The sequence below is a fragment of the Mugil cephalus genome, chromosome 7, assembly GCF_022458985.1.
Source record: "Mugil cephalus isolate CIBA_MC_2020 chromosome 7, CIBA_Mcephalus_1.1, whole genome shotgun sequence".
In the NCBI taxonomy this organism is placed as follows: domain Eukaryota; kingdom Metazoa; phylum Chordata; class Actinopteri; order Mugiliformes; family Mugilidae; genus Mugil; species Mugil cephalus.
Genome location: NC_061776.1, coordinates 27,524,989 through 27,640,096, shown reverse-complemented (window position 1 = coordinate 27,640,096; position 115,108 = coordinate 27,524,989). Strand labels below are relative to the sequence as shown.

Here is a 115,108-nt window from a genome sequence, read left to right as displayed (position 1 = left end):
GCAGCAGACGACAACAACAGTGCAGCCTCAGTCCCAGCCGCCTCCTCACATCACCCAGTTGTTTGGACACGAGCCAGGACAAGAAAGTGAGTTTGCAGCATTGTGCACTATCCTCAGGCTATATATTTCTTTATCTTGGTCGGACTTATTGAAATGAGAAAGTGAAATGTTACCATTCAGTCAGGAAGATCCGGATCCAGCCTTGATGGCAGGTAGAACCGTACAAGACTGACATGGTTTCAACCAAAAATCAGATTCGTGTAAACGTTGCCTAAATTGAGTGTAATGTGGGCATTGTAGTAGAGACAACTCTTGTATGGCCAGTCAAGGTGCACTTCACAAAAACCAAAAAAGGTGTGAGTCCCCCCCATTGGTGTATTGTAGCCTTTTACAACTCTTGAAACACAGAGTTGTAGCTTTGTCTTTAAATCTCCTTTATTTACAGAGTGGTAGTAGTGTTATCACAAATCATGACCTTTTATAATATTAGTGACTACTTTGTTTTGAGCGTCTGGTTTGTGAAATCAAGGAATCAGTTTTTAACTAAATGAGCACACGTAATCAAGGGTCTGAATTCAGCAATTAAGACCATGACAACTTTTGGCGGTGAGTTAGGGACTTTTTAAACTCAGCACTGAGCAGTTGCCAGTGGAACTTGAAGGTTGGGGTTCAGTTCAATTGATAAATCCTGCTTTATCTGTAGTTCCCCAAGATGGCTTCCTGTTGGGTTGTGTGTTTGCTGTTGCTGACTATCCAGAACAGATGGCTGACAAACAACTTCTGGCCACATGGAAGAGGGTAAGACAGCAACAGAGAAAGCAAGAAGATGATTGTGCTCATTAAATACTTGGTTAAATGAACAGAAATGCCTAGATTCAAAGTAGAGGGCAGTTTATATTTACTCAACCTGTCCCTCAGGTCATTCAGGCATGTGGAGGGACTGTTGACACCACCCTGACCAGCCGGTGCACCCACCTGCTGTGTGAAAGTCAAGTCAGCAACATGTATGTACAGGTAAGACTATGCTATCAGAACATGCACCACTTTGCAAAAAGTACTCTAAATCATGCAGTGTGAGTCAATGTCTTTCTCACATGATGGTAACCATCTATATAACCGATATATCAGCACAGACTCAACAAGTAGACAGAAGAACAAATAGTGTGAAATGAAGTGTGAAATTTGAATGAATGATTTGGGAGAAAGGTGAGATCTTCTGCTACTTGATTTTGACTTCAACAAAAAACACATTTTCTCTACCAGGCACTCAGGGAGGGAAAGCGCTGTGTAACCGCTCACTGGCTCAACACCGTGTTGAAAAGGAAGAGGATGGTTCCTCCTCATCGGACGCTACATCTGCCTTTTGCCTTCCCTCCTGGAGCCAAACCCTGCTCTCAGCATGTAGGTCCACCTTCCACTAGCAACTCCTGCCTTTGTTGCTTTTGTTTTTCTCCCAGTTTTTTCTCCTTTTCTTGCTTTGGAATCTCCCAGTTCTCAATTCACTCACCTGTAGAAGGACCTGGAAGGTCTTTTCATAGAAGTACAGAGCACTAAAAGGATACTCATTCCACTGTGGTGGTATTCATGCCACACGTGTGTAATTATAGCACACCATCATGAATACCCATAGTCCATTATTAAATGGTTTGTGAAAAGATATTGTGTTTTACACAAGTGAAGTGAAGATGCTTTTGGAGATAGTGTAATGAATTAGGTGCGTAAAAGTACACACATTCAGATTTGTTATGAATCTTGGTTCTGTCGGAGCATAAAACTAATAATAAATTTCAAAATTACTTGTATTTGACAAATTCTACCCTTCTTTTTATATTATAAGCTATGCCATAAAAATAATTTCCTATAATCTTAAATTGCACTTTAATGATGATGCATGTAAGTATTTGCACCCCTGAGAATTTCCCACCTTTCTGCATAAAAATTACTCTAAACTTTAGTGGATTTCACACAAGTCCTGACAGTAGACATCGAGAATTCAATCAAACAAATTAAACTTAAAATATTATGCTTGTGTATTTGTTTATTCTGGAACAAAACTAAGTCCTCCTCTGGGATTACAAGTTCATTTCAAGGCCAAATTAGAGTCTATCTGTCCAGAAGTGTTTCCAACCAATGTAAGGAGTGTCAGGTTTTGTTCAGTGCCTTGTGTTGTTTAAAAAAAATAGGGATTTGTCACTGTTATTTTCACAACAGTGTTAATGGAAGTGTGTGATAGCATGGACAAAGGGGCTTTCTGAGAAGCCCAGAAAAAGAGTTGTTATCAGGCTGGAAAAGGTTAAACCATCTCTAAAGAGTTTGGAATCCACAGCCAGACTTATTTTGATAATATTTACATTCAGACTGCTGTCAAATCTTACTCAATGGACCAAGAGACAATTAAACGGTTGATTCATGGACAGGACCCCCATGGACAGGCACAGACTATTCATTATTATATGTGTCCTACCTGTAGATGATAAGACTTGTTAACTGGTGCGCTGTAAAAATGCCTCGGGTGATTAATGGAAGAAATCTACATATACATGGACATACTGGCAGTGTGTTTGGATCACGAGAAGTGCTGAAAATTCTGAACCCATTCTGTATCAACAGTTTAGGACAAATACTCACAAACTGTACAGCACTCCAGTAGTTCATATTTATTAGTTATTTTTACACAAACAGTTGCTTGATTAATTGTCAGTAAATACATTTGCAACCATTTTGACAGTGAAAGAATAGTCTTAAACATTTTTAAGGCCAATAGCTTACATTAGAAGCTCTCCAATCTGTAGCAGGAACTTCAACTGCCCAAACGTTCGACTGTGCTGTGCTGCTGCAGACTGAATTTGTGACGATATGTTTCGTTCCCGATGGGTATCTAAAGATATTTACGAAGTTCTAGTTTACAAACTCTCAAGGTCAGTGAGTACTCAGTCTCCCAGGCAGATGGTTAACGTCATCAGTGGCAAAAAAGCCCACGTACAGTCCTAATGTCCTCAAGGGACACACTTAAATCCCACACTTGGAGACGGTGTATATGTCAGTCTCTGACTGAAAAAAAAATCCAATAAGAATTCTTTAATCTTGTCTCTGTTTCTGTTTGTCTCCCATCAGATTATATCAGTGACTGGTTTTGTGGATTCTGACCGAGATGACCTGAAGCTCATGGCCTACCTGGCTGGTGCCAGATACACTGGATATCTGTGTCGCGGAAACACTGTCCTCATCTGCAAAGAGTAAGATTGGATGGATAAGTGTCTCCTGGGGTTATCATTAGGGACACTTTATTCATACAAATATCACTAAACTAAGCAATCTTTTTAGGAAGACAGTTCCCACCCACAAGATTACAGTGGGTACTGTAAGGATTACAGTCTGGTCTTGCGTTCAGATCTGATCTGGGCTCTCCTGTCATGGTTCATTGTGTTCACAGTACCAAAGAAATGCAGACACATGCGATCACTTCCAAATGTGGAAGATCAGATCTTTTTAAATGTGACCTCTGTTTATCGTGGGGGCATTCACACCTGTCTTTTACGTGATCGTATCGCTCAGATCAGATCTTAATGTCAATAGTGTACAGCAGAGGATTTTTTCAGTGACCTACCTCTTAAAATAATAAAGTGGAATTTTTGTGTCGTATATAAGTATTTGAATGGTTCCTGCCACATTAGCTCATTGGCTATATAGTCATTTTGTTGTTCTCTTTTCAGACCAAGTGGGCTTAAATATGAGAAAGCCAAGGAGTGGAAGATCCCATGTGTGAATGCCCAGTGGCTGTGTGATATACTACTGGGAAACTTTGAAGCTCTGCGACAGATTCAGCACAGCAGATACTCCATCTACACACACAATGAGCCACTGTTGCCTAACCCACAACTGGTCCAGAACCTACTGGGTATGTACAGCTGAATACACCAGATTGTATTTGACAGTTGGATGATGAGCAGAGATATTACGTTATTCTTCTGTTAAAGAAATACAGAAGGATCATATCTTGGATATCAACAGATATTCCAGCCAATTATTACACACACTCTTCTGAGGGGATGTAAAAGCTCCCTGTAGATCACCCAAACCATATGCTATGGATTTTATATAGTGTGATTACAAACTGTATGTGAATGCCTTAACTTGATTTTGTGCAGAAAGAATGTCTCTGTTGTGTCAGTTGAAATGGCTAAATTTGCTATAAAAAGAAAAACAGAGAGACAGAAAAAGATTAAGAAAGTGTTCTGACTTTGTCCTCTGTATTTCTCTGTAGCCTCGTGGAGAACGCCAATCAAAGTATCCCCTGAAGCTTTGGCAGTGAGTTTTGATAGGATGCACTTCATATTTATTTTCTGTTCAGTGTTTGATAAATACAGTTTTATCATCCTTTGTAAACAACACTCACAGGTTGGTGCACAACATCTCTGTTGGGTTAACATCTGCAGGGTTACTAGTGTTTTCTTGTCTCTAGCTGGGCTCAGACTGGTCACCGTAAAAAAAAAGAAAGACCCCAAACAACCTACATGGCAGCTTTTTTTGGTACAAATCCTCTTCTTCGTTTTTAACATTAAAAATGGTCCGGTCTGAAACAGTGCAGCGTTCCAAGCGGTGTGTATTCATATACACTGATATATTAAAAATTAATATCATAACGGGAAAAAAATACCGGTATTCGGTATCAACCGGTAACCGCCCAGCCCTAATGCCAGCTGTGTCTCAGATGTCCTAAATAATGTCTGAATCCATGCTGCATGCAGAGTCAAACTGCCTTAGTATTTCCACCATGTCAGAAAGGAAAGTAGTTCAAATTACCATCCCAGAATAACATACAGTGCATCTTTCATGGATGTCCTCACATACACAGCATCAGAATATATTTTTAGTTTATATTTAGAAACTATTAAATTGCAACAGATAAAAAATAATAAAGCATTACATGATTGCCAATGTGGTGCTTGTGTTAGCTAGCAGCGTGTCAGGCTCATCTGATGTGTATTTGTTATGCTTGTGTGGTGTTTAGAACCTCCAACTGCTCCAAAAGCAGAAGAATACTGACTCCAACAACCCACCTGCAAACAAGAAGGCCAGGTCAGTGCAGCAGGTCATGGTTCAGCCTGTTAGCTTCTATGTGAGCGCAGGATGGCAGCACATCTCTGTCCAGGTTGCAATGACTATTTTGGAGGTAACTGTAAAATTGTGTATATTCGTGTACAGACTGGAGGAGATCCAGTCCCCCAGTAAGAAGCTTCCTCCAGAGTCTACTCCTCGAGTCATGTTCACAGGCTTTGAGCCAATGCAAGTGCAACAGTACACAAAGGTAAAGTCAGCCTGATCATTAAAACACTGCACTTATTATTTGATCATATGTCACCTGTTCCCATATTACTTCTATAAAAAACAGTGACCATCGATCAGCCATCGGACAGAATGCTAATGTCACGCTCTGATGTATTCAAATACTTGTATATGGAATGTGTCAACATTAGACTGAGAACCTTCACAGACAACGTGTCAACATTAGCTTTACTGTTGTCTCCTGTCTCTCAGAGGTTAAATGCATTAGGTGGTGAAGTTGCAGATAGCAGTCAGAAGGTCACTCACCTGGTGGCCAATAAGGTGACTCGCACCGTCAAGTTCCTCACTGCCATGTCTGTGGTCAAACACATTGTCAGCCCAGAGTGGCTGGAGGAGAGCTGGAGGAGCCAGAAATTTGTGGGTATGTGTGAGTCTTCCTCATTGTTTTTCTTGTCCCAGTTAGTTGTTTTTTTTTTTTTTTTGGAAGAGTATTTGGACCTTTCAGATCCTATTGAAAAGGAGTTCAACTACAAACACAATGTTTGTTTTATGCTGGACTTTTCATGTGTAGAGCTTCATAGTGGGTAACCTGATATGTGTGTGTGTGTGTGTGTGTGTTGCAGATGAGCAGAACTACCCTCTGAGGGATGCTGAGGCAGAAGTGTTGTTTGGCTTCAGTCTGGAGGAGTCACTTAAAAGAGCCCACAGTGCACCACTCTTTAAGGTTAGACAACGGACTTCATCTTTACACTGGTGTTACAGTGGTAATGCAAACTCTCAAAGGAGCCTGAATGCTTTTTCACATCAGGTCCATATTCATCATACATGTTTATAATCTGTTTATTTCTTGTGAATATTTACAATACTAGAGAAAATTGTGTTATTCAGCAGCAAAAAGATGTTGTTGTCTTCTCAATCCTGACATCTACCTTGCCTTTAGAGCTTGGGGCGTCATGTGACTTTTGTTGTTGGAAATTCTGACGTAAATGAACGGTGCTGTTGCTGATTTCAGGCTGTCAGAGTTTACTGCACTTTAAACAGATACAAAATGACCAGTACGAGGCAAAACTCAACAGATCACACATCACAGACTCTTATCATGCCCCAGGCATCATGTTCCTGATCTGGAGTATCCAGATATACAAAACGGCCTTATTAACTTCCCTTCATCCTATTCCAGAGTCACTGAGAGCATAAAAATGGCACCTCTTCGTCACTGTTACGCTGTCACTTTAATGTAACAAGCTCTTATTGCACTAATCCACATCTGCTGTCTTGCGGGATCTTTAGGAATCCTATAAAACGATTTCCACTTTGCTTGTCTCTCACTGGAATCCTTCTGGCATCCTGGGGTACAACAGCCCCAGGTTAATTAGTTAGTTGCTCACAGTTGTCAACCAAATAGTCATTAGAAAAGAGTGCTTTCCTGCCAATATGGCGGTGTTGTAATTAACGGTGCTGAGTGACGTGAGCTCACAAAGCTCTATATCCTTGTCTATGATCCAAATGAGTCCGAACAGAGGCCAGAATGTGCACGGTTTATCAGAAAGCATTTCGGATGATGCTTTTTTGTGGATCCTGTCAGTGGTCAGAAACACTTTTGATCGATTCCAATTCCAAATGTACAATACTTAAATGACAAAAGTTAGGAGTTTGTATGAAAACATTATTGTAACAATATATTGCAACCATTTAATGCAGGCATGCTGCATAAACTTCTTTAAAGAGAAAAAAAGAGAAATGAACTTATAGAGGGTAAGCACTGACGTGGCAAAAACATGGTGAAATGTCCTAGTAAATACAGTGAGATCAGGAAAAACAGATTATCAGATCAAATTGTACAATTGGACTTAACAGTATTCCATATGAACTTTTATGTATTTGAAAAAGTGGATTAGCTTCTGTTTCAGTTAGTTTTATTTCATATCAGTTATGACAAATGTAGCTAAATAGAAGATGCTAATGCTAAGACCTTTAGCGAGAAGTAACGTTAACCGTACAACACTGTAGCGTCTGACTTGACGTTAAAAGGATCGCAAATATTCCATGTTTTATCGTTATTTATTGTTTGAACTGAAATAGTTAGTGTTGGCTGTAACTACGCCAAAACAACAATATCCACAAACTTATCTGACAGCCCTCCAGAACGTAACTTAAGAAGTAACTTACAGTACTTTATCAAAAAATACAGCATAAATTAATATTACCTGACACTAAATGTGAGCCACCACACCAAGTTTCTGTGTCTGGATTCCAGTTGTTAGTAATGCAGCGATCCATTTATTTCTCTTTTCTTTGGCAAATATCATATCTCCGACTGGTACAGTCAGTGGCACAACAGCTCTTCCGCATTTCTTAAATTAAATTTACAATTTAGATGCTATTAAAGCCTGTGATTCAAATTGATGCTGCTAATCTCCATGCTCAACTTTTACTTATGCTTGCTGTGACATCACGTGCATATAAACAATAGATGACGTCTCCGCCGTCTCTGTCCATTGGAACACAGCGTCGGGGCGAGGCCATCTTGGGCAGGGGGAAGCTGTGTCTACTGACTGTATCAGTGAACGGAGGCAGAGGTCTATCAATGATTACAATCACCACAACTCACTGAATTTTCAACCGATTTTCAATCTGTTTGGTTTATTATAAATGTGACATATATTTATAATACAGTATAGATTGTTTAAATTGAAAATGCAGATAATGTGCAACCATTGAACAGCTTGTAGGTATTTGTCAAAACAGATTGATATTAACAATAAAAACAGCGATAATGATATATTTAATAATAACATTAGAGTGTATTAAATTTCACTTTTATCATATTACTGATGTCTTACTAATTAAAAACATCTTTTGTTTTCTTATCCTTACGTAAGCTAGTAACAAGATAGGTAGTTTAATTTACGTAAGCTTTAGAGATACATTCAACACATTCAAAACAGTTAAATAATATAAAACATCTTCTCAATTGTGAAATGGTATTCCCTGTTGCTTGATTCTGGTGTTTCTTTCATGGGAACATCTGTAAACAACACTAAATTCTTTCATTTTAGTCAGTCAGATGCACTGACTACAGTCTGACCGCTGGTCAGAACCCCTGCCCAAGATGGCGGCCGCGATGACGTGTCTGACCAGCCAGAATACGGCTTCTAGTGTTTATTTGTCTATGCATACCCTCTATTACTGTTTTAAGGTGAAGCCTTTTTCAGGAGCTAGACAAGTTCCTGGTTATCAGTAACATTATATGACACTACCTCTTCTCGAGAGTGACTTATTAGGACTAAATTCACCTGTAATCCAACAAGGGCCAGACAAGACGTGACTGAGACAAACATCTAGGCAACAGCTGCCACATATAATTAGACAAACAAATGGTCATGGAAAGAAGCTGGTGTTAGCTTACTTTTACTGAGGACATTCTGTGTGTTGGCCATAGATTCTGTGTTTGAACAAATAAACTACGACGAGACTGACTGGTAACCATAGTAACTGGTTCAGGAAATATGCTGACAGCTATTCCTTCAAATGCTTAGAAGAAAATGAAAAGTGTGACCATATTAGATTTCTAGAAATGACAAGAAATAAACTGACTTAATGTATATGGATGAGCGCTACATAGACTTCACACAGGTGTGAAAATGTCTGATGAACTGGGAGTCTTATCAATGTATGGTGTCCTCATGTCTCTGTGTGTTTCACATGGTGGATGATGCAGGGGAAATACTTCTACCTCACCCCTGGGATCTGCCCCAGCCTTAGCACCATGAAGTCCATTCTGGAGAGCGCTGGAGGAAAGCTGCTGGCCAAACAACCTTCATACAGAAAGATCATGGAGTACAAACAGAACAAGGTCCTTAAACATATCTGCAGCCATCCCTGTGTACTGAAGTATTATTATAGGAACATTTATTGTCAAGTCAGATTCTTTATTTTACACATACAAGATACAAAACTAGCAGTCTATTAAGTGCTAAATGCATGTTGCTTTTCTGTTGCAGAACCTTCCGGAGATCATCTTAATTTCCTGTGACAATGACCTCCACCTATGTAGAGAATACTTCTTGAAAAACATAGGTAAGAAACACAGTCTTGCTTCTGCCTGTGCTCAGCAAAGCAATCCTTATAGTAAGTGTTAGTGTAAATCAGGCATATTTAAACACAGGTTCAGACATGGGATGATTATTTAAACTTATCTACATGGGTCAGTTTGGTGGGCAATGTGCTCCGCTGTGGTTTGGCAGGTAGAGGTACGTTGTAGTAAACTATCACAAATCAAACTCCTCAGTAACAGTAATGCCTCAAGAGTGCTAGCTAGTCATCAGGCAGGACTAAGCTTGTTGTTACTTTCGTATATCCGCTGGTCGTTTTGACCACTGTGTCCATTGGAGCACGTTGTTCATTCAGCATGTGCCCACACACAGTATGCTGATCTCTACCTTTCCTGAACGAGTTCATCTGCCTAAGGCCAGCCGGGTAGAGACAGAAAAGAGAGAATGATAGACATGTTTCCACCTCCTAAAATATGGGCCTCCTGCCTATCACTGAAAAATGTTTTTACATAATATTCTGTAGTTTTTTTCCAGCACAGCACACAATGGAAACACTGGCCTTTATGTTCTGAACCGACAGGGCATCTTTAAACATACAGCATTAACTGACATGCAGCGTTTATTTGTATCTAATGTTGTCTCTCCTCTTGTCCAGATGTCCACAATGCTGAATTCATCCTGACTGGAGTTCTCACCCAGAAGCTTGATTATGACTCATATCCTTTAATGTCCATAAGAGCTCACACCTAATGGCTTCTTACTGAAGATAAGCACCTATGAGCTTAGATAATGTTATACTATGATGACTGACTACGATGAACTCATGAGGATTTTATAAAACCGAAGTAATGACAGATGAGAAGTGGTGTCACTGGAGGCATGAAATGCACATATTCACTGATCAGCCACAACGTTAAAATGCGTTCTGCTGGGAAACGTTTGGACCTAGCATTCATCTGGATGTTACTTAGACATGTAGCACCCACCTAGACCAGACACCCCCACTCCATAGCAATGACACTAGTTGATGGCAGCAGCCATCCCCAGCAGGATGCAGCCTGACACACACACAAAACTGCTTTAGGAACCTGGCCTCCAAATTCACTAGATTCCAAACTGATCAAGTATCTGTGGGATGATCCACAGAGGCCCCTCCCCTCAACCAAAGGCCCCCACTAACAACATTTGTGGATTCCAAACTCTGCAGATAGTTTTTCAAACGTTTCCATCCTCAGATCAGATTGTTACAATTCCCTGATTCACTTAAGAAAAAAACAAAAACAACGGGGCACTTAACGTCTGAGCTTCATTACATTGATAAGAAACACTTCTGGACAGATGGAATCTATAATATTTATCTTTTAATTTGGTCGATTGGGTTCTCTTTGTCTTCTTTTGGGACTTGTATGGAAATCTGCTGATGTTTTCAGACATTGTTATGTTGACAGAAAATTCTAAAAAAAACAAAAAAAAAAAAAAAAAAATTTAAAAATGAATGTTTCAAACACATAAATAACTGTTGCTGACATGGATGTCAGAGAAAGAGGTCAGTTTTGGAGGGAATTCTATCACCCTAGTGTGTGTGATGAGCGATGAGCTGAATGAAGACTGAGTTAAAGCTGCCTTCCAGCTACAGAGCTGCTGCCACTTGACTCAGACACCACCAGCTTTGTCTTAATATCACAGCCTGTCAGACCACACCACAGTATGCCAGTTACCTGAAGGCCTAGAATTGTTGGAGCAGTGCTGTTACTGTGATACCAGTGTGAGGAAAAACAAAGTCTCTTTCCTTGACAGTCACACGTATAAATTCACTTGATGGTGCAGCAGTGAAGACACTAAGAAGAAGAAGGGGAGGCAGAGATGAAGACGGCACCTGTGTACAGTCCAGATACACCGACTTTTCTATGTTTTTAATTCTGTTGATAGATATCCAGTCATTTTGTAGCTTTTTGTTACCTGTTTTAGATAAATGGATGTTATTTTTGGGGGAAATTACTGTTTAAATTATCAATTAATAAATCTTTTACATGTTGTTGAAACAGATTGTGTAAAGGCTTCAGCTTGGACACGTTTTTTGGAATAAAAACTATATTGTTTGTGCAAAAAGACTTTTTTCTGTTCTTTTTTCTTTTTCTGGGTTGAAAACTATCTTCAAAATATTAGATTTTTAGATGTAGCTCGTTCAGCCTTTAAAATAAAACTTTAAACAAATAAAGAAAATTGATAATGATCTGGAGTTTTATTCAGGCAAACAATCTCCTTCCACAGTCATGTTGTAGGAGGACACATTTGAGAACAAAAGCCCTGGCTGCTCTCACTTTTGAGGTTTTAAAAGCTATCTTGAAGGTATTCCTCCCAGGTTTAGGAGGATAATTCCTGATAGATTTGATTTAATTAACTGTTAATGAGGGTCTGGGGTAGTTACTGGTGAAGTTCTAATTGCTGGCTGTCAGACAGATAGCCTGGGGTCATGTGTGGGTTTTGGGGAGTGGGGGTGAGTGAGAGAGAGCAGGATGTGCAGCATCGCCTGAGGTTCTGCCCTCAAAAACTACAGCAAACTGAATTAGACGCAGCCTGAGCCAAGGTCATGTGCTACATATTCCATGTATGTATTACCAGTGCTGCTGAACATGTATTTACACAAGCCTGAGATGGCTCAGATCACAGTGGCTCATTTAGCTTCAGTGTTTTGTGGGTGCTGACACAAAACTCAACCACTTAAGGTTGATAAACATTCAGAGCCCTTACTCATTATTGTCAGTTTGATCCTTTCATTTATTTCTTCAGCTCTTCTCTAGGAAGTCATCATTGATGACCCCACCTTAGCATCATCAGAGTGATTTCCTCTGTTTCTGTTGGACAACATGGTAACGGTAATGTGAGTTTGCTACAAGAAATGCCTCCTAAACGCTCATTGTGAACTGACTGAAGTGGAAGAAAAATCAGTATTTTCTTTCAGTATCTCTTATGACTAACCCAAACTCCTGAAACGCATGGAACTAGATTCAGACTTGGGCAAATTGCTTGGTCACAGTAGCTCAGCTGCACATTCAAATAAAATGTATAACAATAATGAAATAAATAAAAGCAGAGTTGAATCAGTCTGAAGGAGAATGAGCTATGCTGTCCCTCTATAAGCCAATGGATGAGATGGATTGTCCCTGATGGAGAGCAGTTTGTCTAATGTCCTTCTGTCTCTTACTGAAACAATGTCACCAACTCATTTCGAATAACGTGTCCAGTCTTTTGGATCAGTTTGCCAGTTCCACACATGTTTTTTGCTGTTACTGCTCCCCCCAACAATCCACAGCCAAGTACAAAGCACACACAAAAACAGACTGATGGAAAGTCTCCAGCAACTTGCTGTACACATTAAAAGACTTGAGCTTCTTCAGGAAGTAGATGTGCTGTAAATGTGCTGTAACTATGTTGCTTTTGTGACAGATATAATGATATACATGTCTCCAGCATGAGTAGCCCTAAGCATCAATCTGCCTGCACACCTGCTTGCATTTACCTTCCAGTTTCCTCAGCTATCTGTTTTCTGGTCAGAATGTTTTTCATTTTATTTTTTATTTGAATCATTTGTTAGATCATCCTAAGTTATCTGAACTTCAGTTTTTGGAAATGAGACACATTCGGTCTTTAAAATGTCCATTAAATTAGCATGAAACTTCCAGGGACTGTAAAGCCAGGTCAGTGAAACTGTGTGCTTGTTCCAGCTTTCACAGACAGTACAAATATCTAAAGCCAGGTAATAAGAAAAACAACCAGCCAGAAAACCTGATGACATTCACACAACAAGGTGTGCTATGGAGGACACACCTCACTGCAGACCTGAGTGAATTATGTTTGTGCCTGTTCAGACCTTGTATCAAGATCTGATCAAGATCCAATCTGGTCGATCCCATCACATAAAAGACAGGTATGACCACCACAGGGCAGAGATCTGATCTGTGATCACATTAGGAGGTGTTTTGAGTCGCATGTGTATGGATGTCTCCACATTCCTTTGTAGTGTGAATCCTATCCAGGCTGCATCCTCCTGTACTCAACAGGAGTGCTCCTGCATCAGTGTAGCTGGTTCATTTGTTCATTCAGAAAAAAACAACATACCGAACGTCGCTACTTGGATTGGATCATCGTCTGAAGGATCCATAACTCTGAACAACACTGAACAATCACACCAACACATCAACATAATTAACCTTTAGAATGCACCAGAATGTGATGTCATCTGATGTATTAAAATTTGCAACTGAACATCTAGGTTTTTGTTAGACCAACAAAACACATTGCCAGGTATTAACCAACATGAAAAAAATTGTGACACATGCATTGTGTTTATTTGATTATATTCTTCATAAGAAATATGATATTAACGCGTAGAGCTTGTATTTTATTTCTGTAGGGACATGCATCCTGTAAGCAGCCTTAATTGATAATAATGAAATTCAATAGGAAGAAACCTTGAACAGAACCCAGCTCATATGGAGGAACCATCTGCTGAAGGCCAGCCGGGTAGAAACAGAGAAGATAGAGAGAAAAGAAGAGCAGGAGAAACAAGATAAACAAACTTCTGCTATAGATACATACATTGAACTGAAGTCTACATGTAGAATCTGATGATGATAAATACAACATATAACTGGTAATACACACAATGCATACATACATTACCTCAACTTTTTGAAATTCTAGGAACCCGACAAAGTGCAAGCACAAATGCACTTTGAGGTTGAAACGATCGGTTGGGATGATCTTTCATATATGATGGAGCTAGGCCTTTCAGGGCCCTGTATGTAAGGATGAGGATTTTAAATTCAATTCTAGATTTTAAAGGGAGCCAATGAAGAGAAGCTAAAACTGGAGTAATATGATCTCTCCTGCTAATTCCTGTCAGTGCTCTTGCTGCAGTGTTTTGAATCAATTGGAGGCTTTTTATTAAATTATTAAATTAAAGTGAATTAAAGGACATATCCTCATCAAATATAAGACTAAGGCTTTTCACCATAGTACTGGAGGCTGAAATATGCCATCTATGAGAAATAAAGTTATTATTGAAGTGGCAAAGCAGCATAGTCACAAATACAAAATTATGCATTCTTTTATTTTGACTTGGATGACTTACAGAAATGTAATAATACAGCTCCTTCCTTAAAAATCCTTAATCCATAAAAACGATGACGCATTAATTGTTGGTGAGAATTTTTAATGTACTGTCCAGTGTTTAGGGATCAGATATGTTCACTGAAAGCTTCGATCTGTAGCTTTGTTCTGTGTGTTTCTGGGAGAAGTGTGCTTTCAGAAGACATGCACTGTTTTATGCACTGTTACTTTTTAGTTAACATAAAAATAAATAGAATGTAAAAAATAAACTGGATTTGTTACAGTGTAAAGGTCTGCGCACTCAGTTAACACATAAGTTGTTTATTTGTTAGGACTGTCAGGCCGGTCAAGAATTGTTCTTTGTTTGGAATTGGAATTGAAAAAATCTTTAATGTAATGTACTGTTTCCACCATCCAAAATGTCACTATGAAATGTCTACAAGTCAAAACCCACAAAGGACTGCAAAGGACCTTCAGGAAGCTTTAGCAGACATAGTAGTGGTGATGAACTGTCCACTGTGCAACAATTTCAAAGGTAGCTGTGTTATCTCAGTCCAGTAGTTCATGCCTTTGTGTGCAGCTATTGGTCCAACAGTGGTTCCACTTGTTGAGGTTCTAAAAAGCTGATTCACTTGTGTGGCTGGCCTTCGGCAGATGGGTCCCTCATTATGAGCTGGGTTCTGCTCAAGGTTTCTTCCTGTTAAAAGGGAGTTTTTCTTTGCCACCGTCGCCCTCAGGCTTGCTCTGGAGGTTGCAGGCTGGTTTTTGTGAAGCGTCTTGAGACGATTTGTATTGTTATTGGCACTATATAAATAAAACTGAATTGAATTGAATTGAATTGATGACCTGCTGCCTTCCCACTGTTGTTGATGATGACATCATCAGATGAATGAAGAAATCCACATAAGTGAGAACACCCACACACACACACACCCACACACACACACACGTATTTGGGCAATCCTAATTAATTCCAATTAGAAATGCAAATAAGGAGGCACATCTTTGATTAAGCAGCAGTCAGGCTCCTTGTTGGTTTGTGATGTCCTCCTCTGACGCAGCCCAGTTGTGGGGAGAAGGAAGGAGAGAAAAAGTATTGGGACACAGAAAATGTTGTAATTAATGTAGAAATGTGAGATATTTCTAATTAGTCCCCAGCCCCTCCCTCTGTTGCATCAGACACTCATTGGCCTGCCAACTTCTCCCTGCTCCTCAGGATGCAGAGGAATTACAGACTAATTACAGAGACGGGCGCTGGGATTCATCTGGTCCCGCAAATTAACATATGAGCTAATTAGCATATGATGGAACTAATGACTAATAATTTAACCAATTACAGGGCTGGACTATCTCATTACACTTTTGGAAAAAAAAAAAGGAATGCTTAGAGGAGAATGTATTATTTCAGTCACAGACAAAGACGAGAACAGGTGACTGGTCTTACTTGCATGTGTCCACATGGAGTCAAACCTCCTCTCTAGATGTAGAGGTAGTGCTGAACTTCATTCATTCGCTCAAACAGTTGTTCTAACAACCATGAAGACTAGCAGAATAATTAGAGACACTAGATGAGTACGCTAGAGTTACAAGAAAAAAGTACCTGCATCAGCTGAAACTTAAAGGGACATATTGAGAAATATGAACAGACATCTTTTGAATATTTTTCACTCTGGTCATCACTTACATCTGCATATCATATGTTTTTATATTTGCTTACATTTTATAATCTTCAGTAGGATATATCCATGACAAACATGTCACCATTGTCAACTTCTGAATAATATACAAATATACACAATAATATGTAGTGTTTAGTATTTTTATTTGTTACAGTTTAGAACTGAGCTTCATCATTTCATCTGAGGTCCAGTGTTGGGGTCTGTCCTATTATTTCATTCAGCTCAAAGTGCTTGACTCTATGGTGCGCTTTAATAGGATTTTAGAGAACTATGTCACACTATAAAGTAGTGGTTTATATCAGTTTGGATGGATGAGTAGAATATTGGGATAAGAAATAAATATATTAAAGCCCCTCAACTCCAGCAGCTTTTTTGTCATCAGTATAGCCATTATATTCATCAGGGCTTACATCAACCAACCAACCAATGCATGTTCTGCAGCACCTTATTGGAATAAGCATAAAGTCTGAGTTTATTGTTTTACACAAAGAAATTATACACTTTTTTTTTTTTTTTTTACTATATTCTTGTTAAAAATGTTCAATATATATATGTGTGTGTGTGTGTGTGTGTGTGTGTGTGTGTGTGTGTTCTTGTACAGCTATCTTTCTGAGAACCAGTTTAAGTTTCACACCAACAGATTGAGGACATTTGTGTAAAGTGAGGACATTTTAGTCGGTCCTCACTTTTTTGGCCAATGATTGTCCTCCCAAAGATGGCAATATAAACGTGTGTGTGTGTGTGTGTGTGCGTGTGTGTGTGTGCTCCAGAGTGTCTACAGATTCAGTAGCATTCAGGTCTGTCATGAAGTTTGTTAGTGAAAGAAAGATGAAGCATTGAACAATGAGGAGCTTAATCGCACCCAGTGTGTCTCTAGTGCCCCCTACTGAAACAAACTCACCACTGCAGTGTGTAATACAACAGGACAGTAGGCCGGACTGATGTCTCAACACAGTAGAAGAAGTCCTTTATTAGGTCTCCAACCACGCAGGAAGCTGAAGCCAATGAGAGACATGATCTTACAAAATCAGAAAACACTTATTTACAAGAAATTAAACAGAATGGGTTTTTAAACTGACAAACTGTCAAAGGCATGCATAGGTTTGATTTAGGCAGAGAAATAAAAATAGAAATAAACTATTTGCATAAAGGCTGAGCATAGACGTGTATTTAGGTTTCAATTATAAACATTCATTATATATATATATATATATATATATATATACATATATATATACACAGAACACAGTAAAAGGTCCTCACAGTGTGTATTACATGATTCTGTCAAACCAAACACTTTGCTCATGTTGATGCCCTCCAGAAAAATGAAAATTCGTTCTTAATTTTACCAAGAGTGAGAAGAGAAGATGAATTGATCAGTTCATCTGTTTTTGTCTCTGTGGTCCAGTAGCTCTTGGCTGTTTTTACCCTAACTTGCTTCATCCAAAATAAAATACCTCCACTACGATCATTTAATGCTATCATTTTTCTGTTGATCTGTGTCTCCTGTTAGCCGCTTTTGTCTCCTTGTAGCCAATAAATTAGATTGACTTTCTAGCAAGAAATATTTCCAGGTGGGGTATTCCCACTAATACAGAGCAGCCTTCATTTGAATTATCAACAAATATTTCAGAATGTGTCGAATGTGTCAACGATAATTTTTTCAAATCCCCAAATCTCAGTTCACATTAAGGACCCCAGAAGAGCAGATGAAGTGCATATTAAGTAAAAGTCAGCAGTCTCATGTCTTATTTAAAAGGGGGAAAACTATATATATATATATGTGTGTGTGTGTGTGTGTGTGTGTGTGTGTTCTTATCACGTGTCCTACTTGGATTTTATTTTCTACATCTGTAAAATTTCCATAGCTGCTTCATAAGACAACGCCACACCTGAAAAATATTTGATACAAGAAGCTATAACTTTATGGGAGAAACACACACTCCACTACATTGCATGGCTTTCCCTGTCAAGAATTCAATGCAAAGACAACAAGCTATTTTTTTTTTTTTTTTGGTTGTTTTCCAAAATGTAGTAACAGAAACTCAGGCCCATGGTCCCTGATCAAATACACTCATGTCAAACATGTCTGGTGTTGACCAGAGGAGGCTCGAACTTCACATTGCAAAAGTATTGGATCTTAAATCTAACTGTAAAAACATTAGATCTTTCCAACAGCCTTGTTTATTACTTTTGACCACATCATTTCACGTCAGAACTTGAGACATGCCATCAAAAAGATGGGGCTGCATTTGAAAAAGGATATAAGCAAAACCATGTGGTGTTTAAGAGGTTGGAAATAGTATTTTATTTTTTGATGAGGCTATGCTATATTTGTTTCAATGTCATCTTCTCATCTGACTCAGACTTTTATTTCCCAGAAGAAGCTTAGTTGAAGAGTTAGTTCAAATAATCCACTTTAAATGGAAATAAGCACAGTCTCCATCAGCTACTTTACTGACTTACAGTAACTGTAGATTTGCATCTAGTATTGGTTTACTGCACTTTCAATGACATAATCATAATAAATACAAACTTTTTTTGAAATCATCCTCACTTTAACATTAGTAGTTCAAACCTTTGCACAATACTGCATGTTAAAAGAATCTCTAAGCATTGTATATAATTCTGATATTATAATTCATCTACATAAAAACAGATTTACAGAATGGACAGTTTACAAACTGAATTGGATTGTCTTTGTGTGAACACTGCATATTGATAAACACAACCTCTGAAAATATGTTTCATACAAATATATTCTATGAAACATGAGTAGTCGAAATATATTCCATGAAACCACACATCTCCAACATCAAGATTCCAAAAAGCGTCTTTTTCCACTGGGTGTACAGGACTGATGGGAGCATGTACCAGTCCAAGTGGAGAACTTGGCAAACCAATCAAATGAATGATGAACTTTATTCACCCATTTATTCTAGATTCTATATAAACTCGTTGTTCTCTTCAATATTTTGACCTGTGACATAGTGTGACAACACAGAGAGGAACTTCCATCACAAATACTGTCTGCAAACTGTCCACTACAATAAACTAAAGCATCCACACTAAAATATAAAAACTGATTGCTAACAGTGACCTCTGTTGTTGGCTTTGGGGACACTTTGGGGAGTGGTTGTCAAAGAGGTCTTTGGGAAAATGCACAGGGAAAAGTTGAAAACTTGAAAACAAAGCAGAAAAACAGCATTAAGTAACCCATTATATTACCACCCAACATCACAACGTAAAAAGCCTGTAAGTGCTTTATTAAATGCTGGTTCAAGCTATTGCTGAAATTGTCATCAGACAATGGCAAGTTCAAAACGAAACATGAGTAGACTTTTATTTTGGAGTGGTTGCAGCAAAAGCAACTTAGACCTTAGCACTTACTGCAATTGTTCATCAGAAATGAACAGTCATTTCTGTAACAATCTCAGAACAAATCAGTCTGAAATGTTGAAGTAAAGCAATGAGAAGGATACACCACAGTGAGCTGTTAGATGAAGACCTGCAGGTAATATGCTGCATATGTTCAACTTCTCAGTGCAGACTTTTGCTGATCATTGTTTTTGGGCTTCAACACATTCATTTGACTCCATTTTTGTAGACGTAATGATGTGTAATTCTGTGATGAGCTGGGGAAGGGTCTTACATAAGTTTTTTGTTGAGTCCTTTCTGATATAAGTTTCATATATTAAACTTGGAAGACAGTGAACACACAGATTGTGTATGTGTTTTGTCTGTATCCCTGGATAGCAGAAAGGATCCACACTGTGGCTCTTTGTGTCTTTGTGCTGATTAAACGTCTGTGTTTGTGCCTGCAGAACGCGTCCGGCTGAGTCTGAATCTGGGTTTGATCAGTGTAGACTCTAGACAATCTGAAAATATCACCAAACTCTTATGTCACCTGTGAATCATGAGCTGAAATTTACTGGAAAAACAAAATTAAAAAATGTTCCTGCATTCCAGAAGCACCATTTAGTGATACCCAAACAGTCAAGTGGATAACCTATGCCATGAGATCACTAGCTTTAGATTACTGCTTCTTGTTATCTTTATATACTAGCACTGCAGTGTCTTGCTAACAGAAATTACTGTAATCATTTATTTACATAGAATGGTGTTAGTGTGGTTTGGTGTTGGGCATCTGGAGTTGTTTTTAAGGTTTTTTGTGCCCAACCAACCATGTAAAAAGGTAAACAGTAACACAATATTCCATCAAGAGCCCCAAGCTCATTCCGCATTTACATGTTTTTTAAATGCTCAATTAGAAACATGAAACCATCACATCACATCACTTAGAGGGTGTCAGTGCTGTGCGCAGTAATCGCACTGCTTGGCTCCCTGTGCGCTTCTTGCTGTGGCCTGGAGAGCTGGGGTTGGATGCTGATGTTCGGCCACTCCTCACCCCATGACTCACTGTACTGGGGAGGTGGGAGGAGGACGGGGAGGGCGGTGAAGAGGGGGAGGAGGTCGGGGACAGGGAGGACGAAGTGGAGGAAGAGGAGGGCGAGGGTGAAGAGTAGGAGGATGAAGAGTAGAAGCCGTGTTGGGAGGAGGTGGTGCTGGTGGTGGTGCTGGTGGTGGAGGCGAGGACGAGGCAGTGCTGAAGTCTGCTGCTGCTGCTGCTGCTGCTGCTGCGAGACTTGCGGCGGGCTTGGCTGGCGTTAGCGTGGGATGGTGACAAGACGTGGCTAGATGAGGGGAGGAGACGACTCAGATTCAAAGATGGGATAAAAGACTTGTGAGAACGACGGGAGGAAGAAGAGGAAGGGTAGGACTGAGCTGGGGTTTCTGAAACTAAGGAGGGTTTTTTTGGCACTGAGGAAGAGGAGAGGGGACATAACAAAGCCTGTTGCCTTGAAGGAGACAGAAGAAAATGTTTCCCACAAGATGAGGTGGAAGAAGCTGAAGGTGAAGAAGCAGAGGAAGAGGAGGAAGAGGAGACGTTTTTGAGCCTTTCTGTGGTTTCTGTGCACTGAGGTGTGGACAGAGAGGCAGACAGGTGTTTCCCAGTGCTATGACACAAGCCTGGGATCTTAGAGCCACGTAAAGCAACGACACAATGGTTACTATCCCTGGGTGCTCTACTGCTTCTGCTGTCAGCCTGCAAACACACACCATGGAATATGGCATGTCAATGGCAGCAATACATGGTCCACATGACAGGAGAACTGCACTCTACCTCAGGATTCATACCTGGCAGGTACCTAAGAAATACATTGTGCTAGAAGCATGGTGGCACACTGATCAATAACGCAAGTAGGTACTCACCAGGCAGTGAGTCAGCTTTGTGCTTTTTATCTTATGGTCTATGGTTCTTTACGTAGTGTCATGATAACTAGCTCCATTTTGCCACAGATCTTGGTAAGCTGTCCACGACCACATTTAAATCCAAATATAGTGCAGAAGTTGCACACTCTTAATCATGTGGTGACAAGTGCAAATGACAAAGTTTCCTTTTTTCTTTTTTGGCCAGGTCCTTATATTCTTGGTCATGGGTACGCCCCTTAAGCCAGTGGTGTCAAATTCCTGGGCTCACGGGCCAACCAGAAGGATATTTATTTATTTACATATCATTCACAGAGAAATACAAATTTATAACAAAGAATTTAGAATAAAACCAAGCTTACTGATTGAAAAAGCAATGAGAACAAATTAAAAATAAAAGACACTACTCTCTATTGGGACTGTTTGGTCAGACTAGCAAATACCATTTCCGCAAATCACTGCCAGATGAAGAACAGTACCCAGAGAACATGCAGGTTACATGCAGGTCAAGATCCACCCACTCTGCCAATAATCCAGAAACTCAAATGTCAGTTGTGTTACAAAACTTGAAAGAAGAGGGCACAGTCACAAACAGGCAGAACGCAAAGAAGAACCACATCTCCACAAAAATAACACACATTTATATGACTTCAGGAACCCAGGAAAAAACAATCACTATTATGTCTATCCATTTAGTTAATAAGTTTAATAATAGTTTAATAATCCTCTAAACCCTACAGTCTATGCTGACTCAAAACATTCATTTTAACCTCAGGTCAGTTCATTTACCTGGCTGGGCTGCTTCTGGTTGGCCTGCTGCTGCTGTTGTTTCTTCTCTTGTGAGCTAGAGGAGGATGAGTGGCAAGATTTGGAATGCTGAGCTGGAGAACTGGAGCTGCTTCGGGAGGTCTGGAAAAGAGATGTATAAACCAAAGTTTGCTTAGTACAGATGGATTATATCATATCACTGAAAAACATGAAGAAGTGTTTATATTGTAGAAGCTATAGAAGCCAACACCTTGAAGATTTGAAAAGAAAATTAAGACCAAGGAGTATTATCATTGATTCAAGTAATTTAACCACGGTACAATACAGGGGAAAACCTAACCTACGAGCTGTGAGTAAAGAAGACACCACAGGCAAACAGTGTCTTTAAAAGATACATTACCAGTCAAAAGTTTGTTTCAAAAGTTTGTCACTGAACTTAATGAGAAGGTGTGTTCAAACTTCTGACTGGTAGTATAAGTGTAAGCACCATTATTAAAGATGTTACTATGCAGACATATAAAAGAAGATTTATCTTTGACAGTGGGACACCAAAAAGTTCCCCTTATCCAAGGGTACCCAGAAACAGGAGTAAAAGTTCCTGAACAGTTTTGAAAACTGTCAGAGTTTGAGGAAGATTCGTGAAAACTGAGTCAAATGGAAAGAGTCAAGAGCCAACCCGACACCACTGAACCAAACAAGTTCTGTGGGCAGAAGCACATCAGACCTGTTTCTTGGTGATGATTTTCCCTGTGTCATGTGGAGGCTGTGATTTGGCTCGCTTAATCTCAGGTGGATTTGGGCCCTTGAGGATCTGAGTGGCAGGCCTTTTTGAGGGGCTTCTCTCCCTTCCTTGTTTGACTTTGCTTTTACGCTGAGCTCTATCAGTGGACTCAGAGGCTAAAGTAGGGGTTTGAGGAGGTGAAGACACAGTGGAGGAGGAGGAAGGGGGAGGAGTTATACTATCCACACTGATTTCCAACTGTTTAATGGAGTCCTCCAAACTGTTAATAGAGTCAAGTGTGTTCTTGCAGAGCTCCTGAGCCTTGGAGTGTCTGGCCTCAATAGAAGAGGAGACCTTGACATCACTGCCTTTTCCCAAGCTTGAGGGTGAGGTGCTATTTATCTCAAACCTTTTGGATTCCTTTGTCTGCTTCTGGGTCTCCTTGGCTGGGCTGCTGTCTGAAGTCATTTCCTCCTCTTCCTCATACACAACAACTTCAAGGGTCTTCTTTGGTGTTTTATTTGCCCCTGTTCGAAGTGCTTGGCTAATTGCAGCTAGTTTGTTTTTGGGGAACTTGAATTTGAACTTCCTTTTAGCCTTTCTCACTGAGTCTGGTTTATCTTGGTCTTGGTTTTCAGGAAGTGGGTCTTCACTGCATGAAGAGCTAACATGCTGCATTTTAGGAGAATTCTGATGATTTGTTGTGGCATCCTTAAAGCCTAAGCACGCATTTATGTCATTGATGGAAATTCTACTTCCAGGACATTGTTCCCGTTGTTTTGTTTCTTCTCCATTCTCAATCATTTCTGGGAACAGATCTTCCTCACATTCAAAGATGGTAGACAGACGTTTGTAGGCTGACTCAATTTCTATAGGGTCATTCAATATAAAAATAAAGGGTTCTATACCAGACTCACTGCTGTCCGCAAAACCATGGTTCTCATACCCTGCGTAAGTGCCTTTACCAGTGCTGCTACAAGCTACATGCTGCATGTCAGAGCCATTCATTTTTGCTGGGTCTTGTTCTTTGTATTGTGTCCTCAACATGGTCTTCAAGATAACTTTACCACTTAGTGGAGGTGGAGGAGGTGGTCCCTCATCGTCCAACCAAGTAGGGTTCAGACTGCCTCCATCTTCTGTGTACAGTGAACCATGCATGGTTTCCTCCTGCTTCTGGGTCAAACTGGGTGAAAAGGGGAGAGATTTTAGAACTGGAGTCGATGCTATAGGCTCTTGATCTGTGCTCAGGGACTGCTGGAAGGGTGGCTGCTCTATCGAGCCATCCTTTAGGGGATTTTCTTTTTGTAAAGTTACAACTACTGTCAAATTAGACGTTTTCTCAGATGGTACTTCTTTGACAACTTTTTCGTTTGTCTGTTTAGTACTTATGATACTTCCTTGAGTGTTTTCTTTTTGTAGCGTTACAGTTGCTGTAAACTTGACCTTGTTCTCTGCTGTCCTTGGTGAGAACACGTGTCCAGCAACTTTATTGTTAATGTGATTAGAAGTGTTCATGGTGTTCTTCTTTTCATGTCCTTTCTGGGTAGTTGAAACATCAAGTTCCTCCTTTTTCTCTCCTTTCTGAGGGGTTTGTGTTGGTCCCTCCTCATTCTGCTGAAGAGTTTGCTCTTCTGGTACATAGTTAAAGAAAGCCATTTGTTTAACTTTCACCTCCACATCCTTCTTCTTATTAAGACTTGCACGGTTTTTACCACCTTTACTGTCTTCTTCAAGTCCATGTATTGTTATGGTTTTAAGACGGCAGTGATTTATCATTCCCAGATGAGGGCTTGCCTGCTGCTCATATGTTGCTGTCTCAGTAGGATTTTGATTGGTCTGTTGTGACATTGGAGAGGCCCTTGCTTTTCCTTGTGCCTTTTGTTTATTTCCACCTGGTAAAGGATTCTTACTTGGAAATTCTGCAGTTCCCTATAATTAGAAAAGAAAATATTAAACACTTCACCTACTGTAAATTCAGAATCTTTTTAGTTATCCATTATCATGCAAAAATAATCTTCAGTCACTTAAGTACTAATTAAATGTCTCTCCATATAATAACCGATCGTAAATATATCTATTCAGCTAAATATAATATAATTAGGGATGGGTATTGGCAAGGACTTCACAATATGACACGTATCACGATACTTGGGTCACTAAACAATACATTATTGCGATATTACGATGTTGCAATATTCTGCATAGTTCACTGACAAACTTTACATGCAGCCACTTACTTGTACATACATTGTACATATATGTATATATATGTGTGTGTGTGTGTGTGTACAGATGAAAGTGAAAATTCAAATTCCAATTGAGTTAAAACACAATAAATGGTGTTGCTCTTATATAGATGGTCTTGCTCTTATATAGTGCTTTTACAGTCAGAGACACATCCACCCATTCGCTCACACAAGCACACACATATTCACACACCAGTGCCAGTTGCACTGGGAGCAACTGAGGGTTCAGTGTCTTGCTCAAGGACACTTCGGCATATGGCACACTCAGGGATCAAACCGCTAACCCTTCGGTTCATGGACAACCCACTCTACCTACTGAGCCATAGCCGACAATATTAGTCCAAATGATCCATTTCCAATTTATTATTTATCAACAGATGGGTACCACAACCTTTTACAATCAGTGACTCACAATGTTCCAAGACAGAATTAGTTTAGTAAATCGACCTGATCCACACTGCATGCTGGGAGAAAAAACAACAATAAAAAACAACAATACATATAGTCCAGTAAATTCCCTGTACACTCACATGATATAGAGTTAAATTCATAATAAGGAAAACGATTCTCTATTCTAATGAGACACAAAAGAGACACAAAAATGTAACGCTCTGGGAAGAACTGCACTGTACTGTGCAGTATATTACACACCAGGCACTGTTCATTACTGGTTTACATTTCATCCTTACAGTGAAACATAGTGGTGGCAGCAGCTTTTTCATTTTCTTATTTTAAATGATTAATTATTATATTATAATTATTTTTTGATATCGCTTCTTATTTACTTTATTACACTTTTATTACATTTCCAAAAATGTTGAAACACATTTTCACTTTGTTATTGAGTGTGGATCGATGGGATTAATGCTATCCATGTTTCCATTTAAAAGTAATTCTGCAACATGACAAGTGTGTAGAGAGGGAGGGAGTATTCTTCTGTTGTGTAACTTGTGCCAGTGCATGTTCAGATGAGCATAATGTGACTGATCACAGTTAAAAGGAAATGAAAGACTTGAGAAGTCAAAGAGGGCAAGGAGACAAAGTTTATTCATTCAAAAAGCTGGAGTATGTATGGTCCATCGTCCAGTCAGAGACTCCCAGTGGAAAGTGACAAGAGTCACTAGTTTTTAAAGAAAGAACCCAACCTCCAAGGCACTGAGGTTATAGACGTCTAGTACGAATTTATATCATTCACAACATTTTATGTCAGTCGAAGGAACAGCTGTAACACACACAAAGCTGATCCAACCAAACCTCTTTGTAATGTGTGCTAAGGCACCATTGACAGTGAAATGGCACAGGCCCAAGGGTGGCTCTGCATTTATTTAAACACTTCTATTGTATTGAGGAAGCGACAAAACCATTATTAGTAAGAGAAAGAGAAATAGAGAGATTAATATAAAGGCGACATCTTGAAATTTGTGCTGTTAGGAGTTAGAAGGAGGGAAGTGTTCACTGCAAACCAAAAATCTTGAGTTAGATCTTTTTTTGTGGCACACAAACACATTTGGAGGCTTTCTAAAGTCTTTAGAGATCTATTGGTTATTAAGTTGTTAATGGTTACTGGTGATTGTTTTTTTTTTTTTTTTTGTTACCTGAAGTTCAACCACGCCTTTACTCTCCCCATCCCTCATAGTGTATTTCTCAAACACCTGGGTGAGAAGGGATAGGATCCATGGTGAACGCTAAGGTCATGGAGACAGCACTGGACTGGATTTGATCCAGTCACATTGAATTTGAGTTCAGTTTGTGAGGAGGAATGGCAGCTAATTCCATTTGGATTTGTCAACCGCAGCGTCAATCACCAATCCCATACTAAATGAGTGCTTTAGGGAACTGAAGTATGTTGAAATGTGTTTTGGTAAGGCAATGTGTGATATAAAATAAGGGCAGAAGTCTTCATTTCCCATTAATCTACACAAGCTTTACTTATGTTTATGTATTTTGAGAGAGCGGACAGAAAGTTGTCTACTCAGGGCTCTACTGACAGCAAAAAAAATGTTTTACCAGTACTATTGAAACTACATGTGTTGTAGTTTGGGATGAGAGTTACTGTATATTCTATTCAATTTTTCGCTCAGTTTAAATAAACAGCAATTTCTTAAACATACCTGCAGTTCTTTCATGAATTTGTTGTCCCCATCCTCCTCATCCTCATCCTCATCCTCATCCTCATCCTCATCCTCATCCTCATCCTCCCAGTGTGATGAGGCTGTAGTAGAGGTTGCAGTGGAACCAGCCAGAAGTGTAGGGACACAGATCTGGGGTTTAGGTTTGATCTCTGGTGCCTGTCTTGGGGGTTTGGGCTGGGGAGCCATGGGCACCTCTTTCTCTTTATCACCCTCATCCTTTTACAAATACATTGAATGAAAACAGAACAACAAGATGTTGGTTGTTGTTTGTGTTTGATGGTATATGAGAGGAGACACAGTCTTTAGTATCCTTCTTTTGTTAATGGCATTATCAAAATCTCTAGAAGCTTCCAAGACACTTTAAGACACTGTAATGTAAAGCTACACAACTAGAGTTAAACTACATATGGCTATGCTAAATGTACCCCATGAGCCTGAATTAACTGACATACCGTATAAGGTCTACAGAGGGGTGCATAGAACAAGGAGCACTTACATTGTTATTTGTAAATCTACTTACATTTCAACACTTCTTATGTGTATGCCCATGTACTCGCTACCAAACACAATATACCTGAGTTCCAACAGGCTCTTTCCTGGTGAAGACAACTTCTCCTGACCTTCCTGTGGTAAGACCTGAATTGACAGCCACCTGGAACCTGGAGAGACAATAATAAAAGTTGGACACACTGGAGGTAACATTACCAGTTTGGACTGTAGCCTTTTCTGATGCTTGTGATCAACAGACCTTCGTGGAGGAGGAGGAGGAGGAGGAGGAGGAGGAGGAGGAGACTGGCTGGCCCTATCTGGACTCTGCTTCATCTCCTTATCCACACTGGAGCGACGGGGTTTTTCCACTTGTGGCCGGCCGCTGCTCTCTGGCCCGGAAGAAGCTGGTGGAACAGGTAACGGAGGAGTCGACAGAGCCACTGACACAGGAATGTCCACTGCGGCTGCAGGATGCTGAGAGTCTGCAGCTGAAACTAAATCCATCACAGATGATTGCTTCATTTAGGAAGTGTACTATTTCATGAATAAATATGATGATGTAGGGTAATGTAAGCAGGGACACTGGTATAAATGGGCTAACAGGACTAAGCCCTCCCAAGCTAACACAAAAAAGATGAGAAAATAATTTCTTAAATAGAATATCTATAAATGGGCTGATTTTTTCCAGCCCCAGAGCCCCCAGTCTGCTTCCATTCATTTAGTTCTTGTAAGTGATTGACAGGTGTCATATCATGCCCCCATCATTCACTGATCATTTGGGTTCAATCCAGTCAGCCCTCAGGCTGCTGGTCATTGGTCAAAAGTGCTGCTGATTGGCTCAGCTAAAGATACATAATTTGTGTTTTTTCATTTTTTGTTAATATTTCTCAGTAGTTGGATTTTGTATGTTTAATCTGTTTAAAAAGATGAAGTTAGAAGTGAAGTGTTGTAGTTTTAATCAAAATGTTTTGGTTTATCCTTTATCACAGTGTTTACATACTGTGATATTCTATTCTACTGTCTCAGGTAAAAACTACTCAGTCTTTTCATTCAATGAATCTGAGAAGCTGAAAATGTTCTTTGATTTGGGTTCCAGCCTGAACCCAGACCAGGTCAGAAGAAGCACTAATGTAGAGCACTGAAAGAGTATAGTGTCCCTGTAATTGATGTAACTGTGTGTATTGTAGGTGATGTTTCTTTTGCTGCTGTGTTAACTTTTAATTTGGTATTATGCATTTGTTAGTCCACCCACCAAATATCACCACCAGATGTCACTGAATGTTAGTGCTTAGGTCATTTAGATTAATGTGTGTAATTCCTTATTAAAAACACAGTTTTACATGGATGATTAATCTGGCAACTGATACAACATCCTATTTGTTGTTTGTTGTTAGAAGGTGGTTGTTAGAAGGTTAAATGAGAGAACGTGACTTGGTGGATAAAAATGTTGAGATTTATTAATGTAACCTCAAAATGAACTTGTACATGTAAGTTTGCCATGTGAACACTAAAGCATTTTAAATGATAAACTTCGGAGCTTTGCAGAAAATGATGTACCTGTTTGAATTTGCTCTAAAAGAGATTTTTATTTTCACAGAAGGCTTATGATTACTTACACCTGGTGATGTTCACCTGTCTACACACTACACACTTTCAACATTGTTAAACATGTGAACAGTGGAAGCAGTGTGTATGGTGCCATTTGCAGAAAATAAGAATGTCCAGGAATGCCACCCATTGTACTTTCATCAAGAATGAACAAATCATTCCCCCAACTACTGTCAGTAAACTAAGTTATCTGAATGAGAATAAAGTTATTAGCCTAATAACAACACGTTATGTTAGTCTGGGACATCAACCAGTAGTCAGTACCAAATGGTGAATTAGTGTAGTGCGTATGGTTAGAGTCATACCTATGTCTGGGGGCTTTAACTGGGTGGAGTCCACCTCATCACTCAGCCTGGGAGGTGTGTCTTCCTTCTCATCAGACAGAAAGCGCTGCTGCTCCACAGATGCTGTGCCAAACAAAACATGGACGAGTGAGATGAAGGAACAGAAATTCATAAATTTACATTTACAAACCAGAAGCCATATCCGTGAAATCACTCTTAAAGAAAACTAATGTCAGTGGCAGAGATGAATAACTATAATGGACTGTTGTATTTGTAACAACATTAACCACTCATAATTATTAAATCAGAAATGAAGCTATAGTATGGTATTAGATATTATATCAAATATACAATTCACCACTGCAGCTTTAGTTAAGAGGCTCGTATAGGCAGCTTGAGAAAAACTATAAATTTATAATATTTAAGATGTGTAGGATTGAAATTCATACATAAACTACTAGAGTTTAAAACGTTGCATTATTCTGTGGTCTTATTGAAAACACTGTGACTCATAAGAGGTACTGATGAAAACATATAAGACATGTGAGGTTTAAGTGCATTTGCCAACTTAATCCATTTATTCAGAATCTTTGCAAAGGTATAAACAAAGTTCATGAGTCATCACGCTTACATAATCTTTTGCAGGGATGGATGTCTTAATATGAGATTAAGTAAATCAATTTTAATAAAATAGACAGGTAAAATACAATTCATGCAACAGCAATCTATAAAACTGCCTGCTCTAGTTAGTTATGTAGTGGTTTACTTCATAAAAACGTTATCTACAGTGACTTCATGTCAGACCATTCACTCATTGTTGTGCTGCACATTTCCAACAGCAGACCTAATCTTTATAGGAGGCTGTAACAATTTTGTGAATGAACCTTGCCTACATGTAATTTAAGGACACGAATGCTCATGTCTTATGAAACACAATAGTAGGCTTTGTCTAGTGGAAACAAGCAATGCTGGAGAATAATTGTGTGAGTTTCTGAGTTTCAGGGTCTACCTTGCAGTGTCACTTCAAGAGGTTTGACCTTCTCCGGCTTTGATGCAGTAAGAGCTGTTTGTCCAGAGGCAGAATCAGACTGACCCTCACTAGGATCTGACAAGTCCAGATCAGGTATGGAATTCATCAGAAGTGCTTGAGCGTCTTGGAGGACCTTGTGAACATTTGTGCTGGTGCTGAGGGCAGTGGCTGGCTGGTTTGCCTGAGTGGTGCTGGGCGGGCTCATACAGCTGCTTTCTAGACTCTGAACGCCCTCTGGAGAGTGTCTCTCTGCACTCTGCTGGTGGACACAAGGAGTAATAATAAAACTTACCGACATTTACAGTACAACCAGTACAGTACCACTTACTTATGTCCATGTGAGGTTATTTGATTTAATATGTAGAAGACCAAAGACTAAAATCTTCAAACAGTACACCCCTTTACTGGGAAGCACTAGGCCTGAAATATTAACAATGTGGCTTCACACAGACACATGTATCCGCATGTCTGAAGCTGAAGCTGGTCTACATTTATATATACATTTATATATATCTCACTTCCCACCATGGGCCCCAGCAGCTTCCTTATGATGACACATTTCTGTGGACCATTTCAAGTCATTTAACTCATATTTGGAATAGTTAGACTGATACAGGCCCCAGTACCTCCTCATGCCTCCCGAAGCCAGCAATCTGTTTCTATTATGGTTAGTTCCGGGTGGACTGATGTCAGTTTGTATCGGTGTGTCTCACCACTGTCTGCTCACTGTGCCTCTTCTGTGCTGGTGTTGTTGCACATTGGTCCAGTCCATCAGGCTGATGAAGACCAGATCTCGTCTGATGGGCGGGGCTGCTGCGTGGACTTACCTTCGCAATACAACAACATTTCTTACATTGTAGACCACAAACCATTTCCATTCAAAAACACCTGTTCACTGAGCTCACATTCTATCACTTCAGAACAACTCAGCACATACCTTGGCCACAGTGGGTGAGTCTCGTCCATGACTGGGTGTCAGAGGGGGACTGGGGTATTGGTAAGAGCTCTGGACCACTGAGGCAGGTGTGGTCTTCATTCTGTTGGGCAGGATGGGTGAGGCTGAACCATCCAAGCTGACCTCAGCTTGACTTCCAGAGACAGATGGGGCGGGCAAAGGGGGTCTAACTGAACATCGAGGCTGGGGTTTGGGGGAGCTCTGGGGGCTCTGTGTCTTTGGGGATCTGGGGTCTGGTTTCAGGGTCTTTAGATGGTCCCCATGAGCTGATCTGGATGCAGGATTTGACTCTGACACACACCTGTTAAGAATGGGAAGGACAGAGAAACATCACACTTATTTTCACTCTAAACATAACAACTTCAGCCCTGAGTGAAGCTATGGGCTACCTGCGGAGAGAACTCAGGGTTTCAGTCAAGGATTTGACCCTCTTTAACATGGAGTCCATCTTGTGAGGCTCCTCCTTCAGAAAACGCACTGCCTCCACCTCCAACCTCAGCACTGAGCGCATCTTCATTTGCAGCTCTGGAAACTCACCTAGGGGACAGCAAAACAGTAGAAATACAATTCAAACAGAATATTTAAAATACCTAATTCTACATATCATAACAGATTCTAATTTAATAATAAATCCAATGGGCCTAATGACATAACTGTATGGTGCATCCTTGGTCTGGAGAATACATTAACTTTATTAGGTTGTATTTATTTTTTTCAGTATTTCCTTAGTGGCATTTATGTGTGATAATTCAATTTGTAATGTAGGATCTTATTGTTTATTGTGTAAATTGGCCAATAAAGTAATATGATTTGGGTCAGTCCTGTCAACATATACTGTAAATCTACCAACCTCTGAGGATTGCCAGAGTTTCTCCAACCCTTCTCAGGTTGACTGCTCCTTCCTCCACGTCTCTCAGTGTAACTGACAGGTGACTGGGACTGCAGGCGGAGCTTCTTTGTAAACTGTCCACATATTCCTCCAATTCACTGAGAGGGAAAAACACATGAAACATGACGCAACAGAGGCAAGAGTATCAACTGTGTAATAGCCTGCTGCAGACAGAAGGTGGCAGCAGAGAATAAATTTGAAGCATTCCATGGCCTTGCTCATGGCCCTGAAATTAGGAAAATGAAAGCTCAGACATATGGACAGAATTATTCTTTTGAATGCATGGTACATATATTCTGCTCGTATGAGCTTGGGGTCTTAAAAGTGATAAAGTGACTGCAGTATTTCAACATGGGATCTTCCAGAATGTTGACTTAAAGCAAACCAGTTTGACAACGTTTGTGTATTTATGAAACAGGCCAGGTGTTGTGAGAGTGTTATTGTAAAAACTGGTTTTGGCTTTAGCCCTGTAGACAAAGAACCCTTTTCATTTTATAAGCATTCATGTTGTTTTCCTGATCCGGGCCTTATATTTTTATTGACTTATTCAATTTTGAATTTCTCTTTCTCTCTTTGTTTTTCTCTTTCAACAGTCAAAGTTTGATTATGGGGCTGCAGCAAAATTACCATGAGAGCTTCACCTTCCTGGAGAAACTGATTATGTGTCTCATGTCCTTTCAGACACGTGCCCTTTTCTCTTAATCACAATGGCAATGGCAATTGTTTGTCACTTTTCACTTATAAGTCACAACTTCAGTCTTTTGGTTTAATCCTGTTTCTTCCAGTCTCTTATAAGCCCAGTATATTAGTGTAGTAACCTTTACATGCAATGTGCTCACCAAACACAATATCAGCCTAAAAGGTTCCAATCTAGTCCCTTCAAAGACAGCAGGTCTGACTTGCAACTGCAGGTTAACTTTTATTTCATTTCTGGATGTTTTGATTAAGGAGGAAAAAAAGATGTTTTGCAAATGTTCTGCAAAGGATGATGATGACCAGGAAGCTTTACATGACTGAAGGGGTCTCATACATTATATATAACCTCTTGTACTGTCCAACATTCTTGGACTGCATGTGAATGAACCCACTGGGAAACATTAATGTAAAAGACAACAACATTGAACAAAGCCACACTGCCTGTACAAGGGGTATGTCATGTGTCATGTAGCAGTTTACTGAGTTCCAGGAGCAGGCAGATACATGCCCTCCCATCGGATCTAAATAGAATATGGGGGGGAAAAGCATGGGAAAGGACATGGAGAAGGAAGACACTTTCTCAACATAAATCAAACTGTCCCTGTCAGGTCCTCACTTCCATTGGATTTCAGCATGAATGCTCATACTGTTCAAGAATTGTCACTCTAAATAATATGCATAATGGGATGTGTGGGTTAGGCTGCCTACTTCCAAAAACAGCGTGCTAAAAATATTGGAATATTTGAATATTATATACTAATATTTAATTTAAAAAGTTGTATGAAATGGAAAACGGTTTCAAATAGCACCAAATGTTACCCATTAAACCCACTCTACAAATGAAAGAATGGTATCTAATATTTCTGTTAGCACAACTCAATAGCCACTGTCCTTTTTCAAAACCTCGGCTGACTGACACTGTTCATTTATATAAACACTTACAGAACACTACATGCTACAACACGCTGAACTTTGGAGTGATGATGCAAATATAGTTGAGTTTTGCAGTACTATAAAATGCAATGATATCTTAGTCCCAGGTTGCTCAGTTTGAAAAAGTCAATGTATGACCACAGCAGGTTGAATTTAAATTTAACTTCAAACTACATTGCTTTCTGAAAGGCAATTCTTTCAGTATACACTATAGTTGATTAGCAACAGTAGCTTCTGCTTTTCTTACACTGTCCATTTGCCATTTTAGAACTTAACATAAATTAGCTTTGACAGATGTAATCCTTGTTTTGGTTTGGAGTTACTTCAGTCTGTAAAAGATCTGCAGCAACCTGTTCAGTCAGTGTCCACGGCCCTAAATCAAACTGGTAATTAGATGGGATTTGGAGGATGTAGAAGGTTCTTTAGAAAGCTAAAGTCAGCTTAGCCTATAGACAGGGAGGGGTTTCTCTGTTCAAGATAAATGGTGACATTCATGGTTTTGTGCTCAATGGTGGCTTCTTGTTGGCCAGTCCAGCACAACTGGAAAAGTGGAGCCACATCTCTCTTTTGCCAAACATCTATAAGTGGGATGGATACACCGTTCACCACTGAAATAAGCATCTCACTGAACTTTTTATTATAATAACATACAAGTTAAAAAAAAACTTGTGTTGTACACGATCATAACTGACTGTTTTTTTTTTGTTTTTTTTTTTTGCATCCTTATTTGAAATGATTAGGTGTGAGATTGTTGAGAAAGATAATTTATGGAAAGACGTGTAAACCACAGACACAGATGATTCACTATTAAAAACCAAAGATCTAGGTTGTTCAGACTGCTAAAACTTGCTAAAACTACTACTACTAGTAAAACTCTTTTCTCATAAATTTCTGAGTACCCAAGTCAAAATGCCTTAATATTACCTTATCATGTGTGTGATTTTGTTTGGTGTGTGTGGAAATAATCATATGACACTCCAAAACTGCTATTGGTGATGCTTAATAAATGCCATGTCCCTTTGTTAAGAGAGTCATCCACGCTACAAAGTAAAAGTGTAGCATGCTAACATAAGAACGAGTTCTAATGTTTCTGGAAACCTGTGTCAGTCCAGATCAAATCACCTCTTATCCCCCCGCCTCTATTTATAACAGTATGCAGTACCATCTTGCACGTCACCAAGGAGTTCATCTGCAGTGACAGCATTGAGGGCGTGATGTCAGGGCAAGTGAGCAAATGTGGAAAAGGCTAAATCACTGAATCAAAGATCATGGTCACTAATGAGGAGTAAAATATTAGCTTCAACTTTAGACATAACCAGACAGCTGACATCTTAGATTCATTAATAAATGTTAAAGAATGAATGTGGTGCTACTAAAAATGTATGACAGTAAAGTGAGGAAAAGGGAAACTGAAACAGTTAGTGCTTGGGGATAGAGTCTAAGCTGCCAAACATTTTTAGCTTTAGCTTTGGGAGGGGCCAGCAGTGGCTGATGCTCCTTTGATTGGTCACTTCCAACATCCACCATTTCTGGTCTGTATTTTACTCTGTGATCCACATCACATCAGCAGAATCAAGTTGTTGGAGAAACAAATATGTAAGGGGAGGAACTGCCACCTCAACACAATCACATGATCCATGTAGCTAAGAACTACAACAAAAAGGTGGACACAAATGCAATGCAATCAGCTAGACACAACTCTACACTTATTAACAGATTCAGATACAGACATAATGTCCTCAACAGACTGAAACCTACCTGAGCTGTGTGAGTATGTTATCCTCAGTAGCCAGGAAGCAGATTCTCTCCTCTTCTATCTCAGCTCTCCGTCTATAAACTGCCTCCTCAGACTGTGCCATCCGGTCACACATTAGCACCACCAGTTCCTGGCCTGCCATCCGCAGCATGGAGTTTACACTCTCCTGGTTGGATAGCTGTGATGTTTGGAATAACCTTTATTCAGTCTCCAGATTCAAAATGTTGGGCTTTTGGCTGTTAAATGCTCCAATATGTTCACAAGCTAGACTCAGAAAGGGGTTGTCTGCTCTCCCATAGTGCTTTCTAAGGCTGAAAATTGTTTAATGAAAACCATCAGACAGTGGTCGACAGGTCGACAATGAGCTTAGTATTTTCACATAACACAGTTACAATAACAGCACGATCTACAGGGAAGAGGAGGTTAGCCTATTGTGACAAACAGTACATGGCAATTTAAAAGCTGTGTTCTGTACATGATGTACAACAATGTGACATATAAGGAGTGGGGGTTCACAACCACCATATTACGGGCACAGCAAGAGTACACTTGCAGACATCTATCTACATGCCTGCAATTAGTCCCCTGACTGTGGCATGCCTTAACAGTCAAGTGAATCCCAAAAATAAAGGGTATGCACAATAACCACTAATAAATCTTCTTCTACAGTGCAGCCATTTAGCAGACATTACAGCTCATATTATTGTTATGGTTATTATCATTATTGCATTGTATTGACTGTTGAGTACATTAGTCCGTACCTGTAACTGTCTGAGTTGGTTGAGTTGCATTCGCAGATCACACAGATTTGTCTTTGCAGACTCTAGTTGTTGCTGCAACCTGCTGGCAGAAGGAGAGGCCTGAGGAGTCAGAGGGGTGGGGGCGGAGCTGCCAATCACAGCAGCAGGGTTGGAAGCCTCAGATGACACTCCTGAAGGTCACAGAAAAGCAGTTTGAGGTTATCAGCATGTGCAAAGCATAGGCTATTCATAGCAACTAGAAAAGTAATTCAATTAAAAAAAACTCTCACCAATTCTGCTGCTGAGGAGTTGGCGTCCAGTACTCTGACTGAAAAGGAAGACGGATATAGAGATGAATAGACCTTCTATCGTTATTTCTTGGTTGAGTTTTTGGAATAACTTATATAGTATATCTTATGAATATGTTACAGACCTAATGGTGTCCTTGACCCCTGGAACATCGGATCCCATAGACAAAGCGTGGTGCACAAGCCCTGCTAAACTAGCTATTTGCTCCTCCATTGCTTTCATTCTTTCACTGAAAAGGGAAAACATACAAATGATATGACACTATTTAATATTATGCTCTCTAAAACAACATGTCTATGCAAAATGTTTCTCCAATAACATGATATGATCTAACAGTTCAAGAATATATAAATATAAAAAATACAAAAATATATAAAAGTGCAAGCCTGCATCAATCACTTGAGGGGTGTTTACACAAGTCATGCATAACATTATGACCAGTAGACCCACTAATAACATTCTGTTGCCAGATAGCCCATAACATTATTCATACTGTCACACACCAATGAAGAATGTGGTTATATATAAAGTGTTTCATACTCCAGTGAGTGCATTTCATCAAAGACACTGGATACAATACAATATGTACTGTATCCTAGCAAGGTGCCAAATTGGGTTACACAAAATAAGCAAAATATATCCGAGATAATAGTGCAAATTGGTAACTGATGTGTGACAGTTTCAAGTTTTCAGGTTTGAAATTATGAATAGATGGCCCTGGATCAAATGTGATGCTGTCTGTCAAACATTAGCTGCAAAAAAAGGTGTAGCTCACCTCTGGGCATTGCTGGAGGTGACATGGCCCTGAAACAGTCTCTCAGGTTGTCCCAGAGGACTGTCCACAAATACAGATGAGGTGGAGGATGACGAGCCACTCCCTCGGCTTCTGTTCACAATCTCCACCGTGGTCCCATTACTATCCCGCCGCAGGGAACGGCGAATCGGTGACATCCTCTCCAGAGGTACCAGGCCCACCCCTCCAATGATCTGCCCATCAAGCATCCTAACGTCACTGGCTCTGTGAGGGGAAGGTGGTGGGGTTTTGGTTCCCAATGGAGGGAGCTGGCTGTCACCATACTTTCTGCTTTTCTGCCTGGATGGGTAAAAAATAGATGAAATGATTAACGGATTTTATGAATAACAGTGGAATAACATGTGTCTGCATGTCTTTGTTCCAATCAGTCACAACTCCAGTCCAGTATTTTGCTTTAACAGTTGATACATGTGACTGGTGTTGCCTGTTTTGACACATGTTGCTGCTATCTTAAATGTACAGCATAAAACAGAAAACTGAAATGTAGCTACACAAGTTCCACAAATGCAACTGCCTTTCCTAAATATATCACTTCAGACACCATTTTCTCTTCTACTACAGTCAGCAGTAATTAATAATTAAGTGGCTCATCAAACTTCTGACGAAGCAGGTGCACACTGCAGGTGTCAGTGGTTGATGTCATGTGAAACAGCACTTGCTGTAAACATGAACATCACATTATGACGCTGAAACTGTTGAAGATTTAAACAGAAAAATCTCTTTTGTGTAAAAATGGTTTTGTGATATTTATCACATACATAGGTTCTTACTCATAGTATGGTATTGGTTAGAGGCAGTATTAGGAGGCTGGCAGCCTGCTCTGTAATCCTAAATTACACGTATTGTTTTGAACACTGATCAGGAATAACATTATGACCAGCTTCGTAATGTGTGTGTATGTCTTCCTTGTGCCTCCAACTCATCAGAGAATGGAAAGATCTCTGAGGATCATCACACTGATATTTGATCGGTTTAGGATCTAGTGAATTTGGAGGCCAGGTCAACACCTTGTGCTGTTTGTCAACGTTTTTTTTTCTCTTGTCATCAAGGAGTTATGGGGTGGGGGTGCCTAGTGTGGTTTAGGTGGTTCTAAGTAACATCCACATGAATATCAAGTCCAAGAGTTTTCCAGCAGAACATTGAATTGTCACAAGATGGTCAGTGTTATTTACTTCTCCTGTCTGTGGTCATAATGTTATGCCTGAAAAACCAAACCTGACCAGCACCTCCGTAGAGCAGTACCTGAACCAACCCCTTACCTGCAATTATCTCTACACTAGATCACCTGAACTGGGTGTAAATTAGTTTAAGTACCTGTGTAGGGAGCGATTCTGGTGTTCCATGCTCTCTCCGTAGCCCATCAGGGGTTTAACGGAAGCGCGGTATTGTTGCAGTCCCCCTGGGATCCCTAGGACCCCTGCATCCACCATGTCTGCAGTGAGAGACGGAGGAGCACTATACTGAGAGGAGGACATGCTGAGGCGACCTCCCCCTCCCTCCTGCAGGGAGGAGCAGTAGGGATCTGTGTAATGTGGGCCTCCATCACCACGCACTACTAAGGCCATGCTCTTGCTGCCACCAACGTCGTCATCTGACACACATACACACAAAATATCAGAATCATATCAGAATCAGAAGTAAATACATTTAGATAAAGAATAAAGCATGCTTTGAGTCATGTTTAAATGTATGGAGTGCAAGGAAAATATATGGTATTAATTACCGGGGTAGGATGTGTGGATATTTTACCACATGAGGAAAAAAATGCACTGTCATATCTATCCTGTTAAAGACACTGATCTGTCAGCCTTTCTGTCACTAGCTCCTGAAACAGGACTAATTCTGAGCTGGAAGTCAGCTTTTCTGTTAGGTCAATAATCAGTTCAGAAATCACCAATACTAGTCAAGCCAAACAACAGGTTACACAAAGCTAGAGGCTACCTTGGTGATGGCAATATGTCATTTGAAGGGAACTGCATTTGACTGCGTGCTTTCACGCTGAAAACTAGGGATGGCTTGAATTCACAGAAAAGGAAAAATGAAGTCTGAATATTGACTCAGAGAATCAGCTGTGTGCAGGCATCTCACCAGGCTTTACATCTCTCCTCTCCAGTATGGCACTGCTGGTGGTGCACAGAGAGCTGGATCGCCCTGAGCCGGACAAGTGTTCCCGAGGTAATATGGCACTGCCCGGGTCCACAACCCCACCACCACCTCTACTGTATGCCATCCTGGAAGGGGAGGAGGGCATGGAGCGGACCATGGGTGGGGACATAGAGCCTTGCAGGCTGTGCAGGGTGCTGCGACTGGATGACGGTAAAGTGTGGACTGGACTGTGATTTCCATACAACACCTCTTTGGAGATCTGCCAAAGAAAAGTGATGAAAGCACATGATTAATATCACTTAATACAACTGCTAAGAGTTAGACTCACCAGCCCATTGATTAATGTCTCATGATGATAACAGGAGACAAATGCTCATTCCATGCCTTCATTGTACACCTTCCCCAAGGATTAACAACATTTGCTTAGTTGATTTGAACACCTGCCAGATACACCAATAGAGGCATTAACTAAAATAACAAAAACCGAATACTGTCAGACGAATGCATGTGTGTGTGTGTGTGTGTGTGTGTGTGTGGCAGGGAGGCACTGTTGAAAGACTTGAAGCCAGGGAATGTCACTCCTCCACAGCATCAAATGCAACACAAAAACTGCCACAACTGATCAACTCAACATGCGCTTTTTTTCTTTTGCAAAGCAAAGCCACATTACCACACATATGAGACCAATCCCACCAAAAATACTGCACTTAGCCCCTTATCTAATTTGGTTCATTGTTTTGGAGGGTGATGAGGCGTGGATTACGTCACCTCACCTTGATACATACATTCAGTATACTGATTTTCTCATCCCCTTTTCCATCCACTTATCCAAAATTGGGTCGAGTTGGCAACAGGCTAAGCAAGGAACTCCAAATGCACCACTCCCCAGCAACACATTCCCAGGCCAGACAGGATATATACAGTAATCCCTCCAGCAAGTTCTGGGTCTACCCCAGTGTCTTCTCCCAGCTGGCCCTATCTGGTAAACCTTCAAAAAGCAAGGTGCCCAGGAGAAATCCAAACCAGGTGCCTGAACCACTGTTAGTGTGCTCTGAATCCTTGTGGCCTGAAAGGTGCCAAACACTTGAAAACCAGAGACCCTCAAAATACCAGTATTTTTCTTAGGACCAGACCTGGTTGTGACGAGCCAGTAAGTACTGTCCGCATACAACCTGACAGTGTGAGAGTGATGTAATGTTGAATTAGAAAGAGATATGTTCTGAAAAGAAAATTTGACTACCACAGCAATTCTATATCAGTGTCTGCAATAACAACTCTGAAAAGGGCCAAGATGGGACAAGACTTCCTGCTCTTTTAGATTACATCTTACTTACATGTGCTCAAATGAAGCCCTGACTCTTGACTCTTGGACTGTAACAACATGAACTCCAACAAAGACTTAACTTGTGAAGGTAAATATTTTTCATCTGTAAAGCAAAAATATTATGAATATGTGGCCTTTGCCATGGGGCTACCCGTTAGGTAAAGGAAACCATGGCAACCAACATGACAATTATACAGTCTGTCCAGTTCACTTATTTGCCCTCCACTTACAAGTTTTTACTGCATCACAATCGGCAACTGCTTAGAGCCATGGTAAACAGGGAAGTAAACATATTTAAAGCTGATGACAGATGACAAACACAAAATATTCAGTCTACTAATCCTTTCCGGTAACACAGATTTCCCCATCTCTTTGCAAAACTCTGCTGCATTTAACCATCATTCCTGGATGTAACTCCTGCATTTGCAAATGCAAAACCTCCGATGCCTTGCATTATCTGTGCTCTATACTATCTACAAGCATCTTTTCTCCATTTAAAAAACTGAACACTAGTTTTTGTTCTGGAGAGCATGAGACTGCATCTGTCTGACAAAAAGTACTTATCATGGTCAGTACCTGAAGTTTTATCAAAGACACAATTATGACACAACTTTCCATACACACACTGTGTACAACAAGTTTTTGGATCAGTTTCCGCTGTTTCAATGGACATAAAAACACACTGCTTTGTCAAGTGTTCTAGTAAACGTTGTATTATTGACTTACCTAAGTAAGCCTAAGCCTGTAGCTGTGCAGTGCACAGCGGCCTATATGATTGAATCCTTTACACTATTCAAGTCCATCTCTTGATTTCAAAGGCTGTTGATCTCTAAACCTACACAGGGCTGACAAGTCATAACACATAAACTGCTTGGAGTTTGAAAATCCAGCATGAAATAAAGCCTGCAGTGTGACGTCCAGACCAGTTACACAAGGAGAGCAGCCTGTCATTCAAACGTTCACTGGAGCACAAACTGAGATGACTCAAATTCTCCACAACAACAAAATCTCATTGTAGCTGTGACTCAGCTCTGACTGGCTTTCACATCCGTTTGAAGACAACATCTTCTCTCTATGCATGCAAACTCTCTGTAACCTCCAGAAAAGTGTAAGGACACTAAAACACTAGTCTAACAGGACCTTAACCTTAACGTTACCCCAGAGCCCTAAGCAAAATTTGATTTTGGGGCCCTCTATGTCTGCCAATAATATTTATTGTTAAACATGCACACACCAACTGTAAACTCACTGCAGCTCTGATTAACCTGTGGTCAGTCTGACATGTCTTTGTGCATGTATGTGTTACGTGCTGAAACTATGCTGTTGTTTCAGGTGTAATGAAGTTTATTTGTGTTGCAAATCAACATCAAGCACAGTCAAAACTACTCTGAATCAGTTACATTATACAAACATTATTTTTGGTTTGTTATTTTTGGTTTCAAAACACTACAACAACAGTGTGCAAAAATAATTTATAGTGCATGAACAACAATAAACTGCAACAACAAATAAAAACATTAGAAATAACAAACTCAACTGTACAAAACAGAAACAAAATAAACAATAGAATACCAAGCAAATACTTAAATAATGACATAAATGAACACAACCTGAAACATGGTGACAAAAATCTCTTAAAACAACAAATATAAAGTTGAGTAATTACTTCTTAAATCTATGGAAATGTGCAGCATATGTAACTATGAGCAAAAGCTTTTTTCTGACAAAATATGTGCATTAGTCAAGAGTGGGAGGCCAATAATGCTTAGATGTATTTGCCATGGATTACACATATGATATATTACAGTTTAATATAAAAGGTCATTTCAATGAGAAGAAAGTCTTAAAAAGATTGACCATTAGGCATCAAGCACAGTCTTGGTTGACTTGACAATTTCTGGATACTGTCTTCAGTACTGGCCAGAGTACAAAGCAGAATTAGAAGATAATGTCAGTTTGGACAAGATTCTTATATAGAGGTAAATGGAAAATACAATTTAAATAACTTAAATTTGGAAATTCACTCTATGTAGATTGTTGTTATGTTGGTAATCATCAGTGAGGAAGGCATGAAAGACTCCTCATATAAGCTCATATAAGGCTAGATCGCTGATGATGTCAACTAAGACAAAAATCAGCCCACAGCCTGAAGAGAAATAAATCCTCTCTGAATGGGAGTTTATTTGCAATTACTGCATCAATCCTTTGATATTTAATACAGAATATTGATGGATGACACATGATGTATGAGGTTGGGGGGAAAGGCTATAATTGTGGGTCAAAACTGGGTGACACATTTGTTGTTGATTGGCCCGGAGGCAGCTACATCATTTATGACACACAGCATGTTTACTGTGGCCTTGCTGATCCTGTCTCCCCTCATATGCTGTCTGTGCAGACAGGCCATGTGCAGTGAAGGTTCTTAAGCAGTATGCTCCGAAGAATATATACTAACCCTATCTGTTACATGCTGAAGTTGTGCTGGTCATTCCAACATTCTCTGGGCAGTATGTGTTTACTTTTTTTTTTTTTTTTTATCTTTTCACATCACTCCAGCTTTTATTTATATATTATTTATATATTTGGATTCACTGCATATTAAACACTCTACTTTAATGTACCTTGATTTCTATGTTCTGCTTCAACTTAAAGCACTACCACACTGAAAAAAAAAAATGTTGTTTGTTCTGTGTTGCTCGGATGCTTCATCATTCATTGGAATTCAAATCCCAAGTGACCATGTTGAGTTTGTACCAGTTTATTATGAGGATTCAATCTTATAGAGTCTGCTGCTTCAATACAGTCCCTGGCTCAAATTTCCACCCTAAACTATTTACCTGTACCAAGTGGTGGTGTTCAATGGGTTTTACAGAGCGTTTTATTCAAATTGTGGTGTAACATGCTAGCAAATAACACTGACTAGATCTAGACTAGACCAGACACCTCCACCCCATAGCAATGATACTCCTTGATGGCAGCAGTCATCCCCAGCAGGATGCAGACTGACACTTAAAGAACAACTCAAAAACCACGAAGAACAGCACAAGGTGTTGACCTGGCCTCCAAATTCATCATATCCTCTCTATGTCCTGTGGTGTCTGGCCTATCTCTATTCTCTGACACTGACAATCCTCAAACTCTGCAACAGTATTGTGAAATGGTACCAATAAAGGATAAGTTATATTTATATATTAGTTCGGCCCCACGCATCACACAATCCACTCTAAAACAATGAGATTATAAGATCATAAACAACATTCACTTCATCTGTGGGTGTACACAGTGTTTTTACTCATCTATGTAGAGTTGTCAAACAGATTAGGTTATCATACAAAACTGCTGAATGTTGTACTCATCTCATGTCATCTCCCATACTGCTTAATCCTCACTAGGGTTGCAGGGGTTACTGTAGTCTATCCCAGCTGTCATTGGGTGAGAGGCAGGGTACACCCTGGACAGGTCTCAAGTCTACCACAGAGCTAACACACAGAGACAAACAACCATTCACACTCACACCTAGAGTCAATTTAGACTCACAAATTAGCCTAACGAGCATGTGTTTGGAGGTGGGAGGAAGCCAGAGTAAGACACGGGGAGAACATGCAAACTCCACCCAGAAAGGCCCAAGCTGGACTCGAACACGGACCTTCTCGCTGTGAGGCATCAGCGCCATGTTGTACTCTATTATCTTAAATTTACACATCATGATCCTGTTACACAGTTCCCAAATTTTCCAAACTCTATATAGTGAAGGCAGGCTACATAGCGAAAACTGTGAAGCAAAATTTTGGCTGACTTACCCTTCCCTCTGTGTTGGCAGGTCTGGCATGGCGTTGGAACACATGTGCTGGGTCTTTATGATAAGCCTTCAGGTAAGAATGGGCTGTAATATTTCTAGAAGCAAACAGAAAGCAAATCAGTGACAGTTCAATGTTTGTGTTATGCCCAAAAAGTCTTGCAGCTTGGAAATCAGCAGTGATGAGCCAATAGATCATTTTAGTCCTGTGTAGTCCTGTGTGTGTGTGTGTGTGTGTGTGTGTGTGTGTGTGTGTGTGTGTGTGTGTGTGTGTGTGTGTGATGATCAGAAATGCTGGTATTGGGATTCAGCCAAGCCAGTTTTCCTGTTTGAATGGCAGTTGGGTAGCGTCAAAGATGCCAGAAATCTAAGAAGAACCAAAATCACGGTGATTTCGATCACCCAAATCACGACTAATGGTGTTTGCTCTACAGAAGAACTTTTCTCTGGAAATTGAAGTCGTAAATTATTCAATGTGTTTGGTGAGGTGGAAGTTGGAGATCATCATTCAATACTACCAAGCAAAAAAAATCACTAAACAGAACAGGACTCAATTATGACAAATGCTGCACTGAAACAACAATAACAAACTCTGAATGCTGAGCACTGAATTTAAAAAAAAGAGAAGTCAAGGAGAAAAAATATTTCAGAGATGGTCACAGAGAGAGCTTTGGGATTAGATGACCAGGTGCCTCACTACATTAGCATTGTACTTAATCCAGTTGCACAGAGCACACATGATCTGAGAAAAGATAAAGAAGACAAGGAAAGCGTTTGTGAATTTACAGGATGGACATTTTGTTCATGTAAGATCGGATCAGGATTCGGCCAATATTGAATATGAAATGCTTGGTATGGGAATGGGAAAAGACTTTTACCTTATAAACAAAGTCAACACCGTTTTTAGAGTTTTGAGAACTCTACACAAAGCTGATCTAATGTACACAGAATAGAAACAGAATTCACTGATCACATTGTAATCTACAGATAACATACTATATTAATAGACAAATGGGGCTTCCCAAATGCGAAACAGTGCATGATCAGTGAGTATATAAAGAAGTGAAAAGTCGTTTTAAAGTTTTCTCAGGTAATTTTGAGTTTGGCTGAGGTCAGATTCTGTGCAGGCCGGTCAAGTTCTTCCACACCAGCTCATCCAGGTCCTCATGGACCTTGTTTTGTGCACTGGTGCACAGTAACTTTGAAACAGAAAGGGGCCATCCCCAAACTGTTCCCACAATTCCCACATGGAATCCAAAATATCTTGGTATGCTCAAGCATTCAGGGTTCCTTTCTCTGGAACTAAGGGTCCAAGTCCAGCTCATGAAAAACAACCCCACACCATAATCTCCCCTCCACCAAACTTCACACTTGGCACAGTGCAGACAGACAAGAACCGTTCTCTTGGCAACCACCAAACCCATATTCGTCCATCAGATGGCCAGATGGATAAATGTGAGTTGTCACTCCAAAGAACATCTCCATTGCTCTAGAGCAGAGGCTTTCGAAGTGTTTCAGGCCAAGGGCCCAAAAACTGATGAGAGATTAAGTAGGGACCCCCCTACGTACTGTATATGTATACGTTATTATTATCATTTTACCTTCAATATTAAGTTAATCAAATACACAGTTTCAAATGTTGTTGTTGTTGTTTTTTTAGACAAGATAAAGAAAATGAAGGCTCTCGGCCAATTGCAGGGAACCTGACAAAGTCAGCGTGTAATATGTGGCCTCATGATTGGCTCAGCAGCAATAGGGGCCTACTGTGTCCAGGAAGCTTAGATTGATAGATCTAGTGTGGCACTGGTTCGCGAACCACCTGTTGAGAACCTATGCTCTATCGTCCAGTGATGGTGTGCTTTATACCACTGCATCAGACGCCTTGCATTGCACTTGGTATTGTATGTATGTATGTATGTATGTATGTATGTATGTATCGGTGATGTATGGATGCAGCTGCTCTCCCATGGACAACCATTCCATGAAGCTCTCTAGCCACTGTTCTTGAGATAATCTGAAGGCCACATGAAGTTTGGAGGTTGACTCTGCAGACTGACTTTGCAGAAAGTTGGCAATCTCTGCGCACTATGCACCTCAGCATCCACTGACCCCACGGGTCTGTCATTTTACATGGCCTGCCACTTCGTGGCTGAGTTGCTGTCATTCCCAATCACTTCTACTTGTAATAATACCACTGACAGATGTCTGTATTTAGTAGTGAGGAAATTTCACAACTGGACTTGTTGCACAGCACCACAATTGAATTCACTGAGCTCCTCAGGGCAACCCATTCCTTCACAAATGTATGTAGAAGCAGTCTGCATGACCAGGTGCTTGATTTTATACACCTGTTGCCATGGAAGTGATTGGAACGCCTGAATTCAGTTATTTGAATGGGTGAGTGAATACTTTAATATAGTGTCATACAAGTGTTTATCGTTTAATATTGTACGACAGGCCCTCACCGTATGTCCTCCAGGTCGTAGTAAACATTGCGACTGGTGTCTTTGATGAAGATGGCCATGTTGGGAGACTGCAGCATCTTCATGGTGAGCTGATGAGGGAACGCAGTGACAAACAGGGCCCGCAGAGCATCCTCACTGCTGATTTCAGGGGGCATTCTGACCTGCTTTGTCTCCTCTCCATACTGCAGGTACAGTACACCTAACACATCACACACAACAGGGAGCATGTAATATGCAACAGAACTGTATAATGTGATAGTACTCATACATCAATCAATCTTAATGCATCACTTCTGATATATGACGTCTTGATTATGCAGTTAATCCCTTTTTACAATCATCTGGCATACTACCATGATCAAGTTTCACAAAAGTGTGCTTTATTTATTCGGTTTCCCACGATATATTTAAACATCCACATTGATGTTTAGAACTGTAAATCTGGGTCCTGCTGACCATCCCATCTGGCCTCAACAACTTCAGACCGGTTGCACTGATGTCACAGTCATGAAAGTCCTGGAGAGACTCGTCCTGGCTCATCTGAGACCCCTGGTGCCCCCCCTCATGTTGGTGTGAATGATTCTGAAATCTATCTGCTGCAATGAGCTCACTCTCACCTGGATGGTGGGGAGGTCACTGTGAGGATCATGTTCTTTAATTTCTCCAGTGCTTTTAACACCATTATTTAGCCCTTTCTGATGAGTGAAAAGTTGCTCAGGATGGGTGTCAGCTCCTCCACTGTCCACTGGTTTGTTGATTACTTGTCTGTCAGGCCTCAGTTTGTGCGGCTGGGGGGGCTCCCTGTCAGATACTGTTGTCAGTAATGTGGGGGCGCCACAGGGGACTGTCCTGTCTCTTTTTCTGTTCACTGTGCAGTAGTCCCAGGCAAACCATTCCTGAACGTAGACAAGTCCAAGGAGCTGGTCATTGACTTCAAGAGGAAGAGGACACCAATAGAGCTCATCCCCATCCAGGGCCTGGAGGTGGAAGTAGTGGACCATTACTAGTACCTGGCAGTCCACATGAGCAACAGATTGGACTGGAGGGACAATAGTGATGCTGTGTAGGGCCTGAGTAGACTCTACTTCCTCAGGAATCTTAGATCTTTCAATGTGTGCAGTGAGTTACTAGAGTCTTTCTACAAGTCCGTTGTAGCGAGTGCCCTGTACTTTGCTGTGGTTTGTTGGGGGAGTAGTACCAGCAAAAAATACATCAGTAGGTTAGTGGCTCATATGGAAGTAGAGTGACCTGATATGTATAGTCCAAGGATAAAAACAATCTTTCAGTTAGTTTTTTCTGGTTTTAAAGGTTCTGGATATTCTTCTTGAGGGTACAGAGTCAGCAGTGGTGCCCAGGATAGAGGGATCCATGAGAGGGAACAAGAGCTGGCAAGTCACCAATAGTCTTTTCAGCTGAGCCAGCAGTAATGGAGTACACCAGCACACTCGGAACGGTAGAAGGTTTCCAGCAGCCAATTCCTTCTGTGCATTCTCAAGTCGCTGCTGGACATTCCTTGTCACTGCCGTGGTGTTGGCTGATCTGAATATGTCTTCAGAGATGTAGCCTCCAAGGAGTTTGAAAGCGGGGGAACTGCCCTTACAGTCACCATGGACGTGGAAAGGGCCAGGGTCTGTTTTGTAATCGATAACCACATTTTTTTTGGTGTTCTCAACACACAAGTTCTCAAGGCACCACTCTGAAACTCTACCTTATCCCTATAAGTCATCTCGTGTCCTCCTGTCCTATAAAGGTGTTTTTTTTTTCTGCAAATTTTAGTGTTGGTAGGGTTAGCTGGGACTGCAGTCATGTGTATGCTGAAGAAAAACTTTGTCACATTCCATATTTTGAGCAGCAGAAGTAAGAACAAGTAATTACATTAATGCTAATGTTATTAGTCTACCTACCAGACCTCTCTCTTGCCTGACCACTTGAGCGTCCCACAGGTAGACTTGCTCTGGCTTTGGAGCCCCTTGTAAAGGGGACTGATGGGGGAAGTAAGTCTCCATCAGACATGGTTTCTGAAGCCAAAGAGTCCTGCTCTTCCACCAAGCCCCGCACACCTGCACATGGGGGAGGTTCAGAAGGTCGAGGACTCCTTACCTGAATGGAGGGAGATAACATATGACAAAGGAAAAGTTTATGGTTTAAAGTTGAATATTATACCATAGGCAGGGCACTGAGTGTTAGTTTATTGCCATTGTTATTTGACTAGACCAAGACCAAGCCCAAGTCAAGATAAAACATAATGCCTCTTTGAAAGGAGCTTACTGTTACTTAAGAGTCAAAACTTAAAAAGGACCCCACTCTAAAAACAAACACCCTCATCTGGCACCCTCATCTGTTTTTGTGTGAGAGAGATTGTATGTACTGCACTTGTAAGTCATGTAGTGGTGTTGTGCATACACTATGGTAGGATAACAAACTGTGCTGTTTATAGGTCTGAAACAACAGCAGTAGATAAGATCTCTATTTTTGAGAGATGATTGAGTGGTTTGTTCTTTTGGAAATACAAACAATACTCATTATACAGAAAAACAGAAAAATACTTTGTATTTGTGATTTGTACTAGGCTTGTAGATAATGACACACATGGATAAACCAACCATATAATCAGAGAGAAAACACAGACGGGAAGAAAAGCAACACACAAAAGACCAAGAGAAACTTTCAAAATAAAAACAGGAAACAAAAAAAAATCAAAGAGAGTAACAGAAATGATTCAATTCAAATTGTTCAATCTGATGAACAGAAAAAAAAGGTTCTGACAAACAGTCGAATGTTAGGTACCTGAGGAGAGGGAGTGTAGTATCATGGGAACAAAACTGTCATGTAGACAGTAACACTTTTACCCCTATTTCTATGACTTCACCTCTACAGGAACACACTGTAGAGTAACTCACCAACTCACACTGTACACACTGAGGCTAGAATGAGTCAAAAGTACTAAGCGTTTTTATCGCAGTATACACTGATCAGACATAATATTATTAACACTGACAGGTCAAGTGAATAAAATGGATTATCTCTTCATGAGGGCACCTATTAGTGGGTGGCCTAATTGCACATTACTGGACTACTTGGGCCGCTTTCCACCAGGGTATGTAGGCAACAGAACTGGACCACTGAGCAAGTGAAGAAGGTGGCCTGGACTGATGATCTACCTTACTTGCATGTTTGGATCCAGTATGGAAAGAAGCCAAGCCAGCGGAGGCAGTGTGATGCTTTGGGTAATGTTTTGCTGGGAAACCTTGCTTCCTGCCACCCATGTGGGTGGATCTGCTGAAAACATCTTGGTGCCTGATACCATGACACACCTTCAGGAGTTTAGTAGAGTCCATAACGGTATGCATGATCGATGTATGTGCTGCTAACATTTGATTACATTCTTTTCTTTTATTCAATTTCAGCCTGATATTAACATAGCTACAGAGGATGTGTCGCCACAACCACTGATCTGAAAATAAAACGCCTTTTCAAAGTCATTGTTAGAGGTATGGCCCCCCTATACCTTTGTAACCACTCTAACAAGTAACCACCTGGTAAAGAGAAGAACACACCAAACTGTTCACACTTTCTGACAGACAGCTTTCTGGGTACTCTATTTTGCTAATAGCCCTAGCTGAAGCTACTACATGTGTTGTAAAGTTAATCTAAATCATGCCTGTGCTGAAGTATCCCCCATCTCACTGTCTTCTAATGTAATGCTAAACAATGTTCTCTATGTGTTTGTGTGTTCATTGGTACATAGTTGATTGAATGAGGAGTTTTTCAAATGGATGAAAAGGTAAAAATAAACAATGTTAAAATGTACTGACACATATACTTACAAGGCCATTAATATACTTGATGACCTGCCCAAGATAAGTCTGTGTATCTCACAGTCTGTGTGCTAATATAATAATGAACAATTCAAATTTAATATGTAAGGTACACCCGGTATCTAATGGTTAAAATGTCTTCTTACAATAAATGGCAATAATGCATGCAATATGTACCTCTGGCAAGTGAGGAGTCTCCATTAAAGTGGAGATGGATTTCATGTAAGGTCACAGCAGAGTGATCTTCACTCTTACCACTTACAACTAACTACATGCTAACTACATATGAGGGACTGCACTGAAATCCAAAACATGAAACATGTGTATTTTTGTTGAGTATTTCTGTGAAACCCTCCTAAATGGTTCTCTAAAACAAACATAGGTTCTGGGGACTACTAATTACAGGCCTAGGCAAAGTTGTCGAGTCAGATTTCTTCGCCACTGTAGTCTAAGAAAAAAGAACAGATGACTGTGTTTAGTGTTCTCATGGACCTGAGGTGGAGCCACAAAATATGAGTCACAGAGAAGCAGCACAGGGCTTGCTTTATGATTGCCGTGCAGTAGCGTAAGGTGACCACACTGGATATTAACATTTTCAAAAGGCAAAGCAAACAGAGTTCAACTTAAGTAGTCTACTGACGTTCATTTGTGACTAAAACTAAAAATGAATGAATGAATTTTAAAAGGAATTTTAATCCAGTATCAAATCTGAATCCTTCTGAATCCAGTGATGGAACAGCAAGGACAAACTCAGATTACCTTCGGTGTGACTTTTTCTCAAAGGAGAGATTGAACCAGCTTACCGAGAGTTTAAATCCACCACACTATCTAAGATAGAAAATTAAGAATTGGTTTGTAACAACCTTTTAAAAACACAGTTCTGATGGAAGTATACTGGGCTGCGCTAGAGGACTACCTCATCGGAAGATTTCATCACTCATGTTTTTATCTGTCAATGCACATGTGGTTTATTTTTTGGTATAATTTCTATAACTAGTAAGTGGAGACTAAAGTCTTGCAAAATTTACCTGAGTACCCAGTTTGATAGAGTCTGTTTGTGAGATGGAGTAACAGGCTTGTTTGCTAAATTATGAAAACCCCAAAGGTCATGGCACACAAGTACTACTTTTGTGTTAGCTTGCAATAAGATTTGCATCACTTCACAATACTTTTGAATTGCCTTGGTACAACACATCAAACAGCAAAGAGGTGGTTGCTATTATTCATGTTGTAAGAGCTTACAACTGCTTGAACAACAAATTCATCTGGCTGCAATCATGCCGTAGCAGGGCTAAAGCACATAGTAGCATGTAGGACGATTCTGCATTATCTCAGAGCAGAAGCAGACAATCTTGCTGCTCACCAGTTGACATTTACTGTCATTTTTTGACTATGTATGAAATTATAATGGGCTTGTTAAAAATTTCTTGTTTTCTGAAAATGTTCAAATATGAGTTAGGCATTTATGCTATGAAGCTAACAATATGTAATTTTTCATGATGAAATGTTTTCAGTTAAGTGCTCAATTTACTTTATTGAGGGACCTCAAGGAATTTTCTAACAATCATTCTGACAGTTTCAAGATGGTTCTAAAGCAATAACTCTGCTCTAGATGTGGTATCGGTGCACAAGAGAAGACATTCTGGGTGAACTGCCCTTTAAATTCTGAAACAACTTTTAGTGCAATGGAAAGGACATTTGGACATTTCTTCCATACAGATTAAATGTAAAAGACTTTAAACCTACTGGTGCTCTGTCTATTATGAACTCAGCTACAACATATATACAGTTTATTGGGAGTTAAAGAAAAGAATCAGATCTTAAAATTTGAGGATTTTTCATTTCTTTGACATTTAACATAGAGTAAATTGTGAATCAGAGGGGAGCAGGCAATTGCTTTTACCCCATCCCTAACAACTGCAGTGAATCGAAATAAACTTTTCTTCCTGATGGCTCTCCAACCCCATCAGATTCCTCCTCTCCATATTTTTCTTTTTACAGTAAATTACAGTAAATTTGCATAATACTGCATTTATTCTGAAGAATGAAGGATAAATTCCACTAAGCATTAATACATTCTCTTCAGTAGTACGCAGGAGAAAAAAAGATCCCCTCCAAAGCCCCAAACTTGACCTAGATTACCCAGATTATCACTGAAAATCTGTGAGGAGATCTTAAACATTCTGTCTAAAAATTCCCAGAAGTTGAATTAATCTGTACGAACAGAAAGAGCTTGTAAAGTAAGATTGTATCAGAGATTGTGACAGAGGTTTACTCCTACCTTGAATGTACATTAAAGAGTTCTGTGTCATATACTATATGATTGAGCTGATACACACACACACACACACACACACACACACACACACACACACACATATGCTTGACCCATCCCATCAGACAACCAAATCTAGGCTCTAGAGACCTCTAGTGGTTCCAAGGATCTTCTGATTCAGAAATATATCACCACAGTATCTCTAGAGAGAGGTTATTAGACATCTTGTTCATTCTGACACACAAGTAAATTGTGGAACCTTACGCACACAAGTGTTAGCATTTCTTAAACCTAACCATCTACATAGTATCCATAGTATCGCTTTAACACACTTACTGAATGAATGTTGCTCTAACACACTGTACATCCTCCTGCAAATATCCTGCATTTGTACATAACCACAATATTAACAAAGGAGTGTAAACAGCATACAGGGAAGCAACTCCACTCACAATTTAATGTCATCACGAACACACCCACTTCTCCTCACAGAGGCTGTTTCTGGAAGGCGTTTCACAGTGATCTTTTCTGAGCTGGAGTTTATATCCACAGTATAGACGAACACTATAAATGAGGCTACAGGCAAGACACAGACAGAGGAACTGCCCAACTATGTTAGTGAGACAGTCCAACTACAGGAGAGGTGACTGCAAGCACATCCACTTAATGTCACTGCTACTGACTTTTCTAAAGTTTACCTGTTTGCTGTTCCTGCTTTTTCTCTCTTTTTCATCAGGGAAAAAAGTTCCAATTCTTCCTCTAAGCAATTGTCCTTGCAGTTGATTCAGTATTATCTCCTCACCATAAATAACTTTGATCAAAATGAGAGTTTAATGTGCACCTGTTTGTAGATGCATAAGTTAAAAGATGTAATCACTAATAGCATTTAAGCAATGGCATGTTTATTTCTAATGTTTCTGAATGGTCTAATCACCCACACCTATTGCAACATACTTCCCAAAGCTCCTTTGTGGGGTAGCTACCTAAATTAACAGCTAACCACACAGCTGTAGCAGGTTGTTATTGACTGATCATACATTAATTATGACTAATAGATACAAAAACATTCTTTATACATTCCTTACAAATCCATTACAGAACCACCTGTGGCTGACCTAACACAGGTCCAGTATCTGGAATATGGAGCGTTCGTGGGGACATCTTTAAGTTTCACTTAACACTCTGCATTCCGCCGTGAGTATCAGGAAACAATGTCCTTAACAATTTAAACAACTCGTGCACAACTGGCTGCTCTCAGCAAAAACTGCAGAACAGAAGCAAAAAAAAAAAAAAAAAAAAAAAAAAGGCCAGGTGGGACGCGCCCAAAGCAAGTCAAGTGGTGTTTTGTTAAAACACCCCATGTCCTGTGTTAAACCCAATGAAGAGAAAACCGTAAGGCCAATCTTTTAGTTTCTTTTTTCTTTTTTCTGGCTGTTGTCGCTACAGACTCCACAGAGCTGACAGAAGTCAGAGGAGGACATGGAGCTGTGCGCTGCGCAGTCAGTGCGCACTCTCAGCCCGCGTACTGACGGTGTGTCGTAGTCCGGCTATGTAAACACTGAACATGACACTGAACTCGAGTATGCCGTCGTTGGACGTACGGGTAAATTCAGTAAAACGTTAAGGAAGACTGGCTGGCTAATTTCTAAACTCTTCTCTCAAACAGTTACATATATATATATATATAAAACGTTGTAACCAAATGCGCGGGAGGGACTTACCTTAATGAGGGACAGTTATGGTTGAAAGTGAATTAGTTTACGGGCTCAGCTTTGAAGAGTAAGAATCAAAATCCAGCGTGTTAGGTCACTTCGTCTCTTTGTTTCTCCGTATGAGTTCCACCTCCAAACCGCACCTCTCAGCCCGGGCTGTCGCTCTCTACCTGCTACTGATACACTATTACAACACAACCCCACCTCAGCAAATAATGCTGGCTTTACCAGTCTGACTAGCAGATCAGTCCAACCTGGCAGCCATGTGGACACGGCAGACAGTTATTTAAAAGAGTCTGGATCCTCCCCACACGCCACCATGTAAAGGCTTGTGTGTATGTTGATACACATTCCTAGACGCACAGGCTACCCACGGATGCACTGTACTACTGTACGAATGACTACACACACGCACGCACACGCGCGCGCGCGCCTACACGCACACATACATATGATAGATAGACGTTCACTGCAATTAACAAAATCCAGTGAAGAAACAGAAGAGAAATCTAAACCAAATCGATATTTGGTAAGACCGCCCTTTGCCTTGAAAACAGCATCAGTTCTTCTAAGTACAGTACAGTTTAAGTTTCCAAGGTTGTTCCAAACATCTTGGAGGACTACCCACAGATCTTCTGTGGATGTAGACTTCCTCCAACCCTGTCTCTGTCTCTGTGTGTAATTCCAGACTGGCTACTGATCAACATGATGTTGAGATCAGGGCTCTGTGGGGGCCATGCCATCACTTCCAAGACTACTTATTCTTCTTTACACTCAGGATAGTTCTTAATGACCTTGACTACACGTTTGGGGTCTTTGTCATGCCACATAATACTTTACTACAGCCAATTATTTCAAATTTTGACTCATCAGTCCAGAGCAGCTGCTGCCATTTTTCTGCCAGTTCCTATGTTTTCATGAATAGTTGAGTCTTGGCCTTGTTTCATGTCAAAGGTATGGATTTTTGGCTGCAACTTTTCCATGAAGACCACTTCTGGCCAGACTTCTCCTGACAGTAGATGGTGTACCTCTGCCCCACTGGGTTCTGCTAGTTCTGAGCTGATGGCTCTGCTGGACATCTTTTAATTTTGAAGGGAAATAAGATTGATGCGCTTTTCATCTGCTGCTCTATGCTTCCTTGGCTGACCACTGCATCTACAATGTGTTGCCTGTTTCTTTGTGCTTTTTCTGTCTTGTTGCTGTGCTCTGTCTTGTGTATAGTGTCTTCCACAACCCAAGTTTTAAGCCTGACTACAATCCTTCAAAATCCAAGCGTACCTATAAGAATGAATGCTGGTTTGAAAGCAAAGGGTAGAAACGACAAATATTGAGTATATACATATTAGTATATATAGATCAATATTTATATTTTTGAAGGAATTCTTAGTTTACAGCATTTTTTCGCTCCTGCCTAAAACTTATGCACAGTGCTGTATGTATGCTGTTTTGTTGAACACAAATTTTTGTAATTATCACTTTGAAAAGAAAGTGTTCTATATAGAGACAATATAGAGAGTGAGTCAGTAGTCAGACATCAGCAGTTTTCCCTCGGATCTAAAATTCAAGTGTAAGAGATCTGTACTTCTGAAACTTCCTTCTTATGTAAGACACCTAAGTCATAAGACTTAAATTCCTGACTGTTAACAGCAGACCCAAGGCTGCACTGATTAGCTGTAAATCTTACCTGTTCCTTCACACGGTCCTGGCGTCCCATGATAATGGCAGCATGGTGAGGATACTTCTGCCTCAGATGATCCAGGAACACCTCTTTCTTCCTTTCCACATGAGGGTGCTGCATTATGAAGCTGTCCAGCTGACTGTCTCCGTGGCTGGCACCAGCAGGAGGAGCATGGCTTCGAGGGAAGGTACTGGGAGAGCATAGAGCTGAACCATAAGAGGAGATATTAGGGTTAAGGGGCAGGCTGCTGTTGGTGTGATATTTATTCTGCAACATAAGATCTGCATGACTGCCCAGTGCACAAGAAGAAGAGGAAGATGCGGTATGGATGAGAATTAACTCACTGATTCCATCAACACAAGTCACCATATTACCATTAATATAAGATGGGCAAGACAAAGTTTTCTTCTAATGATTGTAGTACTGAATTTTCATGTGTGTTTTCATATTCAACCTGAATTACGCTTAAAAGAACTAGTTAGAAACAGAAAATATCTTTTAAAATGTAGTTGTCAATTAATATGATTTTCTGTTAACTTGATCATTGTTAACTGATACCAAGCATGCCAGCAATGAATGACAACACTGACAACTTACAGTTCACAATACCCATGTGCAAGGGTCAAGGGTCCACCACACCCTGTGCGTAGAGGACAACCCGCTTTATCCACCTTCTGTTGAACCCATTCGTCTCTACTGTTTCCCCTCTTTCTTTACTTAATTGCATCCAACAGGAACAAATTCAATGCCTCCAATATACATAATATATGTAATCCATCCATCCAGCTATCCGTCAGTTCCATTTCTGTAAGCTCATCTGAGGTTAAAGAATGCCATATGTTGCTCTCTTCAGCAGTGTATTCCAGTTTCTCTTAGAGGATCCAAAAGTGTTTCCAGGCCAGATGAGACATTCTTACTAGATGCTGAAGGGATCATATGTCTCAAATTTGATACCCAAAATTTGCTGGCACGTAAACGTCCAAAGGGCGGAACCCTCAAGAACTTTTCATCACAGAAACATGTGGCTGAAATGAGCTTCATCCATAGGATGGCTGGACTCATCCTTAGATAGGGAGAAGAGCTAGAGTTCTTGAAATGTTCAACTTTGACTGATTTTCATGATGTAAAATAATGATTACTCTTAAGTTAGCTGAGAAGTTCTCACGATAATTTTAATTAGAACTGTGTAGCAATACTAAAAAACCCTAAATTAAGAAGTCAAGAATTTCCACAAATCCACATGCTGACACACCTGTTAAACCGTTCTTGGTGGACACCTCATGAAGCTATGCAAAGTGTGCAAAGCTGTCATTGCAGCAAAAGGTGACCACTTTGAAGAATCTAAGATGAAAAACATGCTCTGGTTTGTTGTAACAATGTTGCTTACTGCACAATTCCATATGTGTTCCATCATAGCATTGATTTATTTATTATTAATCTCCCACACAGACACTCTGCATAAGTTCCTGTCTGAAAGGTCTGATGGCATGTTACAGTTTAAATCTAATTATAACCATCAGTTAAAATGCCATTGATCCTGCTTTCTGCATAGCTGCTGTGACCTGTGCTCTGAAAAAAGCCATGTGGCGTTTTATATTATCTCAAATGATCAGGTTCTAACATGTGTACATACTACACTGTTGCCCATAAGGTTGAAATAATTTTGTATTCAGATGCAATCTTCTTTTTGTATCTATTTATATAAATCACGTTATCACAATCATTTCATGATAAGAGGTAAAAAATATTTTATTCCAATTTTATGGGAGAGTGTGTGTTAGTTAAATGCAGTGGAAAATGACACCCTGAATTCACAGCACATGTGACACATTGGTGGAGCAGAAGCACTGAACAAGTAAGCATTTCTCCACACTACAGTGACTATGAATTCAAACACACTCTGTATGCCAACTGCGGATATTCAAAACTAAGTTAAGTAGAAGAATCAGGATGTGCAGTGTCCTCTTGCTCCATGACTGTTTCTCTTCAGTTTTCAGTTTGCATATTGGTGAGTTTCCAAATCTCCCGAGTGCACAGGCGACGGAGCAAAAATCATTATCGTCAGTGGATTCATACAATATCTTTAGTTTATGTATTATGTAACCAAGAGGGCAGTATTAACCTAAAAGACCAACAGAATAAATATGAACCCTTCAAGGACAACATACACAATGGTAACATTTTAAAGTGTTCCAGAGAAACACTCAAAAAATCTTGTCCCTTGGGTACAAATAAATTACCTCAACAAATAAATCTGACCTGGTGCTCACATTGTTTGAGTAAGGTGTAATGGTGAAAGGTATCGAAGGCTATCTAGGGGTAACTGAGCTTGACCCATGCAAGAAACTAATATTCATGATTTTGCCAAATACTGTTTTTTATTGTGGTGTACAGATATAAACAGAGGCACCCGCCCACTCTTCTGACATTTGAAGCTGTCCTCAAGCTTTGCTCTCTGGAATGAGGACACTTTGTGACTGGATGGATTGAAAATTACTTTTTAACATAGCTGGAAGGTTTTATTTTATGGTGTGGCAGTTACAAAATCTCACAAAAAGCATTAGCCATGTATTCCATCAGAGTAATTCTCATCTACTGTATAAGGATATGAGCAAAGCCTATATCTATGGCTCATTTTTCTAGTCTCAGAATATGATGAATATCTATCTAATATATATCTAATTGTGCAGAAGTAGTTTAAAACAATATCAGTACCAAAGGGAACATCGGTTACAACTGTTAATGTCAGACACTAACATTCAATAGTCATCAACACAGTCTGAGTCCTACAGAGATTCATAGAATATGATTGGTCTGCACCATACATCAATCATCCCTTATGACCCGCTAGAAGTGGTCGATGTGTTGATGAGCAGAAACTCTGCCCTTTGACAACATTTAACTTTTATTTTGCTGTGTTTGGGTTCTTTCTTCACCAGTTGGGTATGGATGTGAATATTTAGACACTAACAACACGCAGGGTGTGAGATCAGGACTGTAGTGATCAGTTACATAGCTGTCTCTGCCTCTCTCTGCCTACTGTCGTGGGTATAAAGAGCTGCACATCTGTGTTTGACACACACACTCAGACCAAGTGAAGCACACTGGAGGCATTCACACAAAATCTTCTCTTCTACTCCATGTCTCGCTTTTTTCTTTCTCTCTACATAGCTGACCTCACGTCTTTATAGTATGAGCTGAACTCTGCTGGTACAGGACTCCAGTACATTTTACAAGTTTCCTCTTGAAATGTTGGTCCTGACAAAAACAAAAACATTTGTTTATCAAAGTCTGTGAACAAGTGAAACAGAAAGCCACAGAAATACTTGGTTTTCTTTTGTATTGGTTTTACAAAATAGCATGCTTGACATGCTTTCATTTTTTCATAGACTTGGGCAGCTTGTGACATTTAAACCCGCTATTCTGAAAGTGTGGCTCACAGCTGGGAGTGATGTAGGACGAACTGTATATCCTGTTATTTGATGTAACCTAGTTTTGAGTCTTGCCCCAGTATTTTTAAAGCACCATGTGGTAACCATATTTCTTGCTAAAGTTAACATTGACACCTAACTAATCTTCTGAATTAAATATTCTCATAGCCTCCTATCACCTGTGACGTGCAGCCCACCAAAAGCTGACAGTAAAAACTTAAACTACTCAGTACATCCAAACCTTGTCTTGTAAGTGGTTGAAAACCATTGCTCCAACATTAACTTTGAGACTTTTTCCTCTCACCAGACGTCCTACTGAGGCTTAAGCTTTGCTCATTTTAGTGGGACATTAGTATCATTTCTTGAAGTAGATTTGATGCTGGTCAGTCATGGTCAGTCAATGAAAATCTGACCCACAAACTGTACTTCCATTCAGTTACCAGCAGTAGCAATTAGTGATTAGTGTTTTCAGTGGCAGAGGTCTGATCCAGCCACTGTACACTACTGAACATCCATAGGCAGACAAACACAGTCAGAAGCTAACTGGTGAAACACTGGAGCTTTCAACCGCTAAGATGTCAAATGCTTTTCTCAGGAATTGGTGAAGACGAGAAAACTTAGCTAAAAGAAAGGGAATATTGGACCTAATTAATCAGATAGACACGTCATCAGTTAAGTAGGTATAGGGTTTAGACTTTCTTTTTTGATCAAGCTTATAGTTAGGGCTAAACCAGATGACCCCTCGATAGGCCTGGACTGCAAAATCTCTTGTAACATGCACCAGCTATATCATACACCCTTACTGGTATCATGATTCTATATGCATGCTTCAGTCAGATGTATGTATAACAGATTACAGTTTATTAAAACAGTTTATCTTGTTCCTTCTGCTGCTCTCTTCTTCTCCTCTCATCCTGTTCTCTGTATTTTTCTCTTTCTACCTGGCTGGCCTCAGGCAGTTGGGTGAGCTGGTTTCTGCTCAGGATTCCGTCCGGTTATAATTATTTTTGCTTGCTACCTTCGCTTCTACAAACATACGTTGTAAAGATCAGACTGTATCCAGTCCCTGAGGTTGAAACAAATCGGGGCACTGACCAACACCCAAGTCTATATCAACTGGAAACCCTTCTGACCAGATAGAACTCGACTCTAATTGGTAAGCTGTAAGTTGTCTTTGATAGTCTTCAAACTGCCATGTAAACCCATCTGACGGTGTAAAATCCCTTTTAAACATGCCTTCATAAATGTCTCCATTTCATCGCTGGAGTGGAGTGGATTAAACTGAAGCTGCACAGCTGCATTCCATCAGGGCCAGCTGGCACCACAGAGAGAGCTGTGTAAATATAGGCCAGGCTATTAATGCATTAACAGTTGTAATGGGTTAATAGGTTTGTCCGGTATCATGCTCAGCCACTTATAGTTTTGATTTATCTGAGACTGTTTATACCCTCCATGGACAGTTTGGATAGTTAAACATTTATGACATAGTTACTTGTCTACACTTATTGTTCCTTACAAGTGTCTTGTACTTGCATGTCATGCTGCTCACTTGTGCCCCCCGGGGACAAATAAAGTTTTCTAAATCTCATTCTGTTGCGTGAAGTTGTATTATATCTTGTGATGGTGGCATGCAATACAAACAGAGAAAGAAATTCCCTCCTAACATACCACGCATTAGATATGTATATTTCAAGTGTCTGGTTGGATAATTTAAAGCTTTGTATGCAGTATGCTAGTTACACTGTGGGTGACAACTGTTCATACAATGATTGCAAACTTTCCAAGAGGTTTCTCATGATTTCGCATGTCACATATCACATTCAATTTTCTCTGCAAAGGTCAAATGGTATGCTTGTGTCAGCATGTTGACACTGCAGCCTAACATTTCCACAGCTTAACTTCATCTGATGAACACACATTTTTGAAGTCATCATTACCTTAATAGACAAACCATCTGCTCTCCTGCAGCCCTGATCCAGTCTTTTATACGGACTATAACGAACACTGTATAAATGGGGGGAAAAACTCTGAAAAAAAGAACAGCCTAACACTGTAACATTGTACTGAGTATTATTTGTATGCAGAAGCATCAAGGTCAGATATATCCATGCCATGGGAATCTAAATCCATCTATGATAATAGTACTGTAGTACGACAATCTGGCCATTAACTGTCAAGAATCAAAGAAGTGGAGATGGTCGAGGGAACAGAAAGAGGCCAACGAGTTTCTTTTTCTTCAGTCATTATTGCTTGTCTCCCGCCTTATTTTCTTTCTTTCCTTTATTCTCTGTCTCCTTCTGTTTAGTCTCTCTCTCTCTCTCTCTCTCTCTCTTGCTCTCTCTCTCTCTCCCTCTCTTTCTCTCCCTCTCTCTTGCTGGCTCTCTTTCTCGTTGACAAAGCAGATCTGATTGATCTAGTTCAGTGGAGGCCTGGAGGTAATCTCAGATATGCACAGTGCTGGCTAGCACTGAGTGAATATTTGGGTCACAATGGTGACAGTTAGCCAGCCAGCCAGCCAGTCAGTAAGTCTGTTAGTTAATTAACAATGCAATAATTAGCAACATTCTTTGAAAAAGAGGTTTTAAATCTCAATGAGTTCTACCTGGTTAAATAAAGGATATATATATATATATATATATATATAGGTAGCCAGTGACCAAGCCAAGTCACTTTGTATTATAGGGAGGCCTAATGTTTTGTACTTAATGTAAAATAAAGTCTATTGACCTAGACTTAGACAGACTTTAATGATCCACGAAGGAAATTACTTTGTCACCGTAACTTTGTAGCACATAAAAGTAAACACAAAAACCACAAGAAACATAAAATAAAGTAAAAAAAGATTAGATTAAGATAAAATAAAAACAACAGTGTAATCAAAAAAATATACAAAAAGAAGCTGGTAAAACAGTGTCCAAGGTGATGTGGTTGTTTGGACAGTTGCATAGCAACAGCAGCATGGATCGTGTCACATGGTGTTTCCTTGTCACTGAGGGAGGGATGTTATCTCAAATGTAGTGTGTCCACCCATAGGGTCTGAAGTCGGGCACAGACGTACTGTGGTCTTATGAACCAGGTCTCCAAAGCACTTCTCATAACACATTTGATGTGCAATTGATGGGACCCTCTGGGTCACACCTCCGAACCTCCTTCTCCGCTCCTCCACCTCCAACTCCAGCCTGGCATCCCCAGCACTTCTTCTGAACTTCAGCAGGAATCTCTGGCCTCACTCCTGTCAGCTCAGGGGACACGGACAGCGCTAGCAGCTAATCTCTGGAACACAGCACCGGACATAACGGCCGCTCCGCTGAACGCCACAGCCAATGACCAATGACACAGCCAAAAACAAAAAGTCCAGAAAAAACTAAATAAAAAACAAAAAGACAAAAGTGACCAAAAACCATTTTGATTGGTTCAAAACAACAAGTCAGACAAAAAACAAACCATTAATGTACTAAGAATAACCTAAAAGGGTTATTCTTCACGGAGTTAATGGCAACATGCAGCCACTCTTTCAGGCGCATTTTTCAAAAACAAAAAAAAAATGTGTTAAAGGAACAAAACAGGTTGTCGGACTCTGGTGGTTGTTTGCGAAATAACGTTTTTGTTCTCTAAGGATAATGGCAATCCTTGCTGTCATATCACAACACTGAAAACTTTTCCAAGTCTGCTTTATTGTTGATTATAGATGGCTTGATTATATAACTGTGTTCTCTACATGTGAAAGAGTCCTGACAGAAGACATTGCTGTAAAATTAAAGTAGATGAAAGTAGAAGTATATGGTTGTGTCGCTTAATGTATATGTGTATATTGCATATTCGAGTCTGTACAAGTTGTTTTCTGGACCATAGCTATATCTAAATGTTTAGCTACGTACAGAATAATACATTTCAACTATATATCTTTAAGTGAGTTTTTATTCCGACTCATACTCAGTGAATCTCTGAAGTGAAATGCAAGCTAATGTTGTAGGCTAACACTATAGCAAAGATTTCCATTTAGATTACTGTCAAAATGGCATGTCAAGGTTGGATGTCAGTATGAGTTGTATGATGGTGCCAGTGAAAGGGTTTGGAAGCCTTGGCCATGGCAGTGCCATCCCTGCCAAGACAAGATTATACCGTAGATATTGGATTTAGGAGGTTGTGCTTCAGTTGGCAGAATGGGTAGCCAATGACCTAGGGGGTTACTGGTTTAATCCCCAAAACATGCTACATGCCAAAGTGTCCTTGATCAAGACACTGAACCTCCAGATGCTCATGGTGTGTGATGTGTGTGACAATGTGTGCGAGCAAATGCAAAATTACAGTTTAATATGGTATGTGTACAATGATGTTCAAGCTTTGTATCACATATACACATGAAAACTACAGAATGATCGAGGTTAGACAGGCAATTATAGCAGTTAATCATGGTAATGGTTAAAAAGTAGTCGTGGTCTCAATGAAATTAATCAGAGCTGAACATGTATTAAGCCTCTCTCTGTTTTAAAAGACCTGATAAGCAATCTTTTCCAACACGTACACAGAGTGCATGGGGACTCCACATGGCAGCTCCTCTGCACAGCAGAGCCCACGAGGAGTACACTGTTTTCCCTTGCAGGCAGAGACAAATGAGTCAGGACAGGGTTAATGAATGCCACAGAGCAGAGATATGACAAAAAGGGAAAGTCCTGCAACCCTTGAGCCAAGCAGAAACTCTAGCGCTTCAGTTTGATAATTAATTAGTCTCTGTTAGTTTTAATGCCATTCCTGCCTGATCACAATTACGGTTCGTTTTTTAGCAAAATAAAAATAGCACGTTTGTTTTTAATAAATAGAATTTTATTAATTATTATTAAACCACATACCTGGTAAAACAAAACTTGAAAGTCTTCTGCTCATGTGATCACTCTCTATTACAGTAAACATAGACTGACCAAGACAAGCATATTCGGTAGTATCAGCAAAAAGTTACCCACGGTAACAATCTTCACTATCCATCTTGCCTCCCAAAGGCACACTCTTTTTCTGTAATAGCATAAATAAACACCCAAGGATTACAACCCTGGAAACACAATTCATTCTGGAATTCATTGGAAATGCAAGTGTCTTCATTCTCATTATTCAACTACAGTCTGAACTGTGTAATTAGGCAGAAATTTCTGGAACGTTAAATGAACCTCTTGGTGGAGTGTGTTGGCTCCGACAGTTGGTGGTTTGCAACACAACTGCAACTGAACAACTGAACTTTGTCTCTTGCACTAACTGCTATAAAGATACAATGCTCCTGTTCAGCAGCTGGACCCTAACAATAGCTGATCAGAAACCAGAGTGCTGAGGCTTTACATTTAAAAATGAAACAAGACTACAAATGTTTCTTTCTGCTTGGTAACACAGCCTGTTAAATTTGTACAGAAATAGTCAAACTGTAGGCATCAGAAACACTGGGATGAGTTTTATTTGTAGCGACATCTTGCTCTACATGTTGCCCATATAATCAAAAATATACTTTGATGACATCTGCAAATCAACCAGCCATTTCTCAGGGCTCTCTGTGCTCACTGAAGTGGATGAAACAGATTTTGACTGTAAGAGAAAAGAATGAAGAGACTATAGAAACATTGTGAGGGTATCGTGTGGAGATAGCAAAGATACTGCAGGTTTTAGTAATAGGAATGGCTAGGATACGCCATTGTTTGTCCCAGTACAAACACAGTGATCAGCAGAGTTCACACCACTGGAGCTTGCCCAAAGTTCTGTTCACACTGAAATGAACTAGTTTTTCATTTTGGACCAAGTTAGCAGTCCTAAGAAATGAGCTAGTTCAGGGTCATGTGTTCCTTTTCTTGAATGAGTTGCTATGAATTTTCAGTAAAACCTTCAGCTACAGCCACCCTCAGCTCCCAAACACACATAGGCTCTTACCTACTGTTCACTTGCACAGAATCACAAACTGGACTTGCGAGACTTGTGAGATGCTTCAACTTGACATAAAATGTCACATTGTTGAATTGGTTTGGCATTTAGACTTGCATGCAATTTAGCCAAAAAGGCAGTAATTCCTTCAGAATTACAGCTTACTATACTGTCTGAACTGACATTTACTCTAGTCACTAGTGTGCTGCTTGAGGCACGCTGAATGCCACACAAGACAGCATGTGACTGTAGTCTTCTTTTGCAAGTGTTTACGATGCTCATTGGCTGAAAGCAGATACTTTGAGCTCACTCTTTGCCAAAAACATGGGCACATTCAGTGTACCTGTTTTTTAAATCACTCATCTGAAAGGTTTCTTGAGTTGGGGTTCACCAACTGGCAGATACCTTATTCACTTTGTAGTCTGTTTTTTTCTTAAGGTTAAAAAGGGAAAATGGTCAAAGGAAGAGAGAAAGACAAACTTTGAGGTTGAGGTCTTTGCGTTGCTGCTGGTGTCCACTGTGAAAATGCTGTTAGAGCCTGTTATTGCCTGGTGGCTGTGACTTTGTTGCTCGGCTTGTGGATGTGTGTATCCTGTCTCTTGCCACATTGCCTGGAAGCATCAACTGAACAGAGACAGCCAAAGGGAATATCATTTCTGCTTGTTAAACACACACACAGCCATGTTTCCATCACTTCAGTGAACATTGCATTGACTTAAACTGATTTCCGGGAGACTTCATCCACCAGTCCCGTCACATTCTACAGAACCACCACTGACAGCATCCTGAGAGCAGGCATTATTATTTCCTGTATGGCTTTTGACCATACAGGAAGGATTCACAAATGCTTCCTTCAAGTAAGAGACTGTTATTGAGCTATGATAATACATATAAACCCCTGGATGACTGACAACCTCCAAATATCTTTGAAGTGACTTTTAAAAATTGTTGAAAAGTCAGATGACGAAAGAGATATATGCCACCTTGACACTGTATGCTCCATCAGTGGGAGAAGTTGCAGTTTACTGTACTGTCAGTCTAGAATCCATACATGTAGCAACAGTGGGGAGGTGGAGTAGTGCTTAGAAACGCAGCATGGGAGGGAACATTAAATTTCCCATGTGGGATCAATAAAATATAAATTATAATTACTTTTGTGGCAATTTAATCAGAGGTATAAAGTTTATTTAAAAAAAATGTATATATGTTGGTACAATTCCTGTGAATAATTCACAGTGAGATACATGTGGTCACTCAGAGTTTTTTTCATTTTCCTTCTACTAAGCCCACTGGTTTCTGCATGACAAGTTTGTAAAAGCACATGTTACAGTTTATTGGCCATCACACAGTTGGTCTCTTTCCCTCCCTCTCTGACTCTTGCTCCCTCGCTTCCTCTTCCCTCCAGCTTTTGGAGTGGTGAGCGCAGGCAGATTAGCTCCACTTTATAGTCAAAGAGAGGGAATGTGATGATACAAGAGGGAATGTAACTAATCAGCGGGGGGCTGTAATCCACAGGGACTAGAAGGACAATAATGTTGAACTCAAACTCCCCGCTCAGGAATGTATGACAGGACAGAAAAACTGCAACCACGGACCAGGACAAGTCTGACTGAATACTGTACACTCACAACTGTATTATGTATGTTGAGGGAGAAAAAAAAAAGTTGTCCAGGCTGTCACATCAACCAAGTGAAATCAGGGGTGCAAGGAATCCAGACTTGTGTGACAGTAAAAAGCACCTTTGACAGGTGATATAACCACATATCACCAGTAAGGTGTGCTGAAGCACTACTGCTTAGCTGTGTTTTTTGCTATTATCCCTGTAAGGTCCCACCAGTCAGTGAATTGTATTTTAAGATGGGTACAGAATTTTCTTTCAGTTTCAGAAGATGCTCCACATGAACTAGTCAACAGCACTGGTCATGTATCACTGATGTTGGTATGCGAAAGTAACTGACAGTCTGAATGAGAGGTGCTGTGACAAGAACTGTACAATCACATGGGGTCAAAAAATATAAAAGGCATTGATGTGCTACCAATAACAGTGCAATGAAAAATCTGTAAGAAATCTTAAAGAAAACTCTGTAGAAATCAGTCTTATATCACCTCCGTTAGACTTATTTTGCCACTCACAATGTCAAATGTGTTTAAACAGCCTTTCTTCTCTGCGGAATTGACAAGGTGGCGGTACTGAGGTACCCCACATTAAATATGAGGCTGAAGTGGCAGAAATTATCTTTTGCTGAAGCATGGGAGTCTTACTTGGCCATCTTCCTCGATGAGCGAAACAGGGGGCAAGACGGGGCGGCACTGACTATGCTCTGCAATAATGTAACAGCCCGAGTGGTTTGGGAATCTTCTCTCACGACATGTAATCTTAATGAAGGCCTGCATAGCTTTGTCCTTGGCCCTAATCCAAACCATCTTACGCGCCCTTCTCTAGGACCACTTTTGAAAGTGGTTGTTCAGAACAAGTAGAAAGATTTAAATTTGGTCGGACAACAAGACACAGAGTTCTGATCTAAGGTGCCATGGAACCACTACATGTTTCAGTTCTATGATTCTTATCTGGGACGTAAAGGAAACTTTTACATGGACCACTATCTATCAGTCAGCAACAGGAAAAACTGTGAGTTCTTCTAACTCTTCTTCCTTCCATCCCTTTCTGCCTCCAACCCTTTTTCACACTGACAAACAGTAGCGTGCGTCAGACCAAAAATAATGAGGTCTCTTTTTCCCAGAACAGAGGAAACTGACTGGAGCGCAGATACTTTTTGACTTGACGACGGTACGTTTTATCCTTCATCACTGAAATGGGATGTGATGCCAATGGCTTACTGGCTCGTACATGTAGCACTAATTCCCACCCTCGGGCAGTTGCAATGGAGGAGGCTGGTGGTGGAGGGCTACCATTGTTTGCCCTGACAGAGAGAACTGATGTTTTTATGTCCAATATTCAGTGCGCATATCAAGTCCAACAGATTTACTTTATCACATAATATGGGACAGTAAAAGCCCCTTTGGTGTCCCATATTAACTAGAGCAAAACCAGCAGAAAGGAAGTTTTAATTGTCCACTGTACTGTACAGTAAACTTTCATAATACATAAACTTAAAATACAGTTTGTCATTTTGATTCTCATCATAATATTTTCCAAATAAGCTCCTGGGTTTAATGAAATCATGTTGGTGTTCCGTGTGAGCATTTTCTATAATCCCCCATTTCATTCCATCCCTTTAACTAAATAAAATAAAAAATAGACAGCTAATAAATTCCTTGTGTGGCACTGAATTAACACATGACTTTGTCATTTAGCTCCTTACTTACAGAAATATCTCCAGAAAAAAAAGTGCGTACATAAAACACTTGCTCACATAGACACACATACTGCCGCAGGCTTTTTGACTCATGTTAAGCATGTGTCTGTAAAAGGCTATATTAGGTGACTGCATCAAGGACAACAGCATTATTTCCTGTGAATAACAATGAAGCAAAGCCTGAGTTCACATGACCTTGGGATGCTTCTTTTTTCTCTGGACATAGAGAAACATATTGTTGGTAGTTCTTATTCTCATTTGACACTGTCCAAGTTTCTTCAGTGCATAATGCTGAGATCTGTTATATTGTGTTTGTTAGATGGTCAGGAATAGTCATAATGTGCTTTTGTATAACATGCAAACATAAATGTTTTGAGGGTACAACAGATTGAATAAGTGTGTACGTACAGCATTGTCAATTCAAGTGAAACTTTTATGTGCTCCTCTGCTGTAATGATAGCAGCCTACCAGTTGCATGGCAAGTTAATGCAGTCATGGCATCCAGCTTTTTCACCATTTGACTTCTTCATATTTCTTGCCAGTGTGAGGGTCCTTTACTACAATGTAGGTCATTCACTACTTCAGGTGGTTGTAAACTACATTTGACTTTGAGGAGGTTGTTCATGGTTATTAAGGTGGACTATTATTGACTAAGTTAGTTTTCACGGACATAATTACTTATTGCCTCAACATGGCAGTATGCAAATAAAAGTGTTGCCTTCCAGGGAACCTGACACTACAGACAGATTATAATACTAACAACCAAGTTAAAGTAATATGAAAATGTCAAAAGTTAATCCTTTGATTGAGACTTCTGTCCACATTTTAATCCTCCATGATGTGTAACAATACACTATGTCCCATTGCCTTGGGTATTATTAGGCTGATTGTGTTAAGCATCTTACCTTTACTAGAGTTATTTCCTTTAAGCTCACTGGGTTTGTCCTTCAGGACTTGAGGCTGTCTTTGGCCGTTCGATCCTTGCCCAGTTGAGGAAGTTTGGCTTTGGTTCTGTGAAGTAGTGGGTCTCTGTACAAGGTTCCCCTCACTGCCTGCCCTCATCAGTCTTTCTCCAATCCGTAGCATACACGAACGATTGCCCTGTAGCTCTTTTCTCAAGCTGGGGCTCTTAGATCCTGCTGATGATGGTCGACCAAGACGGGAGGAGGACTTGGACATCTTCCTTGCTGGGCTGAGCAGAGTGCTGGTCATACACTCCAGGGTAAGATTGGGTTACTCCTTTACTAGTCCCTATTTTTTTCTGTCTTTACTTTCTTCTTTTTAACTGGCTTATTCTTCTGTTGTCCCACTTGTCTCTTGGCTGCCTTTCACCTATTTCTTATTTCTTCCTCCAGTGTACAGAGGAGGACAGCTGAAGATGGAGCTGATGTATGTCAACTGCCCTCTTCTTGGTTATAGTCCTTTAAGTAGTTTTCTTCTTCCTATCTGTTTCTGGATGTTGTTCTGAAGTGTTGAGGATGTCTGAATTTTGTCAGGTTGTCGCTACAGTTTTGCGTTACCCTCTTTATCTCTGGGCTCCTCTGTTTTCCACTGCACGCCTCTGTTCTCCAGTCTTGTATCAGTCTTTCAATTTTCTTGTATCCTTGTTATTCATTCCTTTTCAGACCTTGGTGTCTGTACTTCTGGGATGTCCTTGTTTGTACAGCGGTGAGCAGAGCACTGTGCTTAATGCCAGTTCAGTCTGTGTTATTCCCTCTCATTCCCATGCTGTCTCTTTGTCAGCACTGTGCTCCCACTGCGAGCCTGAACTCCTCTGGGAGAGCTCACTGCTCTCGTTCTTTCTTTCTCTCTCTCTCTCTCTCTCTCCCACCCCCTACCCATTTTTTCCCACTGTGAATTCCATCTTTTCTCACCCCTTTTAATCCTAGTCCTTTAATACCTCTGCTCGCTGTTCCTTCGTTATCCACTATCTTGACTCAGCAGTGTTTACTTTTGGCTCTGCTGTTGTCACTTTACGTGATGCTAATCCATGTTGACGTCTCAATCTTCACATTCGCCAAAACTAAAATCTGCCATCTTCTTTGCACCCATCCCTGCACACTTTCTCTCATTACTTCTAGGTTTATGGACATCACTTAATGCTTCCTTTCAGGCCATAATTTATTTGAGTGGTAATGTGTCTTTTTCTGAATTAATGCAGCAAAACTCTGATTACACAAGAGCACTCCTGTTGAGTAGGTGGTGCTTAATGTGACACAGCATCGAGCGTCGGTTAAAGACCACCTCCAAATGTGGTCAGAGACCAGATCATTCTAATGCCTCCTCAATGTGTGTTCACACCTGTACTTTAACTGGCTGCTTGATCTGATTGCCCACGACAGATGTGAATGCAGGTCTAAACAGGGCCTCACGGCGGGAACAGAGGCTGTGTTTGGCATCTGATATGTGGAAGGGGTTTTGAGTTGGTCAATTTGTGAACAATCCTTGTGTCAGTCAACTCTAATGAACTTTGTTATGTTATGGTCCCTTACATATAGTTTCTCTTACATACTTGATGTTACATTTTGCCATTCCCACTTTAGCAACCTCACACCAATAGCTATAATAACTATAATCCACCTCATGCAGAGATCTCTGTCTCACCTGGAGAAGTCTGCAGGCACTGTTAGTATCATGTTCTATGATTTCTCGAGTGCCTTCAACACCATTCAGCCAGAACTTCTGAGGGACAACCTGGACCACGCAGGGGTTTACCAACAACTGTCAGTCTGGCTCCTGGACTTCCTGACTAACAAATGACAGTTTGTGAGGACAAAAGACTGTGTCGGACACAGTGATCTGCACCACAGGGGTGCCACAGGGGACTGTCCTGGCCCCTCTCCTCTTCACCATCTACACAGCCGACTTCACCCACTACACAACCGTCACCTACAAAATTTCTCGGATGACTCAGTTGTGTCAGTCTCATCAACAACAGAGATGAAGGGGAGTACTGAAAACTGAACCAGAACTTTGTGGCCTGGTGCCAGCGGAACCACCTCCAGATTAATGCAGGATAAATGAAAGAGCTGGTAGTGGACTTCCGCTGGAGCAAACCCACTCCCCCGCCACCGGTGAACATCCAGGGAACGGACACTGAGATAGTGGACTCTTACAAGTTCTTGGGTGTTCATCTAAATAAGAAGGCAGTGTATAAGAAGGGCCAAAGCAGACTCCATCTGCTGCGGAGACTGTGGCCCTTTGGAGTGCAGGGCGCCCTCCTGACGACTTTCTACCATTCAGCCATCTTATGTCTGCCATCTTTTATGGTGTGTACATATACATATATTTATAACTGCTGTGTTGTGTGTTGCTTTCTTTATATTTTTTATACTCTTTTTATTTTTTAGTCCACCCATATGTGCACTGTGTGCACTGTCTGTGTGAGTGCTGAATCTCATTGTTCTCATCCACTTTCTTTCTAGCAGTTTCTCACAGATTGAATAAATGTTAACAGTAAATGAGCTACACAGATGCTGCATGTAGGCAATCATATGCATCCTTATTTCTTTCTTATTTAATGTTATTAATTAGACTGGCATTCTTTCAGTTTTCAGTGTATGGTGAATAGCACGGGACTGTATTTCACGACATCATTGGGAATATTATTTCACCCACTGTTCCAGCAGGGAGCTGTCACAGATCTCGACTGTCCCTGTCACTGACCAGCTGGAAATTCATCTGGTAAGTCATCTGTAGTAACATATTGTAAGCCAAATCCAAGACAAAGAATGTAAGTGATCCGTTCTTTTGTCATGAAGCTTGATGTAGTTTTATAGTACGCACACAGACCACTCACCACTGCTGATCAGTAGCAGCCCATGGACTTGGGTTGTTCTAGAGATTTGGGTCATGTCAGAGTCTCTCCTGTCTTCACATATACTCATCTTTCCCATATCCAACATGTCAGCTATGAAGACTATCTGCTTATTAACAGTGCAATATAATCTAGAGTTTGACATGTGATATCATTATGCAATAATCAACACATTAGGATAAATGCCTTATGTGCTACATGGCAATGCATTTTTTATATAGCCCTTTGCTATACAATTCTTCTCTCTCCCCGTGTATAAATACGTCTATAAATATCACAGTATGTAGAGGGAGACTTTGTGTCCCTGCTGTCATGATTCTTTGAGAACAAGTAGACAAATGTCTGTAATAATGTGTTTGTGTGTGTGCAAACATATGTGTACAACGAACTATTACAAGTTATTTTTGTTGATACAACCTCACAAATACAGAACGTACACAGACACAAACATACATAAATAGGATCATGCCAGAGGAGCACAGCAACAAGAGAAAGAGAATCTGCAACCTCAGGGCATACAAAGAGAGGGAAAGAAAGCAGAGCACAGAAGACAGATGTAATTTTAAGGTGAATTGGACACAACATTGTGGTCTTGTAGACTAAGTATGTAAATGAACAGCATACAAGATTTAAAGTTTGTAGTGAGCATATGTAAGATAATGAGTTACAGTTACATTGTGTCCTCGTGCATGCCTTGCATTTATTTATTTTCTTATTTTGCAAATGTCTTGGAAATTAATCTTAAATCTTCACATGCGCACCCCGACACACAGGGTTCTGTGTTGACATACATAACAACAAAACACCAAACAAATGTGATGGAAAACAATGGAATAAAGGAAAGGGCAAAAATAGTTGCTTCAGCTAAACTAAAGAACTGTACAAATGCCATACCATGTATTAAACCCAATGTTTACGGATTAATATATTAAATGTGGTTAGTGAAAATCCAAAGAAATGGTTTCAAAGTTTTTTAAAGGAGGTGGTAATTCCAAGGCCTTGCAGTATCAGTACATTTATAAGAGTTGCCAATAAGGAGTGGTGTCGCGCTGCACCATCCAAGTTAGGGTTAGGTTGGCAAAGACTGTTAAGAACATCCGGTCTGTTTCGAGAAATGACCCAAAGCAACTGAGAAGGGTCTTTTGCATTTTGGTGCCACTGACTATTTATATGAAAAAGGAATTTAGTTTTGAAGCATAAGTGAACAGTTTTGGGAGAGATATGAGCTTTTGCAAGTGAGCTATGGCATTGTGCTGAACTGTAAGACTGTTTTGCCAAGTGATATTTGAGAGTTTTGAGAATGTTCTGTTTAAAGAAATTAGCCAAACCAATGGAGAAAACTGTAATATAACATTGGTGGATACTCATGTATCATTTTCTTCTGATAAGTTTCGTTTTAGTTAGTTATTTGATGCGACAGAAACAGGATGTGACATCATGATGATTACAAGGTGCCATGCCAACCGTTCCGTTAAGTTGTCCCGGTCCCGTAGGACACTGAGAGTAGGAAAAAGTAAATGAATAAGTTTGTTATATAATCTAACATTTGTTAACTAATTGGTGCAAATAGAGCAGAGGTCACTGATAATGCAGCTCCACTCCTCCACCCTCAGACTGTACTTGTAATACGGTGCCACCCATAACTCCAGGAAACCAGCCTTAGTTTGGCCAATGCATGGAAGTGGGGAGGTATAGACCCCTTCATGGTCTACGTCATTGTGATGTCACAACTTTAGCTGGAGGCATAACAGAGGGAAGCTTGTGGCAAACACTGTCACTGTCAACGTGAAAATGTTGTTGTTAATGCGCAGATCCTTTTCAACCTCATTCAGTCTTTGGGGATATTTTGTCTTCACTGCCGTGAGAGCGGAGAATCCTGTCTCGCAACGATAAGTTATGGCAAAAGGCAACAAAACCCTCAAGGCTTGCTTTGCAAGGACCGGGTATGCTGTCATTACCTCAGTCCAAAAGTCCACAAGTGGCTTTCATTTGAACTGCAGCACTCCATCGCATGACAGGTCAATCAGCGGTCATCCAACCAGTTCGGCATATTATTGTGGTTGCTATCACAACAAGCTAGCAAGTAGCTAAGAGGAAGCCAAGAGCATTTTGGGTATTTTTTTTTAATTTATATTTTTTAGCAAAATGTTTAATTAAAAAATTACAAATGATTTCCATGAATGAATTTAAGCAATCAATGGTTCAGACACACAATGTGGTTGGTACAATGATGCAGAATATTTACTAGATTTATTCATAACAAAATAAATGGAGGGGTTAAAGGCTGCAATGATCAATGAATGGGGCATAGATTTGTATGTAGATGTTAAGGTCTAGCAAAGTTTTGACAGTAACCACAAGAGGTGATGAGAGCTAAGGTCTGGCATACAGCTCACAACAGCAAATGAATGCCAAGGTCAAACGGTTAATACTAGAGATCAACCAGCATTCGCAGATGGTCAATACCTGCTGAGCCAATATTTGGAGCAGATACTGCTTTTTCTCCCTCCATTTACATGATAAAAATGACACAATGATCACAAATGTTAGACGGTTCAATTTAACCAAAACTGTAATGTTTTGGTGCTGAGTTATAAAGTAAATTGATCCTAGTTTGGTAACCGTTACATTTATTTTTTATGCATATCTGTAATGAAGGTAATCTTCATTGCTTACTGTTACTTATGAATGTCACACATGTCAGCACATTTAAGAAATGAGACAAACGAATAGGAGATATTTACTGAATATGTTTATTGACAATATGTGTGTGCGCGTGGGTCCTGAGTTGACCTCAGCGGGGAATGAGTAGGGAATAGGTATGCATAGTTTTTCATTTCTTCTATGCTTCTCCCACCTGATTCTGTAGAAAACAGTTCTTCCTCACCTCCGCACAACAGCATCGCAATCTCCTTCTCTTTGTCAGTTTTCTGTTTTTTTGACGCATGGTGCTCCCCACCTCCAGGTCCACCTGTGGCTGCGCTGGGTGCACTCGGGCGGTCTGCCAGCTGTGCAACTTCTGTATAGGCCTCGTCTCTTTTGGCATCATCCAGAAAACGAGGGTGTACTACTGCAGCTGTAATGTGTACACTCATCATTCGGGTTTTAAAGTCCCACTTGCTGTCAATTTCTTCGACCAGCTTGTGTTGAGTTCCAACGCGTGGACACATCCTGAATAACTTCATGCTGAGGGACATTTTGCTTCTCCTGCTTCTGTTTTAGCCCAGTTTTTGCTTTGTGCCCCTTTGTAAAATGTGCTGCAGTTTGAGTGCTGCAAACTGTGCTGCAGTTTGAGTGCAGCATTAATACCGGGCTGCAAAGTGTGCCAGGTGCACATGACGCCCTGTATCTCCAACCATTCATGTGACTCCTTTAGTGTTTCCACACAGAGCGCCATATTTGCCGCGTTGTCACATTCAACAGACACTCTCTTTTCTTCTGGAATTTTAAAGGCATCAGCAACTTCAGATAGTCGCGCAGCAATGTTTCTTCCTGTGTGCACCTCTTCTAGTTGTTTTGTCTCAAGCACAAGACTCTGCGCTTTCCAGTCTCCATCAACGAAATGGGCAGTCACTTTCATATAGGACTGCATTCGAAGAGACGTCCACATATCTGTGGTCAAGCTCAGTGCCTCACTGTGTTGTATTAATTCTGAAACTTTTTCTTTGAGTCCCTCGTATTTTGCGGTTAGTGCATGCATGATTGTCTGGCACACTGGCACTGAATATCCAGGTTCCAAAACTTTACACAGGTTCTTAAAACCTTGGCCTTCCACGACACCAATGGGCCTCATATCCTGAACAATAAAATTGACAATTCCTTCTGTGATATCATTTTTGCGTTTGGATGATAGAGGAGGCTTAACATCCAGTGTGGTCTTGGTGTATCTGAGGGATGCTGCCATTGTTGTGGGCAGGTTTGCCTGCAACGAATAAATGATTATTAGACTAAAATATTGAAATATGTTTAAAATGATATTAATAGCCTATAATGTTGAAATATTACAGTTTTTAGATGATACACCATGTTTTTAGTTGAGCTGTGATATGGAAACTGTATGCAAATTTTGCATTTGACTTTTTTCCCACCATCTATTTTAGTAAAATTCTGCCACCCTGCTTTGAAATGGATGGTAGAGGAGGACTCCCTGTTAATGAAATCTCAAAATAAAAATAAAGATTTGGCAAACCACCGGACGTTGAATAACCTGGACGTTCTTCAATCTCTAGTGGGTTGGGTTAATCCAAAATAGTGAAAACAAGGGGGGTGTTCTCTGAAGACAGACTGTTACCTGTGAAACAGGGGTGCTCTGAAAATGCCCCGATTAGCACTTGGTACTTTCCTCCTGATAAAATTATCCATAGACTGCATGAAATTAACAAGGCAAAAAATCGACCAATCAGAAATGTTGGTCGACCCAGAACGTATCAACCAATAAGTCGACCAGTCGACCAGGACTTTACAGCCCTACCCGTCTGTAAGCTGAGTGACTGTGGTTAGGTGTCCATCCTTTTCATACTGGTCCAGCTTCACCTTAACAGCCACCTTGAGGGACCGGAACATTACTTGGTGCACACTGGACAGGCACCACAGTGCTATCCAACTCAAAGTGAACATCACCGGGCAGCGACTCAACTGGGCTGGTGAACACGTCATTTTAAGTGTTATTGAGACTGTCTATGGTTAGCTCACCTGTCTCGCAGTGCTCCACTTTGTTCAGCTCACCGGGGATGGTGAAACATATTAGGCCAGGTCTCTCGCATGTCTCCCCTGAAAGCAAGGACTTCTGACTGGTGCGCACAATCTCAAAGTCCAGTTTGTGTGCCCTGCCTCTGATGACACACTGTGTGCTGTCAACACCCATTGAGCTCATCCACTCACTGTTGTAGAGATTCAGTCTGGTGAGACTTTTCTTAAGAGGTGCTCTTGGTGTCAGGCTAATCCTGTCTTTAATGCTCGTCACATTGCAGGTGGCTCCAGAGTCAAGCTGGCACTGCTGGACCCCTCTGTGCAGAGGTAGGTTTACAAAGCACTTCTCCCCTTCGATGTTCACTGCCCCCAGACTCTCAGCCGTGTACGTCTCTCTCATTGTGGTCACTGTCCTTCGGGTCCACTAGCAGTGGGTCATCCACAGTATTCAACTGATGTGTTTCTTGGCCTCTTCTCATGCATACCTTGGCAAAGTGATTAGCGGTGCCACACAGGCGACATGACTTCCAAATGCGGGGCATAAATCTCACCCCCGTCTGTGCACTGTGCCACCGTACTTACTCCCCTGTGCCTCTTTGGTTTCCGTCCTGGTCACTGTCCATATGCCACATTGATGCTCTCCCCAGGCATGGAGCTGCCGAGTGACATAGATTTTAACTTATTGTCCAGCACCTCCACTGCACAGCCAATGTCAATAGCCCCCTCCAACTTAAGGTCCTTCTCTCTTAGCATGCATATTCCAAGCACAAGCCTGTCCCTAATGAGCTCGTCTCTTATACCTCCATATTCCCATGTGGCAGCTTTCTCCCTCGGTCTTGTGACAAAAGCATCCACAGGTTCTCCTTCCTCTTGTTTAAGGTTGCCAAAAACATACATCTCGTTTCTGGTGGATGTGAAGTATTATCCCAGTTTGTCAAGTATCGCCCCCGCATCTTTCTGCTCTTCCGCTGTGAGTCCCAGGTTGTGCTTGTAAACATGATGGCAGTCTCTTCTGACGGCTTCTCTGCCTTGTCGAGCCCGGTCGCAAGCAAGTAATCCTCAAACTCCGAGCGAAAGTTAACCCAGTTGCTGTGAAGATCCCCGGTCATCTTGATGGGCTCCGGTGGCGGAATGTTGGAAGCCATCGTCTTGACGCGATGCTAATGCTAGCAGGCTAACTGAAACTTATAACTAAGCCTAACAAAACAAACAAACGCACGCCGTTCCAGCGACAGACAGCGTCATACTCACTCTGGGTTCCAGTGCAGCTTCTGACACCATGTTACAGGTGTAGGTGCATAAATAACACACAGAGTCAAGCCGTGTCTCTCAGTGGCGTATATTCACAGACCGCGCACATATTGGGACCGTAGCATGTTACTCAAACAAGTACTAAACATTCAAGCCGCCAGGGGGCGTTGTTGGCTGTATAACACCACCCCACAACAACCTGTGTCTCCTCTCCAGGGTGTACGGGTAAAAGAGTACCTGTAGTCACTCTGCTGGATTTAAGGTTCCGGGTCAGACCATGAACTGATTGGTATGGGTGCTTGACCACGGTGCTCCTGGTCCACAAATGTGCCTGTATGTATATTTAAATGTTGGTGAATAAACACACCGGTTGGTTGAGCACTACCAAAAAAAAAAAAAGAAAAAAAACTCTTATTTTTAGGGTTGAGTATGAGTGCAAGCATTTTCCAGCTGCACGCAATTGTGGGGAGGGGCCAAGTATGGGCTGCTCAGGTCTGCAGCATATTCAGCAGCACAGGGCTGTACATGGATGTGGCCTGTAAATGTACCAATACCAGTAAACCGGTCAATCTGTAGTTAATACGCCAGGAGATAGGAGATCACAACAAACAAGGCAGTGTTCAAGTAAAGAATGTGTAAAGATGTGTGAACATATACGTACATTTATAAGCGCAGTGCAAAAAACAATATAGGTAAATGTACATGTAGTTAAGACGAGAGGAGCATTGCACTACTTTCCACTCTTTTCCTACATTACCTTGAATGACTGAAGTATCCAAAGTATCAATATTTTCAAGTCGAGTCAACTTTTGATTTGAGAATGGATTTCAGAGCATAAAGTTTCAGTTTATTTATATAGCGCCAATAACAATACAAATCGTCTCAAGACGCTTCACAAAAACCAGCCTGCAACGTCCAGAGCAAGCCTGAGGGTGACGGTGGCAAGGAAAAACTCCCTTTTAACAAGAAGAAACCCTGAGCAGAACCCAGCTCATATGGAGGGACCCATCTGCCGAAGGCCAGCCGGTTAGAAACAGAGAAGATAAAGAGAAAAGAAGAGCAGGAGAAACAAGATAAACAAACTTCTGTCATAGATACATACATCAAGCGGAAGGAAACATGTAGGGTCTAGTAATATAACACATAGCTGATGATCTGTGACAGTTTGTCTGAAGTACTGATATTTCATCAAGTACTGATATTTCGTCAAAAAAATCCGCAAGATCCACACATCACTAGTAGGAGACAGCCTAGATATTTCCAGTAATGTTTGGTTCTGCTGTCCTTTTTGGTAGAATAAAGCAGCCTTACCGAGAAATACACAGGGAAGTTTTTTAACTAGAAACATACTCCCCAGTATTGTCCATTCAGTACAATACACTTGACTCACATTCTGTCAATAATACTATTATAGGGCAAGATAAGCATCATTGTTCCTTGACAGAGACTGCTTGTGGGTTAAATTCAGATTCAGACAATACCTTAGACTAACAAAAGACTAAACTCATCACTATACTGTACTGAGGATATTGGATATTTTGTATATATGTATGGATGCATGTACATGCCACATATGCCATCTGTTACCTACTTATAGTCATACCACCCATCAGTCTTTCTCAAGGATACTTCGGCACATTCAGATAAAGTGGTAACAATGGAATCAATATTAATTATTCCAAAAAGCCAAGGAACTAAAACAATCTTACTTTGACTTTATTTCTGAGAATTTGCTAAAGTGCAATGAACATACAGATGCCCAAAATATGAGCCATGAATGAGCATCAGATATGCTCAGCTTGACCATGTCTCCATACCATCACTGAATGTAAACATGGCTAAACATGCTGCTAACGTTACAGAAGCCAATTGTTCATTTAGACACATGGGAAACAGCAGCAGGTCTGAAATGCTACATTTTCCTCCATGTTTCAGACAGTAACTCAGATATGGATCAGTATGACAACACATTACACTTACTGCCCAGCCAAAAATCCCTGCATGTTCTACATATAACAGTAACACGCAATGAGCTAATTAATTGATGTTAGCACAACCACTAACTTTAGCCTAAAGTTCGCAGCCCATTTGCACCAGGAGTTATGTGGAAAAGTTCAAACTACGAAATTTATCTCAAGTTAATTGTTGAGTAACATTGTATGACAACAATGAAAGTGACTAGTCTCATTAAAAAAGGAAATAACACCGGAAATGGCTGGGTGGAGAAGGGAGAATGTCCAATTCTGTCCAAAATCCAAGGGAGAAGAGTGAGCTGCACAGCCGATTGAGCTACACCCGATCCACTGCTGCCAAGGCGCGTTGGTGGATGTGTCGTGAGGTAAGCAAGTCCCCGGTGGATGCTGTTTCAATCCTTTTGGAAAAAACTCCTCCACTCCAAAAAGTCCTCACCCAATCCAGTATGTCTTATCAGCTCACTACAAATTCATAGAAGAAGCACATGTGCAGAATATAATCACAATTGGACAGGGGGATAGTAGACAGAACTGTCCGACTGGCCAACATAAAAACTTCTGCGTTTAAACTTTTCACTTTCAAGTCCCAAAGACAACTTAGTTTAATAACATCATCATGACTGACCAACATTCAAGTCTTTCCAAGTCTTTTTTTACACTTATGACATATATATATCGGTGTTTGGGTATTTGGTCATCTTTCTAGAACTTTTCACTGAACAAGTCCTAACATGTCCTTGAAGTCGTCTGGGGGTGGGAGGGGAGGGTGAGGGGGTGGGGTTACCCTTTTATATCCAGTGCCGATGTTTTATAGATGTTCTGTATCACTTGTTTTGTACTCGATTAAAAACAACAACAAAAGAGGCCCAGGTTCAATCCAGAGCAACTGGTACCAATGTTTCTAATTATATAAGAACTATTCATATTAATGGGGCAGTTACTTTATCTACTTTCAAATTCCTGATGAAACTATAGGCCAATCTTGCGGCAAGTGATGAAAGTAGGGTTTTTTCAGCACGAAAGATATATGTGATATTTTGTCAATATAGTGATTAATCGATTATTAACATGACCAACTAGTGCTTAAGAAAATTGTATAAAATGTGCATCCTATGTGGTAGTATTTCATAAACAAGAAAGTTATTAAAATATACAGTGCAAGTATAATTTTGAGTCTGTTCTTTTGTTGGTGTTCCAGATACCTTTCCACTAACGTCTGTCTCTAATTACAGCATTGGGAACAAAAAAGGCCCAGGGATAAGGCATAGATTGATATGTCTCTCATTGTATACAAAAACTCTGTCCATTTGTTACCATTTGTGTCCTTGTTTTTAATGCCATAGAATGTCTGAGAAACTATGAAATTTGATGAATGAAATGGTACTTTGGCAGGAAATCTCTCTCACATTTACACACACGCAGAGGCAGTCTCTTCACTGGATGGAGGCGGAGCAGCAGTGGAAAGAGGGGGAGTGATTCAGGTTTTCATTTCCTTGTTTATGACTCTGAGCAGCTCAGAGCAACTGCAGATCTGTTACCGATATGATTCTCTTTGTTTGAGGATTAAAACTTCATCAGGATCGTCAAGGTTTGCTTCTACAGCATCTCCTTACTACGGTAGAGTCAGTTCCTTTTTTACCACAAAAACATACACTACTATTGACACTACTTAACTATACTTTACTAGAGAATATATTGTGTACTAATCGATTAGTATACAACGAGAATTCTTTATATAAATACAATATAAATATGAACAATCCAACATAAATGTAATGATTTTGTCATGTATGTACTGTGAGGAAAATTCATTCACTTTTACTTTCACTTTACTCTGGCTTAACTTCTCAGTCATCAACATGTCAGCGACCAGCTGCCTGCTGTCTGAAGAACAGTTTCTGTGCTGCATCTGCCTGGATATTTTTAATGATCCTGTCACTATACCATGTGGACATAACTTCTGCAAAAAGTGTATTACGCAGCACTGGAATATTAACAGCGCAAAGTGCCAGTGCCCAATGTGTAAAAAACATTTTACTACGAGACCTGAGCTGCCTGTAAATACTTTCATTTCTGAAATGGCAGCTGAGTTCAGGCAGTCAGTTGGAAAAACAGCCAACAGCATTTCAGATATACAAATAGCCAAAGCAGGAGAAATCCCCTGTGACGTCTGCAGCGGAACAAAACTGAAAGCTCTGAAGTCGTGCCTGACTTGCTTTGCCTCCTATTGTTGCATTCACCTAGATCCTCACCAGACATCTGACCGCCTGAAAACACATTTGTTAACTGATCCCGTGGCGAACATGGAGGCCAGGGTGTGTGCAAAGCACAAAAAACCACTGGAGCTGTTCTGTAAAACTGACCAGACATGTGTGTGTTCACACTGCACGGTTTCAGAGCATGAGGCACACAGTATTACTTCTCTGAAAGATGAACATGAAGCAAAGATGGCTGAGCTACAGCAGACAGAAACTAAAATCCAGCAGACGATCCATGACAGACAATTGAAAAGCCAGCAGATTAAACACTTGAAAATGCACAGTAAGGAAGATGCAGAGAGAGAGATCGCACATGGCGTTCAGATCTTCACCAGCCTAATGCAGACTGCAGAGAGAGGTCTGAATGAACTCATTGAGGTGATTGAAGAGAAGCAGAAGAGGAAGGAGGTAGAGGCAGATGGCTACATCAGAGAACTGGAACAAGACATCTCTGCTCTGAAGAAGAGAAGTGCTAATGTGCAGGGGCTGTTGCAAACTCAAGACCATTTGCACTTCCTTCAGAACTTCACATCCATGGCTGCTGCCCTGAGCACCAGGAACTGGGCAGAGGTCACTGTACGTCCACCGTTATATGAGGGGACTGTGGTGGAAGCCATAGCTGAACTGGAAAAGATGCTTCACAGAGAGAAAAACCAGCTGCTGCGTGTGGCCCGGCTGAAGAGAGTCCAGCATTACGCGGTGGATGTGATTTTGGAACCTCACACAGCTAACCCATGGCTCATCCTTTCTGAGGATGGGAAACAGGTTAGATGTGGTGAGGTGAGGAGGAACCTGCCAGACAATGAAGAAAGATTTTCTCTTTATGCCAATGTCTTGGCACAGCAGACTTTCTCTTCTGGAAGATTTTATTATGAAGTTCAGGTTACAGGGAAGACTGACTGGACTCTTGGAGTGGCCACTGAGTCAGTGAACCGGAAAGGAATAATCCCACTCAGCCCTGTGAATGGCTACTGGGCTGTGAGTTTGAGGAATGGAAACGAGTACCTAAGTCTAGGCAGCCCTGTGCTCAGCCTTGATCTGGAGTCGAGGCCTGAGAGAATGGGAGTGTTCGTGAGTTACGAGGAGGGACTGGTCTCCTTTTTTGATGTGGATGAAGCACTCCATCTGTACTCATTCACTAACTGCTGCTTTACTGAGAAACTCTGTCCTTTCTTCAGTCCCGGTCTTCATCATGGTGGTACCAACTCTGCACCTCTCATCATTTCACCTGTCAACCACAATGATTAGATTAGACATGAAATGATTTTCTACATTTGAAAAGAGGCAGTTAAAGGATAAATGTACAGAATGAGATTTGCCAAACATGACGAGTAGAGAGCGTCATTATTTCTCCTGTTTTCGCGGGATGCTAAGAGATCCCTTCTGTGCTTCCCGGTAAAACTTGATTCCAGAGGCATCAGTTTAACTTCTAAATGTACTGTAAGTGTTGTACTAGCATGGAAAGAAGACTCTGATGAGTTACATCAGGAAGTCCAATATGAATGGGTGGAAATACTATGCAAACAAAAACAACTTGTGTAAAATGGTTTCATGACAAATAATTGTGAAACTATTCTTTAAAGGAGCAAAAGTTTAGTGTGATCTAAACTCACACAGTGTTACTTTAAGTCTAACCACCACATTTAAACTTTTGTTTATACAAATTCGCTAATACACCACAAATTTGCTTATAAAACCATGAAAGTGTGCTGCACAAAGCTGTCTTCCTGTTCCCAGCACAGTAAACACCTGTGCTTGTTGTTGTGATGGACCTCTGGCTGACCAGCATCAGGAATAGCACCTGTGTGCATTGGTTGCATTTATTGCCACATTGGTCATTCATCAGCTTTTGGGTCAAAAAAAAATCTACAATGTCTCAAATGTTAATTAAAAAGGACATAATTTTGTTATTGCTGCACTTCCCCTTCCCTTATACTCTGTTATTGTGTGTTATATGATGAAGAATGTTGGCTTTTTTGCTGACCTTTGACCTTGCTGCCATGTTTTACACTCTGTACTGGAATATATATACTGGAATAAATCGACTTTACTGTTTTTTATTATTATTTTTGTTGTAAATTTGAAAGGGATACACTTTGCACTTTGTCATACTCTAGGGAAAGTTCCAAACAAATGTCTTGCCAACTCATGTCAAAGAGTAAGGGTGGTAAAGCACCATGAGACTGTTTGTATTATTATTGATGTTATATAAACACAATTGAATTGAACTGAAGTAATGTATGAGACAATTAATCAACAATACAATAATTGTGTCATTGTGATTGTAAAGTGCTTTGAGTACCAAGACGCTGAGTAGTAGACGCTACATAAATAAACAAGACCAGTTATCTGTCTACCCTCCTAATATTGTCTAGGTCTCCCTTATGTCTCCAAAACAGTTGTGACTCATCATAGAATGGACATAGGTCTTCTGAGGGTGTCCTGTGGTGTCTGGGAACAGGATGTTGTTAGTGGGGGCCTTTGGGTCCTATGGGTTGAGGGGGATGGCCTAGATCAAAACCTTCCATCCATGTCATTACTATGGGGTGGGGGTGTCTGGTCTGGTCTAGGTGGGTGGTATTTACTAAGTAACATCCACATGAATGAATGCCAGATCCAACAATTTCCCAGCAGAACAATGAATTGTTACAAGATGGTCAATGTTATTTACTTCTCCTGTCAGTAGTCATAATATTGTGCCTGATCAGTGCAATGTTTATCACTTAATGTAAATTCAGTTTGTTCTGTGTATATATATATATAAACGCAGTTTATTTTAATTTGTAAATCTTATAAATACTGAAATAAAGTATGATTTTCTACCAGTACTATACAGTACTAAACCAAAGTAGAATTACAGTGCCATCTCCTGGTGAAAGAGATGCAGTGCAAACATTCTGCTCAGAAGAAGTTGTCGGAGACACTAGTGGTAACAGTCAGAGATATGACCAGTCATTGTTTTGTAAGTCCCAAGCCTGACCCAATACAGTACCAATACAATACACAGGATAAAATACTGTATGTTGCAAGTGAAAATGAACAAAACATTAATTTCTGTCTTTGGATAATAAATGTTTAATAGGATGTGGAAAAGTGCAGCTGAAATCATTTGCACAATAAGTGATGACAATTCATTTCCACGTCCCTGAATGAGTATCCCAACCTTTCTGCCCTGTATTGTTCTTTTCTTATCTCAAATAGTGTGTGTGGAAGAGAGGAAAAAACATAACCTCATTAATGTATTTATAAGCAAGTTTATGTATATTATCTCATCTCATCTTCCGTACCACTTAATCCTCGCTAGGGTCGAGGGCGTTCCTGGAGTCTATCAGTTCTCATTGGTGCATTAGCGTCTGGCATACTTAGTTACACTAATGAATAAAGGCAAGGCATTTTTACTTATATAGCGCATTTCATACCAAAAGGCAACTCAATGTGCAAGAAGATGCAATATATTGTAGTAATAATAATAATAATAATAGTGCAAGTGTGAGCTCCACTGCACTCCCAGACAGGGCAACAGTAGCCAGGTCCACAGCAGACCTAGACAGGACAACAGACAAGAAAACTGTCCCTCCTTCTGAAGTCATCCCACTATTGGAAAAGTACTTTCCAGAGACGATGAAGAGCAAGACTCTCCACTCTTCTTACACTTACTCAGGTGTGTGCTCTGCAAATTAAACAAGTTTAATAAGCAAGAAACATTCAACCTCTCAGCCTCCATAAATTTCAGAGTGCCATAAAAGAGCACGCCATATCCAGTGCACACAAGGAAACCTATCTAAAAGAGATGGAGAGAAGACACTCCCCCTGGCTGCTCAGTGTCACCCCACGAAACAAGCAGGAGACACAGTCACAACCAACTCTTTCCTTTGTACGTATTGGCTTGTGTGACAACCCCTCCCAATCTGCCTTCTTTGATCATGTCTTTTGTTTTTCCAGACACAGGTAGAGCTGGGAGGGGTGTGTGCCTGGGCCTGCCCTTTTTGGGCTGGGCTTCAGCTTCGCACACAAAGGCTGCTTTTCAGGGCGTGTCTCTCTCTCTCACACCTGGGCCTGCAAGCAGGATCTCTCAGCCAAACAAACTTTACACCTTATTTTCACACATCCATACACTGCTAACACCACTGATGCCTTGTATATTTTACACATCCCATTACTTAGTTTAGAGTTCCCCTGTTTTGGAGTTAAATAAAGTTACTTTGGTTTGAGTTGTCTGTGTGTGGCCTCCCTTCTTGATGCCATCCATGAGCCAGACAGTAACAGCTTGGCAAAGAGGAAGTGGCAAACTGCACGTTGTGAACACATTAAAGTTATCTGTGACCAACTGCAGTTCAGCACAGACCAGGCTTTAGCACAATGTGGAAACTTTAAATATGTAATGGCAGGTTGGAGAGTTCTAACCCATGTACTGAAAGGTGAAGATATGTCTACAACAGCTTTCATCTTGAAAACAAATAGTCAAGGAACAAGTTGTCCTGAAAGAGGCCATTCACTTGATTGTTAACATGGCTACAGTGTTAAAAATGACATGTTTTTTATCCTTCTGCACATCTCCATAAATGGCCCAGGAAGAGATGCTACATGAAGCCACCAAGGTGTGGAGACAGAAACACACCAGGAACCTCCCATCTCTGAAAACTCTTTCCAGGGTTGGGGGAAAAGATTATGCTGAGGTCAACATGCCAACACTCATCAGCACTGGAACCCAAGCATTATGGACTTAAGTTTAATCATATTTAATTTTTATTTGAGTATTTTTATGTGTACATATATATTTTTTGTTTACTACCAAGTTTCAATGAAAAATAAATATGAATATGGTGTTATTATCATTATTATTACATTTAAGACCAGTGTATATGATCGTGGCTATGCCAGGACCACTTGTAGAGAGCTTCAGAAAGACCTGGAATTAGCAGGTAGAATTGTTTCAAAGAAAACAATAAGCAAGGCACTCAACTGCCATGGCCTGTATACACGCTCACTAAGTAAGACTCCATTTCTGTTTGCTGCACAACATTTGGACAAGCCTGTAATACTGGGAGAACATAGTCTAGTCAGATGAGAGCAAAATTGAACTCTTTGGATGCCATAACACACAATGTTTGGAGGACAACATGGACTGCACATCACCCCAAAAACACCATACCAACAGTGAAGTTTGGAGGTGGCAACATCATGGTGTAGTTCTGTTTTTCTGCATATGGTACTGGCAAACTTCATATAATTAAAGGGAGGATGAATAGAAAAATGTACAGACACATGACACATTCAAATCTGCTGCCATCCACCAGAATGATGAAGATGAAATGAGGGTGGACATTTCAGCAAGACAATGACCCCAAACACAGAGCCAAGGAAACTCTCAACTGGCTTCAGAGAAAGAAAATAAAGCTGCTAGAATGGCCCAGCCAATCACCTGACTTGAATCCAATTGAAGATCTATGGAAAGAACTAAAAACCAGAGTTCATAGAAGAGGCCCACGGAACCTTCAAGACTTAAAGACCGTTTGTGTGGAAGAATGGACCAAAATCACACCTGAGCAATGCATGCGACTTGACATATACTATATATTCTTCTACGGTTCAAGTAAAGTATCCTTCACTCCCAACTTCTTCCATCTACAGAGACAACATAGCTCAGGAGGTGTTTACCACCACCAGGATGTGACTGTGTGAGTAAATGTATAATGCATTCAATTGTAAGCGCTAAAATGTCAAAGCACTATATAAAACCAATGAATTATTATTATAACATTCAGTTTGATCCTGCAGAAGAAAAATAAAGCAATGCGATTCTACACTTAGCAAAATCCTTCATTCATGAGTTCAGGATGATTTTTTAATTTTTTATTATTTCTGAAATCCCCAAACTTCTAAAAGGACCAGAAGAACAGAAACTACATGGCAACTTAAACCTTCCTTCAGACTGGATATAAATGTATTTTCCACTAAATATTTTACTTAAGCCATTTGTTGAGAAGCATACATCATGTAATTCTTTCTCTATGTCAGCTGAAACTCTGAACATTATTAAATCCAAATAACTGTTATTATATTCAAATTCTGATAAAGACAGACTAAAAAAATACTTGCCATCCTTTTATTAACAGAAAAAAATATTTAGAAACGATTCTTAGAGGTTTTGGAAGCATACTGTGCAACATGTCGATGCGATATAAGTGAAGTATGTGTTTACCTGCCCCAAATCATCAGTTGTCTCTGCCCGCTGTCTCTCTGTCTAGATTATAACCATGTACCCAGACCAACACTGTTTTTTTTCCTGGTTGAAATAAGCCATGTTTTCTCTGCATGTAACATCAGTTTAGATGCTGTCATCTTCCACAAGATCTTCTGATAATTTTATTACCTCTATTGAGACAGTAGTATGAAATTATTTGTTTGTATCCTTTCTGCAAATTAAGAATGTACACAGCAATGACCAAAAAAAGAATAACACAATGCTTTAAATTTATTAACATTAAATAACCATCAATATACAGACAAATGCATATGAAGTACAGAAATGATTTTGGTGGTCTTGATGTCAGTGGATGTTTCCTCCTAGCAGAAGAAGATATATTCGATGCACCTTGGACTGGGTATGATCAGCACACTAACATTATACTCACTTGCTGTCAGTCTTTCAGCTCTTGTCTGGTTGATCTATTTCATCTGTAGTGAAGCTGAAGGGCTTATCATAGCCCATCAGGTGATTGTAGTCATGTGGGATGAGGAACAGGTCCGGGTTTACAAGGAGCCCAGTTTTGTTGGCATAGAAGGTGGTGAACATCTTGCTGACGGCTGGGACCTTGACCTGGCTCTGGTGAAACACAGTCTTTTTTTCAGCGAGGAAGACGTTGTAAGTGATGGCAGTGTATGTGTCCCTGTCAGGGTCGTGGTAGAGACGGACCACGTAGCCCTTGGTGAGGACATGGAGGAGGACAGGGGTGAGGAAGGTGAAGAACCCGATGAATCCACAGAAAGCTACCTGCAGAGCGAAGCCCTGGATTCCTAGTCCCGTTTTCAGGAGGATTTGAGGCATGATGAGGAGGCTGGCTCCACTGGTGGTGTAAGAGAACAGCTTCACCCCTGATAAAAGACAACATTTGCAGAATAATGGTCATAGAATAAACCTCCACAATGCACTTGCAAAGAATGTCACAAAATGCTGATTTGGAGTCTGATATAAATACTTGGCTAGGTCTTCCATGTCTCTGAATATGTGAATATGTCACAGTTGTAATTATTTCATTTTCTTTTCAATTTGTCTTTCCGATCAATCTATAGACGCTTAAAAGTTTTATTTCATTGCAGATTATTGCAGACAGACACACCATTATTAATAAGAATACAGTTTAGCCCATACATGTTTGGTAACATTTCACCATCTCTTTAAAGACTTTCAAGTTACCATTATATAGTAACATATATGTGTTATATAGCAAACACATCTTAATAGTTACTACGGCCTCATAAAACTGTCCACAACAAGTCTGTACTACACACCAATCACTGATTGCTCTTCTCCTCCAGTGACCTGAAACAACTCCTGCGACAATCCAGAGAGCCTTTATATCATAGCATATTGTATTCAATAACAAACCATACAAGGGTTCAAATGCACAGCACCTTCCATGCCTGTGTCAGATGCTTTGAAGCTTGCACTATTGAAGTTAGATTTGCTCTCAAGAAATAGTTTTAATATGCTGCTGTGTGCTTCTATTGGTAAGTACAATTGTGTGTATGACGTGACAGAGTTGGCCATCAACTGGTTTTGTTTCTTAATGAACGTTCTCTCTCATATATTGTCTGAGTCATACGTCCTGAGCCATCTTCCACAGACAGTAACTTCTTATTTTCTGCTCACCCTTTGGAAAGCTATTCACGGCAAATCCCATGACCTGGATGAGTGAAGCTCATATGTTACTAGTAATTTTCAAACAGATGGTGTTTTACAGCAATTGTATTGATGAACTTGAGAGCAAAATATACCCAAAAAGTGATTCCTACACCCTCATCGAACCCATCTTTCTCAGAGTTGAGAGATGCGGATGCTTCAGAAGCAATGAAGCTTGTTTTAGTGTTTTTTGTGTATTTTGTGTGGTAAATAAAGAATATCACATAACTGTTTGTATCCCAAGCTTCCTAAACTTATCTGCTGCTTGAGTTTGATTCAAATCGCTTCTTCAGTTCTAAATGACTTGTTCATTTCATCTTTTTATGAGGATTATCTGTGGGTGGCAGTAATAGTCTCTAAATTACTATTGCAGAATAAGGTTAAGCAATGGTGACCAAGATTAAAGCCCACTGATTTAAGCATTTCAATATTTAGTGTAGTGTTGTGAAATGTAATGTTAGGAACTGGATGTCGGTGGTGACATTCTCAGAAGAAGTGTTGTATAAACTTACTTCTACTATAATCTATGTAAACATATCCCCACAGCCATGTCGTGTCGTTTTGTCTCTCATGTTAACATTTATGATCTTCTTATATGTGCCATGTATTCGGACTGAAAAGCAAATTTCCGCCTAGGAACAATAAAGTATGATTCTGACATATTGGGATATAAATAAATCATACATGTAACATTATAGTAAAATTCTACTGTCCTAACAAAAGTTCTTTAATATCTACTATGGTGTTATCACAATTATTAAAATTAAATGTCTTCACATAGAATAAAATCATGTGTTTTTATGTCACACCGTCTTTAAATGACTGTAAAAATGAGGATACTGGACTTAGCAAGTAAATAGTAGCGGCCTGTATAGTACAGAAATACAGACTAATTTAACTAACGAGAGAGATGCGCTCAGGAGCAATAGGAAAAACCCAACGCAAGTACAATTTTGTTTAGAATGTGGAAAAATATTTCTGATTCATTGTGAGACCACGGTGGAGTAAATTAGACCCTGGCTGCCCACCCTAGTATTAACATTGTGTGGGAAGCACAGATTCCTCCAATAAAAGCATGTTTACCATAGATTGACTGAATGACCTCATCTTTCAGGAATCACATTCAAGTTCAATGCGGTTGAATATTTGATATCCATAAGAAGCAAAGTTTATACAAAGAACATGACCAAGAGAATGTGTTGTTAATGTAAGTATTCTTTTACACCCAGCAAGATAAGCTATACACAACAACGTGAAAGAAATTCAAATGTAACAAAGGTGAAGGTAACTTACCTCTAACAGCAATTCCCAGGCTGCCAGAGTAAATAAGGTTCCCATCCTCTGTGTGGGGCTCCGTGGAGAGACAACGGATGGATGGACGGTGGGACTGCACCTCCTCAAAGAAATAAAAGAAAAACACATTATAAAAGCTGGGAAGCATAGGTTTTTACATAGTCTGGCTAAAATTCAGTTGTGAAGTATGAAGTACAGGAAAAAATTCAGTTGTTACACAGTATTTTAAACCAGTCTCTTCCTAGTCGATTTATACATATAAAGTCGTTGCAGGGGAGAGATATATCCATTTAGCGCAAAACACGAGAAAACATCAAAGTGCTTTTAGAGTACTGCAGCACCTAGTCAAGATAATCTACACACACAGCCTGTGTCACATAACTCACTCTGTGACAACACCACCCAGATACTAGTCAGCACTGTGTCTCTTCTGCCAGTTGGGTTAAATTTTGTTTCTGCTTCCTGCTTCACTTTTAAAAATGGTGACAGAAACGTCTAATGAAACTTCACTTAAGACAAGTCATACAAATGTTTGCATCTCCTAACCTTCTCAGTTAACCTTTCCTCAATGTGTTACATCTTTATTGATTCAAAACCATCAACTGGAAAATTGAGAGTTGGAGAAAGAGTCGGAAATACTAAAGCGGAAACAAGCAACAACTAATCAGACCAATCACAGCTGTGTCAACTTAACACACAAGTATAAACTGCCTATTAGTCTTTCTTTTGGGCTGAGTGTGTACATTGAACACTGAATTTGTGGTTTGTCATGCCGTTTATTGACGAGCCAGAAGGTTAGTGGTTCCACTTCTGGTGGAAGAAGTGTCCTTGACCAAGACACTGAACCAATATCTTAACGAGTGATCATAATGTCACATCCAGTTTTCATGGTGACAAAAAGCTAATTAAAAAGAAACTTAAGAAAAATAGACACTTGAATATACATTAGTATCATATTGCTATATTAGTAGTTGCTATATTAACTACCTAGAACGACAGAAACCATCCCTGAACAAATGTATTTGATCTGTATTTGGTTTTTGGGTGGAGCTTATGACCTATACTGCAGCCAGACACCAGGGGGAGCGCTACTTGCTTTGGTTTCACTTTGAGGAGCAGTCGAAGCCCATCTTTATTTACAGTCTATGCAATGTACCAATATGTAGAAAAGCGCTATATAAATAAAAGACCATTTACTGAAAAATATAGGATTAGAATGTTTATAGGTGCATAGCTCAGCATTTGCATTGCGACATGCTTCTAGCACGTTTCAATCTTCGGTCTCCGGCGTAGGAGTAGACTAAAGTATATTAAAGTCTAACACGTTCAAATTGACCTTAGGTTACGTAAATCGCCAAGTGTTTTAAGTGTCGTCGTTTCTTTTATTTATCGTATTTATAAAAAATAATGGCTAGCTCTTGTATTAGTACGAGCCTACAGTCCTGCAGATGTATCTGTGCTACCTGGACTGTTTTCAGTAGTTTTGGCCTAATTCGTGAAGCTTAACCCTATAGAGTAAAGTATTGTCATGCCGACTTTACCACCCACGTCTCTGTGTTTGTCAATGCGTGGTGCCTGGTAAATACCTTGCTCGCAACGGGAGACGACCTTCTGACAGTATATGAGGTTAGTTGGTTCCTACTCAGACCTCTGGAACACTGCGCGGCATGTCGGGCGACCGTAAACTGAATATTACTCAAAAAAGAGGGGGAAATACGAGGCCGTAACCTACAGAGGACTTTCAGAGAAATCATTGTTAGCTTGTTAGCTACTCACTGAGCTCTTAGCCTCTCTGGAAGTACTTGTCCTCTTTCTTCTTCGAGGTTTTACGAAAACTGACGCTGTGGCATTACTGCCCTCTTTTGGAATGAGGTAACGCTACAGTTAGCCCCATTCATATTTTATTTTATTTATAGAGCGTTTTTAAAAGGTACTCAAAGACACTTTATATTTACAAAAATCATAGTAGAAAACAGCAGAGGCAGTATAAAAAAACACAGAAGAACAGTATAGAACATATAGCACTCTGTAAAACCACCGTCCTGTCCTGTCTTTCTCCCATTCCCTTTGCCATCATTTCTTCATTTTGTGTTTAATAAAGCTCTTGATTTCTGTTTTACTAACACTTAAAAACACATACATTTAATTCAGTTTGATCCGTTTTTGTTTGCAATTTGAACCCTTTGTGAGCTTATCTGCCATTTCATTACCACTTAATCTGATATGGAATGAACTGTAAACTGAGTAATGCTGAACTGAAATCTGAGCAAATGATAGTCCTCAGTGGTCTTATGTCCTAAATCCATTGAACTGCCGACAACAATGCAATCATTTCCCCTGTAGATCATTTTCCCTATTTTGACCTGGAATTCAGGAACAAAAAATGCTGCCACTACTTTATCCATAGAATTATTTGATGCAGCTGCGTATTGGATGTAACAGTAGAATGTATGTACAGCCAATGTAATTCTTTCATCAAACCATATCCCCAAGACTTTTTTCAGCCTCTCTAATTCTTGATTATATATTTTAACTTTTACTCCCCTAACCCATTAACTGTTAGACTGCCACATAGACTGTATACATTCAGTATATGGTTAGTTAGGTAGTTAGCCTTACTTCTTTTTCTTTATTTTTATGTTATCTTTTATGGTGGTGACATATGGTTTAGTCATGAGTACATAATTTCTGGTGAACTTTGGCGCAGAAAGTGGTAAGGCTGGTTAGCTGGTGAATGATGTGTGGGTGTTGGTGCAGTTAAATCAGCACACATTTAAAACGTTATTAGTTATATCATAATATTTCAATCTTTGAGCTCATTTGAAATCACTTATTTGGTTTGCAACAGAACAATATGGTACAGACTGGAGGGGAAGCTGGTGTTAATATGCAAAACTTCAGTGAAACAAACAAAAAGAGACAACATCATAAATGAAAGTTAAAAAACATGGTCCATGACATTAAACCCGTAACTACTGATTTAACTTCTGACCCACTATCACACTCACCCATCAAAGCAAGCCAGCGTCTGTCACACTCCAACAAAAACAACCCTTAACCTCAGCATAGTTTATCTGTTGGAGCCTGCAGGACTCAGGTTGGTTTTAAGACCTCTTATTGTTTTCCCTCACCAAAGAAAACACACCCACCCAGTAACATTCTAAAATAAAAATTTGCATATACACTTTGGGTCCTATGGGTTGAGGGGAGAGGCCTCTGTGGTTGAACTTACAGATACTTGATCAATTTGGGATTTAGTGAATTTGGAGGCCAGGTCAACACCTTGTGCTGCTCTTCATGTTTTTGTGTGTGTGTGTGTGTCTGTGTCAGGCTGCATCCTGCTGGGGATAACTGATGCCATCAAGGAGTATCATCACTATGGGGTGTGTGGTCTGGTCTAGGTGGTCTAGGTGGTACATGTCTAAGTAACATCCACATGAATGAATGCCAGAATGAATGAATGCTGGGACCAAAAGTTTCCCAGCTGTCTCAAGATAGTTAATATTATTCACTTCTCCTGACAGTGGCTTTAAAGTTGTAGCTGATCGGTGTAATACCAAATGTGTGATGATAGAAAGACATGATTATCAATCCAAGAGTCTAAGAGTCTAAACGGTATTGGGTCTGAAACTCACAGTTAAAGTCAAAAAAGGAAAATCCTAGTTCTAAAAAAAAAGTTCAATCTCCCAAAAAAACAAAACAATAAATATCCTTCACGTTGTTTGTTGTTATGATGGACCTGCGTGCGCAGCAGAATAAAGTAGAAAAACCAGGGGCTTCTTCTTTCCTTCAAGGATTAACGGTTAAGCCACAGTGAAGATTCGGTGTCTTATGTTGGTTCCTCAAAGTAAGTGCTGAACTGGTTGTCACAGCACTGCATCCATGAGGCAAAATACATTTGCGTAGAGGTTTATTCAGTATAAACAAGATTGGCTTCATCCAATCATGGCTGTGCTATTCTTGTAGGAGGAACCAGTTACGCTTGGAGTATTTCAAGTGGAAAAAAAATGTTGTGCAATTGTGAAGATCCTTTAGCGTACCATGACTCATCACTGTTAGAGCCATCCTACACGGTTTCAATGGTATCCAAAACAAATCAATATTTTGTTGGTGTTATATATTTTAATGTGTCTGTGCAAGGCAGAATAAGAACATACTGTGATAGTGGTTGCTCTCGTTGTCTGCACCATAACACAACACAACCCAGGGCCAACAAATCATGATGCAGATGCTTTGACAAACTTGGACACTCACAGAGGCGTATCTCTCTCTTATCTGACTTCAAGGTGCAACATGAACTTCATGGGCAAACAAAAGTCATGCATGGCCATTTGCCAAGCTATAGCTACTTTGTCATCAAAGCTAACCTAATGCCTGTGCGAGCTACAAAGAGAAAAAAATCCTTAAAACCCAGGATGACCCATACTTTTATTGTCCCCACTCACCTAAGTACTTGATAAACCAGCAATTCAGCAAACTCTGGTAAAAAATTCTGTATTTCTTATATATTAACAGCTGTGCAACCCATAGACAGTATTTCTGAAAAGTGATGATTTATCCCTGAGTGTGTTTTGCCTCACTGGCTTTGTGACTATATGAAACAGCAGCCAAGACATAAAAAAACTATTGGTATTTCCAGCTGTATTTTCAGCTCTTTACTGATGGGATGTCTGGCCACAGAAAAACATTAACTCACTGCCTGCTCCAATACCTTTCACAGAACAGCAAGCTGCTGATTGTTGTTTAGCTGTAGGGTTTTTAGTTGCCACAAATGAAAAATAAAGTAGACAACCTGATATAACTGGCAAAACGGGTGTTCTTTGTAAATAGATAAATGCTTTTAGGTTGGGAATCCAGTGTCTTTACTGCCACAGCGTCATGTGAAAGTAGTGTAATAATTAGAATCAAGCCACAACTCTGAAGATTGTTTGACAAAAGTAAAAACATAAATACTGCTGTGATAGAACATCTGAACTGGACCACATTCACCACTAGATGACACAATATTTCTGTTATAGCCTTGGTAAAAAAAAAACAAATGGCTTTAAACCTTCAAGTGTGTACTGACTGTGAATTGCATCTGGCAAAATATTTATACAAAGTGAAGTAATTGTTTTAATATATATATATATATATATATGTGTGTGTGTGTAGCGAGAGACATAAAGAAAAAGGACAGTCCTCCAGGGTAAAATTCAGCATTGCCCTATCTAATCTATCAGTGCTGAAATGTGGATGTAGAGAGCTTTTGCAGCATTGGCGGGTATGGTTTTCTGTATGTGTTTGAGCCGCTAGAACCTGTGGCTCAGGTTAATCAGTGGAGGTTTTTCTAGTTTATCCAGATATGTCTCAACAACATGTTTGCACTTGTTCCCTCTTTGTACAGACGTCAAACAAAGGGACAAGAGGCATATACAGCTGCACGTGCATCTGCATCAGGGTGAAGCTAAACTGTGTCACCTCATTTAAAGAAAAATGCTTTATTAATCAAGACATTTTCCAATCACCTTAATAACATCCCATATTTATCAAGAAAAAGCTTATCCACATGCTCTGCACCCATAATGGAAGGATGGACATACTGACAAATGAGGATGTGTTTACATTCTAGCTGAATGTGTGTGTCAGCCGGGGTTTCACATGATTGTGATTTGAATTAGGCAGTTTCCAGAAGAAAAACATTTATTTTAATCGCCTCATATATCACATGTACAGATGTAGTGTGATAAAAATATCTAATCTCATATCTATTCTAAAATAAAGATGCTCTCACAGACTCACACTGACATCGTTTGACCTGCATTAACCTCTAATCTCAGGTCGAGGTATTTTTTTAAAACAAAGCCCCCAGGCCACTGATTTCTGTTAACAAAGTTTTTTATCTGTTCTTTGGACAGCTGTGGCTCAGTATTTAGAGACGGTTATCCATGAACCAGAGGGTTAGTGGTTAGTGGCACTGGCGCCCTGTGGCGATGTGTCTTTGAACACTGACACTGAACCCACAGTGATTCCCACATGGTTTGTGACTGTGAGTGTGCTCATATGAAAGAATGAGTAGATGTGTCACATGAGTGTAAAATTATTTCCGTACAAATAGGCACAAAAGTGTTCCATAAGTACAAGACCAGTTTATTGCAACAGACTAAAGAATACCACACATGCAGTTAGAGTCCTTAGTGACGTACGCTGACAGAAACATTGATATTATCACTGGGACACTGGAACATGCTGACCCCTTTTCCATCCTGATAACTAAACACTTCAGAGACACAAAAAAATTCAGACTGTCATCAAAACACACACATCACCCTTGTGTTACTGAGTCAGGTGCGTTACCCGGCTTCCTTCCAGTACACGAGGAGCTGTCTGTGTCTGGGCTGCAGATCTGCAGAGGTTACTACAAGCTAATGGGTTATTGGAGGTTACTAAAAATGACCCCAGTACAGCTATTATGAACTTGTATTGGCTAAATGTTGTTACATTAACCTTTATTTAAACCATATTAATCAAAAACCTGTTTCATCCTCAGACCCACACTCTCAGTTATAGTTTGCATTTTGTTTTTGTAGTTGTGTGATGTTGTCAATCGCATTCTAGTACCAGGAATACAAACATCACACATGCTTGTGTGGTGAAAGAGAGAGATTACCTGACTATATTTTCCTGACATTCTACACTGGTGATCCCAGTCTGTCCGCTTCATGTCTCCAAATACATCTACTCATGAACATGACAACGTAGTTTCTTTTAAGCTCAGTTGCGGCCATGATTGTTGACCCAGCTGGATGATCTAAGGTCTCTAAGGCAACATTAGCAGAGAACATGCTGTGTTAAGTTACAATAAGGAACATTGAGGAAGTGGACTTTTTGTCTGTCTCTACACTCCTTTCAACTTAAGAATGTGTCACATTGTTGGCTCTGTCACAATGTTGTAGAGCAATGCTTGCTCTACAACAGGAAGTACAAGGACCCGGTGATGAATATCTAGAGCAGCAGGAGACTGCCAGCCCATCATGAGCTTAAAGATAATAGGCATGATGTGCACCTAGGTTAGGGATGCAACAACAGACTGGACAGACCAGGCAAAACGGAGGCCTCCTACAACAGATAAGGGCAGGCTGTTCTTTATTTTGGTTGCACAGGTACTAAAATGTGTGTACTGTGCTGTTATGGAAGGCCCTAAATGCCTAAAAAAAATAACATTAAGCAGATTCTATCTGCCATTAGGCTTACCTCAAAAACACTGTTGAGTGTTACTTACAAACATCCCACACATAATTAGACTTATCTGATGTTACATTTGGTTTTCATTATAAAGCACAGGTACACATTTTCACTGCACACTTTTCTCTTCAGATCAGCTTAGCTCTCTGTCTTATGAACACAACACAAAACACACGTATTAAGTCCTGCACTTGTTGCTGTTCAGAGTACTACGTGAATGACTTTAAGTAATGCTTTTTAGGACAGGCTTTTCAGTCCGCACGAGACATGACTCTTCACAGTTGTACTAATGTGTCAGTAGTATAATGGATTTTAAGTATAATAGAATGGAAGTGTAAGAAAATCAACAACTGTTCATTTGTTGTCACATCACCCATGTCTGTCTTGTGAGTTCAGTTTGGTTCATTACTCTGCATCCTAACTCTGAAGTTAGCTGGCTTTATCCAGCACTGCAGAGGTTGCTATAATCTAATGGGGTTACTAGAGGTCACTTAAATGCACCTTATAAAATAACGCAGTGGCTGACACAACATACTTTAAATACCAGATATTTAATGATGAAGACTAAACTTTTCCCTCTGCTGCAACGTCAAATTAAAAGCATTTACCAAGAAAAACACAAGTTGAGTTATTATGAAGTAGTCACATCAAATGCGGTGGGTATTGTAAGTGATCCTACTAGCCATTTTTAAATGCATTCATGAAACAACATTTTTGTTCATTTTCTGAAGGCTTGTCAGGATTTGCAGGGAGAAGGGGAACAAGAAGGAAGCGGTGAGCTGTTGCGTGAAGAGCTGTGACAGGCTACACACCTGTGTGATGCATCTCCTTACACACAGACCTATTCTTCACAGACTAATTTTGTGTATAAAATATATTGGAAATCTAGTTCTTCAGCACATCAGACCCATCCAGCCACTCTGGCTAGTTAAGAGTCTCTCTTCTAGAGCTGAGGTCTTCAGCGTTTTTCAGGCCAAGGAGTGACAATTCACAGTTTGGGGTCTCTGCAAAGTTTTGTTATGTTCTCATAATGACCATGAAGACTCTTGAGTCTTGATTCTTAAACTAAATTATTGTTTAATTATTAAGAACTACTGTAAAAATTAAAACTTGCATCTTAATTCTGACAGTGCTCTCTGTATTCTTTTTTGTGGTTTAACTTGAGTTTGTGTTTCACAGCATCTATTGTATTTCCATAACTCAATAGTTTAGTTGCTTTCCACTGTGTTCCTCCTAATGATATACTTGATTTGAGAATCGGTTTTAGAGCATAAAGATCTGGTATCGCAGGCATTGCTATTTCAGTACTGATCCGCACATCACTACTCATGACTGGTGTTACACATTGCCTCGCTGAAAGGCTACCTGATGTCATTATGCAAGTCAGCTTATGACGTGTGGTGATGAGCAATACTTGCACACCCAGTACTGTCAGAAGAATAAATAAACAACATAAAATGTCATCTGTCTTAACACAAACCTGAAACTAAATAAATAATAGGAACTCACATTTCAGTCTGCACATTAACCCTTTATGGGGTACGGAACCATATTTGGTAACTTCAGTATACATTTTAAATTGCATCCGTGTGCCTTTCAGTGAGGTTTAGGTCCTGTCCACGTAGAGATGGGTTTTAGGAGTATATGGCAAAGTTTTTTGTTGTAAGTTCATTTCAAGTGTCTGTATACGCTAATTTTTGAAACTGGCCCCCAGGGGAAATAAATCCCTAAACGCCACCCTGGTGTTTCCGTGTGTACAATCTATACAGATCTTTCCTGAATTGCGCCTTTTGTTACTTATACTGCTTGTAAGTCTTACATTTATACGCATGCATGTGGACGTGGCCTTAGAAACAAGTGGTTTTCACCCAGATCAAGGAAACATTCACAGATCAAATGTGGTCTTCAAGGTCCACCTATGCATGAACACTGAGCATAACTGCTTCTTAAGGTAACACAAATAAGTGTCCTAATGTTGTCCAATGTGATAGCGTGTATGTGCCTGAATCAGCACTTCTGTTCTTCTTCTAAATACATGTTTACATTTGTTTACCACTTAAAGACAAGGAACCAGATATGGTAAATTCATTAATATTGATTTTCTCTAAGAAAATAAAAAAAGATTACATTTTCACAAAAGTAAAAAGTATTCTTATACCCTATAATAACATTCTAGGGTTGAAATTTAGAATTTCCAAGCATTTCCGTGAGTGCCCTATGAAGGGTTAAACACAAGTCTTCTCTAAGTCTGCACAAAAATGATAAGTGGTGGTTCGTTATCAAAACACATATTACCCTTGTGTTATTGAGTCAGGTGCGTTACCCGGCTTCCTTCCAGTAAATGAGGAGCTGTCTGTGTCTGGTCTGCAGATCTGCAGAGGTTACTACAAGCTAATGGGGTTATTGAAGGTTGCTTAGGGGCTGCATCTAGACAACAGTCTGGACAAACCAAACAACAGTGGACTTCCTCTGTAAATAAAAGGGCAGACTGTATGTTGTTTTTTGTGCTATTTTTGCTTTGTGGCAGGGAATACACTTTGCAAGTGCATGGTCATTATTCCAAATATCATTATACCAGCTAAGTCACCGTTGATAGAAGTACACTCACTCGCTTTATGCCCCTATGCTCTTATTTATATTCATTTTCTCATGTAACATACATCTGTTATGTTATACTTGCATCATAATTAAATTCTTTAGTCAGATGTACATATATAACATCTCCTCTCATCTTCTACTGGCACTTATCCTCACTAGGGTCGCGAGGGTTGTTGGAGCCTATCCCAGCTGTCATTAGGCGAGAGGCAGGGTTCACCTGAGGCGCACCCAGGCTGCCAGTCTATCGCAGGGCTTACACTGAGACAAACAACCATTCGCACTCACATTCACACCTAGGGTCAATTTAGAGTCACCAATTAGCCTAACAAGAATGTCTTTGGAGGTAGGATCAAACCGGATTACCCAGAGGAAACCCAGACACAGGGAGAACATGCAAACTCCACACAGAAAGGCCCGAGCTGGACTCGAACCCGGACCTTCTAACTGAGAGGCATTGGTGCTAACCACCGAGCCACTTATGATATTTTTGACAATTTATTTTTGACAATTTTTTGATGACTTTGCTGACTTTGATTAAACTGCGCAATCAGTTGGTCACAACATTAACCCTCTCAGCAGTTGAGGTTGAGCAGGAGCATGTGTGTTGGATCAGCCCTCAAGGGGGCATCACTGAGCCTTGGCCGCCCATGACGTTGTCGCCATTTTTGCTTCCTTGGACAAGTATTAAGCCTTGGAATGCGCCGGGACCACCACAGAAACATTCCAATTTTGTACATACCCTGACTGTCCAAATTGCTCACATCCTTTCATTTGTCATTTGTCATTTGTCATCATCTTACTTCTAAGAAAAAACCTAGGTAACCTAACCTTAGGTAAATTGACAGAAATAAGTTGTTTTAGTGTTTTTTCCAGAAGAATTAACGAACACGCTGATGAGTCCTGTGACTACAACATGTAGTAAATCCATTATTTAATGAAGAAACACATGACACTGAGATGAACTGTATCAAACAGACGAACTGACGTACTTTCTGCAACATCTGGAATAATCCACCTGCTGATTATCTTGGAAAAACAACTGGTGCTATTGTAAGTTCAAATCAGTATATTATCTTATCACTCACCACTATTTATTTATTTATTTTTTATTTTTTTACTGTAGGCTATATTTTATATTCACCACTTCTAACTATGCATTTTACATACATAGACATGTTTACACGAAATATGCAAACCATTTTCTTTCTTTTGGAAAAAATAAAGAAATATTGAAATTCAGTTCAAATTTATTTGTATAGCGTCAATAGCAAATTTTCTGGAAAAAAAAAAAATCAGACCTGTCACATTTTCTGTAATCTTGATCACACTTTCAAGTCTCTGTAGTAGAATACTGTGATCAATAGTGTCAAATACAGCACTAAGATCTGAGAGGACAAGTACAAAGACAAGTCCATTGTCTGAGGCAGTCATTGGTAACTTGAGCTGTGTCTGTGCTATGATGAACTCTAAAACCTGACTGAAACACGTCAAACAAACCAGCCCTGTTTAAATGGTCACACAACTGTCTAGAAACAACGTTTCTTTTGTTTGACTTGACTTGTTTGTTTTTTTTTGACTTTTAGAAATAAAAGAAATGTTGGAAATTGGTCTATAGCTGTCTATTTTTTAAAGTAAAGATTTAATAACAGCAATACTTACGGTATTACAACATGACTGAGACACTTATCTTGTTAATTAAGATGCATGTATCTGTTTTAATATGGAGGTATTAATTGGTGGAAAAAATCTTCTTGATGGGGTCTAGTAGACAAGTTGATGTTTAAGATGCTGTAATTATTGAAGTGAGCTGAGAAAGGACTGTTTGATTTTGATTAGGTTTTACAGAAGTTTTTAATACCACTGTACTTGTATCTTTGACAGCTGTCAGAAGGGTTGAATTTTATCTCTAATGTCAACAATTTTATCAGCAAAAATGCTCATGAAATCATTACTCCTGAGGGCTGAAAGAATAGATGGCTCAACAGAGCTGTGACTCTTTCTCAGCCTGGCTACAGCTGAAAAGAAATCTGGGGTTGTGCTGTTTTAATATGTCAGAGAGCTTTTTTTATAAATTGCTAATCTAGTAATATCCAGGCTATGTGAGCTTTTTCAGAATTAATATAATGCCACATTCTTTCCAGCATTCAAAGTGCCTGCTTTGAACTGCACAACTGTGAATTAATGAACTAAAGTCTCCAAAGGACATGCATGCATTGGGACTGAGATCCACATGTAGAGACATCAGAAAACAGCCGACAGAGCAATCTGTACAAATATATCGATTTATTATCTGTTTGTACAGCATCGCTCACAACTCACGTGGGTTGCACTTTGGTTTAGTCAAAAACCTTCAGATGGTCAAGAGTGTAGGTAAAAGAGCTTTGCTCATTAACAGTAACTTTGCCTTCAGGGTCTCCAGCTTTAGTTACAGATTATGGAAACATGCAGAAAGTAAATTCACATGAATGTCTACCATCATACACAGTAAAGTCAGCATACCCAAATTAACACTGTAAGAGTTGATCTTAACACTTTTAAAGTGTCTATATGGGTCCACACCTCAGAGTGTTAATTTAACACTTTTTCGAGTGTTGGTACCTTTACAAGTTAGTGTAAATTTGACTCTTCTTGTAGTTAAATTTAACACACTGCCTAACACCAACCAGAGTTAGAAATTAACTCTCTCAGAGGACTACAAGTGTTACCCCCATAACACTTAAAAGGTGTCAATATAATTCTTATATAATCCTACAAAAAATACTTGGAAAATTAACTTTACTTAAATAAAAAGGCAGCCATGTTTGGCAGTTCAAAAAAAATTATTTTCAAACTTGCACCCCAAATATTAGAACATGCAACAGTAAGGCACAATGTAGTGTTAGCACCACTGTAGCACGCTAGCTAGCAACTCCGAACCATTAGCATCATCTTATCACGTTTTATATCTATGGTTAGTGCATGACTCGTCTCACTCAGACAAAACGTCAAGCCAAACGTACCGTTTACTGCTGTTACTCACTTTCTATGTTACAGTGAGGCCAGGCATGCATGCTAACCATGCTAACCTCTAGCTCATTAAGCAGGTGTTCGGCTGGTTAGTAACAGCGCAACGAGTTTTTGTGGCTCACCGCTGCAAAATGAGGTGTTAAATATAGGATCAGAGTTTAGAGTAAGAAGTTCGGAGTTAATATTTAAACATTTACACCTAGAGGTTTGATTTAGTGACACTTCCTTTTTACACTCGGTTTTGACAACAGCTATTTATCGACTGAGAGTTAATTGTCATGGATTAACTCTACTAGTGTACTGTATGTCTAGTTTAACACCAAGAATTCAACTCTTCTCAATTTGCTGTGTAGTTATCATTTATTGGTAAACATCCAACCCCCAATTAAAAAAGAAAAAAAAATTCTTCAGCAACAAATTATAACAAACTATATAAACTACATATATACACATATAATTCAAACTATTTACATACACTGAGTCAACTTCAATAACACTGTTAAACATACACTATGTACAATATGTACTTTTGTCACTGTCTGGCAAGACAAGAGTCTACTGGCTTGATTTCAGCTTATACCTGAAGTCCACATCATAGGTAGGCTGGAGGATTCCTAGACCAGCACGGGACTGGTCTAGAGGGGGAACTTTGATAGCAGGATCCAATAGTTCCATGTCAAAGTAAGACAGCACCAGAGCCAGGAACTGCTTGATCTCATACACAGCGAAAAATCTACCAGGGCATTTGGTGACCCCAGAGCCAAAAGGCATGTAAAAGTAACGAAGTCGCCGGCCGCTTCGATAAAAAGTGGTTTTCTCCTGTCCATTCTCATCAAGAAAACGGTCAAACTTATACTCCTGTAAGATGAAGAAGAAACATAGAAAGAGAGGGAGGTCAGTATTATTCCTGGTGCAGATTATTTTCTCAGTTATAAATTAATGATTGCAGTGACATCTTACATAGGGATCTTCATAGATTTCTGGATCATAGTGCAGCATGGGTGGATACAGGGCTATGACATCATCTTTCCTAATGTGGTAAGATTCTTGGTTGTCAAGATGAAGCAAGAAGTCTTCCTTGGCAACGCGGACATTCATTGAAGCACTGGAAAGACGCATGGCTTCTTTTATGATGCTGTCTATAGAAGGAAAGTAGACAGACAAACATATAGAGTTTTATAACATTCTGCATTCCTTTACTGCATTTAAAAGGATAAACTTGTGATGAAATTGTGAACACAGACCAATAGTAGTTGTACACAAAACTTCTGTTCCCAGGAATTGATTTATTCTTACCCAAAACAGGCATGTTGTCAAGCTGGTCCCTGGTCAGGTTCAGGTTGGGGTCATTGGGGGAAACTGTCAAACCTGCAGCCTGCAGAACTTTCTGTACTTCTTGCTGAGCTGCTTTCATTGCATCTGGACTCCTATAAACAGACAGATACAAGAACTTCTTACTTAGTTTACTGATATCAGATTAAACACTCACACAAAACATCCCAGTCATGTACCCAGAGGGGATTTGAATTAGTGGCATTATGGTGAAAAGCTGCCTTTCTAACCACCCTTTAAAAATACAAGAGGACTTCTCTTTTTTTATGTTACAGCATCACTCACACCTGTATTTTCAACTTATTTAGTCAAGACAAACATCAAGTAAAAATTGCCTTTGCACTGAATTGCAGAGTAGCTCTTCCATCTGTTGTATATGACTGATCAACCTAATCTGACACCTAGTTCCCTCAATCAAAGCCATAATTAAAGTGTGATTCAAAGAACAAGCACAGAAATGAACCAGATCAAGTTATCTTTATCCAGGCCTTACAGAGCTCTATTACAGCACAGTAGGTTGAGCCAACCTTTGTGGGTGGCTTCATTTTAGTTCTTTTGTTGTTGTTTTTTTCCCCCTGAGAACAAACGTAGTCTACATCAGACGAACTATCAGCATACCTGATCATATAAAAAAGACTCCAGAAAGTAGCAGGCAAGGTGTTTGCCTGTGAAGCCCAAAGCAAAGCAACGTGGGTCCTGGCTTTGCTCACGTCATTGAAGGTAGATAAGGAATCATTCAGGATCATCCTCATAGAGATCAAATCAGACACGTTCTCCCTCTTGGACAAATTTTCAGCATGCATAGTCTTTGCTAGGTTCTGGACATTAAAACGATAAGAAAAGACATTCAGTTTCAAATGAATATTATATAACTAAAATGCCGGCATAAAATAGTAACAAATAGTCAATAAAAAGACCACTAACCTCTCTGGCGCTGTAGGCACTTTTGAAAACATGAATGGGTAAGCCAGCCACAAGTGCCGGGAAGATCTTGTCAAATTCTTTGAAGTTCTCCAAAGCATTGAGCACTAGGGCTTTCTGAGCTGCCTCCCGAGCCTTACACTTATCGTCACCAAGCTCTTTACCAAACAGAGTCAAGTAACCAGACTCAAACATCACCTGAAATGGAAATAGATTCTTGTTTGGACCTGAGCTCAAATTTAGAGCATAGGCTCTGTAAATGCAAAGCATGCCCAAACTACCTCTTCCATTTATTTTAATGCTTTCCATATAAAGTGCAGTTGCTGACCTTGTAGCAGAAAGCAAAGATGCCATCCACCTCCCAGTGGTTTTTGCTGGGCCTGAGTGTGTCAGATTTCAGCATGACATCCTGAAGGTGGCCCACCATTGTCTCTATCAGGGAGGGGAGAGCTTCACCCTGCAAGGTTTTCAGAAAGGTTTGGTGGAGGTTCTCCGTGGTGTGGCCGTGGCGAGGGTCGAAGCTGTCATGGCCAAATGCCTGGTGATGGAAGAAAGAAGGTGTTTAGGGTCATATGAGGACATACTAAAAACATGAAAACAATAAATTATTTAAAGAGCATTATACAGATCATAAAAGTTAGAATTAGATAGGTGTACCTTGACAGACGTAGCAAAATGGAATTTCCTCCAGTCTAGATGTCTCCCCTGTCTGATGACTGAATGGTAGGAGAAGGGGTCACAGAGGAAGTGGATGTACTGGCCAGCAATCTTGCAGGTGAAAATGTGTCCATACTTCTTCTGGCGGCTGCGGAGGAATTGGAGGGGGTTGGCCCCAAACTGCAGAGCACAACCCAAGTAGGGGATGAAGCCGTTTTCCACTGCAGGCTCACGGGGTTGCCTAAAGGCATTGGCAAGAAATACATACATACTGATTTGAGAAATAGTTTTGTACATTAATTTGTTACTATTAATTTGTAGCTCACTTTGTAACTGACCCACCAAATCACAATCAGCAACTGCAATTCAACCTTTAGCCAACTCAGGAACTAAGCATCTCCTAAATATCACTCTCATCTGAATTCCCCAAAACAGCCTTCCAGATTCCACACAATTCTGTTAGATTAGGGGGCTGTCTAAAACATGGGAGAACTGTTGGAACCCTCGAAATAGCCTTTGGATTCATCTGGTAATCTAAAATAAAAGGAATGCTGGAGTTCCAAGTCCCGCCCAGTGGTCTTATGTTTATAGATAAGGACAAGAGGCCATTCACTAACTTTGTGGTTCATGGTCAGGGCCATGAACTACTGTAGGATGCTGACTGTGTAATTGATTCTTTTTCTTGTCCATTATTTTTTTCCCCTGTTGTCAGATTGACGTTTGAAAAATCAAAAGCACTCAGTAGCTGTCTTTCACAGAGGACAGTCAAGTGTGCTCTTCACATTTTGTTTCTTTTCCAAGTAGAAAAAGACAGGGGAAAACAATCCCCTGTCATTGTTAGTTAACTGAGGTCCTCCCAACAACCATAACATTTACAAAACATTACAAACCATTTTCCACAGTTGGTGTAGTTACATAACAGCTTCAATTGCACTCACTTTTTGTAAACAAGACAATTATTTATGACATATCCATTCATGGACATATTCATCCATTCATCATAAAAAAATAAAAATAAACACATAATCAGCTCCTAACAACAGCACAGGCTAACACCAAACTAGTGATAGCCCCCCTATTGAATTAACTTTGTCATGTTTATATAATATAACCTTTAAAGATATACAATACTTTCACTGGTTACTATTCATATGTGGCTACATTTAACTAACTATCCTTAGCATTGTTGGATACCTGAAAAAAATCTGGCAATGGTGTATATTCAACTATGAAAAATGAATAATCAAATAATGTTTAGAAGTACATGTAGAGTACACAAATGTTACTTAAATGCTAAAAATCCATCCTATGTGTCCATTCTAGTCTTACCTGTGTCTTATCCCCAAGGCGAGCCACAGGAGGCAGCAAAATCCCACTACTACAGCCCAGATAAGAGCAATGCTTAAAATCATGTTGATGATGTCAAGGATGATGAGATGAAGATCCAACACAACAGGAGGCTCACAGACAGTGAGTGGTGCTCCACACTGGCAAGAATCTGTTTTACTGAAAATCACCAGTCCCGGAGAATGTGTATTAAAGTTGCTGCATTACGTTCCTGGAGAGACAACAAATTCAAAATGCTGTTGCCTGCAGCCGCACAATGTGTGAGCACACTATCTGTGTGTGTCAGTGTGCAGTGTCAGTTGTGCGATCACATTCTGCATGCAGCAGGTTTTTATACCTGCTTAGTTTTTTAGGGTGGGCCCAGAGGCGGATTCTGTGGAATGGTGATTACATCACGTGAGTGAGCTGGGTCACATACAAATTGTAAGTGAACTTTATTTAGCATTGTGCAACATGATGAGCATTGTAACTGTATCTGCAACAGTTACATTTCAGAATGTTTAATAGGACTGTATGTTATAATCCCTTTGAAGGAATTGTAACAGAATTATAACAGATACTGTTACGATGCAGTATCTGTAATACAAACTAGAATTGTTTTACTAGATTTTTATTTGTTTATATAATTTAAGTTCTTATCTTACTGGCATATCTCTAGAAAATAGGATTCCACACATACCGTGTATGCGTGTGGTGTGTCTGTGTGTGATGGCCTTGACCAGAGTCCATGGCCAGTGTTACCTGAAAGCCTATTTTCTGATAGTGCGCCTGGGTTGGTAAATAGATTCAAGGTCGCTCCTGTGCTCCTGTGTGTGCGCGTGTGTGTGTGTGGTGATGTTTTGTGTGTGGGTATGAATGGACATTATTATTGTATGGCATGTGTAAACCGCTGAGACTTGGCATTGTGCCGGTGGAGATAAAATTGAGCTCAGCTGGAAAGACAACACAGGATATCAAACAACTTAAAGCACATGTAGAAACAGTGCTTGTAACTATTTGTTCTAATTTTTTGCAAGATATACAGAATCCCCGATTAAGGTGTGGACAGGAGAAGATCACTGGTCAGGGAGTTTTCTTTTAGTGTATGCCCTAAAAATGTACTCCAAATACATTGTTTTTTTTTTTTTTTTTTTTTTTTTTTTTTTCACAAAATGATCTTCCTGTGGGTAGGGCTTTATGTGTGACTCACTGGCAATACAGCAGCCAGTTCCAGAATCTGTCTTAGTGTCATGGCTGTTTGACCTGACTGACTAATTTTGTAATGAAAGATGATATGATGAAATCGGAGGGTTAGGTTTAGGGTTGTACTAATGAGCCATTGCATTACATTACAACAAACAGTTCACTATGACTTGGTCAAAGAGAGGGTGTCCAAGCCCTGCTGAGCGTAGCATGACAGATGTTGCCAAAGTTGGGGTTTAACTATTTCATCTGCTCAGTGGTAAAATAAGGCATTAATATTTGGAGCAATAGGAAAGAAAAGTTTTAAAAAAGTGGATGGATGGATGGATGGATGGATGGATGGATGGATGGATGGATGGATGGATGGATGGATGGATGGAATGACATTGTGCTATGTTGTGCGTTTTTATTCACCTTACCTATTTCGTATGTTACAGCAGAGCTATAATTGGTACATTGGGGCATTTGTTACTGTGAAGTAACGTTGGCGTAAATGGTTTATAACTATTACACTACTGGGTAAAACTGCACAGTACACATCCTGTCGTAATCTGCCAGGAGGTTACAGTATATACAAAGCAAATCAATCCAGTTCTGGTTGACAGCCAGTCCACCTGACAACATTGTATCACAGAGCCTGAACGTTTTTGGTGAGACTTTGTTGGGAATTTTTGTTTAACCATTCAGTGCTTCAAATCCTTGGTAACATACAACTGCTCATTGTGTGCCATATGTAACAGAGGCAACAGGAATGCAACATTAGAAGAAAAAAAAACATTGATCGAATTGAGTAACTACTAAGTGAGTGTGTTTCAACAAGTCTTCAACAAGATTCCTGAAAACAATTCTGTTAGCAGGCTACGTGACAAGTTACATGGTGTTTATGTTTTAATTATTTTTCGCATTTGAGGAAAACATGGAATAGCTCAAGTTAGTACTTTCCCCATTTAGAAAAAGCTTGGTGGGATCAGTCCAAACTCTGATTTAACGGTAGTAATAGTGGAACGCTTAATGTCAAGTTGTCAATTTATTCTTTAAAATGTTATGGACCCCTGACTATGTTCTGGCATCATCATCGGGTTGTTGAGTGCAACTTAACGTCATGTCAATGTACAGCCTAGCTGTCTCAGGTTGTGCAGTGCAAAGCATTGTTAAGTATTTCCAAACAGAGCTGGTCGTGTTGCTTTAGCCTTAGCAGGGTTTACAGCTCATGGTTATGGTTTTATAGTTAGGGCTAACAGGGTATGTTTTTATGGATGTTTCACTTTACTGTTACAAACTAAAAGCTAAAAAAAATGTAGAAACTGTTCGAAGCCTGTTTGAATCATCACGTGAGAATTCAACTGCCTCTAGAGATAACTGAAGGAGTTGCAGAAGAGGTCTGAGTTTCTGCAACTGATAGACAGCAGCTGATCAGTGAGAGCATATGTTGCATGAGAGACTAATAACAGCTTTATGTCTGCTCTCAAATCCCAGCAACACATTTGGCCTGGGTTTTCAAGGTGATGGGAGATGCCACCAGACATTTCTAAAGTTTGTTCAGTAGAGGACAATTTAAACAGTGAAATTCTGCTGAATGATTAACTGTTAACCTAGGGAAGCCCAAACTACAGCCACAGCACTTTCTAAAGGTGTAATGGAATGTCTAACAGACATGGAACTTGCACTTTAGTGTACTATTTACTTTTAACAGTGGGTGGCGGTAGCGTCTAAAATGCAGTTTGAGCACAAAATATGATTAATCGAAGAAAAGTTTAGTGTAGTGTCCCTTTATTCAAAAGGAAACAGTTTTTGTGTGTTTTTTTTCACATACTAACAAAACCCATGTAAATTACACAGTAGCCAGTTTCTAGGAACTCAACTCATTATCCAACATTGGAACCCTTTCTTAGATGGTGACTTCATAAAAGACTGACTCCTTACAGTCACAGGATCAGTGTTGCTGAATCAAAGACTTGTGGATCGCATGTGATGAGATGACAGATTAAACAGACAATGCACCCCTGTTCATTTTTTGTATTGATAAGTTGACAATAACTTACTGTGTATTACAGAAAAGCAGATTGTAGTGAGGTGAAGTAACAATGTAAAAAGTTCATTGCACATTTATTCACTTCAAGCTGCATGCAATCAACAACATATTCAGATGGCTAAGAAAACATTTTAAAGTGAATGCACATTTGATAAATCCCACAGGAGTTTATTTTCATTGTTTTATGTATGATATTTGACCAGGATATGTCCTTTAATTCTCACATAAAGCAGGTGACCAGGACTGCTTTCTTTCACATTCGTAATATTGTCAAAATTAGGAAAATCCTTTCTTTGTAACTCGTTACTGTCTGGCTGTCCAAATAGCTCTTTAGAAAGCCTCCAATTGATTCAAAACGCTGCAGCAAGAGCACTGACAGGAATTAGCAAGAGAGATCATATTACTCCAGTATTAGCTTCTCTTCATTGGCTCCCTTTAAAATCTAGAATTGAATTTAAAATCCTCCTCCTTACATACAAGGCCCTGAAAGGCCTAGCTCCACCATATATGAAAGACCTCATAGTACCATGCTGTCCCAACAGATCACTACGATCTCAGAGTGCAGGTCTACTTGTGGTTCCTAGAGTTTGTAAAAGTAGAATGGGAGGTAGAGCCTTCAGCTATCAGGCTCCTCTCCTATGGAACCAGCTCCCAGTTTGGGTTCGGGAGGCAGGCACAGTCTCTACGTTTAAGGTCAGGCTTAAGACTTGCCTTTTTGACAAAGCTTATAGTTAGAGCTGGACTTAACCATCCCTTAGTTATGCTGCTATAGGCCTAGGCTGCAGGGAGACGATGTACTGAGGACATGTCCTCTCCTCTTTCTTCTCTGGCTCCTGTCCTCTTCGGCAGATGGGTCCGTCCATATGAGCTGGGTTCTGCTCAAGGTTTCTTCCTGTTAAAAGGGAGTTTTTCCTTGCCACTCTAACACTTGCTCTGGAGGTTGCAGGCTGGTTTTTGTAAAGCGTCTTGAGATCATTTGTATTGTTATTGGTGCTATATAAATAAAATTGAATTGAACTGAATTGACACATACAAGAGAAAAACTAAAATTTCAAGCTTTTATAAAGGCATCCATGTACCCCTTTTCTGACTTAAAGTCATCTCCACTTAAGCATTGTCACTCTGTGTTGCATAGATAGATCGATTAATATTACCCAAGTGGATGGATACATGCATGGATGGATGGATGGAAGGGAGCTCAACACACTTTTAAGTGCAACACAGGTGACAAAAACACAAGTGCAGCTTTAAAAAACTGTTCCCAAAGGGCACTAAGAAGTGATGGATACGAACAAGACCTGTTGTTGCCCCGGTGACTGATGAAGTGAATGCTGAAACAAACAGAAGAAAAAGAACAGCTTTTATTTATATATATATATATATATATATATATATATATATATTATTATATATATATATATATATATATATATATATATATAATATTTCCTTCTGCTTCAGCACTATTTCTCTATGGTTGTTGTGTACCCATGCACACTTTCATATATTTTAACCAACGGGACAGAATAATTACACAGTTCAAATTAAATCTAGTATAACATCAGCTGTACACTGAACAGTTAAGAAAGATAACATGTCACTGCTTGCATGTTATCACAGGCTGTGTTCTCACATGCACTGCAACCCTGAACTTATCTAGACATTATATGGCTGAGCTGTATGCGAGGAGATCCTGATCTCAGAAGCTGTGGAGTAAGTGTTAGAGACGCATCTTTGAGTGCACAAATTTCACATTCACATTGTATACAGTGCTGGTTAACAGTATGTGTGCCCATCAGAAGTTTTGGCATTTGGAATGCTGATTGGAGGGGACTGATAGATCTGGATTGCCTTTTTTATTGTTGCCTGTTTATGAAAGTCCTGGAGAAGAATTTGTTTTTGTACAATGATCTTGCTGACTTGATTGACAATTTGTGCCAGGCTGTTCTTTTCTTTCATTGTGAGATTCCCATACTATGCTTCCATGTTGTAGGTTAGGATGCTCTCAGTCAGTTACTTATATACCACGGAC

The 115,108-nt window shown here is 40.0% G+C and overlaps 5 protein-coding genes across 8 annotated transcripts in view; 2 read left to right on the top strand and 3 right to left on the bottom strand.

The window, feature by feature from the left end:
• The window catches only part of paxip1 (PAX interacting (with transcription-activation domain) protein 1), a 16,422-nt gene extending 4,972 nt beyond the window's left edge, over positions 1-11,450 (top strand). The window contains exons 9-23 of the mRNA XM_047590277.1: positions 1-86; positions 704-798; positions 919-1,014; positions 1,264-1,401; positions 3,115-3,236; positions 3,714-3,898; positions 4,265-4,308; positions 5,012-5,079; positions 5,206-5,308; positions 5,539-5,707; positions 5,910-6,010; positions 9,008-9,142; positions 9,291-9,366; positions 9,997-10,057; positions 11,145-11,450. The exon at positions 1-86 is cut by the window's left edge and continues 740 nt beyond it. Of these exons, the coding sequence (XP_047446233.1) occupies positions 1-86; positions 704-798; positions 919-1,014; positions 1,264-1,401; positions 3,115-3,236; positions 3,714-3,898; positions 4,265-4,308; positions 5,012-5,079; positions 5,206-5,308; positions 5,539-5,707; positions 5,910-6,010; positions 9,008-9,142; positions 9,291-9,366; positions 9,997-10,057; positions 11,145-11,160 (1,495 nt within the window). The 3' untranslated portion in view covers positions 11,161-11,450. The remainder of the gene's footprint in view (positions 87-703; positions 799-918; positions 1,015-1,263; positions 1,402-3,114; positions 3,237-3,713; positions 3,899-4,264; positions 4,309-5,011; positions 5,080-5,205; positions 5,309-5,538; positions 5,708-5,909; positions 6,011-9,007; positions 9,143-9,290; positions 9,367-9,996; positions 10,058-11,144) is intronic.
• A 5,621-nt stretch (positions 11,451-17,071) lies between these two features.
• On the bottom strand, positions 17,072-71,442 carry si:ch211-207d6.2 (sickle tail protein homolog). 4 transcript variants are annotated; one of them, XM_047590524.1, is made up of 24 exons: positions 70,499-71,442; positions 56,954-57,153; positions 49,369-49,564; positions 47,465-47,663; positions 45,004-45,097; positions 39,862-40,138; positions 39,088-39,364; positions 37,735-38,052; positions 37,084-37,188; positions 36,941-36,978; positions 36,672-36,841; positions 35,913-36,088; positions 32,487-32,623; positions 32,026-32,173; positions 31,619-31,937; positions 31,395-31,508; positions 30,661-30,940; positions 29,673-29,774; positions 28,019-28,163; positions 27,845-27,929; positions 27,250-27,486; positions 22,896-24,821; positions 22,193-22,312; positions 17,072-20,826 (listed from the first exon to the last, which is right to left on the bottom strand). In XM_047590524.1, the coding sequence occupies exons 1-24, from the start codon at positions 70,803-70,805 to the stop codon at positions 20,800-20,802; spliced, it is 5,997 nt and encodes a 1,998-aa protein (XP_047446480.1). In that variant the 5' UTR covers positions 70,806-71,442; the 3' UTR covers positions 17,072-20,799. The 4 variants fall into 4 exon arrangements, with proteins under 4 accessions (XP_047446480.1, XP_047446479.1, XP_047446478.1 ...); XM_047590523.1 differs by having other exon boundaries at positions 28,019-28,253; positions 30,661-30,937; XM_047590522.1 differs by having other exon boundaries at positions 28,019-28,253; positions 70,499-71,441.
• Positions 71,443-82,246: 10,804 nt separating this feature from the next.
• LOC125010187 (E3 ubiquitin-protein ligase TRIM21-like) lies at positions 82,247-85,946 on the top strand. Its single transcript, XM_047588570.1, has 2 exons — positions 82,247-82,940; positions 83,175-85,946. The coding sequence occupies exons 1-2, from the start codon at positions 82,823-82,825 to the stop codon at positions 84,827-84,829; spliced, it is 1,773 nt and encodes a 590-aa protein (XP_047444526.1). The 5' UTR covers positions 82,247-82,822; the 3' UTR covers positions 84,830-85,946.
• A 4,092-nt stretch (positions 85,947-90,038) lies between these two features.
• Positions 90,039-96,842, bottom strand: tmem70 (transmembrane protein 70). The gene is made up of 4 exons (XM_047590680.1): positions 96,818-96,842; positions 94,554-94,636; positions 92,778-92,880; positions 90,039-90,676 (listed from the first exon to the last, which is right to left on the bottom strand). The coding sequence occupies exons 1-4, from the start codon at positions 96,840-96,842 to the stop codon at positions 90,231-90,233; spliced, it is 657 nt and encodes a 218-aa protein (XP_047446636.1). The 3' UTR covers positions 90,039-90,230.
• Positions 96,843-105,946: 9,104 nt separating this feature from the next.
• On the bottom strand, positions 105,947-110,154 carry LOC125010184 (cytochrome P450 7A1). Its single transcript, XM_047588568.1, has 8 exons — positions 109,845-110,154; positions 108,516-108,756; positions 108,187-108,396; positions 107,862-108,056; positions 107,556-107,755; positions 106,902-107,032; positions 106,566-106,744; positions 105,947-106,463 (listed from the first exon to the last, which is right to left on the bottom strand). Exons 1-8 carry the CDS (start codon positions 109,925-109,927, stop codon positions 106,161-106,163), a joined length of 1,542 nt encoding a protein of 513 aa, XP_047444524.1. The 5' UTR covers positions 109,928-110,154; the 3' UTR covers positions 105,947-106,160.
• Positions 110,155-115,108: the final 4,954 nt, after the last annotated feature.

What these genes read in the sequence shown, in the direction of transcription:
- LOC125010184 (XM_047588568.1), bottom strand. Translation starts at nt 109,927, where the DNA reads ATGATTTTAAGCATTGCTCTTATCTGGGCTGTAGTAGTGGGATTTTGC. An exon ending in AGTCTTTTTTATATGATCAG is followed by an intron (nt 107,033 to 107,555) that starts GTATGCTGATAG and finishes GTCTGTTTATAG; the next exon opens with GAGTCCAGATGCAATGAAAG. An exon ending in TGACAACATGCCTGTTTTGG is followed by an intron (nt 106,745 to 106,901) that starts GTAAGAATAAAT and finishes TTCCTTCTATAG; the next exon opens with ACAGCATCATAAAAGAAGCC.
- tmem70 (XM_047590680.1), bottom strand. Translation starts at nt 96,842, where the DNA reads ATGGCTCTAACAGTGATGAGTCATG. An exon ending in TCTAACAGTGATGAGTCATG is followed by an intron (nt 94,637 to 96,817) that starts GTACGCTAAAGG and finishes TCATTCCAAAAG; the next exon opens with AGGGCAGTAATGCCACAGCG. An exon ending in CCAGAGAGGCTAAGAGCTCA is followed by an intron (nt 92,881 to 94,553) that starts GTGAGTAGCTAA and finishes TATTTCTTTGAG; the next exon opens with GAGGTGCAGTCCCACCGTCC.
- LOC125010187 (XM_047588570.1), top strand. Translation starts at nt 82,823, where the DNA reads ATGACTCTGAGCAGCTCAGAGCAACTGCAGATCTGTTACCGATATGAT. An exon ending in TACAGCATCTCCTTACTACG is followed by an intron (nt 82,941 to 83,174) that starts GTAGAGTCAGTT and finishes TTAACTTCTCAG; the next exon opens with TCATCAACATGTCAGCGACC.
- si:ch211-207d6.2 (XM_047590522.1), bottom strand. Translation starts at nt 70,805, where the DNA reads ATGACCAGCACTCTGCTCAGCCCAGCAAGGAAGATGTCCAAGTCCTCC. An exon ending in TCAGGCAAGAGAGAGGTCTG is followed by an intron (nt 47,664 to 49,368) that starts GTAGGTAGACTA and finishes GTGATGTGTTAG; the next exon opens with GTGTACTGTACCTGCAGTAT. An exon ending in CCTCCTCCTCCTCCACGAAG is followed by an intron (nt 27,930 to 28,018) that starts GTCTGTTGATCA and finishes TTGTCTCTCCAG; the next exon opens with GTTCCAGGTGGCTGTCAATT.